Below are 144179 nucleotides of genomic sequence, written 5' to 3'. Positions count from 1 at the left end.
CTCCTTATTGAAACAACCTCCGAATGCTTATAAACGGATGGTTTTATTCGGCTAGCCTACAAGCATTACGGTGTTTCAATACTTTTGATAGGGTACTGTATAGTAAGTAAAAATAAATTGTCTTCCAATTGATCAAATTTGAATTACTTTAGCATTTCTTGTCAAGGCAAAAATAAAAGGCTTTTTATTGAAAGCACTCGTTTTCTTCTTATTTTCATAAATATATTTAAATATAACAGTCGCGGGTACATTATACGTCTACAATAATTCGCTTTCGAATGTAGTTTTAGACTTTCATGGTATCATTGTTATGCTTTTTCCATTTTTCTTCTAGGGGAAAAAAAAAAAAAAAAGCGAATGGGAAAGGCTGTTTCATACATAAAACATTAGATATTATTATCATAATGGCCTTTATCCACGAACATTCAAAATCGTTAACTTTTCTAAACCACCACGATAATAAAGACAATAATAGTACGATGGTAAAGTTACTATTTCCTGTAATGAGAAAGTCAAAATCTCCATTTATCACGCGTTTACGATAGTTATCAACAAGTCATTTATGATAATGTGAAAAGCTTCAAAAAATTAGCTTGCAGCGTTAGCCTTTTGTTTTAAGTTTGGCTAAGTGAAAATGACATTAGCCTCACGTGGTTTCACTAATTGCGTAACTCAGCACGAGCTCGTGTTCTTTTCATCGTTTGCCTCGCTTCATCTATTTTGATTGGATAGAAGAAAACGTGGCTCGCGCCACGTCATGGCCAAAACGAAATTGACAATGCGTGCTAGATAAAAATTGGCCTTTTTTTAACAGTGAAATTGACAATTTTTTTTCTTGACAGTGAAATTGACAATTTTTGCTAAAATTGCTAATTTCTCTGTCAGATAAATTTCATATACAAATTGCCTTTTTCTTGACAGGGAAATTGATAAAAATTCGCTTTTTTTTTTAACAGTGAAATTGATAATTTTTGCTAGATAAAAATTGGCCTTTTTTTCTTGACATTGAAATTGACAATTTTTTAGATAAAAATTGGCGTTTTTACTTAATTTTTATCTAGCAAAAATGACAATTTTTTCAGATAAAACTGGCCTTTTTCTTGACTGTGAAATTGGCAATTTTTGTTATATAAAAAATTGGCCTTTATTTCTTGACAGGGAAATTGATAGAAATTGTCCTTTTTAAACAGTGAAATTTTCAATATTTTCTAGATAACAATTGGCTTTTTTAAACAGTGAAATTGACAATATTTTCTAGATAACAATTGGCCTTTTTTTTCTTGACAGCGAAATTGATAATTTTTGGTATGTAAAAATTAACGTTTTTTTCTTCACGGGGAAATTGATAAAAATTGGCCTTTTTTTGCTTAACAACGAAATTGATTATTTTTGTTAAATAAAAATTAGCCTTTTTCTTGACAGGAAAACTGACAATCTTTGATATATAAAAATTGTTTTTTTTTTTTTTCCTTGACAGAGAAATTGACAAATTTTGCTTAAATGACAATTTTCGCTAGATAAAAATTGATTTTCTGTTGGCAGTAAAATTGACCTTTTTGTTCACAGTGAAATTCACAATTTTTGCTAAATAAAAATTGGCCTTTTTTCTTGACAGGGAAATTGATAAAAATTGGCCTTTTTTTTAAAAGTGAAATTAACAAATTTTTTATGGATGAAAATTAGCCTTTTTTCTTAATAGTGAAATCGACAATTTTTGCTAGATAAAACTTGGCCTTATTTTCTTGACAAGGAAATTGATAAAAATTGGCCTTTCTCTTGACAGGGAAATTGACAATTTTGGCTAGATAAACCTTGGACTTTTTATTGACAGTGAAATTGAAAATTTTACTAGATAAAACTTGGACTTTTTTTTTTCTTAAAGTGAAATTAACAATTTTTTCCTGGATGAAAATTGGTCTGTTTTTCTTAACATTTTCCATTTTTTTTTTCCCATTTATTTGTACACACAATTCTTTACATTTTATATACAAGAACTTACAGAGAATATATATATATATATACAATTTTATATACATTAGCATTATCATTCTCATTATACCTATATATATACTATATTATATATGAACATGTGTGTGTGTGTGTGTGTGTGTGTGTGGCTCCTAGGCCTTAGCCCATCTCCACCTTGCACGTCTGTGGTGGTGCAGAAACTCAGCAAGCTTTTTATCGCTTGTGTATGTCCACCTTGCCACCAGGGAACAGCCAACACCCAGGCAGCCGCTGCCTGCCCCCAGGCACAAGCAGCCAAGCCTGGGTCTACTATTACCTTTAGTGCCATGGGCACAAATCCCACACCCACCGGAGATAGTGCAATACCGGTGGGTGCCAGCAATCCCGTCTCCAGGTTGCCCAAACCTGGAAACCAACAAAAAAAAAAAAAAAAAAAAAAACGAAGTAAATATTTACATATGTACAAAAGATAATAAAAGTTTGACTCTAAATCCTAGTAATACAATTCAATTTACATATCTGACAAGTCATCCTATTTATATTTAATGGGATACCAACATTTATATTAACTGCTCAGCTGTCAGATTTATACTCGATTTTGGATTTGAGTTCTTAGTTGAAGTCTTTTCTTAAAGACCGATTCTGCAAAGGTCTGGAAAGTCTCAAAGTTTGTTTTGTTCTCAACTAGTATTTTCACGTTGTCCTCAGCTAGACCTGGAACCTGATTAAGTAGCAATACTCGATGGTCTGTATATTGCGGACAAAACAGTAAAACGTGGATCCAGTCCTCCATTTGACCACAAGTGCAAAAAGGATCCGGCTCCAAACCTCTGTCGAAAAGTTTGGCCCTCAGAGATCCATGTTTTTCTTAACAGGGAAATTGACAATTTATTCTTTAATAAAACTTGACCTTTTTTCTCTTAATCAGGAAATTGACAATTTTTGCTATATAAAAATTGGCCCTTTTTTCTTGACACTGAAATTTGCTTTAAAAAATGCGTTTTTGCCCAATAAAAAATCAACCTTTTTTTTCCCTTACCTGTAGTGTTTGCTTTTAAAAGTACTGCAGATGTTTTCATTGCAAAGGCGATTAATTTTTAAATGAATTCCTGTTATTTAAAGACGATCCTGTGAGGGTGCTGTAAGGGTTTATTTGTGAAAATTAATGTCAAAAAAATAACTTTGGGGTATCTTTGTTTAATTTTCAAATCTCAGCAAACATAATATATCATCCAACTTGCAATATTAATGCTACGGATTTCTTCCCCCCCCCCCCCTCTTTCAGCCATCGTTGCACGTGGGCACATTTTCCTTTCCATTACCCCCAATCTCCATAAGTATCTGTCTCCGTACTATAATTACAGTCTCAGGGCCAGTAATGGGTTTAATATTAATTACCGCTAATTCTACTCTTTTTCCACCATCAGCGCATGCAACGAAAACGAATCCGGCCACTAAAATTAGTCTCGCACCAACACGAAGAATATATGAGGGATCATTGACAATATGAAGCATAGCGAGTTGTAACAGCCAGTTGGGAATAAGGGTGATTAACATTTGCTCTCAGACTGGACTCACAGAACGATCACAAATCTGCACATGCGCAGTAACGAATCAGTCGAAAATTTTGCGCGGTTTCGTTTCCGCCCTTGAAGCACGTTTGTATTCCAACGATTAAAATTTTAATTAAAGATATTTCTGATTGGTTGAATTAATAAAGAAAACTGCAGGTATTTTAAATGTTATAAAATAAATAAATTACGTATATTGGACATTGAATTAAAATTGTTGTAAGCTTATATACAAACGATGGCAGTTAGATCCGATGCTTTATTATTGTTACCTTTGTACTTTATGTTGAGACTGTGACGCCCCCTAGCGTCTATTTTTGGAAATTATGATCTTGAGTAGATATCGACACAATTTCTAAAAGTGAACCCTATTTCCAGTGTTTATATTAGTAAAGAAGTCTTTGCTGTTTTTCTTTGCATCCTTTGCCAAAGATTGCTCGTAATCTACCTTCGCTTGCCTAACCTCCTTTGTGGTTTGATTGCAGACTAGTTTATATCTGCAATCGGCTTCTGTGTCGCCCGATAATTTATATCAATCCCATGCATTTTCTTTCTCTGTCACCAGTCTCATCAGTTCATCTGACATCGATTTAGGGCTAAACCTTGAACAGCATGTCTTAGTTGGTAAGCCTAGTAGCTTCTATGATCAATTGCTTGTTCTCGTGGGTAGCACAGTTGGTAGACTCGCCATCCTCTCCACACTTGGTGGGGAAGAGCTGAGTTCCAGTCCCGTTAATGATATGGGGAATTTTTATGGGCTTTTTTCACAACGTTGCTTAGTTAGTCGGTGTCAGGCGAGGGTAGTATGGTTTTTTTCTCCTGGAACCTCGGGTTTCTCGTCTAGCGAACAGAAAATCGATTGCAGAACACGCAATTAACTGACAATATACAAGAAACAATATGGCCTTAGTCGCTGATGCTCCTAAAAATCTACTAGAACAACAACAGCAGCTTACCATTTAGAATTTGCTGTTCGTAACATCTTGAGTTGGTTCCTCTGCACAGAACTTAAAATCTGTCTCAGACCATCACATAAAGCAAAAGCCCTTCTCTTTAGCCTTGATAGTAGATATATATACCTTTAAGTAATTCCCACATCAGTACATTGTGATCGCTGCCACCTAGTGGTTCCTTTATCTGCAGATTCTTAATGCATGAAGAATCACTACTGATAATCAGATCAAGAGTATTATCTCCCTCTTGTTGCCTCCCGAACATGCTGCTGTAGAAAACAATCATCCAATAAATCCAGAAAAGTCTTGCTAGTGTGTGAGTGACCAACTCACAAGTTCCAATCGATATCTGGAAGGTTAAAATCCCCCATTATAAGACATTCTGATTTACTGGCCCACTCTATTTCTCTGCACAACTGTTCATTGTACTCATCAGAGTCATTAGGCATATGACAAACTCCTACCCTCATTTTCCTTTTTCCAGTGTTTATGTCACACCAAACAGACTCAACATTGCATTGTCCACTAATGTCAACTGGATGCACTACCTTACATTTTATGTGTTTCTTAACTAAAAGCATCGTCCCTCCTCTCCTTCTGTCCTTTCTGTACAAATTGTACTCCCCAAATTCCAATTCTCGACTGCTTAATGGTGGCACCATGTGTCTCATATCCCAAACACGTCTGTATTTGACGTCTTGACCAGCACTTCAAATTTAATAAATTTATTGAGTATAATCCTATCATTGGTGTACATGCCAATATACACGCACCTGTTCTTACTCTTAGTTACTCCAACACAGCCCATGTATTTCTTGTTCCTTGATGACTCCCAGCCCCAGCAATCCTTGAAATCCCCCAGCATCTAGCTTTCCAGGCTGCTGTTCATTCCAATAGAAGCAGTGCAAGAAGAAGCAGTCTGTCTCTCCCCCAAGTTAGCAGTTTTCCGCGACCCACCTAACACTGCCTCGATAGCATCAGCACCAATATTTCTACGTTATGTTTAAAATGTATTTTTTTTTTTATCTTTTATTGTTATGCTTTTTTACTTTTTCACTTTCTATACTCTTCACTTTTCCTACAAAATAAAATTTTTGTTTTGTTTTGTTTGTTTGGTGGCATTAATGGTAAAAGCAACTGTTAGTGAGAACGTTTCAAGGCGTTGCTTTATACAGATGGAGGAGAATTACAGTATATTAAAGTTTACCGCAGGTTCCTTTCACTAGGGAAATAAGCAAGAATTCCTTAAATATTTCTCTTCTCCGTTCTATTCTTCTATCACCCAGTGGCCTTACAAGTTGCCTTCAGTAACGGCAAGGCGGGTTTCTTTAAAAAAAAAATAACGGCCCGACAAAAAAATCAATGGCTATCATCACATAGCACATTATTCCAACATTCAGCCTCTGTGTGTGTTCTTCAATAGAACCTCTCACGACACGCATAAAAAGGGATCTGCCGTACAAAGATGTTTACCTCTCCATCTCATGCTCTCCCTCGTATGTGAAGGAACGAAGAGAAAAACCACGCGGCCAGCATACCAGAGCATTATGGGCAGCCGTCTTAACTGGTGCGTGTGTGTGTGTGTGTGTGTGAGAGAGAGAAACCTGTCTGCTTAGTGTTCCTATATCATTGCTATTTATCACCCGGTCACAGCTGTTAGGGATGGCTCCCATCCCCTCAGTTACGGCCACCTCACTGAGGAGGGTTGTGTTCGGAATATTGATCAACTAATGCTTCTCCTCTCTCGCCGATACAAATGGTACACATCAATCGGGCTACTGGAATATCAGTTGTTGTGTAGAAGGTGCAGCATCCACAACTGTCAGCGAGTAGTCGAACCAGGACCCGCTTTTTTACACTTGAAATATGCCCTCTTGTGCAAAGATCGATTATGGTAAGGGTAGGAGACAGGTTATAAACGAATTGATAGCCGACCTTAGGTTTAATGTCTAAGTTCTGAACTGCACGTGTACAATAAGGGAATTTCAAAATTGGAATTGGTTCGATAATTTATCAGAATAGTACTCGCGTTAAAACAGGAATAAATACACTGGAGTTGTTGTTATTAGGATTTAGAAGCATCAGCAACTAAGGCCGTATTGCTCCGTGTATATTGTCTGTAAATTGAGTATGTTTTGTGGTCGATTTTCTGTTTTCTTGACGAAAAACGCGAATTTCTGGGAGAGAAACTATACTTCTCTCATTGAGACCGATTAAGTAGGCCACGTTGTGAAAAGGCCCATAAAAATTCCTCACGTCATTGATAGGATTCAAACTAAGGTCTTTTCGGCGATCCTACCAATTGTGCTACCCACGAGAGTAGATTTTGATGCTATCTCTACCATTGAGGTAGAAAAGGTCGTGAAAAATATCAAGTATGAAAAGACAGCAGGGTAGAACTGCAAGATTGAAGGTTGGAGGGAAAAAGCCTCTGGATAATTAGCTGGAGCTAATTATCCGGAGGGTTTTCAAAAATATGAAATCTCAGAGAATAACAGAAGGCTGGATCTCATGAAATTCACCTATAGGCAGCGGATTGTCGAACACTGGAGTAAGTTACCTTTCAAAGTGGCAGAGGCAGTGAGTGTGGCTCAGTTTAAAGCAGATGGATGATTACCTTGTGGGAATGGAACAGTACGAATACTGTATTCTGTTTTGTTCCATCATTTAGCCTTATACATTTGTGTGCAAAACTTAAGGACCAACACTATTTCTAAAGGTTACAACAACAAAATCTTTACCTAAGGTACTCTTTACTGATGAGAGTAGATTCAGTCTCAGCAGCGATTCTGGGCGTCAGCTAATCTGGCGAGAGGTTGGCACACGGTATCACCCCGCAAATATCACAGAAAGGGATAGATATGGCAGTCGAGGTGTTCTCGTCTGGGGAGGCGTTATCTTGGATGGACGTACACAACTCCAGATACTGGAAGGCGGTGCTGTAACCGGTGCACGCTACTGTACTGAGGTAGTCTTTCCCCATGTGTTTCTGTTGCGAGGTGCCATTGGCCCCAAGTTCGTGTTTATGGATGATAATGCCACACCCCATCGCACTGCAGCTGTTGATATGCTTTTGGAAAGTGAGGACATTGTTCGTATGGATTGGCCTGCCCGTTTCGGCGATCTAAATCCCATCGAACACATATGGGATGCTCTGGGGGAGACGCCTAGCGGCACGTCCACACCCACCTGAAGATGGCGCTGACAGAGCAATGGACGATATTACCGCAAGAACTTATCAACACCATTGTTCTAAGTATGGACAGGCAGTGAAAAGCCCGCATCGACATTAGGGGTGGCCATATCTCCTACTGAGGACCACCTCTTCCCTTTGTTCCATCTTTGGCAGTGATGTATCATGGCAACCAGTGCTATGTTCCATTTTTGAATAAAGTCCCTCTGTGCCGTTTTGTTTCCGTTGTTGTGTCGGTGTTGTTTCCTTCATCCTTTCTGTACCTCACCAGATTCCTTTGGCATGCTTTTCCCATATCCAGGCCACTCCTATAAGAAGCTACAGGTGAAAACCTGACTGGTCCTTAAATTTTGCACACCAGTGTAGTACTAATATTAATACTAAACTTGTTTGTTCAACTTATTTAATATACCAAAGCCTATTTTAATTTCAAATTATTATATTAGAGTCACCCGTAATTCATTACATAAACCCATATTTGTGTCTGTAAATTGCGTGTGTTCTATGGTCGATTGGCCTGTTTTACTGGACGAAAAAAACCCAGTTCTGGGGGGTAAATCTTGCTGTCTTCCAGAAACCGACTAACTCAGCCACAGAGTGAAAAAGGCCCATTAAAGTTCCTCGCGCCATCGACGGGATTCGAACCCCGGCCTTTTCCATCCGATGTGGAGAGGACGGTGACGATGCTATCGCGCAGGCCCAAAGCCTATAACAAAACGCAAACGAACTCGGGTGGTTTCCATCCACTGGGTCGCCATATTACTAAATAATGTATCAATAAAAGGTTCTTTGAAACATGCAGGTGTCCGGTTACTTTTGCCAGTATAGTGTAGTTCAAATCAAAGGTTTGCGTACCATACAGAAATGAGACGTAGGTGCTAGCATTCGTGCCCAATCAAACCGAGTGATGCACCAAAAAGAGTTTTATTTACAATCACCATAATTAGATTACCACGACGTGCGCACGCGCATATATGCTCATTTGAATTTGCATCAGTTATTTGATCTGGGCTTGTATCGAATGAACTCCTATCTTTTGTCCACCAGTGCATTTCACGAACTTTCACTCGTTTCGACCATATCTATCCGGGGTCCTCTGATGTGGCAGAACCTCTAGAATGAACTGAAAGACTATAGCTGCTGGACTTGGTCTTCATTTGCATAATACTCTCTCTCAAAACAGAGATAAGCTGTAGCTTCGTGACGAGACGTGCAACCGTAAATTCCAGGGAACACAATTAAGATACCTGATTAGGATGACGCACTCTCATTACCTCTGTAATATTCGACCCTTTCAGTAGCCGCTGGCACATTCACGTTGCACAGATCAATAAATATTCACTCTAAAAGGAACCAGATTATCCGAAAACGCTCTCCTCAGTAATCTTTTAATCTACCACCCACTAAAAAAAAATTTTTAAATCTCATAACTCCAAATTCGTACATTTATTTCCAGCATGACACTAAATATCTAATTACGCGCAGCCATGTTACCTTTCCTTCAGTCTTGTAATTAATAACTTGTTGTAGATCTTTCTAATTACTCTAATTAGTTGGGATTAATTGCTAGTCAACCAAAACGAGTTGAATTTCATGTAACCAACTATTCCTCTTAATTTATTCGCATCAAAATGCAGCGATAACCCCTTTCGACTTATTCACCGAAGAATGTAAATGTTTGAACGTTGCAATAAGTATGGTTCTTTCTTTTATAAATTTTTTTTATAAAAAACAGTTTGAATTATTTCAATTTAAATTAAGAATAGAAATTTTAGAATTTTTTTTATTATTTTTAATAATAATTAAAAAGATATGTAAACACCTTTTTTCTCTCTAAAAGGCAATATCACAATACATCTATGGTGTCTTTTAGCAAACTTCAAAAAGAAAACAATTCCCTCCGCGTGAGGGCGCCGTTGTTGATTTAACACAAAAGGCATAAAATAAATTTTTACTAAAATGCTCCAGGGCACTCTTATTTTAGTTAAGAAATTAAAACAATTCCTTAATTATTTTAATTGTTAATTAGCAACAGGAAAAATTTATATTATTCAATTATTTTAATCACAAATACATTAATAAAATTTAATAAATTATATATTGTGATGCGTGTTGATATTATTGCTCAAAACAATACCGAATAGTGTAAAAGCTACAATAAATGTGATTGTTTCTTTTATATGTAATATTTTTATAAAAACAGTTTTTACTACTTTAAATTAAACTTTAGAAAAATAAATTTTAAAGTTATTTTAATAGAAATTGAAAATTTATGAAAAAAAAAACTATTTTTCTACCTAAAAAACAATAATTACAAAATTATTACAGTAAATCCTACCGTTTTAACAAAATAAGAAAATGAACCTATCGTGTAGAGGCGCTGGCGTAGCACGAATTTGAATTTTAAATTTATTAGTGTCTTTGTTATTAAAAGAATAAAATAAAATAAAGTTTGACTTTTGCTAAGTTAGATATTAATTAAAATTAAATAAATTATATATTGAGATGATATTTTGACTCAAAATAATACCAATGTCAAAAGTAATACTGATTGGCTGAAAGATGTAAATATGTAAAAGCTACAATATATATGATTGTTTCTTTTATATGTAATATATTTATAAAAATAGTTTTAATACTTTAAATTAATTTTAGAAAAAGTAATTTTTATTATTTTTAAAATATATCTGATTATATATTGGAAATTTATGAAAACACCTTTTATTGTCTACAAGGTAATAATTATATAAATATCATAGTAATATTATTAATGGTTTGGAGGCGCTAACATCGCTTTAATACATTTTTTGGATTCATTAAAATTTTAAAAAAAATCTAACTATTAAAAATTATTAATTAAAATTATTAACCAAAAATTAATTAAATTTAAAATTAACTAAAATTAATTAAAATCAACTAAATTGTTAATTAAAATCAATATTTAATAAATTATATATTGTGATATACTGTGTTGGTATTTTGGCTCAAAACAATACCTTTTTGCAAATTTGAATACTTTAAATTAACTTTGAAAATTTTAAATTTATTTTAATATAAATTGAAAATTTATGAAAACATTTTTTCCTGGCTAAAAAGTAATATTATGAAATATTATCACAATATATTTTACCATTTAATAAATTGTGAAAACAAACTTGCCGTTTAGAGGCGCTGATGTCGCTGAAAATTTATTGTTATCAAATAATTCAATTAAATAATTGGTGTCGAAAATTAAACCTTCATATGGTACTCTTATTTTAATTAAAATAAATAAACTGTTGATATTTTAATAAATATTTTGTTGATTGATATTTTGGCCCAAAACATTTTCATCAAATTTGGTGTCAAAAAAGATTATCATAAAATTCGAATATTAATCACCTCAATTGAGACAAGGTGAAGAGGGGGGTTGGAGACGATCCAGGGCCAGAAAGAGGAGCAAGCTCATTTCTGTAATAATCATAGATGGTTGCTGTTTGCAAAATACTATTGAAAGATCATCGAAGTTTTTCAATAGAATGTTGATTTTTGAAAAGTAGTGCAATACGTAGTGAAGATCCCCAAGGGTTCTGTGGTACGCGAATGAATCCGGGTTTAAGATCTCTTGGCAGTTTCAAGAGTCCATAGCCCTTTTACCCCTACTGAGACTGCCCCTGATCGCGATTTTATCTTTCCATCATCCCAATGAAACGTTTTCCTTCTGCCTCCGAGTTCACTTTTATCATATTCGTGTCACTGCCGCCCGTATTGAATCTCCATGACGGACGCATCAATTTAATCCGTTCCCCGCTCGGAACACCTCTTCCGTCGACCGGTGCAAAAGGCGCACCTGTGTGTGCGTGTTTAGGCGCCTGTTTCGCTAGCCGTGAGGCAGCGTAACCCTGTTATCGCAATTAAGTTAAGAGGAAGTCGTTTGGTTCTTTCCATCTGATTATTCGTCTGATCCGAGGTCTCTTAACTCAATTAAAGCAACTGTACTAAATGGGTAGAGGTGACCTCTTGAGCACTTCTCAGAGAATTAGAAAAGTTCGCTGCTTCTTTAAGTATAAGAATATTTCATATTAAGTAACACTTAATACGCTTAATTACTCCTACTTAATGTAGCGTTCATTTTATAACACAATCCTTGAAAATTTGAAGGATCTTTTCTTTTTGGAAGTCAGTGTACATTTTTTAGCACAAATATGTTGTGGTGGTGAATGTTAAGAGTTAGTATTGTTTAAAGAGAGTTCAATATATGTCCACCATAGAGGCAGAGAATAGAAGTATGTCCAGGTGTATACACTGAGTGGCCAGTTTATTAGGTACACCTACACATTTCTTACAATGGAGTACTCACGTGTTCTTACCATTCGACAAAAACAGGTACGCAGATACGTAGGGATGATGTGTTGTGTGCTGGGATGGAGAAAGGTTGGGAAAAATAGAGAGAGAAAGCGTAAAAAAGTTGATAGAAACAGAGAAAAAAGAGAAGATAACAGAGACTGAGAGCTCTAGAAAGATGAAGGAGAAAGAGTGAAAATTGTTGATGGATAAATATACAGAAAGGGAGAGATGGAGAAAGAGTGAAAATGTTGATGGAAACAAAGAGAAAAAGAAGATGATAGAGAATGAGAGCTGGAGAAAGATGATAGAGAATGAGAGCTGGAGAAAGATAAAGGAGAAAGAGAAATAGAGAGATGTAGAAAGATAACGAAGAGAGAAAGTAAAAAACATTGATGGAGAAATATAGGGAAGGGACAGATGGAGATATATGATGGAGAAAGAGTGAAAAAAGTTGTTGGAAACAGAGAGAAAGAGAAGATGATAGAGAATGAGAGCTGGAGAAAGATGAAGGAGAAAGAGAAAGAGAAAAATGGAGAAAGATAACGAAGAGAGAGTAAAAAACGTTGAGGAATAAATATAGAGAAGGGAGACAGATGGAGAAAGAGTGAAAAAAGTTGATGAAACAGCGAAAAGAAGAAGATGATAGAGAATGAGAGCTGGAGAAAGAGAAAGATGATCAAGAAAGAGTAAAAAATGTTGATAGAGAAATATAGAGAAAGGGAGAGATAGAGAAAGAGTAAAAAAAGGTTAATGGAAACAGAGAGAAAGAGAAGATTATAGAGAATGAGCTGGAGAAAGATGAAGGAGAAAGAGAAAGAGAAAAATGGAGAAAGATAACGAAGAGAGAGAGAGAGAGAGAGTAAAAAACATTGATGGAGAAATATAGAGAAGGGAACAGATGGAGAAATATGATGGAGAAAGAGTGAAAAAAGTTGGTGGGAACAGAGAGAAAGAGAAGATGATAGAGAATGAGTGATGGAGAGAGATGAAGGAGAAAGAACGAGAGACGGAGAAAGAGGAAGGAAGAGAGACGCAGAAAGAGTATGAAAAACAGATGTAGAAATAGAAAAAAAGAGAGATGGACAAGGATAATAAAGAAAGAGTGAAAAAGTTGATGGGGAGAGAGGGAGAAAGAAAGAAAACGATGATGGAGAAAGATGAAGGAGAGAGAGAGAGAGAGAGAGAGAGAGAGAGAGAAATGATGATGATGATGATGAAGAAAGAAAGAAAACGATGATGGAAAAAGATGGTGAAAGACAGAGTTGATGATAGAGAGAGAAAGAGAAACCTTAGGGAAAGAGAGATAGTGAAAAGACAGATAATGGAAAGAAATGGCAGAAGGATCGAGATGGTGGAGAGAGAGAGAGAGACAGAGAGAGGTGGTGTAAGACAATAGTTATGGGAGTACAGAGATGACAGAAATAGAGAGAGATAGGGGAAAGACAAATATGACAAAGATGATAGAGAGAGAGAGAGAGAGAGAGAGAGAGAGAGAGAGAGAGAGAGAGAGAGAGAGAGAGAGAGAGAGAGAATGGATTAATTATGGAAACACAGAGGTAAGGGGAGAGACAGAAAGAGGAGTAATGATGGAAAGAGACAGGGTGGAGAGACAGAGGTGATGAAGAGAGAAGGAGAGAGAGAGAGAGAGAGGAATAATTGAATGAAGTCATAGAATGACATGGACCAGGGGCATCCGCGTCCGATCCACTGCGGGTTGTTAATCTCGCAATCTGCGGATGTCTCAGAAACGCCAAAGAATTTTTTCCCGCCAGTAACGAACTGCTGCCACCCTCCGCCTTGAGACCCCCCTGATCGCGGCACAAGAAGATAATTATCTCTCACATTAAGACGACTGTGTTCCCGGGGAACGAAGTCATTTTGCAAACCCCGGACGAAGGGAATCCGATCTGGGCGCAACACCCCCCCCCCCCTGCGATGTAATGAAGTCTCGGGGATTCCCGCTATCGGAGTTATTAAGATGGTATTAGCGCGCGCCTTTTATTTTGCCCGTAATGAGCGAGTTCCCGAAGAGCGCGTTTGTCTCGAGATTCCCAAAATCGACTCTTTGTACGCGTTCTTAATTAAGCGGAAGCTAATCGGCACGTGATCACATCGGCAGCTTTCTCGGGCGAGCATCCACCGAACCCCGGAGCGGAGTAGTCCCCGCAGTTGTCGCACGCCGCAAAAAAAAAGTGTCCGCCGAAGGGGCTCGCACTCTTCCATTCCACGCATCGACGATGTTTCCGCACATGCGGACGCATTTTTACCTTTTCCCGCTAAAACGACGCGCGCGCGTGTAGAACGAACGCCCGTCCGGGAGAGTCGTCGGTGTTTAATTTATGAATCCGGCAAAACGGACAATCCTTAGACAAACTGGCGTCTCAAGGGAGGGTTGGCGCATCCATCCCACGCCGAGTGACTCACGCAGTTGCCTCTGTCAATTATAAAGCAGGGGAGGAGGAGGAAGGTGCCGGCCCTGAATGCAATTTGTTGAGCGTAATTCTCACGCGCTGTTTGTTTAGGCCGATTCAAAGCTACGGATCTGTTGTTCCATTTGCCTCGCAACTGTTCGGGGATGTTATCAGCCTTTGAGATTCACTCCCCCGGGGACCTCATCTGCAAATATTCCCTGGGGGGGGTGTACAAAAAGCGTACAACGAAACGTTCAGTGGCCTGCTACAAAGATAAATAAATCGGCAGTTTTTATTTTAATCCGTGCAGTTTTGTCCCTCCCCCCCTTTGGTATAAGGGGAGGATATGGCCTCACTATAAAATTAATAAATCCTAGCGCGGTAGCCATGTGGTAAAAGTGATAAATGAGTACGCCAGAGGGCAGGACAGATGTCAACTGGCCATCCGGGCAACTCGAGGATCGTGTTCAGACGAAAATTCTGCTCACGTATTTAATCCGAAAGTTGACAGCGACGAGGTCTTGCGACAGCTGCAAGACATAAAAAGCGCAGATAGAGAGAGAGAGAGTGGGGGGGGGGACAAGGGAGGAGTAGCACCTCACATGAAATCAATAATCCAGAGGAGGAGAGTGTGATACAATGTCAAATGGTTGCCTAACACGATTCTAATAAAAAAAATATAAACTACGCATTTGGGAAATTTCGATCACGTGACACGGTTTTAGGTTTATTGTAAGTGATATTTGATCGTCCGAGAGCCGGCCCCTGTGTAGTTTTGTATGTCAAAGGCGGGTTGACAGATTGTAGTCAACATAAGACGCCGTGTAGTTGCTTAAGAACAAGGAACTGAAGGAGAAGCGCTTAATGAACACACAAAAGCGATTATGTTGCAAGCATCCCATGTGGGATGGGATGGGAGAGTGACAGCATAAATATAAATTCTATCCTTAAGATTTAAAATTCTATAGGAGGGCTATTCCAAAAAGAATGGTTTTGGTAGTTCCTGCATCAGTCACCAGATGGTGTTACTAACAGTTGATAATATCTTCGGTTCGACAAATATAGGGAATATTTGTTCCAGGCAACTTTCGGGAATAGATAGTAGATATATGCCCTCCCCTTATGCCCTTGTTTAAAAACTGGAAATTGAATGAATTGAAAAATTATCGTTGCTTATAACATTTGCAATTTTTTTTAAGGGAAGACATGTGCCCTGATATGATCGTTGGTGTCAGGGCGAAAAGGAAAGCGATGATATTTTTTGATTGAATGTTTTTTCCGATTTTTAAACAAGGGTATAGGGGGATAAATCTTATATTTGCGTAAGGTTGTCCATATTCGAAATATTAATTAATCAATTTGTAACTATTGATCCTAATATTAATTAATTAGTCCCTTATTGAATTCTGAAATTTAAATAATAATAATAAAATAAATATTTACAGCGGAATCGCGAACAATTAATTTTGATTTCCAGCTTTCCTGCCATCCAGTGAACATAACCGACTGTCCTGCCATCTAGTGGACAGAATATGAAACATTTTCTTTCTTTTTTTGGAAAATTAAAAAAATATACTTTTTAATATAATTAAATTATATATTAATTATTTACATTTGTTTATTAATATAATGAATATAATTTAATTGACATAAACCGATTTTCCATAAAAAATATTTATTGCCAAAATAAATAATAGAACGTTGTGTTTTAAATTGTAGATTCGAAACTATTGCCCCTCTTTTTTTGCCCCTCCAACGCTTCCTACACAGATGCACCACATGTGAATTGTAGAACACTTGAGGGCGAGATTAAAACGAATAGAAGCAATTAAGTTTAATTGACATACGAGGGATATTTGCAGGGACGCTTAGTGGCGCCATCTATGGGTTAAAAACTACACTAATAATTAATTGTGGGTGTTATTTATTTACAAGAAAAGGCCCTCTTAAAAGACCTCCACAACCGACGGTCCCTCTTTAAAGCACACTGTGTGGGGCCCACAGTACTGTGGGCACTAGCCCCAGGATACTTGCAGGTGGTCTTACTGAAAATGAAAAAAAGGTGTCTAATATTTTGGACAGTGCGTGTAGAAAGACGAGAAAGAAGAGACAGAAAAGGGTGCTCAGTTGACACCATCTGTGTCCGTTTCTGCGAGGGTTTGAGTCATTGGAAATGAATGGATGCGGTTGCCGTTTAAGACGCGTTCGGGTCAAAGGTCACAATAAACAAAAACTCGCGCGCGTATGGTTTACATCCGCCAACCGTGCGAAAGCTTCACCTCACTGACGGCTTTTTTTGGGGACCGGAAAATCCAAACACCTGACATGGAATGACTAATTGATCTTCGGCGTGTCCTCCTTGCGGTGTCTTCTCACTAGGGGGTGCCTGGACGGTTGACACCGTAAACCGGAGGACATTGAAAGAACCCCGCTGTCGACACCTCTCAACAACACGAGGTCATTTTACGCTCGATCACCTTTCATTTAAAATAGCTTTCAGAACATGAACGCCACACAAAAGGAATACAAGTATCCACACTCGAAAACCCCTATACCAAGGGGGAGGGGGGATTTACGCGTTCGTAGAGGTACACTTCTCTTCGTATCAGTCCGAAATCGCACATCGTTACGATCAACATCTTCGGAGCGAACCAGTGTGTTATGAAAACGCGTTGAAGACAAAAAGAGGCTGTTACCATGGATACCAAACCAACCAACAGTTCTCTGTTCAGACCCTGGAGTTCAACAGATCGACCAAACTTTGGTTTCTGCTGTTGTAGCCAACCTACAAACGTCTTGGCCCCTGAAATCCGAACCCATCCAATGATACCACCCACATTTTTGCCCTCCTGGACTTCGATGGCTCAAGTGACCACGTACGTGACCCCCATCTGCTACAATCCATGTTGCCTAACTCAACAGTGTAACTCGCCTTCTTCTTCTTCTTGCAGAAGCTCTTTGCAAGATTCAGGAGTTGTACAGTCATCGGAAAAGAAGGTCAGACGCCGACGTCGTGGGTCAAAGGACATTGCCTGTCCATATTGTCCTATGATGGTGGCAAGCAATGGACAGATGAAGAGTCATCTGAGGAAACACACCGGTGAGTTCATTGAAACACTCTTCTTTCCCCAAATGAATTAATTTAATATTTATTTATTCTATAATACTAGTATTTTATCAGTAGTTATATTTTTTCTTCTATCCTGTAAACCAGCTTTGGAACACATGATTTAAAGTAGTCTATATTAATAAAATTTCAGTGCACATTCCTTATATGGCTATGAAGACACCAAATTGCTGTGACCCCTCATTTTAATAATGTGGCTGCGCACAATCGTGCTGAAACAAAGCATCTGCTTGTCTCAACAGCAGCTGGGATATCGAGCACTAGAATATCGCAGTGCGCTATAATCTTAGCTATCTGAAGAGTTGAGGGTATTTCGGATAGTTGAGTTTATCGGATAATCGAATCTGACTGGACTATCTAAAGGGAACCACACGAATGAAGGAAATTTATATTAATTTGCATTTATTGCTTACATAGCACACAGCTTTGAAACAATTTCCAATGTTGAGATTTTCATCAAACACATACACTGAGTGACCAATTTATTAGGTACACGTACCTAAGAACGAGTATGTTCTCTTTAACTATCAAAACAGCCTCGATTCTTGGAACCAGTTCTGGCCTTGTGACACAGCAAGTAGTTTCAAAAACTGATAACCTTGAAGCAAATAAACTTCGAAAACACTTTCGAATAACTCGAATCTTCAGTATGTGATGTCGTTTGGTTTTGGTTCGGTACCCTTTTTTTTTGCGGAGTCTGCGATCATTCCTCGATCAACTCAAGAATGGTAGAATAAAAGTTTTGAAGAGGAATTTAAATCAGAATTTTGTTATTGGTTGATATCTATAAAAAATTGGTCTGTTAAAGATTCCTTCCGGGGTGGAGTTGGAGCAGATTTAATGATGGAGGTAGTGAATCATCCAATTGGCTGTATCAAAATAATGGAAGCTCAATAATCCAGGGATGGGGCGAGGTAGTCTACACATAATTGCATTAGTATTAGTTGAGTCATATGATGCAAGAAAGCAAGCATCAGCCAAAATAAGACCCTTCCCATTTCACCCATCCACTCTCCAAAAATTTGTCCAATTCTTCTTTGAATTTATTTAAGCCATCAACTTCCACAACGACAGATGAAAGATTCTAGAACTGTCTTTCCTCAATTTGAATCTATGTCCTCTCAGGTCTTAAACTGAGCAAACGGAAGAATCCCATTAGCATTGAGCATGCTCAACCCATTCAAGGCTTTGTACACCTCAATCAGATCACTTCCCTAGTCTCCAGCCGCTGCAATTTGCAGAACTTAAGCCTCTCTTGGTAAGAGGACCCCTTCATTCCCCATGTTGCAGTAGCACACTGCCATTACTGTCATTAACAACCCTGCCAACCTTTGTATCATCTGGAAACTCAGGAGACTCTTTTATTTAAATATCTGGTTAAATACCTTAAAATTGAAAACAAGATCAAGATGGTTTTTGTTAAAGTATAATAGATGATAATTACACTCACAGGACAAAAAATTAGAAATCTTAAATCACTCTCCAGTAGTTCACACCTTTTACCCGAATTACAACCCTCGAAAGTATTTGAATGGATTCCACTGGACGTTCCAGACAGTCTGGCTCCACATTTAACCATTCTTCCATCAGAATAGTTGTCAGCTGCTGTATTGAGTTCGATCGCAGACGAGCTACCCTTTCTACCTCAAGTTGGAAATTCTTATTTGGAGTCAGATCTGGAGAATTAAGCAGTCAGGGTAGATGTTGAAAAATTTGGAATGTCCCCGAAACATTTCAAGTGAAATTTTTGCACGGTGGATAGTTGGTCATGATACCACCTCCAGCCGCTTGGGTGGTAGACAATACACATTCTGGATGGCTTCATGAGGTTCTCGCCACAATCCACCCTACCACTAAAAAAAGTATAAATTGAGACATTGACGCCAATTACAAAAAGGTTTCTAATTTTTGGACCAGTGAGTGTACTCTCCAAATATGTGACTTTAAATTCTTATACTGTATTCTAATAATTTAACCAATCAGGTGAAAGACCGTTCAGATGTGATTTTAACAACTGTAACAAGACCTTCATTCGCAAGGAGGAGTTGACACGTCATAAAAGGATTCACACCGGATTGAGACCATTTTCCTGTACAGTTTGCGAGAAGAGCTTTGGACGCAAAGATCACTTGAGAAAACATTTGACCATCCACGACAGGGAAGTAGAAACTGTGACCACATCCCAAAAGATCGATCCATCAATTGAAAACTGTGAATAATCTTTGGTAAACGTCCAATAGATTCCGATAGCTTTCTCCTTGATCCACAAAGATGCTGCAAATCTCTCACCAACAAGGATCCTAGAGCTTCTGCCAGATTACGAAGTGGCTTTAAAAGGTTCTTAACCAGGATTCTTTTGAGGAAACCTGTATGCCAAAAAGATTAGTTATCATGGTGTAATTAGAACTGATTAAAAGTTCTGTAAAGATTTTCTGGTAAAAGTCCAGAACAGGGTGCGTACTCCAGCGTAACCTGAAGGTCTATTAAAAAAAAGCCCACACTAAAAACAAACCACAATTAAAAAACTTCGATAGTCTGGAGTACGCACCCTGTTCTGAACTTTAGCCGATTTTCTGACATAAATGCAATAAATGAAATATTTACAAATAATAAATAAAAATAAATTCTTATTTATTATAAAGTGGAATTTAGAAAACTGCTTTGGACTCTTTAAACGTTGCAGGATGGATGAACTTCAAATGAGGATCGAGTAATCTAATCTATTATAATCTGGCTATAAATGCGCATCTTCATCATAAAACTATTACGTTTAAAAAAAAAAAAAGTAAAATATATTGCATTATTTTGTAAGTTTTTTTTACAGTTTAAATAAAAAAAAATTGAAAAACCAGAGACTTAAATCATTTCATTTCAGCTTAGTCACATATTTACAACTTTGTGTCCCCAAAACGAGACAAACTAATGAAATCTTTGTTATCTTATTGTTTATCTATATGGTTGTTACCAAAAATATTCGAGTATTTTTTGTTTCTGTTGATGAAAATTTATAAGGGCGTTTAGTCAGTTTATGGTTGATCAGTTCTCAAAATGATTATTCATCCACAGTTATTGTTAAGTTTCGTGCCTGCTCAAAGAACTGCCAACTCATTGTAGGAAATGTATGAGCAGCTGCTCATATCCCAGACAGTTTTAATAGTTGCGAACAAGGCTATTGCCTCCATTTTACTCTCTGAAATATGAAGGCTCGTAGCAACCACTGCCTCAATCCCCCCCCTCCCTCTTCCAAACCCCTTTCTTCTTCAACTGCCTTTGTTATTTTTCATCGCCGGTCCTCGAGATACAAGTGGCGTCAACAGAACTTGTCACTGCATTGATTAATGAAATTCGTTGTCACAGATAGCGAGTGGAACCCGAAACGCGCATCTTTCGCGACTTCCCAGATACGCTCCTTTGTCACGTGTGTCAAGGGATGACGGATGACGTTTATTTAAGCGTGAAATATGCCTCATGTCCTTTCCTAAGGGTACTTCGTGTCTCTTGTATTCTATTGAGGAGATTTACATGGTTTTGGAAAGTACAAATATCGAACACAAGAAGGACTTGTTTGGAGCGGAGGAGAAGGTATTTTGCTTCAAGTTCAAGTGAAGGAGAAATCCCCAAATAACCCCTGAAGCATTTCTTTTCAAATTTTAATTATCGAAAATTATAACCCCACCCTATAAAGCTATATGTAGTAATTACTGTCTTCTCAATTCGGGCAAATCATTGTAAGTAGTTTATAAATTAGCCGATAGATGGCAGCACATGGAGCCAAGGTTTCCATAGAAACGTGAAGTAATAACGTTGATGGTTTTTTATATTTTAGACATCATCCTTGAAATTGATGCTAATCGTCAAATTGGCCATTGCATGAAAGTCCGATGGTGCAAGGTCAGGGCTACAATCCACTTATTGGACTGTATGAAACCACCTGCCACCTGTCAAGGATTTTAATTAATTTATTTTGTTTTAATTTTAATTCTTCTCATTGCACTTACATCTACTCTTTCCAAAGTTATGGAGAAATCTATTAACTCTCAACTCTTGAACTTCCAGAAATCTTCCATCGGATCAATGATTGTCAATATTGAATCTTTGTGATGCAATCACAAAGATTCAATTTCTTTCCTGATTATGGGCGACTTCAATCTAGTGCTGGTGGATTATAAATCATTAACAGACAATACGCTATGATGGAAACAAATTTTTGAACCATCTTAATGATTGATATTTAATCTACCAGAAAGTACTGTTCAAGAGGCTCTAATATCATCATCATCGAGGTGGTTTTTGCCAAGGATCCAAACTACATTCAAAATTTGACAGTACACAACTAGCAGTGGATATTGATCCCTATGTCATAAATTGGGCAGTGTCCAAAAAGATTTCTATGGTCAAGGGAAAGAAGGACTGCTTCAATTTCAAGAAAGGAGACTATAATGGATTGATGTACTTCTTGGGCTCAACTTAACACTATATTTCCCAACTATAAGCTGTTGGATAAGAAGTTTTAATAAGCTACCAATGCATTTGTTCCAGCGGAGACGTTTCCCAAAATAAAAATGCCCAAGTGGATGAACAGAAAGGTTAAGGGTTTAATGGAGCTAAAGAAAAAAAAAACATGAGGTGTTACAGACTTATAAACGAATTTATGCGAATGGTGCTTTACAGCGTTCTTTACAGTTGAGGGACCTGGGCAAGGAGCTGGACTGATGTAATCTGATATATTGACTGATATATCCATCACTTTGATTCTCCATGGAAGGATATTATATACACTGGAACAGATTGAGATTATTGGCAGGATCCTTCGTTGAATCAAGGGATGGCTAAAGGAGAGGGGATAGAGAGTAGTTGTAAATTGCATGTCTCAGGGTGGAATGTGTAGGAAATGGAGTTCCTTGTGGATCATTGTTGGGGCAACCTCGCTCTATCTCATATTTTCTTTGATGTCATTGCTTAGAGAGCGCAGGGGAAGTTTTCAAAGTTCGCTGATGATTTCGAGATAGGAAGGATGGTAAATGTGAACAACCAGATTGTTTTGCTTAAAAATGACGTAGATCGGTTGCACAAATGGTCTGAAAAATGGTGAATGGAGTTTAATGATTCTAAATGTAGGTTTTGCACCTAGGGAATAGAAATCCAGGAGTTACAGTCTGGGGTAGGTGGTGGAGTTATAAGTGGTCCTGGTCGAAAAAGAAATCGGTTACAATTGAGTCAGACATGAAATTTTTTATGCAGTACGAACAGACGGCTAGGAAGCCACATGGTGGTGATCTGTGATATATAGATTCTTCTAGGATATGATGTCCTAGGCATAAGACGATGGCGAAGTCTCATGTCGCATTCTGGAGGCCCACAGTTGAAGAATGGTACTTCTACAAAGGGTTCAGAGAAAGTTCAAATTTTGGGGAATAAAAGGCCGAACAGAAGCTCTAAATCTTTGGGATGAATGCCACAGTGATCGAGTTCAAAGAGGAATTGGATAGACAGTTTTGGCGATGGCGAAGACTTCTTTTTTTCTTTTTGGTAGGAAAGCCGTCCACCCCACACCGTTTGGAAAATACCTCAGTTCGAATCATGTCGATGACATGTGAGGAATTTTTATGGGTCTTTTTCAGAGCGTGGCTAAGTTAGTCGGTCTCAGGCAAGGGTAGGATGGATTTTTCTCCCGGAAACTGGAGTTTTTTGTCCAGCAAACAGCAAAGAAAAAAAAAAAAACACGTGCAATTTACAGACTAAAAGGAGCAATGTGGCCCTAGCTGCTGATGCTCCTATAACAACAACAACAACAACAACAACAACAGTCAGTTTTTGATATCTCCAAAAAGGTAAACTTGGTAAACTCCACAACAATTTTTTTTTTTGGATTTTGAGGGAATATTTCTGAATATTTATTTATTTTGAAAATAACAAGACAAACTAAGAAACACATAAAGAAAATTATACAGTTTATAAATAGAAAGAAAAACAAAATTCATTATAAGTGTATAATTCGCTTTTCGTTCAATAGAGGGCAGCACAAGTATACGTATATTGTTATTGGAAATTAATTACGCTATTTAATCTGTTTTTTGTCCAATAGAGGGCAGCACCAGTATATCTATGTTGTTATTGGAGACGATCCTATTGCGTATTTTGCATTTAAATCTTTCAAATATCACGTGAACAGTGAAATGGTAAAAGAATAATTGAACCTCAGAAGAAAAGGATTAAAAATCCAAAAATTCTCAGCAAACAACTGAAGAACACCGATCTGATTTCAGAGATTTTTAATAGATGTCCCAGTCAATAGAGGGCAGCACCATATAAGAACGCGATTTTCAATCCTTCGTGTTGGACTCGAGTATCGAAATCCATTTTATTCAGATAAATACAGCTTCATTTGCATAAACTATTCATATGGCTATCAATCGTTAATGAAATGACAAGACTGCTTTGATGTTGGCCGGTTTCCTTTCGGGAAGGACTGACCAAGTTTCCTTCGTTTATCATCAAGTGGTTACTATGACAACACACACGTGACGAACTATGTATAAATGCGGATGACCCGGCGCGTAACTGTTTACAGAAGGGTACGATTTTGGGCTCTTTAACCCTCGTCATTGCCGGTAGGAGGAAGCGAAGGAGGGTGAAGATCGGAAGATGTAAGAACGCCGCCTTGCCTTGATTTACGGAACATATTTCAGACGACAGATAAGACTTTTATCTGTCGCTGTGACTAATTGTTCGAGTGCTGCTACTGACAAGTCCCGCGGCACAATAAAAACCTTCGTCTGCTCCAAATTAGCTCCTTCCAGTGTCCAGGGTGCTTTGATAAGAGATCGGCTTAGCTGCGAGTGTTTTTCTTTCTTCGTTTTTTTTTTTTTTTTTTGCCTCTTTTATATCAATGCTCGGTTTATTAGGGTTTCCAACGCAATTCGAGGTCAAACTTACGAATTTCTTACCTCTAGGAGGCGAATTTATCGAAACGGGCAATTAAAAAAGAAGATGGCGCGAATTGAAGTTTTTGATCCGGCGGTGATAGTAAGCTCTTAAACTTTTTGCGATGCAGTGTAGACTGATTGCTATTAATCAACAATTACGCTCAATAAAAGAAAATATGGCGTGTGCCAGTGGCCCGGAAAAGCATTGAGTTACGTACCATGCCTTACAATCTTCCATTCTGGACTTGTTTGGGTATGGAGGGATCCATGTGGGACATTCACTACCTTAGATGGAAGGAGGAGGTGTCATGGCTTTGGGATGTTTCTCGCGGTACAGGATAAGTCCACTGGTCGCAATGGAACTGTCCCGTACCACGCGTGGTTTGAAAAGAATGAAATGGGAACGTTGCGATTACCAACAAAGATCTCCGAGCTCAACTCAACTGAACGTCTTTGGGATGAACTGAAACGCAGAATTAGGGAAGGCCACGACTGCTCAGTACATCTTTGGACTTGACGAATGCTTTAAAGCAAGGGTGAAGTACAATCCTACCTTCATAGCTCTCTACCAAAAATTAGTTGAAATTCTTCCGAGATCCATTGAACCAGTCCAAAAGGCCAAAGTTGGTCTAACACGTTTTGCTTAACTCTAAGTGTCCCCTAATTTTTGGCAGGACACTATACATTTGGCAAATGTTTCAATATATCTTACTACTGAATATTTCCAGATACACGAGAGATCTGTAACCTTGGCCCAAATATTTATAAAACTCCTAAAGGGCCCTGAACCCACATTAATTGCATTGTTCCGGGTTTCCTAAGACCTTAGGGTATTGAAGCAACTGCCCCTCGAAAAATCCAACCCCCCTCTCTCTGTACGTATTGAATTCGTCAAGTGTCCCTCAAAACATATTTCTAAAGTACAAACTTGGACATTAAAAGAACCAGAGGGGGAACCACAAGGCTTCGTGACGTAATATTAATAATTACAGATTACACCCCCCTCCAAACACCTCTAAAGCGTGATCAGGCTTAAAGTTGTCATGGAAACACATCAGCTGAAAATAAATGAGGTTCCTTTGACTGGACAGATTTCTTCCCTGTGGGGGGACATCCAAAAAAAACCCTTTCATGAACCGCGTCCGTTGTATTCTGGCGACACGTCCACTCAGCGAGAAGGAGAGTCGTCCAGCGCCGGTCCCTCGCACGTGGCATACTAAGTAGCGTCCCTGTCGGCGGGCGACGCTGATTGCGAGGCTGGTGTGCACCACGTGGGTTATTGTTTTAGGACCTACAGTTTGGGGGGAGGTACAAAGTTAGGGGGTGATGATAACCGGTCTGGAACGGTGGTATCTGTCACGTGGGGGGTTGCACTACCTGACCGCAGCTTCGGAGGGAGGGTGGGAGGCCATAAATTGTTTGACAAGCCACAGACTTACGATGCACGGTGTAGGTGCCCGCCTTGTTCTACGGCTTGTCGGTTACGGGTGTTCGCCAGAATCGACAGGAAGTCGGACGTAGCACCCGGAGGTGGTGCAAGGCTGTCCGTCAGTATCAAATCACTCCCCGCTACGGACAGAGAGGTGTTCCCATGGCAGTCTTCTCTCTCTCTCTCTCCAGGAACGTGAGTAGCAGCGCGTGAGGCGAAGAGACCCCTCGTACAGAGTAGGTAGGTGAGCGTCCGCTGTTTATTTCGTTATTTATTTATTTTTGGTAGTCAGACGATTATTTGAACACAGTTGGACATAAAATGTGTCCCTTTTGCTGTTTGCCAATGTCCCTCTGCAAATTCTTTAAGGGGAAGAAAAGACGAATTGGATTCAGCGCAGAAGTCTTGCGTATCTGAAGATCCCATTCACATCCAATACCGATTGGATGTGAATGGGATCCAGACTTTCATCTAGGGGGGGGGCATTATAAGGATGGGTATACACTGATTGGTAAGAAAATTGAAAACCTTCATCGAAGTGTTTCCAAATTTGACCATCCTTCCATCAGGATAGTTGTCAGCTGCCATTGTTGTTGTTCTAGGGTTTTAGGAGTATCAGTGACTAAGGTCATATTGCTCCATATATACGCTGTAAATTGCGTGTGCTGGATTTTCTGTTTTCTGGATGAAAAACCCAGTTTTCGGGAGAAAAAATCATGCTACCCTCGCCTGAGACCAACTAACCCAACCACTTTGTAAAAAGGGCTAAATCTAGACAATTAAGCGACCAAAGTAGATGTTGGATCTTGAAAGAATCCTTCACAATCGGGGTTAAAATTGAGCATTGCAGGTTGGTCCGATAAGACAGAAGGATATTCGTTGGATGTAACGCGACCTTCTAACCGTATGAGAGGACCAAGTTGGTATCAACAGAACATACCGCATGTCATGGTACCACTTCCAGTCGCTTGAGTAGAGGACATCACACAAGATGTATGAGTTCATGAGGTTCACGCCACACTTACCATTGATGCAAAAAAGGTGTAAATTAAGAATCTTCAGCTCACATGATCCTTTTCCACTGCGAACAGTGGAAAAGGGTCATGTTGGAGTTAGTCTCACCACTTTAGTCGAATATTTCAATTTTTTACAGAAATACGTGACTACCAAATAGTTGGAAATAGTCTTTCTTTACCTAAGTTGAAATTTTCAGTCATTTGATGCACGCCGGCCCTTCTATTCTAATCTTATTCTGCGAAATTTAAATTTCCGTCCTCTCGTTATTGGAGCATCGACTTTCTGACGCATTCCTTTCCTTTTATCCTCCCTCAATGGATGGGTGAAATGGAAGGATTTGTTTCTGACACCAATTGCAATCTTTAATCAAGAAAATACAAGCGATAAAGGGTTGGCACGTTTCCTTTTCTTTCTTTCAAAAGGACAGGAGTAAACAGAGCGCTGTAATACCCAATCATTATTCCGAAAATTGGAAGAGAAACTGCGATGGGTACCATTTCCAGAAATTTGATTTTCATCCCATAAAACAGTCAAACCAACCTGAGAACATACGCGATTTACAGATACGACATCTCGGGGACCTTAATTTCTGTGCTCCAAATATTAAACAACCCAACCCAGACATCAGAGCAACGCATGCGCTCAGTGTTGTCAGAAGATTAAGAAAAAACGCGTTACAAGAGTTTATTTTTGCCACCACTGCATTTAAAAAAAAATACGAGATCTTCAATAGAAACAGTTTGATCTCCTCAACTTCCAGCAGCTGGATTTTTATGAATTTTTATATTTAGCTCTCTTAGAAAGATTTGTAGAGCCATTCCAAATTTCATTAAGATCGAACAAATAGAAAACCGACAATTATTATTTCTTTATCTATCCGTCCGTCCGTCCTCATGTAATAACTCGACTCCCAATGCATGAATTTTCATGAAATTTTATATTTGGGCCTCCTAGAAAGATTTCTCGAGGTATCCTAAATTTCATTAAACTAGAACAAATAGAAAATATTTATTTATTTTTATTTTTTTCGTGTGTATCACATTAATATATACCATATATTGTAGCTGAAGTTGTTGTTGTTGTTCGGTATTGGGAACATTAGCAACTATCATCATATTGTTCCGTTTATAGTGTTTGTAAATTGCGTGTTCTGTGGTCGATTTTCTGTTTGCTGGACAAAAAACCCAAGTTTCCTGGAGAAAAAACCATGCTGCCCTTGCCTTACTAACTCAGCCACGTTGTGAAAAAGTCCCATTAAAATTCCTCACGTCATCGATGGGATTCGAACTCAGGTCTTTTCCATCCGATGAAGGAAGGACAGCGTACCAACTGAGGGCATATGAGAGGGGTGTGTTGTTTTCTTATTTGTGTACCTAAGTACTGCCAACCATAGTAATTATTGCCTACAAGTTGAGATAACAGTTCCTAAACGTTTGGGACATTTTAAGAAGCCAATGAGCAAATTTCTCTGATGCCAGCAGATGCGCATCTGTTACCAGAAGATGAACTTTTCGTCTGCGATCACACCATTCTCGAGATTTTAAATCACTTCTATCAATTATGTGGCTCTCACTGTGGGCTCAAACAAGCTGTATGAAATCTGACGCACATTGACCTCTCGTCTCCTTGCGGTACCTTCCATAGGGCACATTCCTTCTCACACCGTGTACTTGCCTTAAGCGTTCGAAGTATTTTAGTGGCTGGCCACCCCATTTCCCGGTCTTGTTATCCTCATAACAACAACTTTGAAAAATCACTTTCTGCCTGACACTTTTTATTGGGATAATAAATAAGCACTGAAAAGTCCACTTAATGAATTCCATGTATACTATGCGATCAAAATTATTAGGGAACTCAGTAGCACAGACCAAACGACACTGGGAGATGTAATTTGCAATGGACAATCTGCAAGAAAATCAGCTGGGCGAATTTGAATGTGGACATTGTCGTGGGGCAACACGTAATTATTATGATCTTATAACCCCATTACATTCTATATAGGAGTATTAGATGCTTACAATCATCTTATGTTCTGGAAGATCTATGACAGCTAAATCCTCTGCTTGCACCTTCACGATGGTGGGACTGTTAGTAATCCTGGATATAACCTCCATGCGCAAGCACACTGTGCGTGACCACCCAGGTGTGAACCAACGTAAGCAGGGGTTGAGGTGTGGCGCCCACACCACAAGGAGGAATGCCACCCCTCTGCGTTACTAGGCAATACTAGGTGGTAGATGACTCTCGTCAATCGGTGCAATACCACCACTTTGCCTATTGGAGGCCTGAAGTTTTGGGAACCCATGTTTAGTCGCTAGAGCTAAGTTACGGTCAACTCTTCCCCGTCTCTTCCATCATGCAGTATGATTGATGACTTTTGAGGTTATGATGGACATCATGGCAGATCCAATCTTCCTTACATTTCGAGGGTACATCTCTAAAACGGTGTTAGTTACCGAACCTATTGGTAACTCTTTAGGAGGCTTCCAGATCAGTTAGTCCGAATCTTGCGACCTCTACTCTGCTAGACAGTGACTGGAGGGAGTCCGAGTAGTGTGTATGCGGGGAACATTGTCGAGGCCACGTTATGTCACAGATCTGGGTATATTCTTACCATATGTACTCTTATTTTTCCTTTCCCAGTGCTTTTGTCACACCAAACTGCCTCAACAGGGCACTGTCCATCTATTTCAACTGGATGCACTTCCGCTGAATTTCTGTTTTTCTTAATTAACACCACAACTCCTTTCCCCTTCCTATCCTGTTTATCCTTTCTGTACACATTGTACTCCCCAAATTCCAATTCTGCATTTCTTATCTCTCTGTGACACCACGTCTCTGCTATACCTACAATATTCGCCTTTGATGTCTTGATCAATTTGAATCTATGCCCCCCTCAGGTTCGCATTCTGAGAAAGAGGAAGAATCCCATCAACATTGACCTTGCTCAACCCAATCAAGGCCTTATATACCTCAATCAGATCACCTCGCAGGTGCCTAGTCGCCAGCCCCTGCAATTTGCAGAACTTAAGACTTTTTTGGTAAGAGGATCCCTTCATTCCCCTCAACAATCTTGTTGCCCTTCTCTGTACACGCTCAAGCAAATATACATCCGTCCTAGAATGAGGCCTCCACACCTGTAGGCAGTAATCAAGATGTGGCCTGACCATTGCCTTATACAGAGGGACAATCACCTCCTTCTCCCTGCTAGCAAAATTCCTATATATCATTGACAAAACCCCCCCATGACCTGCTCTGGCAGCCTGTCTGCATTGCTCAGAAAACTTCATATCTGACTGCACAATTACTCCCAGGTCTTTTTCATTTTCTACCACCCTAAGTGTAGTACCACACAACTGGAACGTTCCTCTGGGGTTACTTCTACCCATATGCAGTACTTTGCATTTGTTAATGTTAAACTTCAGTTGCTACTTCTCAGCCCATCTGCCAAAGTGTTCTAAATCCCGTTGCAGTAGCACACTGTCATTAACCATCCTGTCCACCTTTGTGTCATCTGCAAACTTCGACATTAAGCCTGATATACCTTCATCAATATCATTGATAAATATACAAAACAACAGTGGACCCAACACCAAACCCTGTAGGACTCCACTAATAACATTAGTCCACGAAGAGCAGCACCCATTGATTACCACCCTCTGTCTTCTCCCACTTAACCATCCTTTTATCCATTGAATGGTATTAAGGGTAACTCACCCTTAATACCATTCTGCTCCAATTTATACAATAGTCTTCCATGTGCAACAGTGTCAAAAGCTTTCCTGAAATCCGAATATATGATATCACAATTATTTTTCGCATCCAGTTCCTTTGTAACCACATCATAATAACCAATCAAATTTGTCAGACAAGACTTTCCCTTAACAAACCCATGCTGTGTCTGAATTATTGCTGCAGTCTTGTCTAGATGATCCTGCAATGCATCTTTAACCAGCGACTCCATTATTTTACCCGGAACAGAAGTTAAACTAACTGGTCTGTAATTACTCGTGTCACCCTTCGATCCCCCTTTGTGAACTGGGGATACATTTGCACATCTCCAGTCCGTGGGAACCTCCCCTGAGTCCAAGGATGCTCTCATAATTATGGCTAAGGGTTGGCTTAGTTGCTTTGCCGCCTCCTTTAATATAACTGGATAGATCCCATCCACCCCAGGTGCCTTTCTTATGTTTAACTTCAACAATTTCTCCTCCACTTTGCTCTCAGTTATTCCAAAATCATTAAGCACACTGCTACAATTTGATAACCTTCTGCCATTTTCAAACTGTAATGATTCCTCACGTGTGAATGTAGATGCAAAATACTCATTCAGTTTGTTTGCTATCTGAGCAGGATCATCAACAGTCGAACCATCGATATCAAGTGGACCAATCAGATTTATCCCCTTCCTTTTAGAGTTTATATAAGTAAAGAAATCCTTGCTGTTTTTCTTAGCATCTTTTGCCAAAGATTTCTCGTAATCCGCCTTCGCCTGCCGAACCTCCTTTGTGACCTGATTACAGACTAGCTTATATCTGCCACAGGCTTCTGCGTCACCTGATAATTTATATGCATCCCATGCATTTTTCTTCTCTGCCACGAGTCTCATCAGTTCATCGGACATCCATTTAGGCCTAAACCTTGAAAAGTATTTCTTAGTTGGAATGTAAAGCCCAGTAGCCTTCAAAATTAAGTCCCTGAAGGCTTCCCATTTAGAATTGAACTTGGTAACATCATCAGTTGGTCTCACTATACAGAATTTAAAAACTGTCTGAGACCCCTGTAGTCACCTTTACGAAAACAAAGCTGTTTACTTTATCCCTGATGGTAATTATATCTTTGAGTAAATTCCACATCAGTACATTTTAATCACTGCCATCCAGTGGGTCCTTTATCTTAAAATTCCTAATGCATGACTCGTCACTGCTGATAACCAGATGAAGAATGTTACCCTCTCTGGTTGCCTCTCGAACATGCTGCTGCAGAAAACAATCATCCAATAAATCCACAATAGCCTTGCTAGTGTTCGATTGACCAATCCACATGTTCCAGTAAATATCCGGGAAGTTAAAATCTCCCATTAGAAGACATTCTGATTTATTGTCCACTCTATTTCCCTGTATAATTGTACTCATCAGAGTCATTAGCCCTATCAACTTCGACATCTGTCGTTGTAGAAGTTGATAGGTTAAATAAATTCAAGGAGGAACTGGACAAACATTTAGAGGGAACGGTTGTATGATTTTTTTTTTTTTTCTGGCTGATGCTACATAAACTCATACGCTTGCTTTCTTGCATCACATGCCACGAGTACTATTACTTCCAGTCTGCCAAACTGCATGTAGTTTTCTGACAGAATCTCAGTTATCGGTTGATTCAACCACTGCTCATCTCAGTTGCCCAAATTATTCCATGTATGATTCTTTTCGCCTCAAAGGTGGTACTTGTGCATATGTCTGTTCGATATTCCCTGTCAGAGACTTGGCAATTTGGAATCTCCTCTCTTTGATCTTCTCTGGCTTAAAATCTCTCTACCTCATTGTGTCAAATTCATCTGTTGTCTCTACCGTTCTCCCAACTCCACTAATCACTTGGAGCTCTTTGACTTCCTCTCTTTGCAACTTGACTTTCTCCAGTCCAACTTTCCTAACAGTGAGGTAATTTTCCTTGGTGATTTTAATGTTCACAGCTCCAGCTGGCTTCCGTTTTCTAGTCACACCGACCCAGCAGGTCGAGATGCTGAGGCTTTTGCAATTACTAATGACCTTGCACAGATTGGTCATTTACCTACAAGAATACCGGACAATCCGAATTATACTGTCAACACGCTTGATCCTTTTCTCACAAACAACCCTTCTAAGTACACGGTCAAAGTGAGAGGTCCTTTAGGCACTTCAGATCACGACTTGGTGATTGTCTCTTCTCCAATGGAACCTTTATCTCATGGCTATTCCCAACCACGTGTTGTTTGGCATTACAAGAATGCAAAATGGGATGACCTGCGAGATTTCTTTTCTTCTTTTCCTTGGTCTGATTACTGTTTCAAAACTTCTGATGTCAACGTTTGCTCAGATCGTGTCAGTGAAATTATTCTTGCAGGAATGGAATCCTTTATCCCACACTCCACTTTAAAATCTTGTCCTCTTAACTAAACCTTGGTTTTCCAATAAATGTGCTAAGGCTGTTCACAAGAGAAGAACGTTGCATATCGTAATTGGCTTGTTTCTAATTCTTCAGTTTCATTTTCTGCCTATACCAAAGCTCGCAACAATTGTAAAGCAGTTATTAATCAGTCCAAACTAGAGTTTGAACAGGCTAAGAGTAGAAAACTTGCTTCTTGCCCTAATGGTAGCCGGGCATTCTGGTCTCTTGCCAAAGCTATAGGTCACAACTTTTGCCCATTTCTGCTCCCACCACTGTCCAAACCAGATGGTTCTGTTGTCACTTCAGCCAAGGATAAAGCTGACCTGCTAGCATCCCATTTTTCTTCCAGCTCATGTATTAATGATCTTGGTAAAACACCTCCCACCATTCCGAACACGCTCTATTCAATGCCTCCCGTGGTCTTCCGTCAAAAGGATGTCAGAAGGATTTTGACGAATCTTGATTCTAAGAAAGCTCCAGGTCCCGATGGTATTTCTCCACTTGTTCTCAAAATCTGTGCTCCTGAACTTACTCCTATTCTTTGCCGCCTTTTTTCATTTTCTTGTTCCAAAGACGTTTTTCCTTCTGCTTGGAAATTTGCTCATATCCAGCCAGTTCCTAAAAAGGGTGATAAGTCCCTCCCATCCAATTATCCAATTATCGTCCCATTGCAATTACTTCTACTCTTTCTAAAGTGATGGAGAAATCAATTAACCGCCAACTCTTAAACTACCTAGAAACCTTCCATCTGATCAATGATCGCCAGTATGGATTCCGTCAGTGTCGATCCACTGGTGATATTTTGGCATATGTTACCCATTTATGGACGAATTCAATGAAAAAGTTGGGATGAAACACAAGCAGTTGCTCTTGCTTCAACCTTCCATCTTATGGTTTGCCAACTGATTTTTGTAATTGGTTATCCAGTTTTCTCTCTGATTGCTCAGTGAGGGTAATGGTAGACGGCTCTCTGTCTTCTAACCTTCTCAAATGTCCACTGGTGTCCCCCAAGGTTCAGTTCTTTCCCCCACACTTTTCCTCTTGTATATCAATGACCTTCCTCCATTGACTGGAAATCCTATCCATAGTTTTGCCGATGACAGCACATTGCATTCCACTTTCCATTTTAAGAAACCTTGTTCTGCTCAATCAGCTTCAACTTCTCGAATATCCGCTACCAATTTCTTAAATGCCGATCTCTAGGTAAGTATCCAGTGGGGGAAAAGACAACTTAATTGATTTCAATCCTTCTAAAACTCAGTCTTGTCTTATATCTCGCAAAAAGGATTCTTCTGCTCCTATGCTTAATATCAACAAATATCTTCTTTCCTCTTCTTAACCTCCAACCCATCTACGATACTAAGTATTTTAGGTTCTGATCCTCTCGCGTTTGGAGTTTTCATAAAAAAAAGAAAATATATATTCTGCATATTATTACAACTATCTTACAAGCTTATTACGTTCTTACATATTGCTACCTTATAATCCTCTTATTGTTTACAACCCTGATCCCACAATCCTCTTATTGTTTATAACCTCATCCCACAATCCTCTTATTGTTTACAATCCTGATCCCACAATCCTCCTATTGTTTACACTCTACGATTTTTTAATCCCATTGTTGTCTATAATCTCACAATCCAACAATCCACATATTAAGAGATTGATGGAGTTTTGATGCGCAAATCAATGGAGAAGATGGATGAACACACATGCAAGGAAACTTGAGGTTAGGAGGAGCAGCAGCTGTTGCTGGAACGTGGTTTGAGGTGGAGAGGGGAGAGTAAAGAACCGAGAATTGCAATTCTCGGTAGACGCGTTCATTCGTAACTTGGCGTGTCTGTCGTCTGACGGGAGGCGAAACAGGAACGGCGGTCTGCTCACAAAGTAGGGGCGGAGAAAACACGCCGTCGACTCTGGTGCGACATCCCTCGTATCACTGGCGGGAAAATGTTGCCGATCACGTTTCGCTTTCGTTTGGCGTCGGATCAACGCCAGTCGTAAAAGTTTATTGGTTGTAAAGCTTTCTTTACGAGGGATCTCGAGATGCGAGTGTTTTTTGACCCAAAGAATCGTGTTCACGCCCAGACAAACCCGAGGCCGTCCAGGAGACTTTGTTAACAATATCACCTGTAGGAATGTCGCAACATCCCACGTATATGTCGAGCCCAGATCAAACCCTCAGCCAATTAACTGTCCAACAGATAGACATTGTGTATGGGAATCCCAGAATATCCCAGAAGAACATGGCAATTGGTGGTACCAAACTTAAGGTGGTGGAGAATGAAAAAACCTACAGGTATTTATGTAGTCGCTGAGCAGTGCAGACAGGCTACCAGGACAACTCATGAGGATTTTTCAATGATATCAGAAACTTTGCCAGCGGGGATAAGGTGGTGATTATCCCATTGTTCAAGATCATGGTTGGGCAGCATCTTGAGTATTGCATACAGATCTTGAAGTCGCATTTTAGGAAGGATGTAGATCTTCTCTAATGGGTTTAGAGAAGAGCAACGAGATTAGCGAGGGACATAAAAGACTTCAGTTCTGTTAATTGCAGCGTCTTCAAACTAGGCAACTGCGAGGAGATCTGATTGAGGTTCTTAAGGGTTTAAATGGATTGAATAAATTAAATATTCTTAGTATCCTTTTTCTTGCTCAGACTACAAACGTGAGGGGGCATAAATTCATATTGAGGAAGGGTGGTTGAAGGATAGATGTCGGGGTGGTTGATTGTTGGAACAATGTTCAGGCTGCTCGTTGAGGAATTGCGAAGTTTGAATAAATTCAAGGAAGATCATGCGGATCTCATGCAGATAGATACGAACGTTTTTCAGTTTGGATTAATACTTGTGTGCAACAACTCTGCAACCATAAAAAGTTGTTTTTTTTTTTTTTTTTTTTTTTGAGGTGTGGAAACAGGATATAGTCACTGGGGCCAGATCGGGGCTGTAAGGTGGATGGTTAAGTTCTGCAAAATGGTTAAGTTCTCTCAAAGCAGCAGCAACGGCATGTGACCTGTGTGCGCTGGTGCGTTGTCCTGAAGAAGCAGCACACCTCTGGAAAGTTTTCCACGGCGTTTTTCCTTTACGACATCCCTTAAATTGTACAGTAGGGATGCATATGACTCCCAGTGACTGTGTGCTTGTGTTCCAAGTGGTGAATGGACAAAATTCCCTCATCATCCCAAAAAAAAGGTGGCTATAATCTTGCCAGCTGATGGTTGCGTCCGAAATTTTTGGGTGAGGGAGAACCCTTGTACTTCCATTGCATTGATTCTTGCTTTGTCTCAGGATCACAGTGATGAACCGATGTTTCATCACCCGTAACAATTCTGGAGATGAAAGTTTCAGAATCCCTTCCATAAAGCTCTAAATTCTCCTCACAGCAATGTCTTCTGAATTGGTTCTACACAGGGGTCTAGGGACCCACCTTGCACTGACTTAGTCATCCCTAAATGTTCATGGAGGATGATGATAACTGTTTCCTCAGATATATCACATTCCCTAGAGATTTGGGACACCTTTGAACGTCTGTCATTCAGCACAAGGGTTTCCACAGTTTGGCACATTTCTGGAGTGGTCGCTGTCATGGGCCTTCTTGGACGTGGATCATCTTCGATGGACCTTCTACTCCACTTGAATTGTTATGAGAAGAATTTCACCTGGTACTGTGAAGAAAATGGGCCAAAAGCCATCTTTTCATGAATGGCCTTTGGCCCATTTCCTTCTTTGGCGAGAAACTTGATGACTGAACGACGCTCCAATTTCAGCAAATCCAAAATTTGGCAGGTGTCTTTCTTCTTTCTGTTACAGCAGCACAAACTAAAAACATGATCCAAGTTGAGATATGCAAGAACATGATAAATCATTGAAATAGAACAATGGAAAGTATCTCAATTGACCACCCTAAATCATTTATGAGGACCCCAATGAATCAACTTCTATAAAAACAAAAAGTAATATTGGATTGATTCAATTGAATGAATTAAAGTAATTCCATTAATATTGGTTTCTCCTTCTGAATCAATTCTTTGGTGGTATAGTTAAGAATTATTTTAAGGAAAAAAAAGGGGTTTCCCTTTCAAAGGGGAAGGAAAAAACCCCTTAGAATAATAAATAGTACGAACTTTCCATTAATAATAAATGAAAGAATGAATAAATTATAGTGATTAAACTCCGGTTATCAACGCCACTATTTATGCATCACCAACCTCTGGTTTTTTTTAAAAAAATTCTCCATTTATTTTTTTTGGGGGGGCAACCTTCATCCCTTGACAAGTTTATTAAGTGATAATGATAGTGTCATTAATTAGCTTAATTAATGATCCATTTTTCTGCTGAAGGTGTTCCCTCAGAGAGCGTGGTAGGCACTTCCCCCCTTTGCTGATCTGCAGAGTCCATTAAGGTGGACTTTGGATTTCTCTTGAAGCCATCTCGTGGGAGATCATTATAAACCCGTTTCCTGTTGGTACGGAGGGAGGGATGTGTTTGGGGGGATACTGATGGGGCGAGACCCAAGGGGGAACGGGAGAAGAACGCGCACTGTCACCAACTCTTTGCTCAGCTCATTACATCTGACAGACTTAATGAAGTGTTGGTGTAGGTGCCAAGAGCGAGACACGTTTGTCAAGAATTTCCGCCATTAATGTCACCGTGACTGTCGACACTTCACATGGGCCGTGAAGATTTTCGGTGGGGAGTTGGTGCACGGATCGTGAGGGGTGTGGTGAGAAAATTAACCCGCAGGTTTAAAATTTCCTTCTGCTATAGGCCATCTGCAGCACTCGTTCTAATTTGACAGACGAAAACGTTTTGAAGAACATTAGGGACATTCCTTCTCCCCAACCCCATCTCAAAGGTCTGTTCCCCCACACCTTAAACTTATTAAAAAAGAAAGAACGAAAGAAATAAAAAAGAGACGCACGTGTTTCAAGTTAATGCACGCAGACTGTAATAATGCATCCTTTGTTCCTGTGGGTTAAATTAAACAAAGATGCTGAATCTCTTTGTGAGATTGGGTTGAACTACGAAATGCTAAATTTGTGACCCTTGACACCACTAGAGAAAGATGACAACTTTTGTGGCTATGGGTTAACTATGAATTACTCCTCTTGGGTGCCATTCTGTAAGAAAATAACAGAATGGTACCCAAGAGAACTTGGGATGGACAGATGGAATTCAAGAGTTCGTGGCCAGCAAATTGATGGCCATTGCACAAAACAGAAGGAACTGGAGAGGCCTTCATCGTGCAGTGGATTTAAAATGTCTGATGATGATGACGAATTGTGACTGTGGGGCAAACCCAGAGCCGGCCCTTAAGGAAGTGCAGCAGCTGAAATTCACTACAATGTACTCTCACTCTTTGTGACTGAGTTAAAATTTAGAATATCGATATCCTACAACTGTAGGTTATATTATGAAATATAATTTATTTCATAATATAACCCACAGTCACTTTTACTTTAATTGTGGGTTAATCTGTGGCATGCTGAATTCATATTCGACTCTGGGTTAAGCTATGGAATATTGACACTTTTGAGTGTGGTTTAGGCTAAACCCTTTGTAACCGTGGGTTAAACTGTACAATATTGACCCTCTGTGCATTGGCACTTTTTGAACTGTGGGTTAAACTATGACATGCTGAAACCATTGTGGTTATGGGTTAAACTATGGAGTGTTATAACCATTTGGTTGTGGGCATCCTCCGTGAAAGTGTAGTACTTTGGTCAGTTGTTCCCATCTTGGAGTGGGCAAGATTTCAGTTAGACTGTCTCAGATGAAAGGAGTAGGGTTTCATCTTAGTAGTTTACCCGGAATTTTCACCCGGGTTAAACACACAATTAACAGTAGACACACAAGTCTGCAAACATAACGCACTATAAAAGATCACATGTAGTTATAGTGGAAAGCTTCAACGAACTTGAGTTAACCGCGGGTTAAACTATGGGATTAAAATGGAGTTTAATCTGAAATAAAATCGTCTGTGATCTGAGTTAAACCCTCAAATATTGAAACATTTCGTGACTGTGGGTTAAACCACTGAATATTGAGACAATTCGTGACTATGAATTAAAACCACGGATTATTGAAACACTTCGTGACTTTGGGTTAAAGCCACAGATTATTGAAACACTTCGTAATTGTGGGATAAAACCACAGATTATTGAAAGACTTCGTGACTATGGGTTAAACCACCGAATACTGAGACACTTCGTGACTATGAATTAAAACCCCGGATTATTGAAACACTGTGATTGTGGGATAAAACCACAGATTATTGAAACACTTCTTGACTATGGGTTAAAACCACAGATTATTGAAAGACTTCGTGACTATGGGTTAAACCACCGAATACTGAGACACTTCGTGACTATGAATTAAAACCCCGGATTATTGAAACACTTCGTCATTGTGGGATAAAACCACAGATTATTGAAACACTTCTTGACTATGGGTTAAAACCACAGATTATTGAAACACTTCGTGATTATGGGTTAAAACCACAGATTAATGAAACGCTTCCTGATTATAGGTTAAACCCACAGATTATTGAAACACTTCGTGACTGTGGGTTAAAACCAATGATTATTGAATCAATTCGCGACTATGGGTTAAAACCATCATATATTGATGGTTTTAACCCAACTTCGTGACTATGGGTTAAACCACCGAATATTGAAACACTTCGTGACTATGAATTAAAACCACAGATTATTGAAACACTTCGTGACTTTGGGTTAAAACCACAGATTATTGAAACACTTCGTGATTGTGGGATAAAACCACTGAATATTGAAACACTTGGTGACTGTGGGTTAAAACCAAAGATTATTGAATCACTTCGCGACTATGGGTTAAAACCATCAAATATTGAAATACTTCGTGCCTATGAATTAAAACTGCAGAATATTGAGTCATTTCGTGACTGTGGGTTAAAACCACAGATTATTGAAATGTGACTATGAGTTAAAACTATCGATTATTGAAACGCTTTGTGACTACGGGTTAAAATCACAGATTATTGAAATCCTTCATGACTGTGGGTTAAAACCACAGAATATTGAACCAGTTCGCGATTGTAGGTTAAAATTACAGATTATTGAAACCCTTTGTGATTGTGGGTTAAACTATTTTACCACGAGACCTCAATGTTCATTTACCACAGATCATTAACATTGTAGCTAATCAAAATTGAAAGACCTTAAATACCTTAGGGGAAAATACAAATACACTGAGGGTACAAAAGTTCAATTACAGCAGTCAATCCCTTATAATTATGTTGATCGTTTTAGAAGTGTCGAATAATTAATAGGTTTTTGGGGTTTGGTTCTTTTCGTGGTGACATAATCCGCAGCTAAGGATTGGACAAGAGCCTTTGAAAAGACCTCGGAAGTCTTTGGCTGCAAGCAGCGTTCAAATTGAGATATCCTCATTACTTAAAGAAAAAAAAGAAAAGGGCTGCTTATATGGACATACCTCCCAATGTTACTCTTCTATTAATCAAAGACGAATCTAACCTTCACTGCCACCTGTCGGCAATAAACCATTTTTTCCCCTACCTGCATCACTATAAGTTTGAAACGATCTTTTGCCATAAATCCGTAACCGGTCTTGTTGCAATTTGTCCTTTCCACCCCTACAATAAACAGGGGGAGATATATTATCAAAGTTCCCTCAGACAATACCAGCCAGGGTTGAAGGGGTGGATGTGGCGCATGGAACTCGTCATAAAACATGCTGACATGCGCGTCTAGAGGCGTTGCCCATCTATCTCGCGAGCTCCCGCGGACCTATCCACCCGCGTCAAAGGAAGAGTAGGGGGATGGGGGGGGAGAAGAGACAGATGGCTGGAACAAGTCGGAAAGAACAGATTTGTCAAGGGGTGATGGATGAAGAAGCCGAACCCTTACTAGGGGGCCGTGAATTGTGGTTACCTGATTAAGATGCGTGGCAGGTCCCTTCTTCGCTAACCTTTCGCTTTCGTGCGCGTTCTTTCTATCAGCTCTATTGACATGCGCAGTACACCCGGCTGGCAGGTAGGACTAGTCTGTTACATAAACTTTCTTTTTCAATAGTCAGACCGGGTTGACCTTTGTTTGGTTCGAAACTGACGTAAAGGTCGAGGCGCATTTGGACTGAAGGTCGTATTTTAATAGACAATTCGTTCTGTGTGTTTATGCCTCCAGTTATACGTGACCTCCTCGACTAAAGCGCCCCCTTTTGGTGGAAAATCTCCTAAAATTATCGGGAGTAGGTATCTGAGCGTGAAGCTGAACCAGTTAGAGTGGTTGTAATGAAGACATTGACTTCCAGAAATACAATTCTAAGATTTAATTGCCACGTGATGCAATTTTGTTTTCCAGAAACAGGTATCTTAGTTGAAAGTATACTTTATAGCTAAAAACATACTACCCCTGAAGAAGATGTTAATATCTTAATCGTTCGTCTTTGCCTCCTGCAGTCTCCTACCCACCAGGAACATTTGTCCAAATCTCCCGAAGGCCCCTATTTGCAATTTAAAGTCTTAAGGTGATATTTAAGTTCTTCCCATTAAGGTAATCACCAAAAAGTTGTTCGCCAATGCTCAAACGTGATTTCCAACGAATAGTAATAACAGCTTAGAGGGATATTGTTACCATGGAAACGTAATTAACCCTACTGCATCGCGTGGTTAATGAGAAGAAAACTTTAAATAATAAAGAACTTTGGTGAGATTTTTTTTAACGTATGCACTTAAGTTGATCGCTCGCATCTTGGCTTTTGTACATCGTTGAGCATGCGCAATTTGAGCCTCCCTTCCGGGAGGCTCAAATTGCGCATGCTCAGTGATGCGTGAAAACCAGAGGATAGAAAGCCTCGTGTTCACAACAAACTTATAATTGCCATTGGATGGTGTTCCTCTCCTTTTTAAGTACCCCAATTTTTTTTTTCATGAAAACCTCAACCATGAAAGGTATTAGAAGCTGTGGTACTGCGAATGGGTTGAAGATTGAGAAGCAAGAAGATACTTACTGACATTAAACTTGAATTTCTGCAGATTGTGATTGTCAGGAAATACATGGGAAGGAAGTTTGTTCCAGAAGACAGAAAGGATAAATGAGGAAGTCAAAAAGTTGGTTCTGTGCATCTGGCGTTGGATAATAAATGGACGCTGACTGCTTGCGTCACGTGTTCGGATGGTTTGGAAGAGAGAGGGGGATTACAGATGTCAATTCAGAAGGGCAGTATCCATGGATGGATTAAGCCCACCCAAAAGCCTTCGTGGGTAGCACAGTTGGTAAATCGCCGGCCTCCCCACATAGTCTGGAAAAGATCAGAGTTCGAGTCCCATCAATGACCTGAGGAATGTTTATGGGCCGTATTCACAACGTAGTTGAGTTAGTCAGTCTCAGGAGAGAGTAGCGTGGTTTTTCCTCCTTGAAACGCGAGTTTTTCATCCAGCAAACAGAAAATCGACCTCAGAACACACGCAATTTGCAGACAATATGCAAGGAGCAACATGGTCTCGGTCGCTGATGCTCCTAAAACCCTACAACAACCCACTCAGGAACTATTTTATCAACTGGAGATCAGCATTTAAGGATTTGGTAATGGACATTCGAGAAGTTGAAGATGTATGTGCAAGGCAAGATTTCTCAAACTGGAGTTCAATGTGCTATCATCAGCAAAACTATGGATAGGATTTCCGGGCAATGGAAGAAGGTCATTAATATACAAGAGGGAATAAAAGTGGGGGAAAGAACTGAACCGTGGGGGACACCATCGTTAGTGGAGAAGTTAGAAGACAGAGCCGTCTACCATCACCCGCAGCTGGTGGCCAAAGAGAAAAACTAACCACTTTTAGAAGATCTTAAGGCCAAACACAATGAAACGCCTTAAAAATGTCAAAGACCAACTGCTTCAATTTCACCAAGCTTTTCCAAAGATGTGTAACAGAAGCCAGAAAGAACAGCCAGTGAACCCACCAAGATGATCAATAGCACTCGTGTCAGGTAATTCATCCAGTTGGAAGACAATTCTAGTAATATAAGGCAACAATAAGGTTGCCTTGTATTACTAGGCGTTCCATCTACAAGGAACGCCTTAAAATCTCCTTGGAGAAAAATCCATTCCATGATCACAAACAACACCATTTATGAAACTCAAATTAAATCATAAAATTAAAGATTGCATGAAAATGATTTCATTAAAGAGAGAGAGAGAGAGAGAGAGAGAGAGAGAGAGAAACAGAAGGGTATAGAGAAAGAAGGAAAGAACGAGAGATGGAAGGAATGAAAGAGAAAAAGAGAGAGGTAAAAGGAGATAGAAAAAGAAAGGAAGAAAGATAAGAATTGGAGAAAGAAAGAAACAGAAAGCGAAAGAAGGTGAAAAAGATAAAGAGGTAAGAAGATAAAGAAACAGAAAGAAAGAAAAATAGCGAGAGATAAAAAAGAAAGAGAGGAAGACAGAACGACAGCGAGAGTGAGATAAAAACGATATAGAAAAAGGATGAAAGAGGTTTATAAAGAGAGAGAGGCAGAAACAAAAAGAGAAAAAAAATAAGAGATATATAAAGAGAGAAAAAAGAGAAAGAGAGATAACGAAAGTGAGAGAGGGAAAGAAAAAAATAAGATAGAAAAAGCAGCGATAGAAGGAGAGAAACATAAAGAAATAAAAAAGAAAGAGAGAAAGGCAGAACGACAGCGAGAGCGCGTTAAAAAGAGAGATTTATAAAGAGAGAGAGAAAGAAAGAAAAAGAGAGATGAAGAAACTGAGAGGGAAAGAAAGGAAAAGAGAAAAATGAGAGAGATATATAAAGAAAAAAAAGAGAAAGAGAGAGATAAAGAAAGTGAGAAAGGAAAAGAAAGAGGAGATAGAAAAAAGAAAGAAAGAAACGGAAAGCCATAGAATGAGAAAAAGATAAAGAGACCAAAAGAGAGACAGAAGTAAAGAGAGAGAGAGATATAGAGAAAGAGAGCGATAAAAAAAGAAAGAGAAAAGACAGAAAGAAAGAAAGAGAGAGAGAGATAAAAAAGTGAGAGAAAAAGAATGACGAAGATTTATAAAGAGAGAGAGAGAGAGAGAGAGAGAAAAAAAGAAAATAATTTAAGGGGCAGAATGAGCGAGAAAGAAGATAGAGAAAGAAAGAAATAGAGCGAAAGAAAGAAAGCGATAGAGAAAGAAAGAAAGAAAGAAAGAACGATGAGAGAGAGAGATAAAGAAGATGGATGAAGAAAGAGAGAGAGAGAATGAAACAGAAGGCGGAGAAGACAGACGTGATTGTCCTCTGAAGATTGTATTGGTGGGGAATGTCTTCATAATCTGGACTGATACGTTTTTGGGGTTAAATTGGCGCACATTTTATTAACCTCTTTGAGAGACAAATTTTCTTTAATATTAGTGGTGCGTAAACTTTTGGGAAGGCAGTGTAAGTGTGATTAAGACAGAAATCGGCCATCACCATCAAGCCTGATTAAAAAAGGCAAATTTTGATTGGGAGAGAAAGATACGACGCATCGCCACCCAATTCAAATTAAGAGATACCAATCATCATCATAAAAGTGGGAGATACGTCCCCAGCTCATAAACTCTGATGAGGAGAGCATGACTCATCGCCGGGCAGTTTAAAGGAGAGAAAGAGAGAGAGAGAGAGAGAGAGAGAGAGAGAGAGAGAGAGAGAGAGAGAGAGGAGAACATTCACGATAAAACTTTGACGCCAGAAACGTAGAATATTGCTTCCTCCAAAGAAAATTCATCAAAATTAAAAATACAAAAGTTCTTCATAAAGAAAGATACGACTTTCCACCATCCTTAAGATCCTCATCCATCAACACCAAACTGATTTAAAGCGAGTTCGATGCCAATAAGAAAACTTCACTGTTTGGAGAAAAACAATGAAGAGAGAGAGAGAGAGAGAACAGTGTGATATCAGACAGATATTACCCATCTGTCAAACCCCCTGAAGATCACCCCCACTTTCTACGCATAATCAAAGTTGATTGTGACAACAAAACCCAAGAAGAATCCGCCTTGGGATGAAAAGAGGTCCACTTCCATCACCAATCGCAGCGTCCCATTTCTTCCACCCGCAGTTTCTTTGTGGTGGGAGAAGGGGGTGGCGTGGGGTGGGGGAGATTTTTGATTTGTGTTCGCGCGTAATAACTGGTGGGAATATTTGCGTTGGCTCATCGGACACGAGGTCTGATGAATAATCCTCGTTGGTGGTCCGACAAAGAATCGCGTCTTTAGCGAGTCTCTCGTCGCATTGGTGGACGCATCGATCCGCATCTCTAACCCGCTTCTATCAGTTTACTCTATTAACGGACGCTGAAAGCAACTCCGATTCTTCATAATCACCGAGATGGAGATATTAGGGCCGGAAATGGGGTCACCAGCCACACAGGAGGCGGACGATTTGTGTCTTCTGCATCACTCAGAAGTCTCGCTGAACTCTAATGAGGTGTTACTGGGATGAGATGGGTTTATCACCGCGTTCCATCATCGGCATCCGCCTAAAAGTGTTGCCGCTCTGCCATCCGACCGGGATTTCGAGGGGGGAAGGAGTTGAAGAGGGGGTGGTTACTGTGACAACCGTCACCAGCGTCTATTTATGAGTTGAGTGGATAAAAATATGTATGGAAAAGAAATGTCCCTGGTGAAAGGCTTAATGCTAGGTCTCTGACGGCTGGCAAATATCTGGTTGGGGTAGGGTGGAGAGCTCAGACAGCTCGAGACTATTTTGGGTACGTCAAAGCATGTACCCATTAACGAACGCATTGCGTTTCTCGACACAGAAGGGACTCCCTATTTCTATTTTCAACTTTATCTACTTTTTTTCCCTCTCCTTATCTCATTATCAAATAGAAGATCGGTACCAAACCACTCCATCACTTCCAGGGGCATCTGCTTCTTGACGTCACAGTTAGAAATTACTGGATTTCCCCCCTACTAAGAGATGTGACTGAAAGAAACAAAATAGCATCATTTGGATAGTGAGATTGTTGTAGATGTGTTTATAGTTGGAGATCAGGAGAACTTGCTAATTGCCCAGGGATGAAGGAAGATTTCACTCAACTCAGACAGTAAAACTCGATTAGTTCCCTGTTAGCAGACAATGATGAAAACACCAAGATTTGTAGACCTGTTTTTTCTGTATGGGAGTCACGTGCTTCAGAAAAGGGACGGGCGCTTTAAAATCTCCTGTTTTTCTTATATTCCAAACTCTCTGCCTCTGCCACCATTGCAGACAACTTATTCCAACGTTCCCACAACAGCTCCCCTGTGTTCCATCATAAATATTATTTAAAAATAAGAAACAAGTATATCCTAACACTGATCCCTGGAAGATTCCACTTGCTGCTGCTGCACTCCACTGTGAGGAATATCCATTTACCACTATCCTCTATCTCCTCCTTCAGCCAACCCCTAAATGAATGAAATCCATAAATAAATCGCCATGAAAAATAATCGCGCATGGATAAGAATCTGGTGAGTATGATGAACAGGATGATCCATTGTCTAGAACATCTGATCCAGATGATACAATCATTTTCTAAGGAAATCTGATTGAAATTTTCAGGAAATACAAGTGAAAGATGGTTGTTCCAGAAACATTCATTGTTGAAGGGATAAATGAGGAAGAAGAAAAGTTGGTTCTGCGAATTTCAGAAAGTAAATGGATGCTGACTGCTTGAACACGCACCATTTGTTCGAATTGGTTTGGAAGAAAGAGGAGGAATTACAGAAGCCAGTTGAGAACAGTGCTCATGGAAGTATCTGTAGAAAAGGCATGCAGCAGAAACAGAACGTTTATGAAACAGAGTTTGGAGAGACTCTGTTAGAGATGAATCATTAACTACCCTGTTTTCAACGGAATCTAGAAGCCTGAGAGAGAGAGAGAGAGAGAGAGAGAGGTTTTGAGGACCCCGCTCCAGATGTGGGAACAATATTCCATGGTAGGGTAGATTTGTGATTTGTACAGTGCCAAGAGAGATTAGAAGTCAGGGTAATCCCCAATAGAAATATATGGTCTTGCCTAGAAATCGGAGTGTCATCGAAGATAATCAGAGGAGCAGAAGATTCTTTTTGTGAGATATATGAGAGGACTGAGTTTTAGCAGGATTGAAATCAACTAAGTTATCTTTGCCTCACTGGAGATCAGGTAATTCTCCAGTGAGGCAAATTATCTGATTTAGGGAATTGGTAGCAGATATTCGAGAAGTTGAAGCTGTTTGAGCAGGGCAAAGTTTCTCAACTGGAAGGTGGAATGCAACGTGCTATCATCAACAAAAGTATAGATAGGATTTCTGGTTAATGGAAGAAAGTGATTAATATACAAGAGGAAAAGAGTTGGATAACGGAACCTTGTTGGATAACGGAACCACTATTAGTGAAGAAGTTAGAAGATAGAAAGCCATCTATCTTCTAACTTCAGAGAGAAAACTGGACACCTAATTGAAAAAACAGTTAGCAATCCATAAGATGGGAGCTTGTGTAGAAGACCTTTATGTCAAACGTTTCACCATAGTTTTCTATTGAATCTGTCCATAAATGGATAACATAAGCCAGAATATCACCAGTTATAGTCAGAGTTCCTCTCACACAGGGTAGAAAAGGTTCGAATCGCATTAATGATGAGCCGAATCTTTATGAACTTTTGTTTTACAATGTGGCCAAGTTAGCCGGTCTCAGGCGAATGTTACGTATTTTAACTTTCAAATTTTAATATTATTGGGTAGAAACCAACTTACATACTCATTCAGATATGCAAATAAGATGACATATATAAATACAGTACGTTATCAAGATTATGCCAGGCTGGAGGCTAATTTAATGGTATTTGAAGAGCTGCGTTTCTAAGACAGATGCGAATCCTCTTGATTTATTTATAGACCCCTCAGGAAGACGTTAACCTAAATATTCAAAGAGAGAGACAAAGAGAGTTTTCTCTCGTTTACCTCAAACCCATCTCACTATCTTGAGGGTGTCATCTTAATGGCACAACGGAACCAACCTACAACGAAGATTACTCAAAGACAAGGAAAGTCTAGCTGATAACAACCTTCCTGCACTCTTGCACGCTCTTTATTGACTCTACCAACAGCGCCGTCTGGTGCTGCTAAGTGGGACTTACGTCCTTAAGAACAATATTGCCCATTTCGTTGGCGACACGCTGCTTTTTGTCCATTCGGCGTCTCTCCAGCGGCCTTTGATTTACCGGTCCCGCCTTTCCCTCCGCTATTGTGCCACGCGGTCGACACATTTCTCTCCTCCTCGTTCGTTTACGGATTCTTTGAGGACCCTCGCTTGTTAAAATACGAGCGAATAGACAACGTTCACCCAAGCATTATTTCAGTCTCTAACAAGCACCAGGAGTGGTGGAATACGAGAAGAGTTTTTTAACTGGCTTGGGGCCAGGATGGTTCATGATTTAGATGAGAAAACAGAGAATTATATTTCCAGATAATAAAAAGAATGAGAGATAAATAGAGTTTGTAAGGAGTACTTCATAAAATATATGCAAATCCCATCGGGGATCAAGATTGTGCTACTCAACCCAATAGTTATGATTTCATATATTGAAACTGAAAGTTGCTAGGCGCAAGATCAGGGTCGGTTTTACTCAAAACAGAGAAACGAATCAAGAAAATACAAATCGTGTATTCTAAAGACGCTGCAGACATAACAAACTGAGTATTAAATAAATGGACGAGGAAAACAGAGAAAGTAAAAAAAGAGAGAATGAGTCACTCTAGTGGCAGTCTGCTTAATACAGAAAATATACACTTAGGGATTTCCCAATTGAGATTTATGGTCTCTAGAGAGTCTTAAATTTATTACTCCAAGAACCCTCTTCCACATGTTTCCATCAGACAGTAAACTGAAGTCTGTTATGCACGTGCGGATCCTGGTTTTTAGATAACTGTGACGTCACCCGAGGACAAACATTTGCCATAGAGATAGGCAGGACTCGTTGGTTAACTAAATATACCAAGGGAAGATACAAGGACCCAGTTGGGGCGATGACATTTTTGTAAAAATAGTAACTCTCTCTCTCTCTCTCTCTCTCTCTCTCTCTCTCTCTCTCTCTCTCTCTCTCTCTCTCTCTCCTTATGCGTTTTTCCAAAGATCAGGAACGTGTTCTGGTAGTGCACCGAGCGAATATCGGCGTCCGTGAGTGTCAGTTGTCATGACAACTTCGAGAAACGATCCTTTGATCTCATTTGCGATTTCCCCACTTGAATTTCAACATTTTGACGCGATGTAGGGGGATTGAGTTCCTAGATAACCCGGTTGTCTGGTGCACGGTTTCTCAGTGAGAAATGCAAGCGAAATGAGATAAATCCAAATCGCAAAAACATATCTCCTCCAGGAAGTCGATTACATAATCGTGTGGCAGGACCACACACGCCGTTTCGAATCAAATTCTCCCCCAAGGAACACCAACGGAATCCAACTTTGTCCCACCCACCACCGAACGATGCGAATTCCAATATATTACTCGTAAACAAACGTCCAAAAGTCAGAGTCCAATCCGTGACTTGGTACTAATCACTGTCATAACCGTGTCCGCCATCAGGTGGTGCTGAACTTCTACCCGACTCATGTGGGCGGCCAGGATGGATTAACTTACAACTAATGGATTTATAAGCAGCGTGTATTGGAGAAAGGGGTTGGAAATCTATTAGCATGCGACAAACGCTCCCACTCCTTTCTTCAGGGGTCTGTGACCTGTCCGTCAAGAGGTGTCGGAGCTACCGACCCAGCTGGCGATGTATATCGTCGATCTTAATTGCTGAGTGTGCAGTCGTTAGTGGCGCCACCGTACACACGTCCTGATGGCCATTAGAGGGAAACGTGTGGCTTGTTTGGGAGGGGATGGGATTGCGAGATCTCCTTACCAGCCAAATTACCACTACCGAAACGATTAGAAGAGATTGGTACACACAGATTGGAAGTAACCTTCACAGAGCAGTCCATTTGGCTTTTGTTTTTATTTATTTATTTTTTTAAACCGGGGCTTCAACACATCCGGTGATCACTTTTGATGGTTGGAATGAGCGTGGCTGGGGTGTTATTCAAGGGGACATGTTTGTAGAAGGGGTGCAAATTATCCCATTTGTGTTCGCTGTAATTAGCCCACTGCCGGTCTTTGGGTGGTCGCCTGCAATAACAGTTAGAGATACCAACCATCACCTTTCGGATTTATAAACTTCCTCCACGATGGACAGCTTTTTCTCATCTGTTTTTTTACCATTTCCACCTTCTACACTGTCCTTCCAAAATATTAGAGGATGCTGTGTATCCTATTTCTTTCTCGATTTATAAGCTACATCCTCTATCGATGTACCTACTCCACGTACAACGAAAGCCACACCCCTCACCAATTGGCTGAGATCGCCCAGTTCTTCACAGACCACGCAAACCACTTTGGTAATCATCATTAGAAATCCAATCACACACGCACACGCCAAGATTTTAAACAAAATCTGATTTGTTGGACCATTTTTAATTGATCTGGATTCCACGAAACACCTGTTGAACCTTCACGATGGGTTAAGTGGTGGGAAGATTCTGATCGCGGTTGTAAACGGTGACAAGATGATAAATATATTTATATTTCCTTGGGATATTTTATGAAAAATAATCTTACTCTTAAATGACCACAAGTTGGGAAGATAATTACCGAGATAAGACTCTTCCCAGAGCTTGCTTCCTTCGGGCCTAAATACCTAGAGGAGTGCAAGAATTTTTGGCACGTATGGGAGATTAACTCCATTTGCTTTTTCAAATGCCTCCCAGCACTGGAAATAGATCGTCAACTCAATATACAAATACCAACTTCGTGAACGTAACATTTTTTTAAGGTTAGGTATGTAAAACAGAGAAAATACACTGATGGACAAAAGATTATGGTGGTAGAATTTGCATAATTAGCAGCATACACCCAGGACCATTCTGATGGCCCAATTCAAAAATATTTACCTCCGCCCTAATTCCATATATAAACCCATTACGGTTCCATGCATATAAATGCACACGCGCAACCATCAATGCGATACGTCACTGTCAACTGGAAGTTTCCAATCTCCTCCTAGTAATCCATTATGTAGTCACCAATATTAGGAGCGACCCATCGGCAAAATCATTTTAACGTTATTAATTATAATCTATCACCTAAATTATGATAGTTTTAGGAATACATTAACGCTAATTGTCTGCCAGAAAGCAGCTCTCGTGATTCGAGGACATTGAACCGAGCTGTCCATCGACAGGACTTTGACCTTGATCATTACTAATTGCTTCTAATTATGTTTATTGTGCTGCTGGACATCTTGCGTGCGATCAGAATTACTTAACGTTGAGATAATCACCACTGGACCACCGGTAAATTAAGTCTTCTGGATTCCAGGAGATGGATGGTTAGGAGAAATCCTCTTAGATTTGAAATACCACCAATTTGGAGAATTTCACATTGGCAGAATCTTGCAGACTGAACAAATATATACTTAAGATGAGCAGGGAGGAGCTAATAGGGTACAAGAAATAAGCTGAGCCTTAAAAAAAGGCCCAATGAGGGAAGAAATTGGATAGGAATGGTACCCCAATCTACCTCGAGTACCCTAATAATGCGTGCGGCATAAAAATTTAGAATATGATAGCATACAGACAAAGAGAAAACAAAGAAGCGAATTTGAAACTCAATTACTTTATTGTAAACAAATTCCTCTCCCCTAACTTCCTCAAGGGACTTGAGAAGTGAGGGGAGAGGAATTTGTTTACAATCCTGACGTTATTATAAATCAACACGCCAGCTCGTGCAATACGGGTGGTCACATAAACTGTAAACGAAGATGGAAGACCCGTAATAATACATTGTATCATTATGGATGGACTACTCAGTAGATGAAACAGATACAAAGACATTGACCCCAAAAAGATTGTGTAAATTCAAATTTACAAACCAGCTTATCAATTGAATGGGGTTTATTGATCTATCTTAAGCAATAGACGGAAGTGTGTGTGTGTGTGTGTGTGTCGATTTCTGTGGCTACACGACATGGTGTTATTACTCCGTCCCTAACAAATGGACCTGTCAAACCTACCGCATAACGTGACATGCTACCATCCATCTGTATGCCAACTCACCTCATCTATGCCGATAATCACACGTTGTTTTCAACCAATGAATATTCCACTCCCCAATAGGACCCTGAGGGCATTAAAACAAACTTTTCATCCAATTTCTAAGAATAACAAATAATATTCCAGTTCACCCTACACTCGTCAACTGTTGTGGAGTCATGAACGATGGGATTTCCACATTTCTTCACCAGGCGGCACTGCTGTTGATCCAAACCCGAACACTAACCTTGGGTGTGAACTTCTCGCCACCTTGTTAAACAGTCTGGGACCCGTAACTCTTATCTCTCGACTATTATCGCAAAAAAAGAAAAGCAGACGCACATAGATATACACACACGAAGGATGGTCGGGATAATCACCGTCTCTCACCTGTCACACCGATTGACCGCCAGTGTAATCAACGATCGATCATAGCCACACCAACGACCTTGGCTGATCCAGTGGCCAACATTAAGGTTTCACGATTGCTGTCAGCTTCCTTACCCACCGCATGTCCTTTGAAGGTTTCTTACATAATTAGGTTACAATATGCGACCTTCTACGCTAAGAAAGCCGGCCCTAAATAAGTTTAAAACGATGGATACTCCCATTTTTGATGATATTACACTTAATCGAACTGAACACAGTTTCCACAGTCTAAGATGAGATGAGGCTAAGGAGAGATGATGCAATACTAGTGAAGATTGCGTCATTTTCTATTAGTATTGCATGAACGGGAAATTGGTTATGGATATTATTGATGAATATTTATCGAAATATGGACACTCTCTCAGAACCAGTTGTATGAAATATCTCCAACTTCTCTGTTAATTTGTTAAGTTATTTGTTCCAGCTGGAGACTCATCATCGAACTCATCAGAGATTCCATTATCCATTTTCGTCAGTGTAATGCGATATCGACTGTTATTCTGTCAATATTATGTCATCACTAACATTCAAGAGTAATTAGAAATACTTTCATTTCTTCCTTCTGCAGTTGCTCAGAAGATAGGATATATCCAGTTATATTAAAGGATGTGGCAAAGGAAGTAAGCAAATCCTTAGCCATGATTATGAGAGCATCATTGGATTCAGGGGAGGTCCCCATTGACTTGATATAAGCGAATGTATCCACAATTCACGAAATATTGTTCTTGCCAGAAAGGTAAGATCAACCATTTGTCCTCCTCAACCAATCTCGTTCTGCAAATTGCTGCTTCTGGAGACTAGGCACCTGAGAGGTGACCTGATTGAGATGTATAAAAGCTTGAGGGGTTTGTGCAAGCTCAATGCTGATGAGATTCTTCTTTTTGCTTAGATTAGGAACCTCAGGTGGCATAGGAACAAACTTCCATCTGTCGTTGTGGAAATTGAAAGCCTGAATAAATTGAACAATTGGGCAAACCTTTGGAGCGTTTGAGGAAACTTGGCCAGGAAGTTGGTATTAGTCGAATACCAGGTGGAATTCTGTGAGTGGATATTAAACACGTTACGGGTGCAAATCACTTTGCTATCAGATGTTACGTTCAGTGACGAGGCCTGCTTTTATTGAATGATTCTGTTAATCGGTATTATTGTCGACATTGGAACGATACCAACCTCAATTGAATGGTCGAAGGCCACTCACAAGCAAAGGGTGTTGGTCCACCCTTTGCTTTCAAAACAATTTATATTCTGCATAGAATAGATTCAAATAAATCTTTAACTTTCTTAAGAATATTGGACCATTTATCTTAAGGATATTGGAACGTTCCATGGAGAAACGTTTCAAGCTCCTTGATGATGGAAGTGGAGGAGATTCTGACTGTCCTCTTCAAATATGCCCACAGTGCCTCAATAGCATGTAAGTCTGGTAATGGTGCAGTCCATGGGTCATTCTTACCCTCATTGTCATGCTCCACAGACCAAGATTGGACTCATCTGTGTGTGTGTGTTATCATCTTCAAACATGGCATCGTTTGTGGGAAACGATGTTATGTTTGTGCCGTGCGATGAACCTGGTAGCTTAGAACATCAAGGTAATCAGTGGGTGTAATTCGCCCTTTCAGGGTGATGATGGAACCTAAAAAATACCAACACATTGCTGCACAAGCCACTGTTGATCTTCCTTCATGTTTGATGGTTGACACAAGATAGGATTGTGAGCTTGTAAACGCTCCCCGATGTTAGAAAAAGTATCTCAAAGTACCGAAATGTCAAAGACTATTGAAGTGCAATTGCCAGGTGAGCCAAACTTTCCAGAGAAAGGCACCTGATTCTTGTTGCACGACAATGCTCCGGCTCATTCTGCACTTGTTGTGATCACATTTCTGACGAAACATGGCATTGTACAGATCAATCATCCACCCTACTCTCCTGATCTGCCACCAGCAGACTTCTTCCTCTTTCCCAAGGTGAAAACTGCCCTCAAAGGAAAGAGATTTCAGGATGTTGAGGACATAAAAAGAAATGTAAGTGCTGAACTGAACATCATCTCTTTAGGAGCCCTCTTTTGACTCTTTTCAGAAACTTTTAGAATGGTGAATAAAAATAAAACCATTTCTGAGCTCCTTCACTTTCTGTTTATTTTATTCCACCAGTCCAGGAACTTTATTGCCACACCTGGTATATAGAGAAAAAGAGACTTAAAAAAAAAAGTATACGAGAGAAGAGTAATAAATATTATTATTAATCGCTGTTTATTCAGATATGGATGTTGGAGTTAAAACTGGAAGAACGAACACATTTTAATTAGAAGTAAGTTCCACATCTGAGTATTTGACCCCCACCCTAGACAATACTGGAGGACATTTCCTGGTGGTATAAGGAGGGAGGGAAGGCATTCCTTCTTATTTTGATTTTTACTAAGCGATGAAAGCAACCGGCTCTGTAATTACAAGGGATTGTAATGGACCATTTGGTATAAGAAATGTTAGGGCGTTTCCTCATAGACGACGCGTGACATGAACCATGTCTGCTTGAGAAATGGAGTGGTGGGGGGGATGAACATCGGGGAAACGACTTTAGTTAAAGAAACGAGTGGGGAAAGTCTACAAAAGTGGGAAGATTTCTGGTGGGCAGAGAACGTTACATGTTGAAAAGTTAAGGACAGACAATTAGCAGAAGTTAAAAACAGTTGGCGTGGAGAAGAAGAAAATAGAATTTAAATTACTTTGCGTTCTGAGGGATGAGAAAGAGAAGAGTGGCTTTTGTATTGACGAAAATTTTCAAGAGAAAAAAGATAAAACGAAGATACAAATCATTGAAATAACAAAACTCACGAATACATTTTGGGTTGGTTGTTTAGAATTTGTCAGTGAGCGAAGGATATGAAGCGACATGTACCTTGTGGTGTTCTTTGGTCGCGTTCTCTTTTTTGCCCAATATAAAATCCGACCTTCCTGGGAGAAGAACTCAAAAACTCTTAAACTTCTTCCAAGGATTGGAGCCGAATCCGAGCCTCTTTCAGAGCGTTCATAGTAATCGCACTGTTCACTACACTAGAGTGATTGCAGAATTTTGAACTTCCAATGAACGGCACTGCGAGAGATATGTGGAACTTTTTCACCTACACTGCCAAAAAAAATTAACAGAACACCTAGAAAACGTGGAGTAACTCGTATAGCTCCGGATCACCAGACTTAATCCAACTCGTGTAACTCCGGATCACCATACTGATCCAACATTTGGGCATCCCACAGATGTCCGATCGGAAGTCTGGTGATCGTGTTGGCCACGGTAGTCGTTGCATATCTTCAGTTTCAAGATGTTCCTCCACCACTTGACCTCTATGTGCACTGGCGCTGTCGTGCATGTAAGCAAAATCTGGGCCAACCGCACCTCTAAAAAGTCACACATAGGGTTCGAGGATCTATTCTCGGTACCTCTGCGCAGTTATGGTGCCCTTATAAAAAAGCATGAAAAGGGGTGAGGCCTTTGATCATTATCCCCCCTCCACACAAGAACACCGCCTCCACCATGTGTCCTTTTCTGTGATGTTGGAGGGATGGCACCGCATTCATCGTTATCTCCAGATGAAATAAGGTCTAGAATCTGTTTGTAGGCTAAAACGGGATTCATCAGAATATCCAAGGGCTCCAAGTGTTATGGTGCCAGTTTCAACGAGCTCTGCGATGGTTTGAGGCTAATGGAATTCAAACCACTGGCTTCCTTGGGTAGAGTCCACTTGAACTGAGCCTTCTTAACACAGTCCGGTTGGAAATATTTTGACCTGTGGCCACAGCAACCTAAAGAGACAGTTGATGACAGGACATCGTCTTGTTGTTAGAGTTAGATAATGGGATATTCTGGTGGACGTAACCCTCGGTCAACTCTTCTTGTAATGGTTCTTGTCTCTTGAAACTGCTTCCATAGTGCCGAGACGACACGTTCAGCCAATGTGCCAACTCCGTCTGCGATTGGCTGACTTCAAGTCATCCAAAGGCCCATCATCTCAAAGAATCATCTAAACGACGATGAGTTGCCATCCTGAATACTGTAGATGAGGCTGTCCCAGTGAGAAAGCCAAAGAACGGGAATGCAGTGTTATGGTCGCAACCCATGTTTTTATAGGCAAGAATGATTTGCATAATGTGTGACTCTGTATGGTAGATCGATTTCCATTGGATACTTAGAATTTGGATTATATCAAATATTCGCTTTCGGTGACACTGTTCACAATAAAATATTCATGAAAAACATTTTTTTTATGTTAATTGTGTTCAACAGTCCATCCAACAAGGATTTTGTCCATCCATCAAGATTGAACCTTAAACTCGCTAATGGACTGCTGAGTAGGTCGACTGAGCTGTGAAGCGCACCAAATGGAGCTTTGAAAACAGTACAATTTTCTACGGACTAGCACATTCATGGTCCATTTTTCACCCGGTACTCCCACTTTTCGGGAGTCTCCAAGAAAAGACAACGTTACAATGGAAGTTCGGTAAGTGCTTCATTTATCTTTTGTAATTTTTTCCTCCAGTTCTTATCGAAGTGTTTCTTGTAGTCAGCAAGAAGCAAAAAGTGTACGCGTCTTGGGAACTCCTTAATTTCCCGCTCCTTCCCCTTCCTCCCCGTCTATGTCCCTCCCCAAAGACGATAAGCCAACCGGCCCAGTCCTTCGTAAGACGTTCTTACACAACATTCAGCGCGCCTTCACCGCCAGTCTCCGATACGGAGGGACAGACCAACTACGTAACGACAGTAGCCGAAGCAATGGGAAGATCCGATGACGACACTCGGAGTTCTATCACGCCGCATGCACATGTGCTGTGAACGCTCTCTTGAACACCGTCTCCGTGCTCGGTGTCGTCAAGCCGTGTGGTTTTTGCTAGGAGTGATGAGCCGAAACTCTGTTATGACCTGGACGCTACTGATGTGTGGTAAGTAGAACCGATTTCGTCCGTTTAGTTCGGGCTTGGGATGGGGAGGGGGGGGAGGATGACCTTTGACCCATCTTGCCGGCTTCGAGTGTGGGTTAAGCGCCAAATCAGTTAAGGCTGTGAGGCGTATATTAAGCATCTAAATTGCGTGTATTCTGTGATCGATTTTTCTGTTGCTGGATGAAAAACCCGAGTTTCCGCGATTGAAAAGCCACGCAACCCTCGCCTGAGACCGACTAACTCAGCCAAGTTGAAGAAAGGTCACTAAAATTCCACTCGTCGTTGATGAGATCCGAACTGGGGCTTTTCCCACTCGGTGTGAAGAGAACAGTGATTATATCCAATGGGCTACCCACGAGGACCTTGCAGACTTCTTAAGGAATGGGGAAGAAATGCACCGAAATGGTTATCCAGGTTATAAAACTTTGGATCGATGGATAGATTTGTTTATTTCTTCCCTTACTTTTAGGTGGGATGGTTGGTGGTTGGTGATCATCAAACTAAGATATGTTTCCCATTTCAAGAAAGTTAAGTTTAATAGGGTATACAACTAAGCTGAGTTAACCCTTTCAGAAAATTACAAATATATACTTCAGGTCAATATTCAATCCAGATTTATATTAATTCCAAGAATAATCTTTTCTTACACCCATCTGGACGTAATGCCCTTGGGCAGCACATTTCCTCTCCACACAGGGTGTAAAAGACCTCAGTTCGAACCCAACGATGACGTGAGTAAGTTTTGTGGTGAGTTAGTCGGCTTCAGGCGAGGGTAGCATGGTCTTTTCTCTAGGAAACTGGAGTTTTTCATCCAGTTGTAGAAATCCAACACTTGAACTCATCCAATAATTAGATAAACCTGAAGAATAAATGATCCTTTATGCCGCTTGTCCCCCTTGCATATAATCCCCCATTCCTTCTATTATAATATTGGTGTTAATAATCCCTAAGTTGCAAACTTGAAAAACAATAGGTTTATATGCAAATCGTTCAAGAATGGACCCGGGGGAACCGAGAACTACTCAATCCCTAGAGAAACATTCCACTCTTTTATTCACCCGTGTTTTTTTTTTTTTTTTTTTTCATAGAAAAATGTTCAATCCATTCGTTTAGCCAATGATAGTCCAATATTTACCCAAAAGATTTTCCCTAAAGAAGATTTTACATAAAATGTTTGCCATACCAAGCTTAGAAAACTAACTTTTGGGAATATTTGTGTACCACCGGACCAAAATAAAATTCGCAACATATCGGACAATTTTCATTCTAATGAAAGACAAAAATATTGCAGTTCAACTGCATTTTCAAGGTTGTATTTTTAAATGTATTGTTGAAGTACATGAACAGTTACAGTCCATTGTTCAGCTGTATTTTCAAAGTGTATTGTTACACTGCACAAACAATTACATATCACCGTTGAGTTGTTTTTCAAATGTATTGTTTCAGGCGTTGGACTGTATAAACAATTACAGTCCATTGTTGAGCTGTGTTTTCGAAGTGCATTGTTGGAGTATATAAACAATTTAAGTCCATTGTTGAGTTGTAGAGTATTTAACAATTTAAGTCCATTGATGAATTGTAGGAGTATTTAACAATTTAAGTCCATTGTTGACCTCATCCAATAATTGAGCTGTATTCTCAAAGTGTATTGGTGGATTACATAAACAATTTCAGTCCATTGTTGAGCTGTATTATCAAAGTGTATTGTTACACTGCACGAACAATTATATATCATTGTTGAGTTATTTTTCAAATGTATTGTTTCAAGCGTTGGACTATATAAACAATTACAGTCTAGTTGTTGAGTTGCATTTTCAAAGTGTATTGTTGGAATATTTAACAATTTAAGTCCATTGTTCAGCTCATCCAATCATTGAGCTGTATTCTCAAAATGTATTGTTAGACTGCACGAAAAATTACAGCCCATTGTTGAGCTAAATTTTCGAAGTGTATTGTTGGAGTATATAAACAATTTCAGTCCATTGTTGAGTTGTAGGAATATTTAAACAATTTAAGTCCATTGTTGAGCTCATCCAATAATTGAGCTGTATTCTCAAAGTGTATTGGTGGATTACATAAACAATTACAGTCCATTCTCGAGCTGTATTTTCGAAGTGTATTGTTTGAGTATGTAAACAATTTCAGTCCATTTTTGAGCTGTATTTTCAAAGTGTATTGTTACACTGCACAAACAATTACATATCACCGTTGAGTTGTTTTTCAAATGTATTGTTTCAGGCGTTGGACTGTATAAACAATTACAGTCCATTGTTGAGCTGTGTTTTCGAAGTGCATTGTTGGAGTATATAAACAATTTTAGTCCATTGTTGAGTTGTAGGAGTATTTAACAATTTAAGTCCATTGTTGAGTTGTAAGAGTATTTAACAATTTAAGTCCATTGTTGAGTTGTAGGAGTATTTAACAATTTAAGTCCATTGATGAATTGTAGGAGTATTTAACAATTTAAGTCCATTGTTGAGCTCATCCAATAATTGAGCTGTATTCTCAAAGTGTATTGGTGGATTACATAAACAATTTCAGTCCATTTTTGAGCTGTATTTTCAAAGTGTATTGTTACACTGCACGAACAATTACATATCACCGTTGAGTTGTTTTTCAAATGTATTGTTTCAGGCGTTGGACTGTATAAACAATTACAGTCCATTGTTGAGCTGTGTTTTCGAAGTGCATTGTTGGAGTATATAAACAATTTAAGTCCATTGTTGAGTTGTAGAGTATTTAACAATTTAAGTCCATTGATGAATTGTAGGAGTATTTAACAATTTAAGTCCATTGTTGAGCTCATCCAATAATTGAGCTGTATTCTCAAAGTGTATTGGTGGATTACATAAACAATTTCAGTCCATTGTTGAGCTGTATTATCAAAGTGTATTGTTACACTGCACGAACAATTATATATCATTGTTGAGTTATTTTTCAAATGTATTGTTTCAAGCGTTGGACTATATAAACAATTACAGTCTAGTTGTTGAGTTGCATTTTCAAAGTGTATTGTTGGAATATTTAACAATTTAAGTCCATTGTTCAGCTCATCCAATCATTGAGCTGTATTCTCAAAATGTATTGTTAGACTGCACGAAAAATTACAGCCCATTGTTGAGCTAAATTTTCGAAGTGTATTGTTGGAGTATATAAACAATTTCAGTCCATTGTTGAGTTGTAGGAATATTTAAACAATTTAAGTCCATTGTTGAGCTCATCCAATAATTGAGCTGTATTCTCAAAGTGTATTGGTGGATTACATAAACAATTACAGTCCATTCTCGAGCTGTATTTTCGAAGTGTATTGTTTGAGTATGTAAAGAATTTCAGTCCATTTTTGAGCTGTATTTTCAAAGTGTATTGTTACACTGCACAAACAATTACATATCACCGTTGAGTTGTTTTTCAAATGTATTGTTTCAGGCGTTGGACTGTATAAACAATTACAGTCCATTGTTGAGCTGTGTTTTCGAAGTGCATTGTTGGAGTATATAAACAATTTTAGTCCATTGTTGAGTTGTAGGAGTATTTAACAATTTAAGTCCATTGTTGAGTTGTAAGAGTATTTAACAATTTAAGTCCATTGTTGAGTTGTAGGAGTATTTAACAATTTAAGTCCATTGATGAATTGTAGGAGTATTTAACAATTTAAGTCCATTGTTGAGCTCATCCAATAATTGAGCTGTATTCTCAAAGTGTATTGGTGGATTACATAAACAATTTCAGTCCATTGTTGAGCTGTATTTTCAAAGTGTATTGTTACACTGCACGAACAATTATATATCATTGTTGAGTTATTTTTCAAATGTATTGTTTCAAGCGTTGGACTATATAAACAATTACAGTCTAGTTGTTGAGTTGCATTTTCAAAGTGTATTGTTGGAATATTTAACAATTTAAGTCCATTGTTCAGCTCATCCAATCATTGAGCTGTATTCTCAAAATGTATTGTTAGACTGCACGAAAAATTACAGCCCATTGTTGAGCTAAATTTTCGAAGTGTATTGTTGGAGTATATAAACAATTTCAGTCCATTGTTGAGTTGTAGGAATATTTAAACAATTTAAGTCCATTGTTGAGCTCATCCAATAATTGAGCTGTATTCTCAAAGTGTATTGGTGGATTACATAAACAATTACAGTCCATTCTCGAGCTGTATTTTCGAAGTGTATTGTTTGAGTATGTAAAGAATTTCAGTCCATTTTTGAGCTGTATTTTCAAAGTGTATTGTTACACTGCACAAACAATTACATATCACCGTTGAGTTGTTTTTCAAATGTATTGTTTCAGGCGTTGGACTGTATAAACAATTACAGTCCATTGTTGAGCTGTGTTTTCGAAGTGCATTGTTGGAGTATATAAACAATTTTAGTCCATTGTTGAGTTGTAGGAGTATTTAACAATTTAAGTCCATTGTTGAGTTGTAAGAGTATTTAACAATTTAAGTCCATTGTTGAGTTGTAGGAGTATTTAACAATTTAAGTCCATTGATGAATTGTAGGAGTATTTAACAATTTAAGTCCATTGTTGAGCTCATCCAATAATTGAGCTGTATTCTCAAAGTGTATTGGTGGATTACATAAACAATTTCAGTCCATTGTTGAGCTGTATTTTCAAAGTGTATTGTTACACTGCACGAACAATTATATATCATTGTTGAGTTATTTTTCAAATGTATTGTTTCAAGCGTTGGACTATATAAACAATTACAGTCTAGTTGTTGAGTTGCATTTTCAAAGTGTATTGTTGGAATATTTAACAATTTAAGTCCATTGTTCAGCTCATCCAATCATTGAGCTGTATTCTCAAAATGTATTGTTAGACTGCACGAAAAATTAAGCCCATTGTTGAGCTAAATTTTCGAAGTGTATTGTTGGAGTATATAAACAATTTCAGTCCATTGTTGAGTTGTAGGAATATTTAAACAATTTAAGTCCATTGTTGAGCTCATCCAATAATTGAGCTGTATTCTCAAAGTGTATTGGTGGATTACATAAACAATTACAGTCCATTCTCGAGCTGTATTTTCGAAGTGTATTGTTTGAGTATGTAAACAATTTCAGTCCATTTTTGAGCTGTATTTTCAAAGTGTATTGTTACACTGCACAAACAATTACATATCACCGTTGAGTTGTTTTTCAAATGTATTGTTTCAGGCGTTGGACTGTATAAACAATTACAGTCCATTGTTGAGCTGTGTTTTCGAAGTGCATTGTTGGAGTATATAAACAATTTTAGTCCATTGTTGAGTTGTAGGAGTATTTAACAATTTAAGTCCATTGTTGAGTTGTAAGAGTATTTAACAATTTAAGTCCATTGTTGAGTTGTAGGAGTATTTAACAATTTAAGTCCATTGATGAATTGTAGGAGTATTTAACAATTTAAGTCCATTGTTGAGCTCATCCAATAATTGAGCTGTATTCTCAAAGTGTATTGGTGGATTACATAAACAATTTCAGTCCATTGTTGAGCTGTATTTTCAAAGTGTATTGTTACACTGCACGAACAATTATATATCATTGTTGAGTTATTTTTCAAATGTATTGTTTCAAGCGTTGGACTATATAAACAATTACAGTCTAGTTGTTGAGTTGCATTTTCAAAGTGTATTGTTGGAATATTTAACAATTTAAGTCCATTGTTCAGCTCATCCAATCATTGAGCTGTATTCTCAAAATGTATTGTTAGACTGCACGAAAAATTACAGCCCATTGTTGAGCTAAATTTTCGAAGTGTATTGTTGGAGTATATAAACAATTTCAGTCCATTGTTGAGTTGTAGGAATATTTAAACAATTTAAGTCCATTGTTGAGCTCATCCAATAATTGAGCTGTATTCTCAAAGTGTATTGGTGGATTACATAAACAATTACAGTCCATTCTCGAGCTGTATTTTCGAAGTGTATTGTTTGAGTATGTAAAGAATTTCAGTCCATTTTTGAGCTGTATTTTCAAAGTGTATTGTTACACTGCACAAACAATTACATATCACCGTTGAGTTGTTTTTCAAATGTATTGTTTCAGGCGTTGGACTGTATAAACAATTACAGTCCATTGTTGAGCTGTGTTTTCGAAGTGCATTGTTGGAGTATATAAACAATTTAAGTCCATTGTTGAGTTGTAGAGTATTTAACAATTTAAGTCCATTGATGAATTGTAGGAGTATTTAACAATTTAAGTCCATTGTTGACCTCATCCAATAATTGAGCTGTATTCTCAAAGTGTATTGGTGGATTACATAAACAATTTCAGTCCATTGTTGAGCTGTATTATCAAAGTGTATTGTTACACTGCACGAACAATTATATATCATTGTTGAGTTATTTTTCAAATGTATTGTTTCAAGCGTTGGACTATATAAACAATTACAGTCTAGTTGTTGAGTTGCATTTTCAAAGTGTATTGTTGGAATATTTAACAATTTAAGTCCATTGTTCAGCTCATCCAATCATTGAGCTGTATTCTCAAAATGTATTGTTAGACTGCACGAAAAATTACAGCCCATTGTTGAGCTAAATTTTCGAAGTGTATTGTTGGAGTATATAAACAATTTCAGTCCATTGTTGAGTTGTAGGAATATTTAAACAATTTAAGTCCATTGTTGAGCTCATCCAATAATTGAGCTGTATTCTCAAAGTGTATTGGTGGATTACATAAACAATTACAGTCCATTCTCGAGCTGTATTTTCGAAGTGTATTGTTTGAGTATGTAAACAATTTCAGTCCATTTTTGAGCTGTATTTTCAAAGTGTATTGTTACACTGCACAAACAATTACATATCACCGTTGAGTTGTTTTTCAAATGTATTGTTTCAGGCGTTGGACTGTATAAACAATTACAGTCCATTGTTGAGCTGTGTTTTCGAAGTGCATTGTTGGAGTATATAAACAATTTTAGTCCATTGTTGAGTTGTAGGAGTATTTAACAATTTAAGTCCATTGTTGAGTTGTAAGAGTATTTAACAATTTAAGTCCATTGTTGAGTTGTAGGAGTATTTAACAATTTAAGTCCATTGATGAATTGTAGGAGTATTTAACAATTTAAGTCCATTGTTGAGCTCATCCAATAATTGAGCTGTATTCTCAAAGTGTATTGGTGGATTACATAAACAATTTCAGTCCATTGTTGAGCTGTATTTTCAAAGTGTATTGTTACACTGCACGAACAATTATATATCATTGTTGAGTTATTTTTCAAATGTATTGTTTCAAGCGTTGGACTATATAAACAATTACAGTCTAGTTGTTGAGTTGCATTTTCAAAGTGTATTGTTGGAATATTTAACAATTTAAGTCCATTGTTCAGCTCATCCAATCATTGAGCTGTATTCTCAAAATGTATTGTTAGACTGCACGAAAAATTACAGCCCATTGTTGAGCTAAATTTTCGAAGTGTATTGTTGGAGTATATAAACAATTTCAGTCCATTGTTGAGTTGTAGGAATATTTAAACAATTTAAGTCCATTGTTGAGCTCATCCAATAATTGAGCTGTATTCTCAAAGTGTATTGGTGGATTACATAAACAATTACAGTCCATTCTCGAGCTGTATTTTCGAAGTGTATTGTTTGAGTATGTAAAGAATTTCAGTCCATTTTTGAGCTGTATTTTCAAAGTGTATTGTTACACTGCACAAACAATTACATATCACCGTTGAGTTGTTTTTCAAATGTATTGTTTCAGGCGTTGGACTGTATAAACAATTACAGTCCATTGTTGAGCTGTGTTTTCGAAGTGCATTGTTGGAGTATATAAACAATTTTAGTCCATTGTTGAGTTGTAGGAGTATTTAACAATTTAAGTCCATTGTTGAGTTGTAAGAGTATTTAACAATTTAAGTCCATTGTTGAGTTGTAGGAGTATTTAACAATTTAAGTCCATTGATGAATTGTAGGAGTATTTAACAATTTAAGTCCATTGTTGAGCTCATCCAATAATTGAGCTGTATTCTCAAAGTGTATTGGTGGATTACATAAACAATTTCAGTCCATTGTTGAGCTGTATTTTCAAAGTGTATTGTTACACTGCACGAACAATTATATATCATTGTTGAGTTATTTTTCAAATGTATTGTTTCAAGCGTTGGACTATATAAACAATTACAGTCTAGTTGTTGAGTTGCATTTTCAAAGTGTATTGTTGGAATATTTAACAATTTAAGTCCATTGTTCAGCTCATCCAATCATTGAGCTGTATTCTCAAAATGTATTGTTAGACTGCACGAAAAATTAAGCCCATTGTTGAGCTAAATTTTCGAAGTGTATTGTTGGAGTATATAAACAATTTCAGTCCATTGTTGAGTTGTAGGAATATTTAAACAATTTAAGTCCATTGTTGAGCTCATCCAATAATTGAGCTGTATTCTCAAAGTGTATTGGTGGATTACATAAACAATTACAGTCCATTCTCGAGCTGTATTTTCGAAGTGTATTGTTTGAGTATGTAAAGAATTTCAGTCCATTTTTGAGCTGTATTTTCAAAGTGTATTGTTACACTGCACAAACAATTACATATCACCGTTGAGTTGTTTTTCAAATGTATTGTTTCAGGCGTTGGACTGTATAAACAATTACAGTCCATTGTTGAGCTGTGTTTTCGAAGTGCATTGTTGGAGTATATAAACAATTTTAGTCCATTGTTGAGTTGTAGGAGTATTTAACAATTTAAGTCCATTGTTGAGTTGTAAGAGTATTTAACAATTTAAGTCCATTGTTGAGTTGTAGGAGTATTTAACAATTTAAGTCCATTGATGAATTGTAGGAGTATTTAACAATTTAAGTCCATTGTTGAGCTCATCCAATAATTGAGCTGTATTCTCAAAGTGTATTGGTGGATTACATAAACAATTTCAGTCCATTGTTGAGCTGTATTTTCAAAGTGTATTGTTACACTGCACGAACAATTATATATCATTGTTGAGTTATTTTTCAAATGTATTGTTTCAAGCGTTGGACTATATAAACAATTACAGTCTAGTTGTTGAGTTGCATTTTCAAAGTGTATTGTTGGAATATTTAACAATTTAAGTCCATTGTTCAGCTCATCCAATCATTGAGCTGTATTCTCAAAATGTATTGTTAGACTGCACGAAAAATTACAGCCCATTGTTGAGCTAAATTTTCGAAGTGTATTGTTGGAGTATATAAACAATTTCAGTCCATTGTTGAGTTGTAGGAATATTTAAACAATTTAAGTCCATTGTTGAGCTCATCCAATAATTGAGCTGTATTCTCAAAGTGTATTGGTGGATTACATAAACAATTACAGTCCATTCTCGAGCTGTATTTTCGAAGTGTATTGTTTGAGTATGTAAAGAATTTCAGTCCATTTTTGAGCTGTATTTTCAAAGTGTATTGTTACACTGCACAAACAATTACATATCACCGTTGAGTTGTTTTTCAAATGTATTGTTTCAGGCGTTGGACTGTATAAACAATTACAGTCCATTGTTGAGCTGTGTTTTCGAAGTGCATTGTTGGAGTATATAAACAATTTTAGTCCATTGTTGAGTTGTAGGAGTATTTAACAATTTAAGTCCATTGTTGAGTTGTAAGAGTATTTAACAATTTAAGTCCATTGTTGAGTTGTAGGAGTATTTAACAATTTAAGTCCATTGATGAATTGTAGGAGTATTTAACAATTTAAGTCCATTGTTGAGCTCATCCAATAATTGAGCTGTATTCTCAAAGTGTATTGGTGGATTACATAAACAATTTCAGTCCATTGTTGAGCTGTATTTTCAAAGTATATTGTTACACTGCACGAACAATTACATATCATTGTTGAGTTGTTTTTCAAATGTATTGTTTCAAGCGTTGGACAATATAAACAATTACAGTCCATTGTTGAGTTGCATTTTCAAAGTGTATTGTTGGAGTATTTAACAATTTAAGTCCACTGTTGAGCTCATCCAATCATTAAGCTGTAATCTCAAAGTGTATTGTTAGACTGCACGAACAATTACAGTCCATTGTCGAGCTGTATTTTCAAAGTGTACTGTTGGAGTATATGAACAATTTCAGTCAATTGTTGAGCTGTCTTTTCAAAGCGTATTGTTAGACTGCACGAACAATTGTTAAGCTGTATTGCTGTCCATTGTTGAGCTCTATTTTCGAAGCGTATTGTTGGAGTATATAAACAGTTACAGTTCATTGTTTAGCTGTATTTTCAAATTGTTGACCTGTATAAACTGCAATAACTACTATGTCTGCTGAAAATGATTATCTGATTAAGATCGACAGTTTTATTGACATTGGTTTCATGGATGGTAAATACTTTGGCAAAAGATAACACTGAGATAACACGTAAAATTATTGCCATAATTGCTGTACCAACTCCCTTTCCAACATGTAGAAGGCAGCCATTTAAATTTCTAATAGGCTAACATAAAAAATAGTTCACGAAGAAAGCGAAACTAAAAGAAAAACTCAATCCAGACTTTCCACCAGAAGTGTGTCTTAACATTCAACCCTAAAATTTGAACAAATTATCCAGTTCGTAGATAAGCAGTTGTTGGCTCCCTGACTGCCTCCATGATTGATCACCCCCGGATCGATGCACACCTCAGTGGTCTTAACAACTTTCATTTCAAATGCAGCTATTTGTTGGATTAACAAAGAGCAACGTGGCATACAAACGCCAGTTCCTTCGAGGCCACTTGAAAAAGCCTCTAATTAGAGGTTCTGATAGATTCATCATGACCAGAAAAATCTCTCTTTCTCTCTGTCTATTAATCTGTTTTCTTCGGTGTCTTTTAAGAGCTCCGAATGAAAGATCGCATGACTAAGTCGTCAATAGCCAACTGAAAGGGACTTTGCACCAAACGAGTATTGTAATTTGATGTCTTCATACACTAGGTTGATGGAGCTTTAAATGTCACGTGATACCTCGGGGAATTGGAAAAGCTACCACGAACCCATCAAAAGATTATTTATTCGTATACGAATATACTGCTTTAATAAAAGTAGTGGGCAAGTCGAAGGTCACGATTTGGTTGCTTTTTTTAAATCTTTTTCCTTTTTTCTTTCTAAGAGATTTTTTCCTAATCTAAAAGATTTGTTGTTGGTTTGTTTTAAACTTCTGCCCAACCAAATAAGGCATCCAGTAGATCCGTCAACTGATGTCTTAAGAGAACATAAGTAGCCATTTAGCTAAGCTTCTTCTTCTATATAATGGTGGATTAGTTAGATTTTGAGGTTGGTTTATGCATCCTGAAGAGGGGCAAATCAATAGTCTTTGAGATTGTCCATTGAACCTTCTCAGAATTAACAGATAGTGTTGAATTCATCCATGGAGTTGAATGGACACATGCGATCAAAACAGGAGGAAGTTGATATGACTTTGCTTAGTGGAACATTGGAGAGGATTTAGTATTAGCCATATGGTGAAGAAGCCCAGATATTCTTTTGAAGTTCTTCTTCGAACAAAGATTCCACCTAGAACTCCGGACAAAGGTTACCAACCTTCGATCAGGCTGGTTGATTATAACAATTTAAATGTTTTCTTTATTAATTCGCGCTGTTCTTGAAGACTTGCAAGAGGTGGAGTTGTTTGAAAGAAACCCGTACATTGTACAGAGTCGGGGAGTAAGTAGGATAACACTCGAGTCATGCTGGGCTATCTGATTAGCTAATTATTTCGCGCTACACGTCACGCTGATGAAATACAAGATAGTAAACTCGCAATTAGAGCGAGGGATTTTTCACGCCTCTCTACACCAAAACGTTGTCCCTTATTAGACGACCAAGATATATCTATCGTTTAATTACCCGTATCGAAAACTTGATCGCGAACAAGTGTTTGGTCTTACAATGAATGGATCTGTTTACCGTCCAAAGTCGTTGTTACCATGGAAACTGCAAGTCGATGCGTCACAATGAATATGTTATGCTTATACGTAACAATGCGTTTTCGCCTCTAATAAGAAACTGTAGCCACCTAATTGGTAAGCTGGACGACCACTGATGATATCCCTTTAATTATTCTAATAAAATGCGTGCCACGGTTCCTTATGTAGGTTAAGTTAAGGTCCTATTTGCTTACACTGTCTTTCTTGCTCACACGAGACGCTGTTCTTATGAATTATTCATGGGGTGGTGAACACTCAAATAATTCTGAGTAGAACAATAAATGAAGGAGTGTCACTGTTTGAAATTTTTGTCTACCTTTTGAACCACTATGGATATGCATTTTTATCATAAAATGTTTTTTTTTTCTTAAATGTGAAAGCTTCTTTAAAGTTTCGTGTAAGTTTTTTTCTTTGTGCTCTGTGTAAGTTTATTTTTTCTCTCTGTTTCTTTCTTTATTTTTTCTCTCTGTTATTTTCTTCAAAACTTCCTGGAAGTTCCTTTAAGCTCTATGTAAGTGTCACCTAAATTAACTTACTTGGAGCTTCTTAAGACTTCCTAAAAGTTTCCTTAATCTCCGTGTAAGTTTTATACAAGTTCTTTAAGCCTTTGTAAGTTGATGTACCATGTAAGTTTCTATTAACTTTCTATCCTTGCATTTTGCGTATGCGCTTCGCTTAAATTGGTTTCGTGTAATTTTCTATAAAAACTCTGTGAAACTCTCTTTATTTTGAACTTCTAAATTTCTTTGATCTCCAAGTAACTTTCTTTCTTTGGAACTCCGTGTAAGTTTCCTCACAATTTTAAGTTCTTTAAGTGCTTTGTAAGTTGATGTTCTGTTTTCTTAAACTCTGCGTAAGTTTATATTAAAATTCGTGTAAGTTTTTTTAAGCTTCGTGTAAGTTTCTATTAAAACTTCGTGTAAGTTTCTATTAAAACTTCGTGTAAGTGTCCTTAAGTTCCGTGTAAGTTTTTTTGTCTTTGAATTTTGTATAAGCGCTTGTTTTAAATTGGCATCGTGTAAGTTTCTATAAAAGCACTGTGAAGCTCTCTTTATTTTAAACTTCTGAATTTCCTTTCTCTTCATGTAATTTTCTTTCTTTCTTTTGAACTCCATGTAAGTTTCTTCACAGTTTTATACAAGTTCTTTGTAAGTTGATGTACCTGTAAGTTTATATTGACTTCGTGTAAGTGTCATTAAGCTCGGTGTAAGTTTATGAAATTGGCTTCGCGTAAGATTCTATAAAACTAAGTGAAACTACCTTTTTTGGAGTCTGTAATTATTTTATTTTAAACATTCTGTAAGTTTCTTTATTTTGAACTTTCTGTTTCTTTATTTTGAACTTTCTATTTCTTTATTTTGAACTCTGCCTAAGTTTCTTTCTTTCTGTGTAACTTTATTTGTCTTGAACTTCGTGTTCATGTGAGTTTCTTTAAGCTCTATGTGTTTCATTAAACTGCTCTTCGTGTAAAAAGTTTCTTTGTGTAAAAACTTCGTGTAACTACATGTAAGTTTATATAAAAAAATCTGGGAATCTTTCTTTATTATAGAGCTCCTGTAAGTTTGTTTATTTTGAACCTCTCCTTGCTCTCAGCATAATATTCTTTATTTTGAACTGCGTCTAAGTTTTCTTAAAATTTCACTTAACTTCTTTAAGCTCTTTGTAAGTTGATGTTTCTTGTAAGTTTATTTAAACTCTTTGTAAGTTTTATTATTTACAGTTCACGTACGTGTATGAACGATTCATGGAGTAGAACAACACTGTTCGTGTCGATGTTCGTACCTACGTTATGTTTCAAAGCCCGTTGAACACAGTCATATTTTTATTGTATAAATTTCAACAATTGTATTTAAATAGAACGTGATAGAAAGCCCGTTGAACACAGTCATATTTTTATTGTATAAATTTGAACAATTGCATTTAAATAGAACGTGATTTAGAGAATATTGCAAATCGGCAAGTGGCATTCGGATAAAAATTGTTTATTTAAAAATTAATCGACGAATATTTTACGTTGAGCGTTAAATATGAAAAAAATAAGACGCAGTCCAGATATTCTCCTTCCTGCCAATGTCAACGTTCTAAACGTCGCAGTTCGGTGACACTTTTTGTGAATCGATGTCGCCCAAATTGCTTGCGCGAAAAGGGAAGAACTTTTAACTCCCATTTCGAAATGGCGTCCGTAGATCCGACAGTGTTGTAACCTCTGGGTATTCGTCGCACGTTTCGATCGCAGATTATGGCTTCATCTAGGCATGCACGTGTGGGCAGAGTGACAAGTGAAAAAGTACATCGGAGGTGACAGGGTGGCGACGAAAGTGACACTTTTTCTGCGTTCACACCATTTCTAGAAATCACGGCGCCCAGACACGTTTCGGGACAACGATGATTTACGATACACACGCTCGTGCGGCTAGGGTGCTCAATGTGTGTGTGAGACAGAGAGAGAGAGAGAGAAAGAGTAAACTTCACGAACTCGTGTAGTTTATTTGGGTGTCTACGATACATTTGTATTTAGAGAGACTTCTTTGATTTCAACTGACTGCCCCCTATTAGCATGAACACCCCTCTCCGATTGGGCATCGTCTCTTCCCTTTCGCATTTTCAAACAACCATTTTGGAAATCGCTAGGCAACCAAGAATTGCATTTCTTTCTTTCTTCGTGCGAAGTTTTAACCTTTCAAAGATGCAATGTTCGGCACTCTGGTGTTGCACAAGCTCAATAAAAAGAAAAATTTGGTTTTTTTTTGGCAGTTTAAATGTTTACTAATGTACCCTTTCCTCTGCTCATTATAGTGCCCTCAGGTTTTCGTCACAACATGTTTGGTAAGATTGGTTTCATTTTATTATGATTTGTTTATATTTTTTTAATATTTTGCATCAATATACCTAATTTTCCGTTTTTTTAGGTTTTAATTTTCTGAAATAAAATAATTCCTTTTCTTTTTACTGTACTGTATATTTGCGCTACTTTCTACGTACTGTTCATTATCTTTCTCTCTACTATACTATGCAAAACGTATCACGAGAAGGTTGGATGCTCCTTCAATATCACCAAGGCGTCCAAAATAAACAATGGACATTAATTTAATAGTCACTTGCCTCTTCGTTTCATTCCTTCAAACGTCGCTGTTATAAAAAAAATCTTCTTCTTTTGAAGAAGAAGATTTTTTTTTTTTTTTTGGTAAAAAAAATGTGTTTTGGACCAAACAGTCAAAGAAAGCCTTACGAACTTTTCAAAGGACTATGTGATCAACAAATGGTCTGACAGTAAGACCACAAACATATTGAAGGGACTGATAAACGTGGTTGTAATGTTGATAATGTGGTTATTACACTGGTGTGCAAACCTTAAGGACCACAACTATTTCTAAAGGTTACAACCACAAAATCTTTGCTTAAGGGTACTCTTTACTGATGAGAGTAGATTCAGTCTCAGCAGCGATTCTGGACGTCAGCTAATCTGGCGAGAGGTTGGCACACAGTATCACCCCGCAAACATCACTGAAAGGGATCGATATGGAGGTCGAGGTGTTCTCGTCTGGGGAGGCATTATCTTGGATGGACGTACACATTCCAGATACTGGAAGGCGGTACTCTAACCGGTGCACGCTACTATACTGAGGTAATTCTTCCCCATGTGCGTCTGTTCCGAGGTGCCATTGGCCCCGAGTTCGTGTTTATGGATGGTAACGCCACACCCCATCGCACTGCAGCTGTTCATATGCTTTTAGAAAATGAGGGCATTGTTGTATGGATTGGCCTGCTCGTTTCGGCGATCTAAATCCCATCGAACACATATGGGACCCTCTGGGGAGACGACTAGCGGCACGTCCACACCCAGCAGAAAATGTTCATTCACCAGCTGAAGGTGGCCTGACAGAGGAATGGACGATGTTACCGTAAGAACTTATCAACAACATTGTTCCAAGTATGGACAGGCGGTGCAAAGCCTGCATCGACATTAAGAGTGGCCATATCTCCTACTGAGGACCACCTCTTCCCTTTGTTTCATCTTTGGCAGTGATGCATCTGTATCATGGCAGCCAGTGCTATGCTGCCACTTTTGAATAAATTCCCTCTGTACCGTTTTGTTTCCATTGTGGGGGGGGGGGTAAATAGTTTTATTTTTATTTTACTTATTACACTGAAAATCCTATTCCTCAAAGAGGCCTCACAATTATATTATATTATGTTATATTTTTTTTTTATCCCCTTATTTTAACCCCTCCCACTTTAACACCTGACTTGATTGATTTCAGAAAATTCCCAGACTCACGGGGACCCCTAATATATTAAGGTATTCTTCCACTGGACTGGCTGAGTTTAGAAATGACAGACACACACACAAGAATGTAGAATATACAAATTTGTTTTTTATTGTCATATTATATATAAGAAAATTACAATAACCTTTAACAGAATACAGTATTTAGTTTGACACTTGTTATTTTACTAATTTTTAAATGTGTATATATCTTGTAATTTACAGTCAACCTTGTTATCAAAAGAACTACTAAATCCTAATACTTATATATATCTACATATATATCACTGTGTCTCTTCATGTTGCTCTACAAAGATTTCAGTAGGTCCGGGCATTTATTACCCCTCACAATGCACAATCTGTCTCTTTGCTCCTTAACAGTCCATGTAAGTCAATAAACCACCATCAGCCAATGAACAGACAAAATATAATTTCATAAGTGCTCGTTTCCCAACTTATTAGGAAATACATGTATATTCATTCCAGAATCCTTACTTGCAAACATGTCAACAGTCAACAATATCCAACCAATTTACTTAGTTACCTTTCCGTTCAATTAATCCACTATTTCACAATTAGGGCTAGATGCTCATTTAATTGTTTACCTGTTTAATCATTTTCTACCCCAAATAAGTCATACTCACAGCAATTTAACATTCACAATAATTCAAGGACAAAATTTTTACTTCCTACTACAGATTAACTTACTCTTAAATTGCATTACTCTGATCTCTATACTAAATTAAATTATCACTCCTTAAGTATTACACTCGTTCAAATATATATGTATATATATTTAGTACTTTGACATTCTCTCTTAAACTTATAGCGTCCTCCTAGAGTCCTTTTCATTATTAAATTAGTTCCCCTTTTTTCTTATATTCTCAGTACTTATTCTAGAACTTACGCAATGGTCTGGTATTCCTCCCTGCTCGGTCTCTCTTCCTATCTGCTCGGGGTGAGGACATGGAAAGTGAAAGGTTGCTCATCCGGGGAACACAGTAATCTATCCTGGGTTTCTCTACCGGGTACGGCACGGCTGAAGATAATACCGGATCTTATCTCCTTTCTTCCCCCATCTGCGTTGCGTCCGAGGACTGGGATACCTTTCGGGTCGACTAGTCACTCAACTGCTCAATCGAGAAATTTGCTTCTAGGGCGTTTCACCATTCTTCCTCCATAGACTGCATTAACTTCTTCAAGGGAACGATACTTCCGACTCTAGACTTTCACAAAATAAATTCTTATAATCAATTCTCCCACTACAGCTTCCATCTCCCCAGGACTGCATCCACCACAAAAACTCCTCTCCGAATGATCAGTATCAATTTTTTCTTCCCTTCTCTCCTTTCTCTCAAATTTCCCACCGCTTTCTTCCTGGCCAATCGTTGACTTCCCTATCCTTTCCTTCGTGATCCTATTCGTCTCCCTTCATTTCCGTGGGCGTGCTTTCTTTTTCCTAGTGTGACCGAACTTCCGATAATCTGGAAAATTCTGGTAATTTCTAGAAATTAAACGTAAGTTCCGGTCAGCTAAGAGTTTCAGGCTTTCTTTGTGACCTCACCCCCATATCCATTTCTAGTCGCCCACACCTGCTAGAGGTCGAACTGTGAAATCTATAATAGGGCCACTTCCGCACTCAGTGCCCTTTCTATAGTGTATATGCTCCTGTCTTAAGTGAGATTTGTTTCGGTTCATTATAATTACTTTTACTGACTCGCTTAAGGAATTCTTTACAACCGAGATTTGGAGTGTTTGGACTAACCTTCGAATTTCAGTGTTTCTTAACAAATGATACTTAACTGAAACTAACTATATTCGCCACAATTAATTCTTCCAATATTTAACAACCTTTATTAAATTATTGTAAGGCTGGGTCCTTACATTGCATCCCTCTCCCCCTAAAATTTATATCCCATATATATAAATTTTATACATGTCCTCAGGCGGATGTGCCTTCTTCCAGGGCCTACTTATTAACTACAATCTATCCCTCGTATTCCTATATACAATTCTATACATGTACATTAATTAAATGGATATTTTTTTTTCTGTCACTAAAACTATTCCCATCCCATGTTTTCATTAAATGCTGCTCCTAAATACATTTGTTGTAGCCTGTTTGTCTCTTTCAACTTGAGGGCCCTTTCCCCATAGGGAGTTTCAGTTCTGTGGTTCCATGGCCATTCGATTCTTTTCGGCTCTGTTGATTCATTTACCAAGTTGTCATTCTTTTCACCTCCACTTTCTTCCACTTTATTTAACAGTTCGCTATCTTCATGTTTCTCTTCCCTTCGAGACGTTTTCTTTCCAGAATTTCCATTGACCCTTTCTGTCATTTCCAAAACTCCCACGTGTAACATCCTTCCACTTTCTCGACACTTTCTCTCATTATTCTTATTAGTTTTGTTGTTCTTCTTCAATTCCCTTAATTCTTCTTGTGCAACCAGAACTTTATTAACAGTGTTTGCCTTATACCCTTCTAATTCTTTCACACTCGTTCCCTTTGAAGATTCCCCTCGCTCTGGCTCGTACTGGGCTCTGCTGCCAGCATTTTGCCTTCTGTCTACTTTAGGCCTCACCTGGGTATCACTACCGAAGTTAATGCTGCCATTTCCCACATCTACCTTGGCTCTTAATTTCTTTAGTAGGTCCGTGCCTAGTATTGCGTCATGTCGACGACTGTTTACTCTATTTGCCACTAAATATGAATGGGGCACCATGTTTTCACACCCCTGTAATCTTATCTTGTCTCTGACTATATAGTTGGTGTGAATTTCTTCAGCACCTACCCCTTTCACAAGAAATTCGCGGCAACATCTCACATCTCCCTTATTTGACCCTTTGCAGTATCTGATGAGGTAATCCCACATTAATATTGACCTCGAGGCTCCTGTGTCTACAAGAAATTTACCTGGTACCCCTCCTAAGCTTCCCTTTACATATAACAGGTCGTTCCCCCTTCCGTTATCACTTACAGCGCCTAAAGATATGTTTTTTCTTTTGGCTGTGTTTATGTGTAATGCTTGTTCACTCCTCCCAGGGTTTTGCTCCTGGCTGTAGTTACTACCTCCGCGGTATCCCCTTTGGCTATTCCTGTGTGGACAATATCTAGCGAGATGTTCCTTGCCCCCACATATGTAACACCTCCTCTGTCCATTTCGCCTATCTTCTCTGACTTCCCCCTTCCACCCCTCTGTGTTGTTGTACTTGCCTCTTGTGCTCTGCCCTGTTTGTGGTCTTTCGCCCCCCTGCCTATTATTTTCATCTAGTGCATTCTTTTTTGTGTTTAATTGCTCTAATAATTTATTTAATTTTATTTCCATTCCCGCTATCTGTTTTTCTAGCCCTTCTAACTTAATTTCGCCTTCCCTTTCTTTATTACCTTTCCGTTTTGTCTCTTCTTCTGTCGCTAATACATTTATTTCCCCCCTTATTGCCCCCGACCTTGGAGATCTAGCTTTTCCTCATCAGTGGCTAGTTTCATGGCCTCAGCTAATGAATTGGGTTTTCTCCTAAGGATTTCTCGCTTATATTTATCCCTGACCCCCATCAAAAACTGTCCCATCAGGATTTTGTCAAAGGCACTATTTTCTTTTTCCGATACTTCTGTTGTTAATTTTACTGTTAAAAATCTTTTGTAATAGTCCTCAATGCTTTCGCGATTATTTTGACTACAATTATTTAATATCCCGATTCCTTCAAGGAACGTGATCTTTGGGGAAAATAACTTCCTTAATATCTTTTCAAATTTGTCTAATGTTTCTATTTCCATCCCTTGGGTCTCCTCTAAATACCTAGTCTGGGCCCTGCCCTCTAGCTTGAATTCCGCCATCATGACTATTTCTAGTTCCGTTAATTCTTCCTTTTCCTTAATCATTTTCAGTTTTCTCAGAAAATGTTCCACATTTTCTGATGGTTCCCCTTTAAATACTTTTAAAAATTTGCTTAACTTAATTGGGCCCCTATTATCATTCCCTATACTAACAATTGTTTCTCCTGATGTCTCCTGCCCGTTGATATTTTCCTCCCTTTCTCTATCCCTACTGCTGTTTGCTCTCCTTGTAGCCATGACTTATCTTTCGAGGTGGGGTTTATTCTAATTGACTAGCTATTTTCTATCAATACCTTTCTTATTCTATAACTTATTTCATCTAATTCTACAACACAAGAAATTCTAATTCAGTGCCCACTTTAACTACTTACTTTTTTTTTTTTTACTTTTCACTTTCTGGCTCGCCAGCTGAATTTTTTTCTATCAGTTTCAGCAACTGGATTACATATATATATACATATATATATTTTTTTTTTGTCGTTCTGAACTCAGCCTTCCGTCGTGAAGAATTATCCTGGCTGGCTCGCCAATTGTGGGGGGGGGGGGGTAAATAGTTTTATTTTTATTTTACTTATTACACTGAAAATCCTATTCCTCAAAGAGGCCTCACAATTATATTATATTATGTTATATTTTTTTTTTATCCCCTTATTTTAACCCCTCCCACTTTAACACCTGACTTGATTGATTTCAGAAAATTCCCAGACTCACGGGGACCCCTAATATATTAAGGTATTCTTCCACTGGACTGGCTGAGTTTAGAAATGACAGACACACACACAAGAATGTAGAATATACAAATTTGTTTTTTATTGTCATATTATATATAAGAAAATTACAATAACCTTTAACAGAATACAGTATTTAGTTTGACACTTGTTATTTTACTAATTTTTAAATGTGTATATATCTTGTAATTTACAGTCAACCTTGTTATCAAAAGAACTACTAAATCCTAATACTTATATATATCTACATATATATCACTGTGTCTCTTCATGTTGCTCTACAAAGATTTCAGTAGGTCCGGGCATTTATTACCCCTCACAATGCACAATCTGTCTCTTTGCTCCTTAACAGTCCATGTAAGTCAATAAACCACCATCAGCCAATGAACAGACAAAATATAATTTCATAAGTGCTCGTTTCCCAACTTATTAGGAAATACATGTATATTCATTCCAGAATCCTTACTTGCAAACATGTCAACAGTCAACAATATCCAACCAATTTACTTAGTTACCTTTCCGTTCAATTAATCCACTATTTCACAATTAGGGCTAGATGCTCATTTAATTGTTTACCTGTTTAATCATTTTCTACCCCAAATAAGTCATACTCACAGCAATTTAACATTCACAATAATTCAAGGACAAAATTTTTACTTCCTACTACAGATTAACTTACTCTTAAATTGCATTACTCTGATCTCTATACTAAATTAAATTATCACTCCTTAAGTATTACACTCGTTCAAATATATATGTATATATATTTAGTACTTTGACATTCTCTCTTAAACTTATAGCGTCCTCCTAGAGTCCTTTTCATTATTAAATTAGTTCCCCTTTTTTCTTATATTCTCAGTACTTATTCTAGAACTTACGCAATGGTCTGGTATTCCTCCCTGCTCGGTCTCTCTTCCTATCTGCTCGGGGTGAGGACATGGAAAGTGAAAGGTTGCTCATCCGGGGAACACAGTAATCTATCCTGGGTTTCTCTACCGGGTACGGCACGGCTGAAGATAATACCGGATCTTATCTCCTTTCTTCCCCCATCTGCGTTGCGTCCGAGGACTGGGATACCTTTCGGGTCGACTAGTCACTCAACTGCTCAATCGAGAAATTTGCTTCTAGGGCGTTTCACCATTCTTCCTCCATAGACTGCATTAACTTCTTCAAGGGAACGATACTTCCGACTCTAGACTTTCACAAAATAAATTCTTATAATCAATTCTCCCACTACAGCTTCCATCTCCCCAGGACTGCATCCACCACAAAAACTCCTCTCTGAATGATCAGTATCAATTTTTTCTTCCCTTCTCTCCTTTCTCTCAAATTTCCCACCGCTTTCTTCCTGGCCAATCGTTGACTTCCCTATCCTTTCCTTCGTGATCCTATTCGTCTCCCTTCATTTCCGTGGGCGTGCTTTCTTTTTCCTAGTGTGACCGAACTTCCGATAATCTGGAAAATTCTGGTAATTTCTAGAAATTAAACGTAAGTTCCGGTCAGCTAAGAGTTTCAGGCTTTCTTTGTGACCTCACCCCCATATCCATTTCTAGTCGCCCACACCTGCTAGAGGTCGAACCGTGAAATCTATAATAGGGCCACTTCCGCACTCAGTGCCCTTTCTATAGTGTATATGCTCCTGTCTTAAGTGAGATTTGTTTCGGTTCATTATAATTACTTTTACTGACTCGCTTAAGGAATTCTTTACAACCGAGATTTGGAGTGTTTGGACTAACCTTCGAATTTCAGTGTTTCTTAACAAATGATACTTAACTGAAACTAACTATATTCGCCACAATTAATTCTTCCAATATTTAACAACCTTTATTAAATTATTGTAAGGCTGGGTCCTTACACCATCATCATTTCTGTATCTCACCAGGTTTCTTTGGTATGCTTTTCCCATATCCAGGCCACTCCTATGAGAAGCTACAGGAGAAAACCTGACTGGTCCTTAAATTTTGCACACCAGTGTAGAAGCGTTCCTATATTGATTAGCATCACTCTTGCTTTAGCCAATTTCAGTAAACTATTTGGGAATAGTTTATTGTATGTAAAGCCCTTCCAGTTAGATGATCTGGAAGGGCTTTACATTGAATTTGTTTTTAAGAAAGTTGACCGTATAATAATTCTTTATTACTTACTACACCTGTAAATCTTAAAGTAATAGATCAAGTCGAACAAGATTTGGAAGCCATTACAAAAAATATACCTCCTTTAACTCAGCTCTTATTAAACCAGATTCCTTCAATTGATTACAATAACTTACAACCAAATAATTCTCTTAATTATCGATTTATAAAAAAAATCAATATTATCAATTCTTTTATAAAGTTACAAGGCATAATTCGAATTAATCGTAAATAAATTAATTAATCATAAAATCATAATCACTCCTCGAGATCTGGTAGATTCCTTACAACTTCTCACCAAACACAATTCGAAAGGATTTACAAAAACCTGAAGAACCGTAATAGAAGACTGTTGTCCTACAGTTCCTTTAAATTCTTCAGCTAAATTATTTGAATCCATAATCTCATAGAAACTTAAAATATATCTCAAACGGTATATCGCTAATGGACAGCACGGTTTCAGACCTGGAGGATCTGAAAACAAACCTGTGTTCCTTTTGGTATGTTACCACAGCAGTTGATACAACGAACAGCTGTAGAGAGAAATAGAGTGGGCCAGTAAATCAGAATCTCCCATCATGGGGGATTTTAACTTTCCAGATGTTGACTGGAATTTGTGGGTTGATTACTCACGAACTAGCGAGACTTTTGTGGATTTATTGGTTGATTGTTTCTACAGCAGCATATTAGAGAGGCAACCAGAGAGAGCAATACTCTTGATCTGATTACGGGCAATGATTCTTCGTGCATTGCAGATAAAGGAACCACCAGTTGGCAGTGATCACAGTGTACTGATGTGGAATTTATTTAAAGGTGTAACCATCAAGGGTAAAGAGAAGACTTTAGATCAAGAGACTTGGTGTACATCAAAGGGCGACTTGAATGCACAAGAGGGACGTAAAGAAACATGAGAAGACTTTTTGGTAAGCAAAGGGACACTCTTAACAAAGAATGTTCATAAAATTAAAGGTTTACACGAATAGTAAGGGGCAGCCATTCTATAATAACAGTTCTCATTGGACAGTTTATAATGGAGAAGAAGATATTGAACTGGACTGGAAAGAGAAATATGTGTAAATTTTCGTACAGAAATTGGTGTATGCAGTTTAGATTATCAATGGGAACGATCTACTTGCAAAATTATACAAAGATACCTGTCTTTCCTCAGCCAAAAGAATCTAGACGTGCAAATATGACTGGAGGTTGTTCCAAGGATGCACTGACACAGTTGCAAGTTCTGATACGTTGTCTGTGTTGTTTATTTGTATCTGCGAAGTAAACATGATAGCGTAAAATTAAGATTTCATGAGGATTCATCTTTATGGCGTGGTTTCTGAGATATCTTATTTTCCTACTCTCATAAATACCAAACAAAAAACAAAAAAAAACTACACGGCAATTAATAGCTTGGCAAAAATATTAATCGTCTGACAGCTTGTAGGTCGATGCGCTCTCTAGTGTCAGAAAAGAAAAAAAATAGAGAAAAAAAAAAAACCGGACAATTTATTGGCCATAAATCTTCTGTGTATGATGATCTTTTTTCTCCATTGCAAAGGCGTCAGGGATTTGATGTCGCTGTATCACGTACAGATTATGGTACGCGATAATGTTTTTACTTCATTTTAAGTCATTTACACAATAAGCCGATAGGTAGCGCTGTTAGAGAATAGCAATCTTTAAAACTTATAAACTTTGAAGTCTTTTCGCATTAATTTCCAATTAGATTTAGGCTTAGTTCTTAAGCCTAACGTATTCAGGGACATTAAACTCTGGTTTATGGTGTTCTCGTATTGATTGTGGTCGTTCCACAATGGATGTTTCTGTTGCTATAGTTACCACTTAACTATCAGACCCGTGTTATCTCAGTCTCTAGTGATAAAAATTGGTATGGAGAGTAAGAACGGAGGCAGTGGATAGACGCTAAGCAACGTATATTCTTAATCTTTGTTTTCTTAGGTTTCTTCCGATACGGGGCAGCATGAAGGATGACGTCATCACTTTCCGGTAAACAGTTTATCTTCATCGTCTGCGTATGCCTGCTGAAAGTGGTGACCTCTACCGGAGGACAAAGTAAGCTTCATATTTCTTTTAAAAATATATATTGTTAATTAGCGTTAATTAGCGTCATCAGCAGAAGATTATTATTAAGAAAATGTTCGATTAAGGGTATTTATGAGGGTGGGTAGTTGTAGCAACTTTTGGCTACCTGTTATCTCTTTCACCGGTACTTTCACAAGAGGGGTGATTTATAATTGCAGTAGCTGACAAGACCGAGAGGCCGTATCTCACAGAGTGCTTGATTTACTGTTGGATTTAGCGCTCTTGTGTAAACACGCACACACACAATCCCCCCCCTTCCTCTCCCCTCTACTACTCGAGTTGAACTGCACATTAGCCAAGGTGAGAACAGATACAGCTATAAAAGTAACTTTAGGATCATTTGGATTTTGCAGTCAGCACTTCTGCACAAAGGGGAAAGACTAATACTGGAACGTGTTTTCGTCCACGAGGGAGGAAAAGGCCCTGGCAGATGTTGAGGGAACATTGCTATCGAGAAGTGTTGACGGTTGTCAGATTGGGAAAAAGACCAAAACAGAAATTTTAATTCGAATTCCCCACCTTCCCCCAAGGGGTGGAAGAAGATTTTTAAGAGATATATCTGATTTGAGGTGGCACTGAACCGTCCCTCCAGTTGGATTTGCGTTCATCTTATATGTGAAAAACAGATGAGGCATCTGTTGTAGATCGGGCTCAAATTCGAACTTCTAGATACATCAACATCAAGAACAAAGGAAAACTTTACGTAGAATAAGATCAACTAGACTAAAATGAGTGGGCCACGTGATTAGACATCGTGGTTTGCTTCTGGATGCAATGGAAGGGAATGTGCAGGGAAACCCAAGGGATAGACCAAAAGAGACCTTCATCGGGACGTTGCTGGATGAAACAGGACTTCAAAACTTTCAGGAACTAAAGCAAACTGCTCAAGAGAGACAAAGATGTCGACAGCTCATCAGAGGAACTGATCAGTCACAAAACTGATGATGATGACGAGATACATCAATAACCTAAACTCTATCAGATGTTATTGCTCTGATCAGCCAATGTAAAACTAAATGTTTGACTCCAATACTGTCAACTTTTGGAGTAACAAAGTTGGGTGGTAATAAAATGAAACTTTATTTTAATGGCCTTCCGTGGTACAAAATAATTTGATTAATTATTTTCCGGAAGACATTTCAGTCAAGAAAATTATTTCTTTCAAACATCTTAGCGGGACCTCGAAAAGATAAAAAATTCATCGCACGCCAAGTACTCAAACTCTGCTTTCCTTTTAACAGCCTTTGATCTAAACTATTTAGACAGGAGAAGTAAAAGAAGAGAGACTAAACTTACATAATTCATGACTTTATCAAGCTGTACAAATAACGAACCGTGTGGTGCGAAGGGTAAGTATGACCTTGGAAATCTAACCCGCAAGAAACGCAACTTTTTTTTTCTTTCCTGGTTGTTTTTATTATGTCTTCTCCACCAGCAAGGCTTAAGCGAAAGGAAACTCCATGTGTACCAAAACATACGCGACAATGGCGACACCTATATTTCTTTGAAACATTCCACTGTACTTGGGCTTCACGTTACTGGAAGGAGTGATTTTCCTTTTTGTAGAGGGCGCTGTCAATTCAAGGCGTTTAATCCCAAAGGGTTGAGGATGGAATTGTTAAACTTTTAGCACAAAAATCAAAAATGATAGTAATGGTAAGGAGACTCGGATCTCCTTAGAGGTAAGACTCCTAATTTGGGTGCATTTCCACGTCTTTCGTCAGCTATGTCAAACAGCGTTCATCTTAATTAAGGGTAATATTTTCTTGTCATATTCCCAAGCGATCTTATCTCTCACGGGTATTAAACATGATTTATGGATGCATCTCTATGGAGTATGTGTTTTAGCAATTGACTTAAATGAGCATTAAATATTCTTTCCATGTACTTGTAATCGGATCAAAGTAAGAAAACTTGCTTCTATAATGGTTTCTTTGTCCCCTTGAGTTCTTGTAGTGGGATGATCCCCTGATTAATGACACCTAGTGGCGATTTTCATACTTCTTATAACATGACAGTTTATTTTTATTTTGTTTTTTTTTCAAATTCCAAGGCGTTGAAGTCTTTCAATAATCCACATGCAACAAATATGTGTGAATACAAAGTGCAATTGGCAATTATGTGGTTTGTACACCCTAACTATGAATGCCCAAAGACGGCCAGTTGGTCTTTATGAGTCATTATTTCGGTCGAAAAGGCGTAGTACCCTAGAAACTTGAGGAAACACACCCACATGCCAGAACAACGCTGGAATACATATAGACATTGGAATTTGAGACCTCGCTGGTCCTAGTTGCCATAGTGGCCAAGAGATGTCTGAAAGTTAAAGGTGGTGAAAGTTCTTTTAAAGTTCTGTAATTAAAAAAGAACAACCTTCCTCGTTTTTAATTATAAACAGTTTCACGTAGTCCGTCGTAGCCGAGTGGTCAGGCACGAGGGAGGATAAATACACGTGCTTTGAGCGACAGGGGTTCAAGTCCGTGTCTTGTACATGACTTGTGTGTCTTATCCGCAAACAGAATTTTGATCAGATGGAATTTTATTATAGACAGCTATTTCAAACTACACTCACTGGCCAAAAGATTAATCTTTAATTAATATCTAGTATGGCCACCTTTTAGCATGGATTCCACTAAGTGTTTGAAGAGGTTTACCTCCAGATTTGAAGATTCTTCAATCTGGATATTTGTGGGCCGGCTCTAGAAAGCGTATAGTGTTTATCTGAGATCGATTTTCTGTTTGCTGGATGAAAAACCCGAGTTTCCCGGAGAACAAACCATGCTATCCTCGCCTGAGACCGATTCACTCAACTACTTTGTAAAAAAAAGACCCCTAAAACTTCCTCCCGTCATCAATGGATCTCGAACTCGCACCTTTTCCACCCATTTTGCAATTAAGTCCTCGTGCTTCCCACGAGGACAAAAGCATCAAGAAAATTTCCTTTAAATAGTTTTAAGAATAAATGAATGTACATTATTAGTTGGAGATCGAATTCTGCATTCACCTTCGGATTCTTTATGCTTAATTAGCGATCTGGAAAACCAGATACGCAGTAAAATGACTTCATCGTCCCAGCTTTGATCTATTAAGAAAACTAACTCATTATCCTCTTATTTAAAGAGAAAGACCTAAATGTAACCCTCGGCTTCTATCTGTAATTTTATTTGTCCTAACAGTGTTCTAAGAGTCGTGTTACGAACTCAACAACCCTTTTCTACTTGTTACCATACCAACAAACTGTTTGGATTACCTTTTATCGCCAGCAATTAAAATCGAGAATTATGTTCTTGACGATCATTAGCACAACCCGCCACATACACTTTGGCCTATTAGTGATCCGACGACAGGGCTGTAAAAACAAACAAAGCAGGGGCTAACTAACCTATCCCTCTAGGTACTACAACAAACACGGGAGGGAGTAGATGTAATGCTGTAGGGGGCGTGGTTGGCTGTTATAGAAACGAATAGAATAACCTCAGAACCAGACAGTTTTAAGTGCATCCTTCAAGCTTAATTATACCTATTACAGTCTTTGTGCGTGTCTTTCTCTTTCATGGTTTGCGCGTGCGTGCACTTAGGAGGTTTTTTTTTTTTTTTTATTTATTTATTTTTTAAATTCCCAATGGCAATGAGTACAGGCTTAGGTGGAGGCTAGACTGCAATTAGCTCTTTGATTGCCTTTCGGAGATCACTTTCTTATTGGAAGTTACGTAAGAAGTAGAATTAGAGACACCGGTTGATACAAGAAGCCATCTAAGCACACAATTGCGCAAATACTCAGTAGTGACTACAAATTAACTAAATTTTCCTTTTATTTTGAATTTCATCGTTCGCTTTGTCATCACATGGTTTTGGATGTCTTCAATTCATTCGAAGCGAAATTCTTTCAAGGAATATTTCAAGTTTTGGGAATATGAGCAAGTCGTGTGCGACAATATCAAGCAAAATGGTAAATATTTTATTGATTTTTATTTTTTTCGGAACTTGAAGATAGTCCTCATCTACCGGCCTTAGAAACGACAGAGATTTAAATCCGTTTTTGACACGAAGAACTTTAATAGTCTATTATGGTATTATGGCCGAGTTAATCGGTCTGGGGCGAAGGTTTTATGGAGGTTTTTCTTCCCAAAAATGTCATCTAACAGATAACATGGATCCATAAACCAGCACACACAAATGTTGGAAATGTCCTAAAATTTAGGCTGCTTACCTTCTTATTAGAATTCGTCCTTGCAAGCAGGAGTTTTTGTTCTGTATACTCCAATTTCGTTTATAACATGAAGAGATATTGATAGATTTTTTACAGGTTTCTTTCTTTTTATTTTCAAGTTATTTTCTCTTTGGGAATAGTATAAAAAACGTTTACATCAAATGATAAATTGCTCATAAACAAATATACGCCTCAGCTGCGTCAGCAATTGTAATCCTTGTCTTGGGACTTCGATTTCATATAACGAAGAAATTTCAAAATTAACGTTATATACATCTGCGGGAAGATTTAAATTGTTATACTTTTCTTTGTACGAAAGTCTTAAATTTCTTCTGTTCTTATTTCACACTACCTCATCAAAATTGAGGTAGTAATTTTAAACTCAATACGTAGAACTTAGATCTCAACTAATTATTAATTATTTATTTCAGGTCCGCCTCAATTACTTCACCAATCTTACGACCTACAGCAAGTACTTCCGGCCGGATCAACAGCTAATCTCCCCTGTCCAGTTCATGCAGATCCAGACACACTTTTCTTTGAATGGTACAAAGATAAAGAACCTTTAACAACATTTGGTGGTCAAAGATTTCGGATTCTAAACAATGGTGCTCTAAGAATTAAAGAAACCGTCACAGAAGACACGGGATTGTACATATGTAGGGCAGTGAACGGATTCGGGAGTGTTGAAGTCAACGCCACCTTAATTGTATTAGGTATGTCTGTAATTAAAACAAGAATAATTGAAAATGATCTGTATTTTGGAACGTTCTCTTTCCTGTGTTACTCTGCTTAGCACCTTCTTTTTTTGGTCTAGGCGGTCGTTGACGCATCAACTAGGCTTCGTCTGCATAGCTGAACATTTCGCTAGCTAAGAGCTTCTAAATTAAGTCATCTCTACAGCGTTGCCCCCTTGTCTCTCACTCCCACTTGGAGGTGTGTGCGCGTTTATTATTGAACTATATAAAAGCCCCTCATACGACAACTGCATCCACTCTGCTCGTAAATTGTGCCTTAAGAGGAGGGCCGAAAAAATGTCGTATTCTTAATTTATGTGAATCCTCGCTCTTCCCGGACCTAGATTACACAGCACCGCCCCGACATACGTTTCACACAGGTCATGCCAAGGTCATTAACTCAACCTCTATTTTGCTTTTTTTTGTTGGGTTTTCTTGACTCCTAACATTGTGGTCGGCGTGTACAGACGACTGGCGTTCACACACGAGAAAATTACGATGACAAATAATTGCCAAATAACTGCTTTAAAGGAAAAGGTCGTGACGGAAACAAAAAATTAACTGAGACCAGACCGGTTTGATAGTTACTGAATATATCACTGTCAAAAATGTAAAGAAACTCGTTTCAAATGTTTGTAATTTTAAATAGTACACGAAGATATCGATAGATGGCGCCATTAGATGATGGTGATTTTCTTAAAGCTTTATCAACATTTAGAAGAATTTTGTTAATTAAGCGGTAACCTTTATATTGTCTATTACTGTTTTATATTTTATAAAATTATCGATATATTATTATTGATTTTTTTATGATTTCTTTCTTCCAACAGATGAAGATTATGATGATGATGAAGAGAGTGACAAAAATCTATATCCAGATGATGGCGAAGAGCCGAAAGAACCCGTCGGAGGTAATAATTTTATATTTCTTAAAATTTAAGTTCTTTTTCGTAGCCTTGTTCACCCCAGAAATGATTTTCTGCAAATTTAAGAATTCATATTTTATAAATTTATATTTTTCACAATTGTCGAGAAAATAAAAATAATTGCTGTACTGTATATACTTTTTTTTAGACCTAATTTAAGCGCCTCTAGCGGTGTTTCCTTGAACTATTATACAATCTTCCGAGTACATGTATTTATTTGATTTTTTAGCTGCACAAAAATTCCTAATTATAATGATATTTACTTTTTTTAGCCCTGATTTAAGCGCCTCTAGTGCTGCTTCAGTGAACTACTATGAAATTTGACTCGTATTTATTTAATTACGTTCCACTGAAAATAGACAAATATTCCTAATTATAATAATATTTTCTTTTATTAGCCGTGATTTAAGCGCCTCTAGCGGTAATTGAGTGAACTACTATGAAATTTGACTCGTTTTTATTTGATTCGGCTCCACTGATAATAGACAAAAATTCCTAATTAGCCCTCATTTAAGCGCCTCTAGTGCTGCTTCAGTGAACTACTATGAAATTTGACTCGTATTTATTTAATTACGTTCCACTGAAAATAGACAAATATTCCTAATTATAATAATATTTTCTTTTATTAGCCGTGATTTAAGCGCCTCTAGCGGTAATTCAGTGAACTACTATGAAATTTGACTCGTTTTTATTTGATTCGGCTCCACTGATAATAGACAAAAATTCCTAATTAGCCCTCATTTAAGCGCCTCTAGTGCTGCTTCAGTGAACTACTATGAAATTTGACTCGTATTTATTTAATTACGTTCCACTGAAAATAGACAAATATTCCTAATTATAATAATATTTACTTTTATTAGCCGTGATTTAAGCGCCTCTAGCGGTAATTCAGTGAACTACTATGAAATTTGACTCGTATTTATTTGATTCAGCTCCACTGATAATAGACAAAAATTCCTAATTAGCACTCATTTAAGCGCCTCTAGTGCTGCTTCAGTGAACTACTATGAAATTTGACTCGTATTTATTTGATTCGGCTCCACTGATAATAGCCAAAAATTCCTAATTAGCCCTCATTTAAGCGCCTCTAGTGCTGCTTCAGTGAACTACTATGAAATTTGACTCGTATTTATTTAATTACGTTCCACTGAAAATAGACAAATATTTCTAATTATAATAATATTTTCTTTTATTAGCCGTGATTTAAGCGCCTCTAGCGGTAATTAAGTGAACTACTATGAAATTTGACTCGTATTTATTTAATTACGTTCCACTGAAAATAGACAAAAATTCCTAATTATAATAATATTTACTTTTATTAGCCGTGATTTAAGCGCCTCTAGCGGTGATTCAGCAAACCACTGTGAAATCTGCTGCTTATTTGTTTGAATCAGTTCCACTGAATCAAGACAAAAATTACTAATTATAATAATATTTACTTTTTTAGTCCTGATTTAAGCGCCTCTAGCGATGTTTCAGTGAACTACTATGAAATCTGCTGCTTATTTATTTGATTTGGTTCCATTGAAAATAGACAAAAATTCCTAATTATAACATTTACTTTTTTTAGCCCTGATTTAAGCGCCTCTAGCGGTCATTCAGTGAACTACTATGAAATCTGTGGCTTATTTATTTGATACGATTCCACTGAATCAAGACAAAAATTCCTAATTATAATATTTACCTTTTTTAGCCCTGATTTAAGCGCCTCTAGCGGTGCTTCAGTAAACTACTCGTATTTACTTAATTTGGTTCCACTGAAAATAGACAAATTCCTGATTATAATATTTACTTTTTTTTAGCCCTGATTTAAGCGCCTCCAGCGGTGTTTCAGTGAACTAATATGAAATTTGTCTCGTATTTATTTAATTCGGTTCCACTGAAAATAGACAAATATTCCTGATTGTGGCAGATAATATTTTGTGAAAACATCTAAAAGAGAAATTTATATTTATATTTATAATAGCCGAATAAATAGTTTGCATTATCATTCATTAATAAAAAGATAAAAATGGCCTAAAAGTGTTTATTAAAAAAAAAACCAGTACTTAAAACAAATATTCGGAAAGTAGTGAAAGGAATCGGTTAATCCTTACTGTTCTATTTGAAATTATGATAAGTTATTACACATAGTATGAAAATATGATAATAAATAGCATGAATAGTGCTTATGAATGGTTAGTGATATCAAAAATTGAAAAAAATTCTGTCTTTCTCTCTTGAAGAGAATCTTAGAATGTTTAGTGCCATCTGGTGGCAATATTTTTAACTCTCTCATTATTTTATGTCTATGTCTTTCTATATCTCTCTTTCTATGTGAGAATGGGCCAAAGCTATAAAGGATTAGAGAAATTAAAACTGTGGTGTTTTATTTGTTTTTCTTTCTCTCTTTCTGTTTCTTTTGATCTTCCTCTCCCTTTCACTCCTTTTTTTCCTCTTCTTATCTTGTTTCTCTCGCTCTATTTGTTTCTTTCTCTTTGTATTTCTTCTCCCTCTTTCTCTCACTTTTTTAGTTTCTTCATTCCTTGTTTTTTGTTTCTTTCCTTTTTTTGTTTAATTTCTTTTCATTGTTCTTGTTTCTCATTCTCTCAATTTGTTTCTCATTGTTTCTCTTTCTTTCCTTTCTGGCTCTCTCTCTCTCTCTGTTACCCTGTTTCTTTTTCTTTCTCCCTTTCTTTGCTTTTCTCTATTTTTCATTCTCTTTCATGTTCTTCTTTCACTCTCTTACTCACTCTCTTTATTTTTATTCTCTCTGTTTCATTTTTCTCGCTTTCTCTGCTTCTTCTCACATTTCTCTCTCTCTCTCTCTCCAAAACTGCTCCAAACATTTTGTGATTCTTCACTGGCATCGAAGATAGTCCGACGAATTCATATCATGGTGAAGATAATCCGGTAGCCTTATTGATTTTATGATCTATTTATCATTAACCCGTTATCACTTTTCATTTTCACACTTATGGTTATAATATGTGGCCTTTTAAACACAAAGATGTGTCTGATACTTTGGCAGAGTAGTGTACATATTCGTAGTGCCTTGCACGTTTGAGTATAAGATGCGTACAAATGTCCGAGATAACAAAAAGAGACAAAAATTCATTAAATTGCTTATTTAATTAATTTAATTCCGAATCTGATTCCCCAATCAGATTCAGGACCTAAACAAACTCATCCCAAACAAAACTGCTAACAGCAATACAATTTCACATCTTTGTAACGCGGCCCTTGTCCAAATAACTCGCTTGAATGTCTTTCATACAATTATACACAAAGAAGTGCCCTATACTTTGGCAGAGCAGTGTACATAATCTCCCCCAACTTTACTCAACTGCTACTACCTTTACTAGAACTCATATTTCGAAATTTCTTTTTCTTCTTTTCAGTCAGACCTCGCCTTCACATCACTAAGTTACATCGCGGATTGATCCAACGTCCCCAAGGTAGTTCGGTTCGTTTCCGTTGTGCAGTGTCTGGACATCCGCATCCACATATTTCTTGGTTTAAAAATGGACACGAACTCGTTCCTACATTTAAAAGAGGGCGCTGGCTGCTACATTTGGAAAACCTCCAACTATCGGACAGTGGCAACTACACATGCGTGGCCAGAAACTTGCACGGGATGTTGAACATGACGTACACGCTCAAAATTGTAGGTAAGGAAAGATAGAGAGAAAGGCTGAATAGATTTATTTCTTCAATTTAAATCGCATTTTCTTTCTATGAGCTCACAATAAAGTTTCCTTTCAGAGCGAGTCCGAAGTAAACCCGAACTGACAGGAACTCACCCCCTCAACACGACAGTAGAATATGGGGAGCTCGCAACCCTCCAATGTCGGGTGAGGAGTGACGTCCCACCTCACGTTCAGGTAGGTGGCGCCATCTGGTGGCACGTTATGCACTAAGGGTTTTTAATCTTTCTGATTGGCGATCTCTTATATGTTTTATTCATTTTTTCTTTTAAATATTCTTTAGTGGCTCAAGAAGATCGATGATGTAGAGATTTCCGGTCCGGATGAGCAAAATGACGTAATCAAAGTACAAGGTGAGCACTTCCGAGTGCTTTTATCCTCTGAAGCGTTAGAAAAACCTGACGGTTCTTTTCTGAACAAATTAATTATCCCACAAGCCAAAGAAACGGATTCTGGGAAATATATCTGTCTTGGAGCAAATACTATGGGCTACAGCTATCGGAGTGCCTTCCTCAAAGTAATACCGAGTAAGTACTACCCCTTGAATTAAAGAATTTTAAGTTTTTTAAAATTTAATTTGTTGGTGACACCCTTAACTTTGTGATGTCTTTATTTTGGGTCCGACTATACGTGAATGATAATTTGAAGGTATCTTCGATCTAAAAATAGTTCCAAAGGTTTCTTCTCCAGAGGAAAGAACAGATGCAAATCTAATGGGACCACGTACGGACTTCTTTATGTAATAAAATGGGTATCGCTAGATGAATAAACTAGTTGTTCCATTGATTTCAATAAGAACAGAGAAATTCTGTTCCATCCAATGGAAAACTTCGTCTTAAACAAGTAGGACTTCATGATCGTGTAGAGGTCCAAAAAGTCTTATTAAAACCGGAAAATCGAAATTGTTCTCTTGGTCTAAGAACCAGCGACATTGGACAATTGAAGAGTGGAAAAACGTACTGTGGACGGATGAATCCAAGTTTGAAATTTTTGGAACCAAGCGTAGAATTTTATGGGGTACACGTTCAACTGAATAAAAATGTCACCATTTTGTTTAGTGCCTAAAGTAAAGCACGATGGTGGGTCCATCATGATCGGGAGTTGTTTCAGTTTTTCTGGAGTGGATAACATCGTCAGAATTGAAGCATTTTTAAGAAAACACTATAAAGTCATTCTTGAGTATAATGCAACATCCTCTGGACTTTGACTTTGTGGAAGAAATATTATATTACCACAAGACAATGACCCAAAGCACAGCTCTAAGCTACGCAGGGAGTTTCTAGCAACCCTAAGAACAGGAGAGGTCATTGAAAATTATGGTGTGACAATCCCAATTCACCTGAATTAAGATCAATTCGCTTTTATGGGTTCATCTAGATCGCAAAGTCCTTGAAGTGTGCCCATCTTCACAAAATTTATGGAAAATCTTGAAGATCACTTGGAATAATGTTAGTCAAGACACACTTATAAAATTAAGCCCCAGAATGCCACGTCAGTCTTGATGAAAAATCAGTATAATTGTTAATATTAATCATCTCAATATTTTCTGCTGTAAATTTTTGAATGCTTAATAAAAAAAAATCTTAAAATACGTATTATGTTTTATATATATATATGTATTGAACCTTACATAGATAATTTAAAAAAATAATAATAAATAAATAATAATAAAATAAATAACAAAATCTGTTATAATACGCTGTGATTCCAAACTTTTAGGAGGAAGTGTATGTACGAAGTTGTTCATTTATCTGTTCAAAATCTTCGAGGGATTGATAAGAAAATAATTTATTTTTGTGTAATAATTTTATTTTTAAATATAATATTTTTACTTAATTTTTATTTATTTTAAATTTAAAATGTATTTTTTTTCTAAAATAAAATAAATAATTTATTATATCTGAAATCAAATTTTATTTTTATGAATAAACGAAAATTAAACAAAAAACAATCAAAATATGTCTTCCTGTATATTTAATCTAATTATTTAATATACGCTCTAATAAAATGAAATTATTCTCTTGCAGAACCCCAGCTGCCTTCTCCCCCTGCAATGTCGACTCTTCCGTTTCCCATAGTGATTGCAGCATCCATAGTAGCAATCGTGGCAGTAGCTGCCATCATAGCTTTCCTGCTGTATTGCAGAAACAGAAGAACAGAAAGTCGAATTCGTGGTAGGCAATCCTTAGGATCATTGCCTCTAGAAAGCAAAGAAGCCTTTATTAATGTCCAAGATCGGACTCACTGTGGACTAAAACCCACAAACAGAGAAGTCATTTCTCCATCTTCGAGAATATATATGCCTCCTGTTCCTTTTCCTCCATCTGCAATACAAGGAACAGCGTGTGTGTGAATTACCAGCAAAAGAAAAATGCAGAGGGCGCTCAACCGACAATCGTTAAAAAAAAAAAAAAAAGAAAAAAAGACTCCTTTTTGTTGTTGAGATGCAGTGCAATTAAAACTGTTTTTATCAATAGTGGCATCGAAATAAACAGTGATGAAATCGACACGTCATATCCATGTCTAAATGACGTAATCCCGCGTGATACAATCCGTTGCATGTATTGGTTGCTACGAAACAAAACTGAAATCTACAACACTGACGTCATCCCACGAGTTACAATCTGTTGCACGTATTGGTTGCTACGAAACAAAACTGAAATCTACAACTCTGACGTCATCCCACGAGTTACAATCTGTTGCGCGTATTGGTTGCTACGAAACAAAACTGAAATCTACAAACTCTGACGTCACTCCGCGTGCCTGAAGTGTCACAATACGCGGGAAATGTGCGCGCATGCGCACAAAAGGTGTTTGAAACTACAAAGAGAATCTGCTCATTGGTTTCAATTTTTCTAATTATTTTTATTCATTGTTGCAAATTTAAATTTCTCCAATTAAATAAATTCAGTGGTTTAAAGAAAGATTTATTTATTTTTATGTTTTAACAAACATTCGGTGTTTTATTTTTTTTAACTTTTTATGTAAACATTTCTGAATATGTAGTTTGAGTTTTTATTAAAACAGAAAGAAAACAAAAGGTTTTTTTTTTCTTTTTCTGCACTGGTGGTGGCATTCATTAGAAGGGATTTTGCTGCTCTCATTTGATATTCTCTCACTCCAGAGGGCGACACAAGTCAGACTCAATATGGACTGCTGCTGTAAGTACGTTATCATAATAAGTAACTTTATTGGAAAAACTTGTGGTCGAACATCTGGTCAGAGATTATTCTTACAAGGTTGCTATGGAAACCGAAAGCTTTACGAGTTGGGAAATGAAGGAAATTCTCGTTTCTCTCGGATGAGAGAAAAAGAGGCGAGCGTTCTCTCGTCTTGCTCTCACTGTCAAAGATGAGATTTCTTTTTAACGTAATCTGCTAAGCGCCCTCTATCTTTTTTTTTAACCAATAAAAACGATGGAATTAATTTAATTTTAAGTGCTCTAATGAGAAATGATTATTAACAAGCCATATGGGGATTTCTGGAATTGCTTTCGTTAAATATTTAATTACTTACACTTTACGAAGAAACACATTAAGTTCAATTATTTAAAGATAGATGAAGAGTGTTTTTCGAAAGAGAATCTCAAATATTCATGAGGTTTTCTGTCGGTGTCTTATTTGTTCGCAAATCTTCGTGCAGAATTTCTACGCAATATCTAAAATATTAAAAATAAATAAAACTTCCCGTGGATATTGATATAAGGTTTAATGTCCAAATTTGCAGATGATACTAAGGTTAGTAGGGTTTTTAATGAGTAATGGCAGTGTGCTACTGCAACAGGATCTAGAAATTTTGGGCAGATGGGCTGAGAAGGGGCAACTGAAGTTTAACATTGACAAATGCAAAGCCTTAAGCCTTTCACCAAGAAAGGCTTAAGTTCTGCAAATTGCAGTGGCTGAAGACTAGACACCTGTGAGGTGATCTGATTGAGGTGTATAAGGCCTTCAATGGATTGAGCATGCTGAATTCTGATGGGATTCTTCCGCTTGCTCAGATTACGAACCTGAAGGGGCATAGATTCAAACTGAGGAAAGACTGGATCATGCAGACATGTTGCATTGCCTTGGGATACATGTTGTTGTTGTAGGATACATGTGCGGAAATTTGCGTTTAGCCAGTGGGTAGTTGTTTGCTGGAACAAACTTCTATCTGTCTTGTGGAAGTTGATATTTTAAATAAAAACTCAAGGAGGAACTGAACAAACTTTTAAAGGGAATGGTGGTGTGAAATTGTTTTTTTTTTTTTGGCTGATGCTACATTTTGGCCCAGTTGTATTTCTCGAAAAAAGATTCTGTTTCAATACGCATCTATAACACCAACACATAGAGACGTGATGACATATATCTACTGGGGATTACTCAGCCTTTTTGTGGTAACCTGCAATGCCTTTAGTTGGATTCTCAGAAGCATCCATCTCAAACGTTTTTAATGATTGAAAAGCAAGCGGTTTTTCCACATCTCCAAGGCGTAAATGTGGCGCAAAAACAGTACTTCAAGAGCGAAGCAGTCATACTCTAAGGAGGACTGTACGGAAGAATAGGACATCCAGCAAATAACAACTGAATTCAATCAAGCTCAGGACTGCCCTATTTCAACCCGTACCATGTGCAGGGAATTGAAGAAATTGCTATTGGCAGTCGCCTGCCTATTCGAAAGCCACTTTTTTCAGTGATAAACAAAAAAATCTGTTTGCAGTGGTGCCGAGAACGTCGTGATTGGTCAGTGGAACAGTGGAAGAGAGTGATGTGGTTAGACGAATTACGATACACTTCGTTTTCACTAATGGTAGGCAGAGAGGTGTTGCGGGAACCTCATCATTCAATGGACCCTGCTTGCCTTGTTAAAGATAAGTCAGGCATCTAGAGGTGGTATCATGGAATGGTGAATTTTTCTTGGCATGGTCTGGGTGCCAACAAAACGGTGGAAAATGGAATATCATCCACGGAGTAGCTGAATTTTATATCAGATCTACTGCACCCTGTAATGTTATGCTTTTATCCTGGATATATTGCTGGAAAAATAGTTACGATTAGACCAAAACACACTAAACACCTTATAGACTCCATGCTGCTCCACACTTGCTGTTATTCGAAATAATAGCGGCTCGATTCGATACCGAATAAAGGTTCGTTTTTTTTTGGCCAGCGTGTGTACTTGTGAAAGAAGAAAGAACGTTACCAACCTCAATTTATCTTTCAAATAAATGCAAAATAAAATCTTTATTTAGAGAGAGATTGAAATATTTCCGACAGCACCAGAAACTGAGAGAAATCCATCCGTAGACTTCAAAATATGTCTTTGAGTATCTTTTAAGTCTTTTACGACGATTGCCATCTACAGATCTGACAATGTTTCAAATCTTATTATGCAAATACAGTTCATAAATTCGTCCGACGTTTGGAACATACGAGCTCCCAGATCCAATTAGAATGAACTCGAAACGAATTCAAAGCGCTGTCAAACAAGAAGACATTCGTGCTCGATGGTCTGTTGTAGTATTGATAAACATTTTGTTCTAGTGTTCGTAAAAAGATTTGGTTGAACACAACAGCGGTTTTCCATCTAATAAATCATAGGGTTCTAAGAAGACCCGAAGTAATACTGCGATGCAATCATCAAAACACAATTGTGTAAGTGGTTTTAAAACAGGATCAAACACACATTAGGGATTCTCAAGAAAGGATTTTAAGTATTCTTGTCACTGTCCTGAAAATAAAGTTTAACGAAACTTGCTCTGAGTGCTTAGCATACAATTCCATTCATGGAACAAGAATGCATCTTTCCTCCTCTGCCGGTTTCCATGGCAACATTTCCTTCGACAGAAAGAATACGGCATAACCTTTCCCAGAATGTTTAAACATAGCAGACATGAATGACAATGTTCTCTTTGCATTCAACAAATCGCTTAGCTCAGGAGGATTTAATGTTCAAAAGGAGTAAATACAATAGTCCTACTACTTATAGAAAGCCATTTTTACCAAAATGGTTGCAATCCAAAAATATAACCAACCGCAAATAACACCTTTCGCGATCAGTTTCTGAAAAACCGGAATACCCGGACAAAAACCTTCTTCCAAGTGCGGGATGAGGAAATTTAAGAACAGAAAAAGAATTCTGCATTAATGAAATATCTAAAGCCTGCATGGAGGGCGCACCACCTACACTTAACTTTGATTATCTTTTATTCATTTTGATTTGTAGGTAGGATACGTTTCAAAGGAAAAAGGTGATTCTGATTATACATTAGGTGGCCATTTTATTAGGTGCACCTACGCTTTTCACGAAATGGAGGGCTGCTTCGGTAACAGCACTGCAGATTCGTACCGTGCCATATAAAGCGGATGGACAGATGCATAGAAATGCTGCAGGTATGCAGTTCAGGTTCAGCATGGGATTCTGACTGTGGCATGGTAGTTGGCGCTAGATTTTTAATGAGTATCTTGGAAACTGCAATCCTGGTCGGGTTTCCAAATACAACTCGATTTCAGATGTTGGTCCAATGTTCAAATAACAGCCAACCAACGACAATCATAGGGTAGGAAACCGCGTTGATGAGAAAGGCCAATGGAGATTGTCAATAGGCGTGCAGGATAGCAGAAAGGTTACAGTCAGTCAAGTAACAGCCAGTACAACAGGTACTACAACAGGTATTACAGTCAGTACAACAGCGGTAACCAAACAATTTTCTCGGATGAGGTATCGCAGCTGACCACCGAATCGGGTTCAACATCTGTCAGCAAAAAAGTTCAGCTATAGCTGGCTCAGAAACATCAGCAGTGGACAGTGAAAGATTGGAGAATCGTTACCTAACTAGAATCCCAGTTTCTCTTGTTTCCCGCTGTTGCGAAAACAGCATGAGTCCATGGACACATGCTGCCAGATGTCTACTGTTTGCTTGCTTTTCTTAGATGTTGGGTTTTACGCGCATCAGCGACTAAGAGTGCGTCCACGTAGAACGTATGTGGCATGAGCAACTCAACACACTGTCCACCATGCTCAATAACAGCAGGTACTGATATTCCCTAAGACACGGCAGGAGGACCCTATATACCCTCTCTCTCTGGGGTAACCTGTGAAGTAGCCTAAATGGATCATGTAAGTTAATGGGAGTGCGTACAATAACAGAGTGTGGACACTGTTTCGCGTGTTAATCTGCCAGCTCACCTCAACAAACTAAGCTTGCTGACTGTCCATGGTCTGTTCCCAGAGGAAGTACAGATGTCACTCAACTGGGTACACATTGCTTGCACCTCTAGCTTTCAAACTGCATTCAAATAGGAATACCATAGAGGAATTCTGTCAAGAAAAATATCAATACCAATTATTTTATTGTTTTAGAGTAACAACAGTTCTTTTTGTTGTCTAATGAATCCCGTTTTAGCATACAAACAGATTCCAGACCTTATTTCATCTGGAGACAATGAGGAATGCGGTACCATCCTTCACACTATACAAGTGACCAATCACAAAAATATAAAGTTCAGCTACAAAGTAACCATTAAAGACAAAATATCTGAACAGGGAGTTAATCTTAATATAAAACAAGACTACAAATTAAGCATAATATTAAATGATATCGGTATACTAGGACCGGCTCTTGCACACCTGTCCTTTACTTACAGTAAGATAGCCCGAGATGTCATCTCGATATGACTTGTCAATCCACGATAGGTCCAAGTCGATATTGAGCGAGTTGAGAGTGTCCAAAATCACATTTGGGAAGTGTCTATTGAAACTCCATAGCCTCTGTAGCCTTGAGCATAAAGCACCATGGCACAGTCCCAGAGTCTCTGACTCGAGGAGTCACCGACCTAAAGCTAAGGACAAAGATATCACAAACCCGGCAGAGTACAGACCAATCACCATCTCCCAATAATGTATAAGATCGTGACCAGCTGCATAACTAAGAACATATGAGAGAACTTGGAGAGCCAGAACATCATGGCCGAGCAGCAAAAGGGATGTAAGCAGAAGAGCAAAGGCTGCAAGGAGCAATTGACCATCGACGCTAGAGTTATGGAACAAGCCTACAAGAAGCACTGCAACCTAAACACGACCTACATCGACTACTGTGAGGCCTTCGACTCCGTATCCCCTAGTCTGCTGATAGAGACATTGAAGATCTACAAAGTCAACCCGACATTGACACACATCAAATTCGAGAATATCACTACCAGACCAATAACCATCAGAAGAGGAATCTTCCATGGAGATGCCCTGAGCCCATTATGGTTCTGTACAGTACTCAACCGTCTGTCCATAATGCTCAATAACAGCAAGTCCGAATATACCCTAAAAGAAAGCGGGAAGAACCTGTACACCATATCTCACCTGATGTACATAGATGATATCAAATTCTCAGCAGCAACAAAGAAACAACTCCAACAGTTACTCCAGATCACTGAAGAGTTCAACACTGACATCGGGATGCAATCGACCATTTGGTTTACACAAATGCAAGACCCATGAATTGGATCAGGGACATCTAGTAGGACGAAACTACCTGCTGAAAACCGATGAATAGATTGAAATCATGTCAGAGGGAAAGATATAAATATCTGGGGATGATGCAGGCCCACCAGTTAGAAATCAATGAGATCAAGACCCACCTGACTGAGAAATACCATTAGAGACTGAGAAACCTGGTAAATTCGAAGCTGAAAGGTGGGAACATGGTCTCAACCATAAACACTTATGCAGTCCCGGTACTAAATTGTCATACTACGCCACACGAATATTTGTTCATCTGTCGGGCTGTATGTATTATGTCTGCAATTTGGTGTGTGTGTGTGTGTGTGTGTGTGTGTTGTTCTATGGACGATTTGCCCGACTTTCTGGATGAAAAACCTGAATTTTCGGTGGGAAAACGTTGCTGTCTACGCCTGAGACCGATTAACTCAGCCACAGAGCGAAAAAAGTCCATAAAGGTTTATTGCGTCATTGACGGGATTCGAAGGCGTATTTTTACACCCGCTGGGTTTGGGAGAAATTGCAGATAAAGGAACCACTAGGCAACAGTGATAACAGTGTACTGATATGTGATTTACTTAAAGATATAATTACCATCAGCGGTAAAGGGAAGGATTTTTACTTTCGTAAAGGCAACTACAATGCTCTCAGAGATTTTTCATGTTCTGTTCAGTGGGACAAACTGATGATGTTACCAACAGCAAATTCTAGAGGGAAAACATTCAAGGAATTAATCTTGGAAGCTACTAGGCTTTTTGTTCCCACTAAGAAATACTGCTCTAGTTTCAGGCCCAAATGGATGGCACATGAACTAATGAGACATGTGGCAGAGAAGAAATATGCATGGGATTCACATAAATTGTCAGGCGACACAGAAGCCTATGGCAGATATAAGCTAGTCTCTAATCAAGTCACAAAGGAGGTTAGGCAGGCCAAGGCAGAATATGAGATATCCTTGCCAAAGGATGCAAAGAAACACAGCAAAGAGTTCTTTACTTGTGTAAACTCTAGAAGGGATGGGATGGATCAGATTGGTCCACTTGATATCGATGGTTCGACTGTTGATGATCCTGCTCAGATAGCAAACAAACTGAATGAGTATTTTGCATCTACATTCACACATGAGGAGTTATTCAATGAGGGGACTGCCAGAAGTTTATCAAATTCTAACAGGGAGTTAAATGATTTTGTAATAACTGAGAGCAAAATGAAGGAGAAATTGTTGAAGTTAAACATAAGAAAGGGACCTGTAGTGAATGGGATCTATCAAGTTATGTTGAAGGAAGCAGCAGGGGAAGTTAGCAAACCCTTGGCCATAATTATGAGAGAATCCTTAGATTCATGGACTGGAGATATGTAAATGTATCCCCTATTCGCAAAGGGTGACACGAGTATTTACAGACCAGTTAGTTTGACTTCTGTTCCAGGGAAAATAATGGAGTCGCTGGTTTAAGAAGCATTGCAGGATCATCTAGACAATATTGCAGTAATAATTCAGACACAGCATGGGTTTGTTAAGGAGAAATCTTGTCTGACCAATTTGATTGGATTCCATGATGTGGGGACACAACCGAACTGAAATTCAAAAAATGTTTTCTGTATCATATACTTGGATTTCAGGAAAGCTTTTGATACTGTGGCACATGGAAGACTGCTGTACAAATTGGAGCGGTATGGCATTAAGGGCAAGTTGCTGCAATGGATAAAGGGATGGCTGAGTTGGAGACAGCAGAGAGTGGCAATAACTGAACACTGCTCTACGTGGACTAATGTTATTAGTGGATTCCCCCAGGGTGCGGTGCTGGACCCATTGTTGTTTTGTGTATTTATCAATGATAACGATGAAGGTATATCAGGCTTAATGTATCCCCTGCTTACAGAAAAAGTTTGCAGATGATACAAATGTTGACAGGGTTGTTAATGAGAGTAAAGAAAATATGCTACTGCAACAGGATCTAGAAAAGTTAGGCAGATGGGCTAAGAAGTTGCAACTGAAGTTTAACATTGACAAATGCAAAGTACTGCATATGGGTAGAAGTAACCCCAGAGAAACGTACCAACTGTGTGGTACTACACTCAGGGAAGTGGAGTATGATAAAGAACTGGGAGTGATTGTGCAGTCAGATATGAAGTTCTCTGAACAGTGCAGATGGGCTGTCAACTAATACTAATACTAACGGTGACGATACCACTGTTCCTGTTGTTGTTGTTGTTGTTATGGGAGTTTAATGGCGCATAAGCTACTATAGTTATAATGCGCCTACCACTGTTCTATCCGCGTGGGTAGCCCAGTAGTAACCTACTCTTTTGTGGCCGTATATTGGACCATCACCGAGGTGATTATGGGATCGACGAGGATAATGATGAGTAAAAGCCACCTTCAATGCCACCTGAAGTGGCCCATCGAGAGAGATTAACCATAGCCCGTAAAGAAGAAAGGAGGGAATTGGCTGACCTCATGGACAAGAGCAGAAAGCGATTAAGTACCTGCAGGATTGCTTATAGAAAAATGCAGCACCAATCTACCAAACCATGAAAAAGATAGACGAAAGGCACTCAACTCAACTCAACAAGGAGATCACACTAACACAGACAGAAATATGGGCGAAAAACGCTCTCCATGGTAGACAGTAGAAAGATCTCCATCAAGGCTACATAGATAAACGGCTTCCAGCAGTTGGCTCACCAAAGAAAAGCTCTTCCATGAGACCGAAGAATTCGTGCTTGCCAGCCAAGGGCAGGTAATCAACATCAGGAACTACAGGAAATACATCACCAAGGACCCCACAGTAACAGATGACACATGTCGACGATGGCACCTAGCCTCAGAAACAATCCATCACATCACAAAAAAAAAAAAAAAAAAACTATTATATTTAGTCCACCCGAATAATTAAATTCATCTGCTGTGCCGTGCTGTGTCTTATGTCTGATGTCTGTTAATTGCGTGTGTTCTATGGTCGATTTGCTGGACGAAAAACCTCAGTTTTTCGGGAGGGAAACCTTGCTATCTACGCCTGAGACCGATTAACGCAGCCAAGGAGTGAAAAAAGCCCATTAAAAGTTCCTCGCGTCACCGACGGCATTCGAACCCGGGCCTTTTCCACCCGGTGTGGGGAGGACGATGACGATACCACTGTGCTGCACGCGCAGACTCCAGCACATCACTACAGGATGCAGAGGGATCACCCAGAATGAATAAACTCTCAGACACGACCAGGTGGTCTTACCAAATACCGCAGTTGGTGGGATCGCCGTCTTCATCACACCGAGTGAAAACACCTGAGTTCGAGTCCTGTTGACGACGGGAAGAATTTTTATGTGCCTTATTTATAACGTGGCTGAGTTAGTCGATCTCAGGTGAGCGTAGCATGGTTTTCTCTCCCGGAAATTCTGGTTTTTTGTCCAGCAAACAGAAAATCGACTTCAGAACACATGCAATTTACAAAAAAATATACAAAGAGCAATATGGGCTTAGTCGCCGATGCTCCTAAAACTCGATAACAACAACAACAACAACAACAACAACAACCCGCACAACACACCGGAAAAAAACCGTCATCGACTAGAAGGCAATGGTTACCTGCCTGTCGACAGAGATGTGCCCAACACTAGCAACCTCCAGAAAATATACGAAGGAAAGATCAGGAAGTACTCAAATCTAAGAGAAGTCGAAGATGGGTGTCATATGGAACAAGTAATGACCATTCCGATCACCGTGTCAAAGAGCCTCCACAAGAACCTAGCAGCAATGGCCCTCGCAGAGAACACTTGGAACTCCAGAAAGCTGCGATCCCGGACACCTGTAGGACAATAAGAGAGTTCCTCGACCAACAGTAATCAAAACAATAGAACACTAACCGGACACAACCAACTACCACGTGCACTTGGTACCAGACCCATCATGGGGCGGGAAAAACCCATGAAGAGAAAGTGTTGTTGTTTTTTTTTTTTTTTGTATAATAATAATAATAAGGCAGCATTTGAGTACAGAGCATTCAAAGTATTGCGTTGTATAAATTCTTGTCCGCCAATCACGTTGATTTGAAAATTATCACGAATACAATCGTGTCAACAGAAACAAATTTTACTTCTTGGCCAAAAATAGTAACGTTATATCCAAGAAACTGCTGAAGTCCCCGCTAGGAGGCCAAGTTACTGACACGTGCGAATCGTTGCTCCTTCACTCTCGAATTATTTGGCAATTTAAGTGTTCAATTTAAGACACAAAATGTGGAATTCTTCTTTCTGAAAGACATCAGGAACTATTTGTGTTCGAAGAAGGATAGTGAGAGCTCTACTTCCAGAGATCAAAGGTAATTCTGTCATCTAAATCCATGTATCCGTAGTATTAGTTTACGCCAGCGATTCGTCGCCATTACAGCTCCTCCCTCCTACCCCGAACCTTGGTTAGAACTCCCCACTGTGACCTACTTCGCTAGCGGGTACAACTTACACGCTGAAGTAAGCTTCAGTTGCGGGAGTGTGTCCTTGACATTGGCTACTCAACTATCTTTACCAAAACAAGACGTGAAAATAGCGGGACTCTGTTGTCCGAAAAATGACATTGAAGGTCAATAAACAAAGGTTGGGAGCAGAGTACCCCTCCTCCAAACTTGTCTTGATACAGTTTAAATCCTGTAAAGTGTAGAACTTGTAAACACACTCCAATTGTGTTGGAGTTTGTTTCCAAGTGTTAAATATAAAAATATTTTCCACTTTCGAGGGTATTTCTCCCTTAATTCCCCCCTGTTGTCTCTTATAATAATATTGGGAAGACCTCGACTTTAAATTATCTAATTTCTTTTCAGATTCGTTGTAGATAGATCATGGATCAGACTGAACTCGTAAAGGATCTTTTCAGAGCAATTTATAGAAAGGATGTCCGTTGTATAGAAAAGCTGTTGAAGAATGGGGTTGATCCCAATGAGGTCATGTTTGATCACAATGCAATTTCCGCTACCTTGAAACTGCGAAGTCCTAGCATTCGTAAGTGAATAATTTATTTTTAAATTCCATTTTAAACAGTTATTTATTTTGGTAAAATAAATAACTGTAAAAAAATAAATAACCTGGAGCTTTAATTCAAGTTTAGTTCATACGAGTTCGATACCCGCGTTGTCATTTAAATTAAGCTTTCGGATTTATTTAAAAATTTATTGTTACGCCTGTTTTCACCTTTTAACTCGAAAAATTCGAAAATTTCACCTTTTAACTCGAAAAATTCGAGTTAAATGGTGAAAATCGGTTTTTTAAGATTATCTAAATTTAAGGCTATCATATTAAGCATCTTTAGACGTATTTTGATACCATGGAAGTTTAATCTGACATAAAAAGAGACTGGACTATGATAACTGATTAACCATCCCAAATAATAGAGATTGAACTCAGTAATAGTACAAGTGTTTTTCGAAAATTAACGAGTAAAATTTAATTTTTCTCCCTCCCATTCTTTTTGTTTACCTTCCTTATGGTTAATCAGATATCATAGTCCAGTTAATTGAGTTTAACCATGTACGAGTATTTAAGGTATTTTTCTGACCTTGGCTCTCATGAACGTACTTTCACTAGTAGTGGTAATGGCAAATGATGCAAAAAATAAAAAAAAAACAGTTCACCCATCCATACCCTCCAAGAATTTATCTAGTTTTGTAGCGTCCCTTGAATTTATTCAACCCATCTTTCACAACAACAGATGGAAGCCTGATCCAACAATCAACCACCCGCTGGCTGAAGGCAAATTTCCCCACATTTATTCAGCAACTATCCATCCTGAACTTCGATTTATGCTCCATCATGTTTGTAGTCTCAGCAAGTGGAAGAATACTATTAACATTCAGCTTGCTCAATCCATTCAAGACTTTAAACACCTGAATCAGATCTTCCGCAGATGCCTGGTCTCGAGATTCTGCAATTTGCAGAACTGAAGCCATTCTAGGTAAGGGCACCCTTTTGTTCCCTTCACCAATCTAGTTGCCTTTCTCTGCATCCAGCAGATGTACAACCTTCCTAAAGTGAGACCTCCAGACCTGTATATAACACTCAAGATGCTGCCTAACCATGGCCTTCTATAAAAGGACAGTCACCTCCTTATCCCTGGAAGCAAAGTTTCTGTATATCACTGACAAAACACCATAAAGCTGTCCTGGCAGCATGTCTGCACTGATCAGAGAATTTCATTTCTGACTGCACAATTACCCCCAAAATATATATACTTGTATAGTTCATCGCAATCGATGTTTGGACACTACTTAGCTACCCAGACAATTTGCAGAAGCGACAAGAAGAGCGAGATCAACGCAAACCATTTGAAATCGTCTACACACACTTGGACTTTATGCAAGATAAGTTTGGTCTGGTGTGAAAGAGTAACCCGAAAAAACGTTGTATTTGTACAGCAACACAGTTCGGTGGATGTGGATCGTTGTTACGTTCATTGACAACAACAGCATGAATAACTATAGGTTGCAGGATCTCATCCCCATATTTGTACACAAAGACCATACCTGGAAAATAAATTCATACGTATCGTATGGATTCGATTGCCCTGCCCTGCCCCCCACCTGAATCTTTTGAAGCCATATTGCAGATTATCCAGAATTGAACAATGACAAATTCCTCGTGTCATTGATGGGATTCGAACCCAAGCTTTTTCCACCAGGTACAGAGATGACTGTAATTGCATCGACTATACCTATCCATGAGGCCACTCAGGAGTTGCTTCAAATATTTTCGCCATACAATGTCTTGTTAAATTCTAACTATATATAAATATAAATTTTCAAGTATAGAATAACTGTTTGTAGACGCCTTGTTCCATTCTTAATAAGATGTCTTCCTAACAGGTGTTGTCCGCTTGTTGGTCGAAGCTGGATGCGATATTAATAAGAAAAGCAAGTGCGAAGGTTTTGCTCCACTTCATTATGCCTGTCGGCTGAATCTTCCTTGTGAGTTTGTGAACTATTTGATCGAAAATGGAGCCGATGTCAACTTAAGAGATATTGCTGGTTGGAGTCCCTTAACAGCAGCGGTATCAAATATCAAACCAAGGGTGGAAGTCGTCGCAGCTTTACTAGATGCTGGAGCCATGGTAAGTAATTCATTGACTTGTTAGCTTATACGAACACCAGTCTGTTTGGTTTTGAGAAAGTTAATTTTCCACTGTGTTCATTGCAGGTAAACTGGAATGGCGCTGTCGAATGTACCGTCTTGCATCGCGCCATCGCTGAGGTATACGGTGACCAGAAAAGACGTAATGCCAAAACCCCTAGGCCCGAGAAGATTGCAGTTGTGAAACTATTAATCCAACGTACCAATATTAATTCAATAACATGCAATGGAGTGAATGCTTTCTATCTGGCTGTAATTCGAGATCTGGATTCAATTGTTTCGGAATTAGTTCGTGCTCAGTGCCATCTACGCAAATGTTGGAGAATACCAAATTGCCCAATGCTCTATCTGGCAAAATCACAAAAAAGAGAACTGTTAACTTTAATTTTTACAGCCGAACCTTACTTGCAAAGTCACGTGTGTTTAACAGACCCGACATCCCTACTGGAGATTGGTGACACCGAGCTCAGGGAGTGGATTGTAGAAAAGCTTTCCAATCCCCCACGCTTATTTGTTATCTGCCAAAAAGCTATCCGGGATGCCTTAGAAGGACGACTTGAAGTGATTGAAAGTATGGATTTTCCACAAAATATTAAAAGAATTTTAAAACTGGAAGAGATTTCTTTCAGGATGGATTGATGAACCTTTAATGAATCTCCTAAGATAACTACGCTTATCTTCGTGTAAACTATGAAAATGAAAATCAAACGTAGCCATAAGAAAATTTTAAAAATGATTTTTAAACCTTCAAATCATAATTATATTTTGATGTTGTCCAATCTTAAATTTCATGTACTGGAAGCTAAATGAATTAAATTTTTTTTTATAATTTAATAAATGTGGGCTTGAGATTGATTTAATCTTTCAAAGTAGATCTTTGTAGCCAAGGTTTAAAATAATTTAATAACTATTTTAATATTAAATAAAACGTAGCCTTTTAAATTTATACACTAATTTTGACTTAAATACAAATTTTATGAATTCTGTATGCAGTGCACGATTAAGGTACGGGCTAGAAGAGCTTCTACCCGGGGCGCCAAAAACAGAAGAACAATGAGGCAAAAATATATATATCCTCATTAAAGGGCGCCGAGAAATACGAGTATTGAATTTTTCCCAGAAGATGGCATTACCGTCCACCTATTAATTTCAGACTAAGGGTTTAGAAAGTGCAGTTGTAGTTGGTAACTTCTGAACACGAGAGATGCATGGTGGACATTTATGGATAGGCATTGACCTTTGGATCGGGCTCCCTTCGAGAGGTAAAAGGTACAGACGGATAACGGCTCATAAACAAACGCTATCGTCTGGAGGCTACTCTCTTCTGACCTATAAAAGTAAAGAGAACCCCCGTTACTGAGGATTCATTTCTTTTGGAACTCCATTTAGCGATTCTTCAATTAACACTTTGGGAGTTCTTTTGGAATTTCTAAGCAAAATTTTATTTTTGTAATGTAGAATGCAGAAATCTCGATAAACACCGTTAAGGTGAACACTGTTAGTGCGAATTGCTTGACTTGAGTACGATATACAAGGTTTATCTACACTGCTGGGCAAAATTAATAGAACAAAATGTTTTTCATGAATATTTTTTTGTGAACAGAGTTGCTGAAGGCGAATATTTGATATAATGGGCATGCAAATTCTGAGTATCCAATAGAAATCGATCTACCACCTTACAGAACAGCACACTGGGCAAATTATTCATGCCTATAAAAACAACGGTTGCAACCACATCACTTCATTCCCGTTTTTTTGTCTTGTTAAGTGGGACAACTATATCTCCAGTACTCAGAATGGCAAGGCGTCGTTTAGATGAGTCTTTGAGATGCTGGGCCGTTGGACAACTTAAGCAAAGATGGCACATTTGCTTAATGTGTCACGCAGTGTCGTCTATGGACGCAGTTTCAGGAGACAGAAACCATTACAAGAAGAGCTGGCCAAGGTCGGCTGAAGGCTATGTCAGCCAGAACAAACAGCTATTGAGCTCTAACAGCAAGAAGGAACCCTAGGATGTCCTTTCATCAACTGTTTCTTGAGATTGCTGCTGCCAGAGGTGAGAACATTACCAACTGGACTTTGTTAAGAAGGCTGAATTCAAGAGAACTCTATGCAAGGAAGCCAGTGGTTAGTATTCCATTAACCCCAAACCACCGCAGAGCTCGTCGAAATTGGTGCCATGAACATATGACTTGGACGACCTCTGACAAATGAGGTGCAGTTCTTCTCTGATGAGTCCCGTTTTAGCCTACAAACAGATTCTAGACGTTATTTGATCTGGAGACAACGAGGAATGCGGTACCATCCTTCCACCATCAGAGAAAGGGACACTCATGATGGAGGCCGTGTTCTCGTGTGAGGGTGAAACAATGATCAACGGCCGCACTCCTCCATGTTTTTGATAGGGGTACCATAACTGCGCACAGATACCGAGAACGGATACTCGAACCCTATGTGCGACTTTTTAGGGGTGCAGTTAGTCCAGAATTTCTTTTCATGTATGACAACGCCGATAGAGTAGTGATGGAGGAATATCTTGAAACTGAAGATATTTAACGAACGCCATGGCTAGCAATCATGCAGACTGAAATCCAATGGGACATGTGTGGGAGCCCTTGGGCGTCGCATTGCACGCTGACTGCCAAATCCTCAGTCACTTGGTGAGCTAAGGTCTGTGCTGATGGAAGAATGGAACTTATTACCACAGAATATGATAGCCTTATATCGACATGGTTTACCGCAGTCCGGCCTGTTTAACCGTTAGAGGGAATCATACGCCATATTGATGTCATGTGACCATGTTTTCGAGCATCTTGCATCGACTTCCATAATGTGACCTTTTTGGTAATTCTTATACAACCCCTATAAATGTCCCTTATGCCTGTCCGAAGTCTCTATCTGTCTCCTCATTTCATTATTCTATGGTACGCCAACAAACCTGTCCTGCTTCATCGCAAGCTGCAGGAGTCACACCACGTTTTCTACGTGTTCTCTTATTTTTGTCGAGCAGTGTAGTTAATAGAAAAACGATGTGCTAATGCATTGCGTCACACTGTTTGTTTTTTTAACATTTAAAAGCTTTTAATTCTCTGATGTTTGGCAACTTTATTAAGTAGAAAACTACTCATCCAAAGCTCTTACGTAAGCTTCTTATGTTTTAAAGTTGTTAAAAGCGTGGCAAGTGCGCTGTCATGCGAGGGATGAAAAGCTCGTTATCTAAGTCTAAAACCTTCCAGCAATTAGAAAAAAACTCTTTTGGCATTAATAAGAACGCAGAAATAGCCAACGCGTAATATTTTTTCTTAAAAATGCTCTTAAGTGAAAAAAAGTTTTACAGTGGACTTCGAGAGAAGAAGAAGTCTCTTATAAGTGGATAATCTCAATATCCGTTGACAGAAGCTTTTTCTACTCTCCACGAACTTTTAAGCTGCTAAATACCAGATGGGAACAGCTTTTTCATCCACAGAAAAACTTGATATGCCAACTCCTAACAAGACTTGGTTCATTTCGTTTCAACCCCTGTTTCAAGAGTTCATTGGAAGTTAAGGATAAACAAGTGACTCAGACCAACCCACAAGGGAATGGCACCAATGTGTCCGGATACTTTTTCTAAGGTGGTGTTTAACAACATTCAATTCTACATCCAGCATTGAGATGAAATGATTCCACAACATTGAGGTGAAAAGCATTCCATTCAGGACATGTCCTGACTTTGATTGCATCCATTCCATCAGTTTATTTATGTGGTAGACAAAGTATCCCACGATTCACTGTTGCTGTGGAAAAAAAAAAAGGAAATCTGTTTTCTACAGGAAGGGTTTCAAGTTCTCGAGTGCCATGTGTTTCCATAATCCTCAGACGGTAATGATTGTTATATTTCAACGTAACAACCCTTCCGCGTAGAAGTAATGACCCATCCAGAAGAGCCCAATTTCAAGCTTTAGAGTCAGAACACCAGCATCGCTAACCTTTGACATTTCAATGGAGATTTCCCCATTTAGTATTCCGAGCACTGAATCTTGTGCGCAAACTGGTGACAAAGAAGAATAAATTGGATATTTTGAGAGTGATGGACAAAGACAGGAACAGCAATATGAGCTTTCCATAGTGAACCACTTACAAGTGCCTCTTGACGCCATTAAAATAATGACCTCTCCAACCCAGTATCTGAAAGGAAAGTCAGAAGAAATAACGTCAGGACTCTGCATGTTTGGAAAGTGCAAGCGAGATAGATTTATCTTCACAGATTTTTTTTTATCTTCCTCTTCTACAATGGAAAAAAACAAATTTAAGAATTTTCTGGGTTTGAATTTTTTTTCCAGAAAATGACAGCATGGTTAACCATTTAAATTTTCAACTGGATGATATTTAAGTCTCCAGTAGTCTCCATCTACTCGTAAGGACTTTGATAAAAGTACAGCAACTCCACTTAATGTATCTGGTGTCCGTCAATCTTAGATTGCGGTCCTCCGTGAGTTGAAAGGTACGAAAGGCTAATGACTCATAAAGCCAGTGTTGCCTTGGTAACAAATCGGGCTTTAGGAAGGTAATCCCTTGTCACCTATAAAAGAAAAGAGTGGTTCGGTTATTGATGGAAGGGTTCATTTGTGTTGGTACTGCATCAGCCATTCTTTAATTAATAGTTGTTAATTAAGTTACCATTAGAATTACCATCTTCGTTGTCACAGAATTTTCTGTACTCACTACGAATTTCAACTATGATATGTACACTATATCGCCAAAAATATCCGGACACCACTGGGATTTCCTTCTGGCTTTGAGAAACTTGAAAATGCAAGAACCAGTGGTTGACAGCGACCATAACGTCATGGGTAATGTCCAAAGAGATTTCTGTGGTGACACGAAGAGGGGAGGCGCTTCAATTTAAAGATAGGGGACTATAACAATTTCTATTAATTAGAGAATAAACTACAGGTTGTTGGGTACAAGATCGTTAAGGGGCGTTTTCAACAATTTAGCCACAAATGCATTCGTTCTAGTCAAGAAGTATCGAAAAAGAAAGACAATTCCTGTTATACAAAAAAAAAAAGTTTCAAGAGTGCTAAAACCTTGGAAATGTTAATGAGATCATCATTATACTCCAGAAAAACCATTGAGTTCTACTTCAGTAGTGAGCAAGATCATGGAATATCTGATATGCTAGAGGATCATTTCTATAGGAATGATAACCTTAATGGATCACTCATGAGTTCTTGCCTGACCAATCTGGTTAATTATTACAATGAAGTCATAAAACAGATGGACCCAAGAAACAACCATGCTTCTCAATAAAGCCTTTTTCACCCATCCAGTCGACCCATGATCCTTCGGTGGATCATGGGTCGACTGGATGGATTAGTCGACCCACGATGAACCAGTATATCCAATGGAGTTCCTCAGGGATCAATGTTAGAGCCACTTCTGCTTTTTATCTTCCTTAATAAGATTGATAAAGTTATGCAGGGGAAGTTTGCTGATGATTTAAAGGAAGGATGCTTAACCATCGGAACTAGATCTTCCGGTAATACTTTAAAAACGTTCTCTTCAAAAGATGGCGCTGATGTTAAGTTTCAATTGGTGGTCTGATAAAGGAAATTAATATCCTATTATCTCTTTCACTTAGTAACCACACAAAGGGAAATTAATTGTTTGTTGAGTTGGTAGACGCTACTTCTGACAGTCATCAATCATCAACAACTCACACTACTTCTCCCATAGCCTGAAGTCTTTCAATAAATAGACTCCAAATAGCTCTCCAAAATGTCCCACGAGTGCGCGTTGCTGCAACCTCCAATAAGAATCTTATCCCGGATTACTGTTAGTTAAGAAATGTTGCAATCCATTGTCGCTTAGAGAAGAAGGAAAAAAATCTTTTATGAAGAGTTAATCTAATTTCTCAAGTACTTTTTTCTATCACCAACCTTTGTTAGTCTTTCACAATTTTTCCCCAAGTAGCTTGGGGAAAAAGTGTTTTTTATTCAGTGTTTACTTGACTATACCGAAGTCTTACGTCTTGAGATCTATTCACTTACCAATTGAGGCTTTAGAAAAGTGCTTTATCATAAGAGGAAGATTGTTTCCACTGTGCCCGGAAGTCATTGAAGACATACTATCACAAAAAGCACACACTGATATTCCTTTTACAAGATGAGCAGTTCTTAGTATCACATTCTTCTTATGCCATCTTAAGGAGAGCAAAATTATTCTTTGTTGTTTTTATTGTAGGAATTTTTAAGAGTATCAGCAACTAACAGTAATCCGGGAGAAAAAATCATGCTTACTCCCCCCCCCCTCCCCTCAAGACCTGCTAACTCGGCCACGTTGTGAAAAGGGCTCATAAAAATTTCTTTTGTCATCGATGGAACTCGAACTCGGGTCTTTTCAACCCGGTGTGGGGAGGACAGCAATCCTATCAACTGTATTACTTAAGAGGACAAGAGATTGGTAGATCTACTAGTACTGATGTCCTACAAGTGCTCTATGGGATTGATATTGGGGGAGTCCGGAGGCCAATCGATATGCTGGAAGTCAGAACTGTGTTCCTCAAACCATTCCTGCACAACAAGTGCCCGATGGCTCGGCGCATTGTCATCTTGGAAGACACCATCGCCATTCGGAAAAAGTGTAACACAGCGGGGTGTACACAGTGAGCAAGCAGTTGACGATAGCGGAGACCACTGATACGTTGTTCCACATGCACCAGGGATCCAAGTTAATACCTACAGCCGCCTACACCGGCCTGCACTTTTGATACCACACATGATGGATGAAGAGCCTCATGTTGCTGACGCCAAATCCACGGTGTAGAGTAAATAACGTGACTCATCCGACCAGCACACCTTCTTCCAGTCTTCCAACGTCCAACTTGCAGGCTCTTTGAATCAGCCGATCATGCCAAGGAACCTTGGTTAGGAGAGGATATTGTTCTGGGTTGGCCCATGTTGTATTGGGTAGTCAACTCTTCAACAGTGCTGCACCTGTAGGACTCTCGAACACCCCCACCAGTTCAGCCGTTTGGGAAAGAGGCACTAGCTCGTCGAGCACCCACAATCTGTCCTTTATCAAAGTCCGATAAATCCTTTCTTCTACCCATCACTCTTGGAATTTTAGTTCCTACTGATCCACTGACACCTTATCTATGCTACGTAGGTCGCTAACTGCGCATTCTCCTATCTCAAGTGGTCAACGGATCGCATTCAGGTTTCATATGGGTGGTCATACTTCAGTGATCACTCATGTCCAATGTATACATGAAAGGAAGTGGTAAGATAGGCAACTCGCTTTTCTCCTCTATTAACCTCTAACATTTATCTGCAGTGTTTGAATTTTTAAAGACTGCATCGATGAATTTGAATAATATTGAAAGCGCCTTAGCAGAAACATTTAAGATGGCAACGTTTCTTTGTTGCAGTTCGAATATCGAAAGAATAAAAGCGCATCCGTTATACAATTTACGTTTCCTCTAATCCCTCGTGGGTCTTCGTGTAATCGCAACGTCTGTTATAGAGAAAGCAGTTACCATGACAACAACAACAACATTACTTTGAGCGCTGCCCTAAAGCATCGAGGTGTTTGTAGTACAAGGATTAAACTGTCTCTTAAAAGATTAATAAATAAATAAAAGATTCCAAGGTTCTAATTGGATCCGTTCATGCAGGAACGCCTACATGAATAGCTCGGGTAGGAATCTTGGTGCATGCTTTTAGACCGCACGTTCTGGAGGTGAGCAGAGATTGGAGACAGCTAATTGTATCTTCTTGTTTTGGTAGAATTCCTGGCAAAGATGGAGGCGACATTCAGTGCTGATTTTGGTGGGCAGAAAAAAACCTGTTAAAATTCAGGATGATTCTTGTGGATTTTATGTTGTTGAACTCAAATATGCCAACCATATTGCTGTAAAACCCACCAATTTTAAGGGAGAAGGGATTAAAGTCAAGAAACTAATGTTACATACAGACTAGATATTGAACAACGAGTCTATTAACCTTATTCTATTTACAAAAATGTTTATCAAGCTCTGGATTCATTTGCCATCTTCTTGTTACTACCATGGAAGTCCACAAGCTTCTTCTCATGTTCCTCTTATTTACGGCTTATTTAAATGAACTAGATGAACGCTTCCAAACTAGAGAGAGGATTGGGAAAACTTAAAATATTTTAGTCACCTTGATAGAATTCCTGACTTTGAGCAGAAAACCAGGGTACAACTTGAGATCTAGGGTCTCTTCAACTTAATGGTCTCTCTTAACTTTCCCAGGAGATTTATGTAGTACGCCCAGTGATTATGTTGTCTTTTGAAGGGGATAATCTGTAAAGATGATACCTTTAGAGTCCCAGAAGACTGACAACATGACCTTGTTGGCAAACAATTGCACCTTGACTTTTTTTGGAGGGGATGATGAAGATGAATGCTTTTATTGTTTTGCACTCATAGCACTCACCCATCGTCACGATTCGGTCAAAAAAATCACCAACATTCTCTCTACAAAGCTCCAAAAATTGTGAGGAACACTCTTTCCTGCAGAGATTTTGAGGAACTGTAAACAATCTCAGAACCCATCGGGCTGCCACCTTAGACATGTGCAGGATCTCGTGCATTGTCTCTCTCCAAAAACTAGCTGTTACAGTTTAGCCACAATGGCAGGATCTGTTGCTGAGATGGGGTCTTCCTTCTGTTGGGTTATCGTGTACGTTGCTTTGCCCACACCAGAATTGTTTTTCCAGTCTCATATAATGGACAATCCCCTCCAATACAGCTTTCATCTCATCATGGATTTGTTTTTCTTCATTCCCTTGCAGATGAAGAATTTTATGGCGGTTTCGCCTCAATCTCCAGCATACCACTTCTCTCTGTATTCATGGCTGTCGTTCAATAACTGATGAATCCCTAACTCAAATATTTAAGGATAAGAATAAATACTTATTGACCGTCCCTCGTTTGTGCTAGCTTTCTTTTAGCACTTAAATATATAATGGATGGCATTTTTAACTTAACCTTTCAATGATAAATTGTGGCAAAAGATCAATATCGGAAGAATAGCCACATGACCCAACAAAAGAAATTAATTTTCTCTTTCATAAAAGCATCATCCTTGCTCTCGCAGGTGACAAAAGATTAGCTTCGTAATGCTCAGCAATTCTCGATTTGTTACCAAGGCAACAGAAGCTTTATGAACCATTAGCCTCACGGTCCTGTGACTTCTCAAGGGGTTTACAGTCTGTTGTTGACGGTTATCAGACAGATAAATGTTCACCATGAGTTTCCGATATTGAGGTGTTGACAGCTTTGATAGCGCCTGTGGTTAAAAGGTCTACATTAACCGCTCTGATGGATCTAAAATCACCGAAACATTCAAATAATTAGCTCGTAAATTATCAATAGTTATCGAAAGCCCTGTAAGTTGTACTTACTGGGGATTGGTATGAAATGACACGCATTTCCTCCTTCAGGATATCAACGTCAGTTAAACCATCTTCTGATTGGGAATAGATATTCTACACATATTGGCCAAAAAATTGGAAAACTTGTATTCAATATTTAGTAGGGCAACCTTTTGTTCGGATTATAGCCTGTATAGATTGTGGTAGATTCCATTAGGTGCCTGAGGGAGTCAATCTACAGATTTGACCACCCTTCTGTACAGATTGTGGTCAGATTTTGATCACTCTTCGCTCTTTTTGATTTTGATCACTCTTCGCTCTTTTTGATTTTGATCACTCTTCTGTCCAGATTGTACAGATTGTGGTAGATTCCATTAGGTGCCTGAGGGAGTCTATCTACAGATTTGATCACTCTTCTGTCAGGATATTAGTTGGTTGCTGTATTGTAGTCGATAAAGAACTGCGAAGCCGAACTACCCTTTCAATATCTCCCACGCATTCGGAATTGGATTCAGAACTGGAGAATTAAACATCCAGCGGTTGAAAGAATCCATCAATCCAGGTAAAAATGAAGTTTTCAGGGTGAAGTTGGCCGGATACGACAGAAAGATATTCATCAGAGGTAACGCAACCTTCTAACGGTTATGAGCAAGCCTAGTCTGTAGCAACAGAACATAACCTCTTCCAGTGGTTCCTAATATTTTGTTACTCAAAGCACACTTGAAATTAAAAGATTCATATTCAGGACACCTAAATAACGATTGCCATTGAAAGCAACGGAGTTTTTCCTAATCTTGCTTCATATCAGTCGAGAACCACTGCCCTATACCATGATAACCAACTCCTACCGCTTGAGTTATGGATACAAGACAGTCTGGTTGCTGGGTTTTCATGCTGCACTTCCACCCTACCACTGGTGCCAAAAAAAAGGATAAATCGAGACTCATCAGACCACGGTATCTTTTCGACTGTTCCACAGTCCAGTCTTGGAGTTTGAGGCACCGCTACAGTCGAATCTTTCGATTTTTTTTTACAGAAAGAAGTGGCTTTTTTATAGCCACTCTACTACCAAATCTCAAATTCTTCAACTCATGCAGCACAGTTCGGTTGGAAGTGGATCTCTCTTTGCCCAAAATGGAAATTTTCAGTTATTTTCTAGTAGTAATCGGAGTGAAAATCAGAAAGGTCCTGTCTGCCCCTTGACTGATCGACTAGAAGCCCCAGGAAAGAGTCCAACATTTGCCTGATACCAAGGAACTTATACCACGCGACATATTCGCATATACTACGTTTAATTTTCTGATGGCACCAACTGCAAAAGTTTTAGAATTTTTTTGCCAGTGAGTGTATATGGAAGTATATCCTTCTTAGAGTTATATTGCACTTTCCAAGCACACCTTATCCCACTGCTTTTTAAATTCCTCACGTCTTATTTCTTCCTCCGTGATAGAATGCTTTCACGGCTGGCGTCTTCGACAGAGTCCATTACTTTAATGGCGTCGACTGAAAGTGGTTTACTTAGGCCACTATGGACACCTCACGCGATATTACTGTCTTTGTCCATCAGCTCTGAGAGTAGAGTACAGTTCTTTGCTATGAGAGTTTGCATAGTTGAAGACCCACGTGAACAAAGATCCGTGCTTGGAATACTGAAAGGGGAATTCAACGTTAAAATGTCAAAGGTCGGTGGTGTTTTTGCTACAGTTAGATTTTTTTTAATCTTCTTTATCTCTGCTAGAATCCGCTTTGGTCTTACACCAAAGAAACTAGATTTGGCTGTTTAGCTGGACGAAAAACCTGAATGGGGTAGGATTCATACCACCATGCCCTTCAGCACTTGAGTGTTGGAAAAAGAAAAGGGATCTTGCCATACTGTGGCATCATTTTAGGGAGGCCCCCTTTTGTTTTAGCATGACAATGAACTGTGTTATAATACACCATCTGTAGTGATTCAGTCTGAAGATATGGGCCAAGTCCTTACTGCACCATTATTGTAAATCTTAGCAGAGAATTACCAAACATTTTTCAGTTTTTATCCTTGTCTATACTGACTCAATTTGAACCAGGTAATTTGATGCACGTTCTACTTTTTAACCAACAGTATCCTACACTGAGTGACCAATTAATTAGGTACAGAATTGCTCAAAACCTATTCCAGGAACTTGACATCCAAAAAAGAGCAATGCAATACATCTGTTTTAAAAGTGGATTACAATATAATGAGAAATCTTACCAAGAGTGGTGCATACTCTTTGAACTTGAATCGCTGGAAGAAAGAAGATACAAAGCTGATCTACTCCTGTTTAACAAACTGGTAAATGGTACCATAAATTGCCCTCACAAATTAACCTCAATGCGCCGAAAAGAGCTTTAAGAAACCATCCACCGCTTAAATCATCCTATGCAAGAACTAATTATGGATTTTACAACTACCACAACAGGACTGCAAGATCAATTAACAAAACAAACTTGAAGATATTTGAAACTCCTGGACCCCAAGAGGCAACTGAAATCTTCAACCGCACCACTTACCTGAGCCGTTAAATTGTTTTTTCTTCATTTATGTACTTTTTCCGTTTTTAACCTGATGAAATTTGTGTTCCAAGTCTCTGCTTTGGAGATGTGGAACTTTATTTTTGTTGCTGTACACTAAGGCATGTTTGTTTGTTGTTTTGTAATTGTTTAAATAAATAAACAGCGAATTCAGCGCACTACGGTGCCCTCCCCAGCCATGTTTCAATCCATCTAGGGGTTGAGGAGATTCATTGTCACGTTTCGGATATCCATACCATCCAGTTTGCAACAACTGTGGGTAATAATCGAGTCACTGGACCAGTATCCAAGATGCTTTCAACACTTCGTTGAAGCCGTGCCACGACGAATCCAGGCTGTTCTTGAGGGCTAAATTGGTGAACTGGCTAATAGATACGTTGGTTGTAATGGGTTTTAGGAGCATCGCCATCTAAAGCCATTTGCTCCATGTTGTCTGTAAACTGTGTATGTTCTGCGGTCAATTTTCTGTTTGCTGGACAAAAAATCCAAGTTTCCGGGAGAAAAAACCATGCTACCCTCGCCTGACACCGACTAGCTCAGCCAAGTTGTAAAAAATGCCCATAAAAATTCCTCCTGTCATCAACGGGATTCGAACTCGGGTCTTTTGAACCCAGTATGGGGACGACGGTGATTACACCAACTGTGCTACCCACGAGGACCCCCCAATATATTCGTTTATCTAATAAAGTGGCCACTCCGTGTACAACTTTCAAAGGAAGGGTTTTAGACTCTTATAGAAGGGGAATGTCCAATTATTTCCTGAAGAAAACCTGCTTTTAAAAGTCTTAAACTAGTTGCTTACATCCTTGACCTACTTCTCCAAGATTTCAGCTTGTTTATTTTTTTAAGATGTACAGTGAATGAATGTCAGATTAATTTTACATATATGTTGTCCAGAGCAACATTTAATTTAACTTAGGAGTCTTCTTCTTTTTTTCTTTTTTCCTCTGGTATCAGGTAATACTCGCGTGGAGTTTGATACTGTACAGTAACCATGACAACATGTGTAATTAGAGAATGTTTGCAGAAATGTAGAATGGAATTTCCTCTGGGTAACCCAATGATGTTGTTGAATGAAAGACCGGTTTGCATTGGAGAACTACCAATCGATACAGCAAGAAGAAGACTATTCATCTTTCTCTCCAAAAGAACTGCCTTAAACATTCCATGGAATCTAAATACAATTTTAGTTTTTGAAGATACATTCATTTTACTTCCCGAAACGTAATTATCGAGGAAAAAATAAGAAGAAAACATGCCAGAAGTACTTAAATAATGTTTTCATAAACCATGAAAGCAAATTGGAAAAGGAGAGATGGGCTGTCTTTTTTTAAAAGCAAAAGATAAATCATAAAAAGCTGTTAACATAAATTTTCATCTTTTGCTAAACTTTCTTACGCTAAATAAATTCACTCAGGGCCCTTTGGTAATTTCTCTTGAATCCGTTGTAAACAAAAGCAGTTAAAATGTAAGATGCTGCAAAATGAGCTATCGTTTTACTCCAAAGAAGATGGAATATTGAATAATGAGAGCTAACAAAAGAAAAAATCTTAATTGCTTTCTAATATTTAAATGCCTTGAGACAATATCTTCTTCCTGTCCACATATTCTTGCATCTAGTTGTTTTCTTGTCAATAACCACTGCTTATACACCGATGAGCCAAAACATTATGATCAACTACCTAATATGACGTTGGTCCTCCACGTGCAGCCAAAACAGCTCGTTCCCGGTTGAGGCATGGACGCTACAAGATTTCTAAATGTGTTTTGTGGTATCTGGTACCAACAAGAAGAGTTTCAGTTCAGGTTTAGCTTGAACTAGGGTCCTCATGTGTAGTACAGTACGTAGAATTGCCGTCCACCCCACACCGGGTGGAGAAGAGTTGAGTTGGAATCCAATCAATGATTCGAGAAATTTTTATGGGCCTTTTTGACAATGTGGCTGAGTTAGTTGAACTCAGGAGAAGGTAGCGTGGTTTTTTCTCCCGGAAACTCGGGTTTTCATCCAGCACAATATGGACACGTTGCTGATGTGCCTTAAAACCCTACAACAACCAATTCGAACTAGGTGCTCAATATTTGCAGTATCTGCCCATAGATTTCCTTACCAGTTGAGTTATCAGGGAATTCCACGTCCCTAGTTCCTTCCCGATGAATGTAAATTTTGGAAAGCAGTGTAACTCCTTGGTTCTATGCCACTCTCTGAAAACCTGAGAGGACCTCCAAGGCCAAACATGTTACCCCTTGCGTAAACTTTGACGTTAGCTAGTTACTGTTAGATGTGAATAATACGCGAAAGTGCAGTCGTTTGTCTTCACGTCGGTTGAGCGAGCGCTGTACATTTTTTTTCTGTCACGTCCAATGACCCTCTATGATGAAATAATAGCCCCTGGAGAAGCCACATTCAGGCATGACACGTTGTTCTGACAGTAAAACAAATGTTGTTGGGTTACGCTTCGCGTTACCAAGGTAACAAGAGAGAGAGGGAAAGGAGCCGCGCGACAAGGGAGAGGAACTTCTCCCACCTATAAGCATAGACTTGTGAAGTTTGCTGCTGGTGGCTGCAATGACAAAATGCTCTCTCACCTTTATCCAACGCAATTGTGCAGAAAAATCACATCGACCACTAGTCGATGTTGAGATTAAGAATATAGAAACCAAAGATTTATAGTAAAACAACACACTGCCAACGTTTTACTACCTCCAGTGGCTGTTCACCAAGAATAATGGCCAAGTATCCCAAATTGCCATCCTCCCTGGATGAAAAGACTTGAGTTCGAGTCCCGTCGATGGCGTGAGGAACTTTTATGGGCCTTTTTCACAATGTGGCTCAGTTAGTCGGTCTCAAGCAAGAGTAGCGTGGTTTTTCTCCCCGAAACTCGGGTTTTTCATCCAGCAAACAGAAATTCGACCGCAGAACATGCAATTTATAGACAATATACATGGAGCAATATGATCTTCGTCCCTAAGGCCCCTGAAACCCACAATAAAAACAACTAATGGCAATATTCCCTCTATAGGCAATCAATGCAAGTCAAAAATAGAAGACTGAGTTTTCAGATCATCTGTTTGGAAGATTCTCAGCAGCTGGAACATATTCTTTGAGAAAATATCTTCAAGTAATTTATACACAGTAAGAGGAACGTCTAATCTATAGTTAACCCCTTGAACAGAGTGACATTCATCATTTAACTAACAAACTGGAACAGATTGCGTGACCAGACATCGCAGACCAGGCTGAATATCTTCGTGAAAGAATCTAATGAAGACATGAGCTCTCTGTGATATTCCAACGTGAATATCACTGGAGTGTTCTGCCAATGTTCGGAACAAGATCGCTACAGTTGCATTTCAACTGTTAGATTGCAAACTTCTTCAGATGGTTAGTTTGAATCCAACAGTCTTGCCAAGGACGTTTCTGTATGTAAATCACCAATGTAACCGTTTATAATTGATGTCATCAAGACAGTCGCATAAAAATACATGATTGCTAACTACAAGTGTGACATTTTGCTTGATTTTTGCCTGAGCAGATGGAAAGAGACTCCAGTTCGAATCCCATCAATGACGCGAGGAATTTCTTGGGTCTTTTTCACAAAGTGGCTGAGTTAATCAACCTCAAGCGAGAGAGCGTGGGCTGTTTCTCCCGGAAACTCGGAGATTTCATCCATATATCACAATGGTAGTCCAATACTCAATTATCTCATGGTCCTAATAAGTTTCCAGGCAGTGTACATAAGATTACTCCCCCTTTCTTAGCTATATTAAGCGCGTTACTGCTTTTTTCCTCTTTATTCTACTAACAAATCAGAAACGTATACAGAAGAAGACACATATTGGTTATGTGTAGCCTTGGTAACGAAACTTTATTTCCACCTTTGTCGCATAGATCAACCAATTTTACCCCCAAGAGACTCCTTCTGGGCTCTTCATATCATGGGATCAGATTATTCTTAGTGTCTTTTATATGGAGTGGTCACCATGGAAACGACGTACCTAGATGGGTTCACCAGCTCGCTCACAAACGCTGAACTTCCTCTTGGAAAAATATCACATTGCCTTACATAAGATGGTAGTCACGATAAGGGATTTTTATAATCAATAGAGGGACAAAGATGCCACTTACATTCTTTAAAAGATAAGAAAATTTTAGAGAAATATTTTTCTTCTTAAGTACCGTTTCCTTTTTTCTTAAAAAAAAAAAGACATTCAGAAGGTTGTTGTTGAAGGGCATCTGTGTGAATTTTTCTTTTAATCTTGAGTCATTTTACTTTTACTTTTTAATTTTACTTTTTTTTAAATGGCAGTGGGGGAAAAAATCTCTTTAGAAAAATATTTATTTGAATGGGGAAAAAACTCTTTAGAAAAATATTAATGTGGACTCTTAAGAAGGATAATCCTGAAGCTTTGCATGGAAAACAACCCTACCAATCCTTTACTTATATAGCTAAGAAAATCGATGGATTCTTTGGAATTTGAAACGGAGGGCACGTGACTCGTGACCTATTTTTATTCTTCTGTTTGAAGAATGTTGGTGCACATTGTCCTGCTGTTATCTTTCTAATTAAGAGAGTAAGCATGTAATTAATGAACACGATTGGGACATGTTGGACAAATAATAGCCGTCTAATTATTTCCAATTACAGTAGAGAAACACCAAATTGCACACGCACTGGATTCGACCTAAAACACGAGTCAAGCTCATCTTACCATGATCGCATCTCAAAGTAACTGAATATCCTTGGAAGTCTTCAAGAAGTCTAGAGTTACGTGAGAAGTTGCAGTCGCATTAGGTGTCTCTGGAACTGTAGTTTCTCAAGAAGAAAATTTGTGACAGACAGTTAAGAAAGATGTCTTGCCCTCAAAGATTTATTCCTCTGTCCACTAAAACGTCGAGTAAGTTCTCTCCATATACATTGCTGATGACCTCCTCAACGGAGATTCCAATATTTTGGCGAGCACTGTATTTAGGATAAGGCAAAGTGTCCAAAGTACACTGCCCTCCCATTAATATGAGGACTCGTGCACATCTACAAATAACCTTTATTGGCAGTAAAACCAATAACGTGTGCTGAAGCCTTTGGCCATTATATAACCTAGTCTGTTAACTTCTATCGATCCCAGCACTTTGCATTCCCAATCGTACCACTCTCTCTTGGATGGCATACGCTGAGTAGCCACTTTCATGCGCTGATGATTTGAAGGTCCTTACTAGAATCTAACTTCAAGAGCTCCCTCCTCCAATTGTACCTTAATTGCTTCAGAGTAGAGATCAACTCTGCCACACCCACTAAGACTGTCTTCTGCTGGAAAATCATGTCTTCACATTGTAGTTGGAGGTACTCAATATCAATCTCACGTTGACTGGAAATCGAATTTCATTGCAAGCTCATATTCCAGCAACACGTTGATACTGAAAAAAATTCTCTGGCTGCGATGGATTGCAAAGAACCAACTTTATATCTGAGATCAAGGGCCTGTGCGGGATTCCATATACCCTCAACGTTGTTTGCTGCCATTGTAGAAATCTGGGCTTCTACTGCCCCAATTACAACAAAAAGAGGATTTATAGCTGATTGTGGACGATACATTTTCTTTATGTGATACGTAATTATTACTTTACAATTTGTCAACTTATATACTTACGTCTACACTGCCCTGCCAAAAGTTATAGACACTCGATGCATGACTTTGGCGCTAATAATTCTTATTTTAACCGCATTGTACTAACCTGTTTTATGGCCTAATTCCAACGTCATGTGTACGTTCCTGCTCAATGATCACAGACATCAGTCACAGACGCTGTTCCAAAATTAAGTTTATCGAAGCAGACTTTTCATGAGTTCCGATACCACTTAAGAAAGGTCTGCACCGACTCTCCAGGGAGTGGACACGAGACAGAAAAGCTGCTCGTGGCAATTTACTGATGTCCACTTTCCAACTTTGTCGATGTTTTTTGTCTGTTTGATGTCCTGTTTCGTTTTTTGTTTTCCCTTTCTTTCTTTCTTTCCTAGGGTTTCTCCTAAATCGAATACTTAATGCATTTTATATGGACTTCGACTACTACCAAAAGAGTGGATGAGAAAGATTCAACCGATGGGTGAGCTACATCTATTTTATTTTCGCTTTCCAATGCAATTCGTGAGACTTCTTCTTCAATATTTCTCGATGGAGTCTCACGAACTAATCAAAAGTATCTCCTTCTATTATCTTTTCCATTATGGAGTTGGGCTTTCGGAGAAATCCCTGTAATGTACCACGAGCTTGCGCGCAACCCAGGTGGAAGACGCATTGTGTTGTATCATCAAAGGCTACAATGGAACGTTGATTAACAAATCACCTCCGAGAGAGGGATTTGTCACGTTTTCTGTGGAAAGTGAATCCTCGCACAAAGCAGCAATTAGTTTCCTTAGAGCTTTTCTTAGCACCTACTTTAAATTAAGATCACCCTCTTCGAAGGTCCTATCACCTGGCGGAATTTTTCTCAACTATTTAGCTAAGTACATCAATTCCTTTTCTCAATTAACAAAGGAATCTGATTAAAACTCTGATAATCATAAAATATATTAGATAAAAATATACGATGTCAATAAATAAAATTCACCCGATGGCACGATAAACTATTATTCGATTTTTGGCTTCTTTTGCAGGATGAAAAGTACGAAAACTCGGTTTTTCATCCAGCAAACCGAGCCACAGAATTAGGGAATGAAGTGTATCGTGAATCACACCCGATACATTAACGCCTCACAGCCTTAGTTGCTTTGGCGCAAAATCCCATCTCCACGCATCCCCCTGCAGAACTACCTATTCTGAATAAAATGTGGCTCGCGTCTTCTCCGGGTCAATTATTTTGCTTCGCGGATGATTTTACTTAATTTCGTGGATAAACCGCCAGGTGGCACTGTTTAAATTCGCGTGTGGGAAAGAAATATGTCGAGATTGGAGCATAAGCAGAGATGAGCCGTTCCTTGTATTCACGAGCGAAATTTATGAAGAAGTAGAGGCACGTGCGTAAATCAGAGCGTCTCGTGGCCATAAAGAGAAAAAGTACACGAAGCCAACCTCCTCCTCTTCCTCCCACCCTCTTGTGGCTTTTTATCTTCTTCCAGCAGCAGCTGTCACACCGGTTGCTGGTTGCGCTGCCACAAGAACGCAATATGCATTTCGCGTACAAGCGGCGGAAACACGGAAATAAAGTTAGGGCCCCGAGAGTTCAGGCAGGTGCTTGGTGCGGAGATAAGTGGTCGGTAGGATGGGGCCAAAATGAAGTTAACGGCGCCCTCACCCATCTGAGGAGAAACGTCAGTTTATAAGTTGCTGACAATCGTCGGATTGAGTTAGCGAAGGCGCCCCTAGATGTCACTGATGTTTACGGACAAACAAAATCGTTTGGAGATTATTTCTTTTTACGTTTCATTTGCAAGAGTAGCTTTCCTTCTTCGGTCACGCTTTAAACGGAAACTTAATTTCCTTACGTCTTTCTTAGAGCGTTTATTTTAAAGTAATTTCAATTTGCTGCTAAGAAATTTAGAGTAACAAATTTAGCGCTTCTCTCCTCTCTTTATCTTCCTTTTCTCTCCATCTCTCTTTTCTCTTTGTTTTTCTCTATTTTTCCTGCTTTAAGTCTCCATTTTCTCTTTCTCATTATCCTCTCTCTGTCTCTCTCTCTCTTTCTTTTTCTCCTTCCCTGTTTTTCTTTCTTTTTTATTTTTCCTTTTCCCCTTTCTGTTTATCTTTTTTCCCTTTTTACTCTTTTCTTTTCACACACACACTCTCTCTCTCTCTCTTTTCTTTCTTTATCGCCCCCTTTCTTTATCTCTCTTTTTCACTTTCTCCTCTTTCCCCATGCTCTTTCTTCTCTTTCCTCGTTCTCTCACTTTTCTCTTTCCATCTCTTTTCTTCTTTCTTTTCTCTCCTTTTCTCTTTCTCTTCTTTATTTTCTCTCCTTTTCTTTTTCTCTTCTTTCTTCCTGTCTCTTTTCTCTTTCTCTTCTTTCTTTCTTCCTGTCTCTTTTCTCTTTCTCTTCTTTCTTCCTCTCTCTTTTTCTCTTTCTGTCTTTATCCCACTTTATTTTTCTTTCTTTATCTGTCCTTTTGTTCTTTCTTCTTCTCTTTCCTTTCCTTTCCTTTCCTTTCCTTTCCTTTCCTTTCTTTCTTTCTTTCTTTTTCACTTCCTTCTTCTCTTCTCTTTTATTCTATCTCGCTCTCTTTCTTCTTTCTTTATCTCTCCTTTTTCGCTTTCTCCTCTTTCCTCATTCTCTCCTTTCTCGCTTTCTCTCTCTTTTCTCATTCCTTCTCTTTTTTCTTACTTTTCTCTCCTTTTCTCCTTCTCCTCTTTCCTTCTGTCTCTTTTTCTATCTTTATCCCACTTTCTTTTTCATTTTCTGTTCTTTTGCTCTTTCTCCTTCTCTCTCTTTTCTTTTTTTCCCTCCTCTCCTCTCCTCTCCTCTCTTTATCTCTTCTTTTTCATTTTCTTCTCTTCTCTCTCTCTCTCTCTCTCTCTCTCTTTTCTTTCTTTATCCCTCCTTTTTTGCTTTCCCATCTTTCTTCTTCTCCTTCTCTCTCTTTTCCTTTCTTTATTTCTCCTTTTTTCTCTCCTCTTTTTCTTTCTTTATCTCTCCTTTTTCACTTTCTTCTTCTCTTCTCTCTCTCTCTCTCTCTCTCTCTCTCTCTGCCCTCGTGGGTAGCACAGCGGGTAGGATCACCGTCCTCCCCCACACCGGGTGGAAAAGACAGGAATTTGAGTCCGTTGATGACGAGAGGAAATTTTGTGGGCCTTTTTCGCAACGTGGCTGAATTAGTTGATCTCATGCGAGGGTAGCATGGTTTTTTCTCCCACAAATTCGGGTTTTTCATCCAGCAAACAAAAAATATTCAGCTAAAACATTTAAGAAACGTGAATATTTACAATGGGTTTCATAAATATTTATGTCGAGCACGTAATGTAAGCAGTTTTATTATCTTTTTTGAATGCACAGAATATTTTTGTCCGAAGAATAGCTTCATAAAGGACTCGAAACGTAGTCTAAAATCTTGGACTCTTTTTGTTGTTGATGTTGTTTTGTTTAAGCACAATTCTCAGTAGGGCTGTTCAGAAATATATTGTGCAATTCATCGTAAAGCACATCTCGAGGAACTGTCTCTCTCTCAAAAGGATCGAATTTCCTAAGAAACCATAAGATTACTCGTCCATTCTTTCTTTTATCAGGAGCGTCTCTCCAGTGGTTAAATCGTTGCCATGGTTACGAAGAATGCTTACAAGTTTATTGGTGATGTTACCTACTTCCAATCGGTTCTTTCTTTCTTTCTCTCCTTGGGCGGTTACAGTCAAGAAAACACGTCTTATGATTGTTCATTCTAAACCAATGATTTCGTTTTACATTTCAAGATTGACTTCATTCGTTTCATTTTCCTTTTTTCCTTTCTTTTCTTTTCTTTTTATTTCCATATCATAATTATACCAGAACCAATACCATAATTAAATTATCGCAAAATCCATCCAGCGAAAACAGACAACACATCAGGATAGAAAGAAAGATATTAAAAGAATGATTAAATTCGAATCTAATTCAATCTTTTTAAATTTTTAATTTTCGACTACCTCCTCCATATACCCACTCTCTCCCCCACTTCTCCTCCCCCTCCTTAACTTGCTATTGGTACATTATTGACTTTGTTAGAATTGCGCACTTCATATTAGCAAAATAAAGAAAAAAAAAAAAAATGAAAGAGCGAACGAAAGAGCAACGCTAATAATTTCCTCCAGACGCTTTGATCAACCTCTTCCTTTGATCCTAATCAAAGAACATCATACAATAACACTAATCTCACTGGTACCTTCATCGGTGCAATACACTATGAATGAATGGTACAAAAATAGACGACGCTTGATTAGCAGACTGAACGGATCCCTCTGAGACTTCCCAACTGTGCACATTCGAGAGTGGGTAGACATTGCGCAAGACGAGCTTTCAGGACCACACACAGCGCTGATTAATTCTCCATAATATATAAACTAGGATTTTTAAAAAAGAAAAATTCGATCTTCAGATACCCTATAATTATTTTGAGTAGTGTAGAATACCAAAAGATACACCAATAAGCAATTCCACTACACAAATAAATGCTGTACATTTCTTTTGCCTTCGAAAGCTAATCGTGTGGGTTAAAAACACCAAAAGATATTAATTCTAGCAAATCATCCATATTTCGTCTGCTTTCGAAATCATTTGGTTTCGTGTATATACTAATAAACAAAAGTATTCAATACCATCTGCTGTTGAACTTACTACAAGTTAAATTCTCAGTAAACATTCTATTTATGCGCGTCTTTCGCCATATTGGTGCCAGAAAAATAAGCGTTCAGACGTCCCACTAAATAATGCAGACGACACAAATCGCGTTGTTTGTACCTCCGGGATTTTCTTCGTGACTAATTTATAAAGGTAAGGTACTGACGCAGATCGAGGACCAAAAGTCCAATTTACCAACAGTGGATTGCAGTTTTAAAAGACATGATTTCAGAACAGACGCTGATATAACTACTAGGTGGCGCTGTAATTAGATTATCTCACAGTTGTAATAAATTCAAAAGCTAAAAGTAAAATATCACTCTCTAATGTTATGTTTATGTACCATTTGATATAAATCTCCTACCGTTCATTTTAAACACAGTTGGATGCTATAATATTCTATTACGTTGGATGGGTTGAGTGTTGGGAAGAAAGAAGTGAAGTTTCTTTTCTCCAGAAGGCAAATTAAATTGCGCTGATTAATTTGAGGAAAATTATCTAATGCTCTTCACTAAGTGACCATCTACGACTAAAGACACGCTTCGAGGTATTTACAACCTTTTATCCCGAAATGAAACAGACTTTTTATTTTAAATAATTTTACTTTTCAGACTTTTTTGTAAAATTTATTACTTTTAAACACTCCAACAGCTGTGTTTTTTGATTATTAAACTCCAAACTTTTGAAATTTTATTTTCTTCACTTTTCTTTCATTTATCGCTGGGATGGTAATCGTGGCGCGCTATAAAGGATAGCGTACGTATAAAAACCGCCTTCATATATGGAATAAACGCTTGCAGATGGTTGCATCAACCTCTGCATTAATTCTTGCGAGAGAGACCTCACGTGGGGGTTGTTACGAACGCTCGTATGACCCAGCTAATGAGAAGTCTGTTTTTACGATCAGCGCAACCTATTCTCAGACTTCGTTGAAGTAATGAAGAAACCCATAACTCCATCGAGTAGAATGACCAAATGGTACTTACTGCAGCTGGATTTTGTTTTTTGTTTTTTGTTTTTAAGGTTTTATATTAAGCTAGAGTTTTCAGGATTAAGTTATCAACAGTCAGCAAGCTGCAATCTTTTTATACCAAGCTCCTTGCAAATCATGCTAAAATGCATATAAATGGTGGTGATATGTTTATATGGTCGCAGATGATTTTATGCTAAAGATTTAGAGTTTCATATTAGTTCTAATCGACGAATGTGCACTGCCTGGCCATTTTATTAGGAACATGGACTAATTTTCCACGAAGAAAGGACTTCGGGGCAGGAAAGAGGAAGAAATTCGAGGGTGCAAGGTCAGGGGATTAAGCAGGATGCAGCAATATTTCAAACCCACATTCGTGGGCACACTTCACTGCAGTATGTGAGGCTCAGGGGCATTATCGTGGAGCAGGTGCACACCTTTTGACAGAAAAAGAAATTAAGAAATTAAAAAAGAAATTTGGGTGAATACAAATCTTTTTTGAACCCCCCCCCCCGTGTATATTATCCAATATCTAGCAGGAAATTTATGAAACTTAAAATGTTCTTAATTTTTTTGACTGCGAGTGTATTCTTGTTCCCTCCCTACCTCAAGATAAAGAATATTATCAAGGATCTTAAGTAACTCGACATTTTGGAATTATTTTGGCTTATGTTGAAAATATTAATCGAGCATTTTAAAGAAATTGCATTTCAACATTATAAAAGTACACTAAGTTCTCAAAAGTATCGGGACACCAAGAAAAATTTCGTATTGGGGTGAAACCATTTTCGAAGCGATTTATGTATCTATAGAACATCTGTTAAATTGGATCGATGGAGAAATAAAATCCAACTACTTTCTTTCGTTTCAACCTGAAGATATTGGAGAAAGGTCTAGGAAGTTAAGAGAAATACATACGGTTTCTTCCCTTTTTTTCTTTCTTTTTTTTTCTCTTCTTCCGGGGGAAAAGTTGCCTTTTAAAAGTCCAAGCATTACTTCCTTAATTCTGACATCCGGGACTTTAGCTCATTGTTCCCAATTCACCTTAAAAGAAAAAAAGAATAGTGACGCAAATGAAAATAAAAATCGATAAAACGTTAGGACATTACACGAAACAACTCTTAACTCCTAAAACGACAAAAAAAAAAAAAAAAAGAGTCCAATTTAGGCTTGGACATATTTATAACAAAGTCTAATCCGAATTTATCTGAATTTCGCTTTTAACCCCCCCCCCCCCCACCCCCCCAACAACATTTTTCTTGCTTCGATAAGGTACCATTTTATTTTATAGACGATTAAACGTTATTTTTTGCACCTGTGACACGCTGGTTTATAGTCAACAAATATCGATAGTTCTGTAGTCATGGCAACCGCCTTTGTTTGGTCTCAGGAAGGGAAAAAAACAAAAAAAAATAAATAAAAAATTCTTGATTGATAGGGTAATCAAAGGTTTGATATCGGGTATAATTTCGTTTTACCATGTACCAAAAAAAAAAGAAAAAATAAAGATTGATAAACAGTATTTATTTATTTTTATTTACATAAAAATAATCTCCAAATGCAATCTGTAAACAAAGTCTAAAAACACGTAAAGAGAAATTAATTTCAGTAGGTTTCATTCTTTAAGTGACGTAACAGTTGCCCTAGCAACGGGACATTGTATAAATGAATATGATTGGTTGGTAATATTAAGGAAGCATTCTATATACTGTATGATAGAAATAATACTACACTGCCCTACCAAATTATTAGAATATTCTTCTAAAAGTAAATATATATTTTTTTGTTTTTTATTTTATCTCCAGCGTGTAGATCGATAGAAGGACCAATGAGAGGAGAAAGAAATTCCTCGCTTTTCTTCAAAGGTGCGTTTAATGTCTTAGGGTTTCCTTTTTTCTTTTTTTTTTTTTTTTTTTTCTTTCTCTCTGCTTTGAATGAGTTTTTCCACATAAAAAAACCGATATTACGGACGTCTGAGTAAACATGGCTGTGTACACAAAAGTTGTTCAGATTCTGAGGCGCGTCTCAGTTGCAATGAGAATTGAGCGCGCTATTGAGCCACACGGTGGCGCACGTTTAATCTTTATACAGAGAATCAAATGGGGGTTCGTGTTCGCATTAATGTGATTGACTTTTTTACTACCGAAACTTTGTAACGCCTTTCGTACTATCAAAAATTTCCATTCTGTCTTTTTGGCTACGTTTCCCAAACATTTACTTTTTTGTTTTTCGCCATATGTCTTAACCTCTACTATTGCATTCTATTGTCAGCCAATTTATGATATTATAATTTATTCTTCTAAGTTTCATTGTCTGTAAAAAATAAAAAAAGGCAACTTTTTACTACACTTATGTGAAAAAAGTTAAGGAAATCAGTCTCTATCTTTAAGGAAATTTATTAATGGCGACTGGACTTTCTAAAACTAACTTCCCTAATTTTTGCACATCAGTGTATTTTAAGTGTCTTGTCGTCTGATCCACCATCATAAAGACTCTCTTACTTGCAATTAAATAAAATGAAAATATCTTATCTATATAGCGATCCCCTGATAACCTTTTGTTGCCTTAAGCGAAGAAAAGAAGAGACGAGGAGGAAATTGAAATTAATGGCCGATTGATAAAGTCACCGTGCACAAAGCAAATATTGTGTAATTTTCGCTTCTAAAAATTGGCGTCGTTCACAAAGTGAATGTTGTTTCTGTTTGCGTCTCACCCTGCTTTTATGGAGCTGTACGTGTTTTTAATGACGAAATCCCCCGAATTGCTGACACACTACCCTTATTGAAAAGGGGTTGAGGGAGAAACAGTGCAAATATTCTCTCGGTGTGTTCCTAGTGGTAATTGTAGCAAAGCAGCAAAAAAATTGTTACTGAATACTAAAAATAACTTAATCCGCTAACTACATTCCCCTTGGTAGCGTTTTTCAAAGAGCCGCCCCTTTTATTTGCACTTTGAAGAAGATCAGCTTTTCTCGGAGAAAACAAGACGAAAATCCTTCCCCTGCTTTCTACGTTCACAATCCTCTTACGATTTCAAACAGCAAGTATGAAGCATGAAAGACCAATAAGAAGGTTTGCAAATACACCCCTCCCCTCCTCCTCCCCCTCCTCCCCCCGCACACGTCTCTGCGAGGGGTTTCAATTTGTTGTGGCGCCTTTCCCGATCTCTCTCTCTCTTCCAAAGAACCTCCAAAAAGATTTAAGGAATTTAAGAGAGATTCTTGTATGTGCTCTCTAACCATTCCCCCCTTTTAACCCCCCCAACAACACACTCTAAATAGTGGCTTGAAAGGTTGAAATAAAAATGTACTCTCGTTACCAGTCAGCAAAGGCAAATCACCGTGAAAAAAGGGCCATACATATATATTCATGAAAAGATAAAGAAAGAAAGCGAAAAGTAGCAAGAATTAACTTTTATACACGTACTGACCAAAATATTAGACGACACATAATACGGAAGCTTCCTCAACATGAATCGTTGAGGAGGTTTCCACCCTGCAGTGGATTTATTAATAATGGCTGCAGTTAACCTTTAACTTGGATACGCCACCAGGGCTCTGGGTGGAACTGGAGGACTGATGGATCAGGCGATTCGCGATAGGAAACAATTTTGTCACAATCCAACATCGTAACGTCATTCCAGTCTGCGTCTTTGTTGGGGCGAACCCCACACCTCGCTGTTTTCTCAGAGGAAAGCGAGATTCTCGCCATCCATTGCCTCGTCTGCCTCTGTCACCATACCATCGTCGTCAGCGTCTTCAGTGGTTCAGGAAGCTGTTGGAGAAGAGGATGGTGTCGTTCCATCTTTAGTGACCAATTATGTTTCTGTTTAAGTGGTAAAATAAATCCTGCTGAATTGATATTGTCTTTAGACAAGATTTTGTGGTCGATTTTCTGTTTGCTGGATGAAAAACCTGAGTTTCCGGGAGAAAAAACCCTACTATCCACGCTAAAATCTTTGAAAATTAAGAAAAAAGAAACGTGTTTCTAAACTTTTAGGTGGGGAGTGTATATGGAGATCATTTTACTAAGTGGCTCCATTTAGTCATGGTACACGAATTGACAATCATTTATTTACACCAGAAAGTAATTCTGGGGGATTACGCCCTCGAAACCTGCGCCGTGGGAAACATTCACAGTTATCTGATTGATCATCTTCGTGTATCATGTATCAATACCTTCGGTGGTCGTAATCTTTTCCTCCTGCTGTCGACACACATCCCCGAACACTCGCGTCTCTTTTAAGATGTTCCGGCCCTAACCGACAATGAGAGGGATTCCTTCGATGGCCGTTTTATTTTTTTTCTTCATCTGTCATCCCTGACAATTTAATCGCGCGTAACGTTGCTCGCTGAGATCTTACCATCTCGTGGAGGTCTCGAAGTTCGATAAGAAGATGCTGGTAGTATTTTCACTCCGGTTTCCTAGGCAACAAATGGATACTGGTTGTTAAGGATGCTAAAGTTTATGAGCTTCATCAGCTGAGCATCTTTGAGGTTTTTTCTAGTCTGATTGCAGCGTTTCTGAGTCCCAAGAATTCTTTCAAATCGTTTCTTCTTTCTTTTTGAGCGATTAAAGAATGGTTGGAGAATTGTTTGAGAGAAGGAAGAGCTAATTATCGCGAATGAAAAGAGGACTCGTGTTGAGCATTGGGCGGTGTTGCTGGTGTGAGACATCAATCATCGGGTGTCATAATCAACATTTCCGCTGTATTTTAGGTCTGTCGCAGCAGTGTGACATGTCTGTGTCCGGCCCTTCCACTACATCAATGGACTTTTTACTTCGGAGAAATGGGGTAATTATTGCAGTAACGGATGGGTGAGGAAGGTGGAGGATTCCCGTGTGGACGCAGAAGAACAGTTTCAACAGTGGCTGTCACAACATGATGAAACGTGTCTTATGTCAACATGGGGGGGTTCGATTCATTCAACGAATTGCGTTGTTTTTTTTTTTGTTTTTTTTTGAATTACACAACTCAGTCGAACTATTAAAAGAGATCAGATGAGGAAAAGTCAAAAATACTTCATTCTCCTTCTCCTCTTTCGGATTGCGAATGCTAATGGGAGGAGGAGGAAGAGAGGGAAAATTTTTTCTAGGAACACTGTACATATTTCATCAAAAGGTGCATTATACGAGCACACAGCGAACTGGAAGCGTTGCGAATACTTTTTAAATTTATAGAAAAAATATGACAAACATTTAAATGAACATTCTCTCTCTCTCTCTCTTTCTCTGTCTTTTTTGTCTTCATTCTCCCTCTCCTCTATGTTTCTCACACTCTTTCTCCGTTTTTCTTTTTCTCTCATTTTTTCTCTCTCCTTCATTTCTTTCTTTCTTTTTCGTTCTCTTCTCTCTTTTCTCCCCGCTCTCCCCTGTCTTTTTTCTTTTCCCTCTTTGTCTATCTTTGTCTCTAGCTCTCTCTCTCTCTCTCTCTCTCTCTCTCTCTTTCTTTTCTTTGTTTTCTCTCTCTATCTGCCTGTCTTTTCCCCCTCAACCCCCTCCTTCTCTGCCTTTCTCTCTTTTCTCCTCTCTCTCTCTGGCTTTCTTTCTACTCTGTTTCTTTCTTTATGCCTTTTCACTCTATCTCTCTGTCTCTTTTCTTTCCCCCCTCTGTCTTTCTTTTTTCCCTCCTCTTTTCGTCTTTCTTTCTTTTCCCTCTGTGTCTCTGCTTTTCTTTATTTCTTTTCTCTGTTTTTCTTCTTACCATTCCTCTTCTTCTCTCTCTGTCTTTCTTTTTCCCTTTCCCTCTTCGTCTTTCTTTCTTCCTTTCCTCTCTCTGTCTTTCTTTCTTTCTTTCTTTCTTTTCACTCTGCCTCTTGTCTTTCTTTATTTCTTCTCTCTCTTTTTTCTTCTTTTCTTTTCCATTTTCTCTTTCTGTTTCTCGGACAGAAAGAGAAAATGGAATGCGAGAGACAATTTTTCGTTGTCCCTCGCTCTGTCTGTTCTTTTTTCCTTTCTCTGTCTGTCTGTTTGTTTCTTCCCCTCCCTCTCTATCTTCCTCTGTCTTTCTTGTCTCCCTCTTAATCTCCTTCTTTCTTTCGTTCCCTCCCTCTCTATCTTCCTCTATCTTTCTTTCTTTGTTGTCTCCCTCTTTCTTTCTTTCTTTCTTTCTTTCTTTCTTTTCCTCGCTTTCTATGTCCTTTTTTTTCTTTCTTTGTGCATTTTTCTGTCTCTTTCTGTGTTTTTCTCTCTTTGTCTCTTCCCTTAGCACAGTTGGTAGAATCTTCGTCCTCCCCCACCGGGTGGAAAAGACCTCAGTTCGAGTCCCGTCGATGACGTGAGGAATTTTTATGGGTCTTTTTCACGACGTGGCTGAGTTAGTCGGTCTGAGGAGAGGGTTGCGTGGTTTTTCCTCCCGGAAACTCTGGTTTTTCGTTCAAATCGACCTGAGAACACACGCAGTTTACCGACAAAATACACAGAGCAATGATGCACCTCAAACGCTATGATGAGATTTCCCTCTGGTGTTGGTCATCTTCTGCTCCTGCATCCCCATCTAGTGGAGCCTCCACTTCTTCTCCCGAAGTTGCTCTTTCGTCTGTTGCGCAGAATTAGAAAAATTTAAGATCGGCCATAAATGTCGCCGTGTTTGAACTGTCGCTGACTAATTGCGCGGCTCTATAAATAGAATCCACGAAAGATAATAAAATGACGTAACTTCCCGCGTCTCACCATCACCGCCTTCGGTTCCATCGCGGATGAAACACTTCCGATGGCGTCCATCCCTCTTCATCGCAGCCGATTAAAACCGAAAGTTCTCTTCGGCTAATAAACATTTCCTTTGAAGACGAGGCCGCCGACGAGTAATTTCGGCATCGCTAATAACGGCGGATTGTGTCAACCTTTCCGAACTCCGTGCTGAGACGCAAACGTTTTCTTTGAGGGCAGTCGCCCGTGAACGCAAATAAACAATCGCTTCCGTTTTCCGCAAAACAGTAATTTCATTCTAAGTTCGACAAAACGACAATTGGTCGCGGATGTGTAAGGTGGGAAAGCGGGGGGGACGTAATCAGGTTGATTGATCTCAGACGAAGAGGATGAAAGAAAATACGTTTCGATACCAGGATCCTAAACGGTTTCCATGGCAACCGTGACGCAAACAAAGAGACACGAGTTCCAAAAATTTATAATTTTTCCCGGTAGACGGCAGCACTCACTCCATTTTCGCTGCTGGATTCGTCTGCAAGTGTTTCTGTCGCCTGTGTGGAAGTGTAGTGTACCTCGGTCGTGTTTTATCGCCTTTTGAGTTTTTTTTTTTTTTTTGCGAAAATAATATTGTTCGCTCGCCAGGTGGCGCCACTCTGATATTTCCCCGAAGCAAAGTTTGCTTTTAAAAGAAATACAGCTTAAATATAGGATTTAATAGAGCGAAGACTGTTTCGAAGTACAAAGGTTAATTTGCATTGTGCACTTCCGGGAATAAAGCGGAAAAGTAAATGGACATTGCCAGCCCCGAAGACTCAATTAGCTCCTCTTTGCCAAGGATTTTGATCGATGACCGGTTCGCTACAAGTGTCTCAAATGTTGTTTATACAGCGTGGAAGTTGTGTCATAGTGAACCCTCCAGGGGCATCATCTGACGAACATCTAATTGGAAAGTTAATTACTTGGTCTTCTGTCGCTGTGCAAACAATACTGCAATGAATCAAACGTCTTATTTCTCCAAACCACTCTTTATTTTCGGGTATCGCGTCTCAAGTTATTAATGGAACGCTTTAAAGAAAGACGGTCAAAGGTCATAAATAATGCGAACAGTCGCACGGACATCCAGGAATTAGGCTATAGCCACGTTTTAAAGTGTGACATATATGGACGTAAACGATCATTAAAAATGTGCATCGGATATGTGCAACTGGATATTATGTTTTTGGCTGATTAGAGCAATGAATTAGCAATATAGCGGATGCGCAGAAATGAAATTTTCTCAGTTCGCGCATAAAAGTCGTTTATTTTTGTTATCAGTTTACTAAATATATAAATCATGAATTATTACTACCCTGCTCGACTAAATTAACAGAACAAATAAAAAAAAAATGTGTGTAATTTCGATAAAGCGGGACAAAATGTGCTGTCCAAGTTGCATGGGTAACTGTGACATATATGGACGTAAACGATTATTGAAAATCTCCATGGGTAACTGTAACGTATGAACGTAGATGATTATTGAAAATCTGCATGCATAACTGTGACATATATGGAAAAAAAACGATTCTTGAAAATTTGCATTCATAAAGGTGACATATATGGACGTAAACGATTGTTTAAAATCTGCGTAATGGTGACATATATGGACGTAAACGATTATTGAAAAGCTACATGTATAACTGTGACGTATAAGGACACAAACTGTGCTTCCTAATATTTGGTGGAGCAGTGTACATCTCTCTCTCTCTCTCTCTATCTATCTACCTCCCTTTTGATGTTCGCGTATCATTTATTACATCGGTACACTCGCATCCGTACAGTTCATTACGACGTGTTTTAAATAACCCCCGAATAAATAAATAATTAATGTCGATTTCTGCCGACTTCCGAAGAAACGATCTTCGGCGTCGCTCATTTAAATACGAAACATCGGTTCGTCTGTTTAAGACGAATCGTTACTTCTCGTCTGTGATTTCAGAAAATCATTATCTCCTTTGTTTTTGCCACCTCGTTACACGCGAGACTGCTGAAGTCGAGGTAAGGAAAAAGTTGCTAACGACTGTATAAAAAAAAAGAAAGAAAGAAAAAAAAAGAAAAAAAGAGAGACCGAAGGAGTGAGAGAGTGGAGCGGAGGTGCATCGTAGACGGTGATTAAAACGTTTCCGAGTGATACGGTTCACCAGAACTCGAAATTATCGATTTTCTAGGGGGTTTTCTTCTTCTTTCTTTTATCTTCCATTCATTAGAGAAGCAAAAACCTGTAACACAGACAGCGCATCCGGCTAAATAATGCGTTTAATTTATCAATGCTTCCCAGACTTCCGTTTACACCTTCTCACTTTTATTTTATTCTGAGGAGATTTAAAAAAAAATCTTTAAAAAGGCTTAAAATAAAAAAAAAAATCACCATGTCCGTCTGTCCGGCTGCATGTAATAACTCGACACCTAGTGAATAGATTGTCGTGACATTTTATTCATACAGGGTACATTGTAGCTGAAGCGCTGGGTATTATATTTTTGGCCGTGCGCTGATTGAAGGAATGAATCAGCAATATAGCGGATGCGCAGAAATGAAATTTTCTAACTGCGCGCTTTAACGTCTTTGCTTTTTTTGTTATCAGTTTACTAAATACATAAATAATGAATGGATTCGCTTAATTAATCACAGAAATGTTTAAAACGTTATCTTTCAATTATTATGAAAATCAAAAAAGAAGTAAGCAAAGTGCATTACGAAAGCGTTGCCAGTACAATACTATTGTTTAATTTAATGAGTTACAGTTCCTGAAATACTAGAGTATTAAAGAACGTGCAGTGAGCAATGTTTCTTTTTTATCTACGTTCATCGGTGTACCACAAACGTACCGGAAAACGTTGGTACACAACCGTACCAAAAATGTTGCTAACTGTTTCTAACTTATCAATGCAGTCTTTTGTTTCCGTAACGGTACTGTAAAGCAGACGAACACAGAAATAAACGCCGTTTTGTATCGATTGTTATGTACGAACTGAAAAGTGCAGAAGACGCATTTCGTAGTCCACTCCTCCTCACTTATACCGCGTTATAGATTTATTGCACAGCGTACTAGCAACATTGTTAACTTGGTAGCTATAGAAACGGATATACAAGCTATGGAACAGTTCTTGGGAAGTTATTTTGTTAGACAGCTTCAGTTCTGTTAAAAGAACTACATACACTGGCCAAAAATATAAGAACATTTCCATTAAGAGAAGCCACTTGTTTCAGTGAAAAACAAGAGCTACCCCCATCCGTGAAAGCGTGACTTTTCAAACGTAGTTGTAGGCGTGTTATATTTCAATTATTATGAAAATTTAAAAAAAATAATAAGTAAAGTGCATTACGAAAGTGCTGCTAGCAAATCCCCTGGCTTAGGGCAAAGTATGGGTACCTGCGTGTACTTTTGCGCTTCGCAATACAGATGATATTTATTTAAAATTGTCTCGCGGTTCATATTATTCTGCAGGGCAGTGTACATATACGAATGTGTGCGATGTTTTATCATTCTGCATTCACCGCAATCTGTCCACACCCGCTGTCGTGCAGTTCGAAAGGGTCGTTCCATCGATCCCGAAGTCGGCAGTCACGTGATCAATACCTGCCCTTTTAATGCGCGGTTTGCGTGACGCGTGTTCGGCGCGTCCATTGGCACACGACTCGCTCGCGACATAATAAGAAGTCGCAATTGGCGTCATCAGAATTAGACGCTCCTTTTATTCCGACAACCCTTCCGCTGCCGTTTTGCGACGGTTTGAAAGTGGATCGCCGCACAAACGGCGAGCAGAATTCGCCACTAATTACGGGCAGTAATCGGCTTGGAATTCTTCTCTTCGGAGCCTCCTCGGGCAACGACTCGAGAAAGGGTTCAAGAATGCGGGGTTGGGGGGGCACCTTCTGTGGCTGTTGTCGTAATTAACGCTCGTGGGCAGTCGCGATGTTCGTGGTCTCGTTCGTTCTCTCCATCCTCCGTGGCATTTTGTTCTCCCATCGAGAATCGTTACACAAGAATTTACAAAACTGCGAAAAGCCGGCAACGTTTCGATAAACATTTTGAGATTTCCTTCTTCGCTATTATTTCGTGCTCACTCGCTCCATTACTCGTATCGCTGCACGATCAGAAACATGCAAACGCACTCGGGTTTTGTCGGGACAATTAATCAGTTGATATGACAGGAATATTAGCCCGGGTTTATTCTCTCTCTCTCTCTCTCTCTCTCTCTCTCTCTCTCTCTCTCTCTCTCTCTCTCTGTTACATTTAAGGCGTTTTGTTTTTAACTCAGTCCAGAACGTTGAATTAAAAGAAAGAGATAATCCTCCTTGATCTCTTAATAATGTCTTTTTATCCAAAGGTTTTAATCTACTAATCCAGTCTCTCTCTCTCTTTCTCTCTCTCTCTCTCTCTCTCTTAATGGTTTCATGTCGTATCTTTGGTTTGCAACAAAATGTCTCGTTCAATATACGCTTGAAAAGAGAGAAAGAGAGAGGACGAGAAGGAAGATCGAAGAAAAAGGGAGAGAGACAAAAGGAAAAAAAAAAAAAAACAGAGAGAGAGGGAAGGATGGGGGAATGCGGTAGAGAGAGAGAGAGAGAATGAAAATGATAATGACAGATAGATAGGAAGACGATGAAAAAGAGACACAGAGAGAGAGAAAGAATGAAGAAATAATAATAACAGTGAAGAAAGAGAAAGAATGGTAAGTGACAAAGAGAGAAAGAAAAGAAAGGGAGAGAATAAAAAAGAGGAGAGAGAGAGAGAGAGAGAGAGAGAGAGAGAGAGAGAGAGAGAGAGAGAGAGAGAGAGAGACAATGGGAGAAATAGAGCGAGGTTGAAAAAGAGGCAGAAAGAATGAAGGAGGAACAAAGAAAGAAAGAGCAACAGAGACAAAATAAAGGAAAACAATAAAGATAGAGGAGGAAAAGTAAGGAATGGGGTAAAGAGAGAGAGAGAAAGAAACAGATTGAAATAATGATAAAGAGATAAAGAGAGCGGGGGAGAGCGAAACATAGAGTAAGAAACAGAGAGATAGAATGAATAAATTAATGAAAACAGTGAATGAAAGAGAAAGAATGGTGAAAGACAAAGAGAGGAAGAAAATAAAGGGAAGGAATAAAAGAGAGAGAGAGAGAGAGAGAGAGAGAGAGAGAGAGAGAAAATAGACAGAGATAGAGTGAGTTGGAAAGAGAGAAGGAAAAAGCTGAGAAAAATAGTGAAAGAAAAGAGAGAGCGATAAAGAGAGGAGAAAAGAGGGAGAAATAGAGATAGAGACAAATATAAGGAATGAAAGAGAAAAAAAGAGGGAAGAGAGTGAAAAAAAACAGAAATTGATGAAAGGAAGAAAGAGATAGAAAGAAGCAGCGAAAATCGAAAGAAAGGGGAGAGAAAGAAAGAGTGGGGAAAGAAAAGGAGGGGGAAAAAGGGAATAGGAAAACGAAAGAAATAAACGGATCGTACGAAAGAGAAACAAAATGTGGGAGAAAGGCAGAGAGAGAAGGAAAGAAAGAAAGGGGTGAGAGAGAAAAAAAGAAAGAAAGAAAGAAACATAGCGAATGAAAGAAGAACAAAGAGAAGACAGAAAGAGAAGCAGACAGACTGGAAAAGTAAGAGAGAGAGAGAGAGAGAAACGAAGAGAGAAAGAAAGAAGAAACGAAGAGAGAAAGAAAGAATAAGGAAAAAGGAAAGAGAAAGAGGAAGAAAGTGGAATGAGAAACAGAGCGGGAGAGTGGGGAAGGGAATGAGAAAGGGTGAAGATGAATGAAAAAGAAAAAAGACAGAGTGAATCAAAGAGTAAGAGAGAAGGAGAGAGAGAGAGACAAAAAGACAGAATGATTTCTAAAGAAGTGAAGATTGCAGACGATTACCTGCTAAGAATCATTCCTCTATGATCGTTTTTTGTATAAGTATGCGGAAGAAAGTATTGTGAATAGCAGGTACGGCCAAACGAGGCCCCACTCAAATTCACCCCTCGTATTTATCCCCTCCCTAAACCCTTTATCATTTCTCCGAAGTCTTTATCATCTACCCCAAACTATCCGTTACAATACAGAAAAGGTGCACGAGAGACAAGAAGCATCCAAAAAATCACTACGGCCTGCCTTAACCCGGTGCACAGCGTGCAGCGAGAGCAATCCGCACGTTCGAGCTAGCACGAAGCCACAAACACGCACTCGAAATTAACGCCAGGTTGAATATTAACGTCACAAAATACAATAAAATGTATTTCTAATATTCTTTTTTTGTTCGCAAGTATTCCTTGAGATGACAGGGAAAGGGGGGAACGTAGGGGAGAACACTTTCCCGAAAATGTCCCCCCCCCGTTTTTAATTTTCCGCCGTCATATGTTCGATATGCGCGTGTAATAAAACACTTTATTAGTTGACCCCTAAACAATCAAAGAGAGAGAGAGATTGGAATCTGCCTTCCCCCCCGATTTCGACCTTCCAACAACCCTAAGGGAATAAGACCTCGGCAGACAAATATTTACCCTACGATATCCAGTGACCTCCCACTTGGGGTCACCTCTAAATACGAACTCATGACGGCAAGTAATGAACGCGACGAACAAACAGGTGCGATGTGCAACCGTTGCCATAACGACGCCTTTGCCCCTCGTGCCGTAGGATTTTACGCAGTGTCACGCCGCCGACTGTAGGAGTAAGCCAATTTCGCCAAGGTCAACTTTCGACAATCCTCTAAGAAATTGCTCAATACTTCAGGAATCATTGACCATAAAACT

General features: G+C 38.6%; 1 protein-coding gene across 3 annotated transcripts; it reads left to right on the top strand.

Annotated features, from left to right (window-relative positions):
• Positions 1–26080: 26080 nt before the first annotated feature.
• On the top strand, positions 26081–94399 carry LOC150077909 (fibroblast growth factor receptor-like 1). Of its 3 annotated transcripts, none has more exons than XM_090384923.1 (8): positions 26081–26144; positions 82300–82413; positions 87085–87369; positions 88221–88301; positions 91697–91966; positions 92061–92179; positions 92286–92529; positions 94030–94399. In XM_090384923.1, the coding sequence occupies exons 2-8, from the start codon at positions 82329–82331 to the stop codon at positions 94353–94355; spliced, it is 1410 nt and encodes a 469-aa protein (XP_090241049.1). In that variant the 5' UTR covers positions 26081–26144; positions 82300–82328; the 3' UTR covers positions 94356–94399. The 3 variants fall into 3 exon arrangements, with proteins under 3 accessions (XP_090241049.1, XP_090241048.1, XP_090241050.1); XM_090384922.1 differs by lacking the exon at positions 26081–26144 and adding an exon at positions 57412–57531; XM_090384924.1 differs by lacking the exons at positions 26081–26144; positions 91697–91966 and adding an exon at positions 57412–57531.
• The last annotated feature ends 49780 nt before the right edge of the window (positions 94400–144179 follow it).

The sequence above is a fragment of the Mastigoproctus giganteus genome, chromosome 11 (assembly GCF_048544385.1).
Source record: "Mastigoproctus giganteus isolate SK-2022 chromosome 11, ASM4854438v1, whole genome shotgun sequence".
NCBI lineage: Eukaryota > Metazoa > Arthropoda > Arachnida > Uropygi > Thelyphonidae > Mastigoproctus > Mastigoproctus giganteus.
Note: the sequence above shows the minus strand (reverse complement) of the source record. Positions and strands in the feature narration are given on the sequence as shown.

Bases quoted from the DNA above. Each gene is read 5' to 3' on its own strand.
- LOC150077909 (XM_090384923.1), top strand. From the start codon at position 82,329: ATGACGTCATCACTTTCCGGTAAACAGTTTATCTTCATCGTCTGCGTA. The intron at 88,302-91,696 runs GTAATAATTTTA...TCTTCTTTTCAG, and splicing joins GCCGAAAGAACCCGTCGGAG to TCAGACCTCGCCTTCACATC. The intron at 92,530-94,029 runs GTAAGTACTACC...ATTCTCTTGCAG, and splicing joins CTTCCTCAAAGTAATACCGA to AACCCCAGCTGCCTTCTCCC.